This window comes from Misgurnus anguillicaudatus, chromosome 3 (genome assembly GCF_027580225.2).
Source record: "Misgurnus anguillicaudatus chromosome 3, ASM2758022v2, whole genome shotgun sequence".
Classification (NCBI taxonomy): domain Eukaryota; kingdom Metazoa; phylum Chordata; class Actinopteri; order Cypriniformes; family Cobitidae; genus Misgurnus; species Misgurnus anguillicaudatus.
The window spans coordinates 41,550,550-41,694,728 of NC_073339.2; the positions used below are offsets into that span (position 1 = coordinate 41,550,550).

The 144,179-nt window shown below is 36.7% G+C and overlaps 9 protein-coding genes, 1 long non-coding RNA gene and 1 other non-coding gene across 16 annotated transcripts in view; 4 read left to right on the forward strand and 7 right to left on the reverse strand.

Annotated features, from left to right (window-relative positions):
- plk1 (polo-like kinase 1 (Drosophila)) overlaps positions 1-1,092 on the forward strand; it is a 5,873-nt gene extending 4,781 nt beyond the window's left edge. The window contains exon 11 of one of the 2 annotated variants that reach the window (XM_055206032.2): positions 531-1,092. In XM_055206032.2, coding sequence (XP_055062007.1) covers positions 531-743 — 213 coding nt within the window. In that variant the 3' untranslated portion in view covers positions 744-1,092. Of the gene's footprint in view, positions 1-523 lie in introns of both variants that reach the window. The other variant, XM_055206033.2, reaches the window with a different exon arrangement.
- A 2,877-nt stretch (positions 1,093-3,969) lies between these two features.
- On the reverse strand, positions 3,970-25,236 carry ern2 (endoplasmic reticulum to nucleus signaling 2). 2 transcript variants are annotated; one of them, XM_073866218.1, is made up of 22 exons: positions 24,889-25,236; positions 20,830-20,947; positions 20,166-20,199; positions 19,316-19,388; positions 19,160-19,232; positions 17,842-17,964; positions 17,654-17,758; positions 16,987-17,254; positions 15,065-15,143; positions 14,828-14,981; positions 14,365-14,492; positions 13,988-14,116; positions 11,610-11,829; positions 11,407-11,494; positions 10,150-10,339; positions 9,961-10,060; positions 9,615-9,814; positions 9,378-9,525; positions 7,317-7,444; positions 7,118-7,241; positions 6,199-6,266; positions 3,970-5,715 (listed from the first exon to the last, which is right to left on the reverse strand). In XM_073866218.1, exons 1-22 carry the CDS (start codon positions 24,955-24,957, stop codon positions 5,545-5,547), a joined length of 2,790 nt encoding a protein of 929 aa, XP_073722319.1. In that variant the 5' UTR covers positions 24,958-25,236; the 3' UTR covers positions 3,970-5,544. The 2 variants fall into 2 exon arrangements, with proteins under 2 accessions (XP_073722319.1, XP_073722320.1); XM_073866219.1 differs by having other exon boundaries at positions 24,745-25,236.
- A 980-nt stretch (positions 25,237-26,216) lies between these two features.
- Positions 26,217-26,324, reverse strand: LOC129445550 (U6 spliceosomal RNA). Its single transcript, XR_008644818.1, has one exon. It is a non-coding gene; the product is annotated as a U6 spliceosomal RNA (small nuclear RNA).
- Positions 26,325-26,820: 496 nt separating this feature from the next.
- On the forward strand, positions 26,821-44,387 carry chtf18 (CTF18, chromosome transmission fidelity factor 18 homolog (S. cerevisiae)). Its single transcript, XM_055206037.2, has 22 exons — positions 26,821-27,050; positions 27,576-27,755; positions 27,889-28,009; positions 28,134-28,356; positions 28,435-28,527; positions 28,625-28,677; positions 28,780-28,921; positions 29,690-29,902; positions 30,588-30,685; positions 30,793-30,916; positions 31,000-31,139; positions 31,482-31,575; positions 31,651-31,749; positions 33,436-33,566; positions 33,717-33,840; positions 35,484-35,708; positions 38,186-38,335; positions 38,470-38,600; positions 40,924-41,068; positions 41,471-41,587; positions 42,582-42,645; positions 44,054-44,387. Exons 1-22 carry the CDS (start codon positions 26,963-26,965, stop codon positions 44,182-44,184), a joined length of 2,886 nt encoding a protein of 961 aa, XP_055062012.2. The 5' UTR covers positions 26,821-26,962; the 3' UTR covers positions 44,185-44,387.
- A 120-nt stretch (positions 44,388-44,507) lies between these two features.
- On the reverse strand, positions 44,508-45,318 carry gng13a (guanine nucleotide binding protein (G protein), gamma 13a). The gene is made up of 3 exons (XM_055206038.2): positions 45,157-45,318; positions 44,794-44,891; positions 44,508-44,648 (listed from the first exon to the last, which is right to left on the reverse strand). Exons 2-3 carry the CDS (start codon positions 44,889-44,891, stop codon positions 44,543-44,545), a joined length of 204 nt encoding a protein of 67 aa, XP_055062013.2. The 5' UTR covers positions 45,157-45,318; the 3' UTR covers positions 44,508-44,542.
- Positions 45,319-47,295: 1,977 nt separating this feature from the next.
- Positions 47,296-58,772, forward strand: LOC129444989 (uncharacterized). Its single transcript, XM_073866220.1, has 14 exons — positions 47,296-47,669; positions 49,527-49,694; positions 50,862-51,026; positions 51,615-51,791; positions 52,351-52,494; positions 53,040-53,894; positions 54,064-54,164; positions 54,334-54,384; positions 54,466-54,844; positions 54,932-55,108; positions 55,536-55,674; positions 55,778-55,876; positions 55,988-56,121; positions 57,867-58,772. The coding sequence occupies exons 1-12, from the start codon at positions 47,552-47,554 to the stop codon at positions 55,785-55,787; spliced, it is 2,484 nt and encodes an 827-aa protein (XP_073722321.1). The 5' UTR covers positions 47,296-47,551; the 3' UTR covers positions 55,788-55,876; positions 55,988-56,121; positions 57,867-58,772.
- A 2,997-nt stretch (positions 58,773-61,769) lies between these two features.
- Positions 61,770-63,840, reverse strand: LOC129445503 (uncharacterized). Its single transcript, XM_055206700.2, has one exon. The coding sequence runs from the start codon at positions 63,241-63,243 to the stop codon at positions 62,347-62,349; it is 897 nt and encodes a 298-aa protein (XP_055062675.2). The 5' UTR covers positions 63,244-63,840; the 3' UTR covers positions 61,770-62,346.
- A 1,299-nt stretch (positions 63,841-65,139) lies between these two features.
- On the reverse strand, positions 65,140-73,777 carry LOC129444991 (protein disulfide-isomerase). 3 transcript variants are annotated; one of them, XM_055206045.2, is made up of 11 exons: positions 73,541-73,777; positions 72,134-72,340; positions 70,157-70,290; positions 68,842-68,979; positions 68,575-68,682; positions 68,358-68,423; positions 67,899-68,096; positions 67,404-67,524; positions 67,080-67,261; positions 65,355-65,444; positions 65,140-65,268 (listed from the first exon to the last, which is right to left on the reverse strand). In XM_055206045.2, exons 1-11 carry the CDS (start codon positions 73,704-73,706, stop codon positions 65,206-65,208), a joined length of 1,473 nt encoding a protein of 490 aa, XP_055062020.2. In that variant the 5' UTR covers positions 73,707-73,777; the 3' UTR covers positions 65,140-65,205. The 3 variants fall into 3 exon arrangements, with proteins under 3 accessions (XP_055062020.2, XP_055062019.2, XP_055062021.2); XM_055206044.2 differs by having other exon boundaries at positions 68,358-68,483; XM_055206046.2 differs by lacking the exons at positions 65,140-65,268; positions 65,355-65,444 and having other exon boundaries at positions 67,090-67,261; positions 67,400-67,524; positions 68,358-68,483.
- On the reverse strand, positions 73,541-94,536 carry ubn1 (ubinuclein 1). 2 transcript variants are annotated; one of them, XR_008644678.2, is made up of 18 exons: positions 93,744-94,536; positions 93,377-93,475; positions 92,303-92,401; positions 92,055-92,195; positions 90,724-90,818; positions 90,200-90,605; positions 89,443-89,513; positions 89,218-89,347; positions 86,930-87,048; positions 86,357-86,479; positions 86,017-86,160; positions 85,872-85,922; positions 85,520-85,559; positions 83,038-83,496; positions 82,471-82,714; positions 79,657-79,755; positions 76,674-76,811; positions 73,541-73,654 (listed from the first exon to the last, which is right to left on the reverse strand). XR_008644678.2 is itself a non-coding variant. In XM_055206040.2 (17 exons), exons 1-17 carry the CDS (start codon positions 93,978-93,980, stop codon positions 76,759-76,761), a joined length of 2,610 nt encoding a protein of 869 aa, XP_055062015.2. In that variant the 5' UTR covers positions 93,981-94,536; the 3' UTR covers positions 75,983-76,758. The 2 variants fall into 2 exon arrangements, 1 of the variants encoding a protein (XP_055062015.2); XM_055206040.2 differs by lacking the exon at positions 73,541-73,654 and having other exon boundaries at positions 75,983-76,811.
- Positions 94,537-101,874: 7,338 nt separating this feature from the next.
- Positions 101,875-107,093, forward strand: uncx4.1 (Unc4.1 homeobox (C. elegans)). The gene is made up of 3 exons (XM_055206047.2): positions 101,875-103,187; positions 103,932-104,107; positions 105,808-107,093. The coding sequence occupies exons 1-3, from the start codon at positions 102,926-102,928 to the stop codon at positions 106,762-106,764; spliced, it is 1,395 nt and encodes a 464-aa protein (XP_055062022.2). The 5' UTR covers positions 101,875-102,925; the 3' UTR covers positions 106,765-107,093.
- Positions 107,094-110,555: 3,462 nt separating this feature from the next.
- LOC129445006 (uncharacterized) overlaps positions 110,556-144,179 on the reverse strand; it is a 147,173-nt gene continuing 113,549 nt past the window's right edge. The window contains exons 3-4 of the long non-coding RNA XR_008644680.2: positions 141,583-141,692; positions 110,556-111,205 (exon numbers count right to left, since the gene is read on the reverse strand). This is a non-coding gene — a long non-coding RNA (uncharacterized lncRNA). The remainder of the gene's footprint in view (positions 111,206-141,582; positions 141,693-144,179) is intronic.

Here is a 144,179-nt window from a genome sequence, read left to right on the forward strand (position 1 = left end):
CTGCCCGACTCAGTTTTTCAAAGCGTTCAGAAATCGTGAATTCAGACTTTTGCACATTTTTTTTAAATCTTTAATCACTTAAAGGCGCTCTAAGCGAATTGACGCGTTTTAGACCATTAAACTTTTTTTGTTACATACATCAAACATCTCCTCACTATCTGCTTGCTGCCTGTCCGCTGATCAAACTGTAAAAAACGCGATCTCTGTAGACAGCTCAGGCTCGACAAACGGCAATATCAACATAGTGGCCAAACCTAGCACAACAAAACATAACATAACAAAGTGTTCCAGCCAATAAACGACAAGAAGGATTTGGGGGTGGGGGTTGGGCGCGTTCATGAAAGCACGGACAGGAGAGAGAGGGGGAGGCGTTAGCTACGCGCCGTTTGTTTGAAAACAGTTCAAACATCAACACGAAGTGACGTCGCACAATATTCGCTTGGAGAGCCTTTAAGTTTCTCTTTTTTTGACTACTGTCAGAAATCATACTTTTGTTTAGGCTTAACTTTTCTTTACTCTGTACTTTGCAGGACCACACTAAGCTCATTTTGTGTCCTCTGATGGGAGCGGTGACGTACATCAATGAGAAACGAGAGTTCTGCACCTATAAAATGAGCCTGATCGAAGAGTTCGGCTGCTGTAAAGAGCTGGCCAGTCGTATACGTTACGCTCGCAACATGGTGGAAAAGCTCATGGCCTGCAAAAACACGCCTACACCTGTGGCCGCTACCTCAGCTCGCTGACATGACTGATCGCAAAACTGTGTGAGGTCACAATCACCTCCTCGCTTGACTTTGGGGGCTTTTAAATGTTCCAGCGGCAAAACGTGTACAGTTTTGTGGGTTCTACACTATAAATCTTCCTTCGGATCTGTTGTTTACCCCTTTGTGTTTCTGGGTTGGAACGTTTGTGACCTTGCAAGCTGTCTGTATCATGTGAATGCTCTTGTACATGTTTTAATATTTTTAAAACTTGTCTGTTTACCTTTTTTGACTGTTCTTTGTATAAAAACTTTGGAAATTAATCTTTAAGTGTATTGAGTATATTTGAAATGCCTTATTCCAGATTAATAAAGATCTGTTTTTAGAGAAATTGATGTAGATGTACTGTTAATGGTGAATACAAGATAAATTAAATTTTCCATTTGGAAATCCTGCATGTTTTTGCTTTAACAAGCTTATTCTCATTCAACCTAGAATGACATACAAGGGCAGCAGACTACAGGGAGATCTATGAAGAGCTCACATGCAAAAGCCTTTAAATGCCACCTCCATCAAAAATGTGATGATATTGACCTAATGCTGACAGCTGTCAGTTTAATCCTGGCCTTGGGCCATTTAGAAATACCACTTTGTTAGCAAAATCTGCGAAGTCACGTTGAAATGAATGATGATGTGCAAAACAACTGCGTCCCCTGTGAGTTTCATTGGCTTTAAGGTAAAGTTATTGTAACTAAACATGGGTTTGATAAAAAAAATTCAAATTTTCAAGAAAAAAATTTAAGGTGCACTTGCCAGGTCAGGTTTGCACCTAAGCTCTTAAAGGGATAGTTCAGCCAAAAATGGGAATTCTGTCATTTACTCACCCTCTTCTTGTTACAAACCTGTATACATTTCTTTGTTCTCATGAACACAAATGTATTTTGAGGAATGTTTGTAACCAAAGCGTTCGTGGACGCCATTGACTTCTATATAGACCGTTTCAGCAGTAACAACATAAACAAGCGGCTGCACGTAGCTTCCGGTAAACTTCGCTAAGAATAAATAAAGTTCTTTAAATGTAGTTTATTTATATAACAAGCAAAAAAACAACACATAGATTACCTAGGAAACCAAAACATTTGTTATTTTCGACGAGGCATTTGTTCAAGAGATCAGTTTAGCAACTAGGCAGAGCATTAAAAAAACGAAACCGGAAGTAAGGTTCGGATCCAGACGTGTATCGCGTGCTTCCAATGAAACTGTCTATAGGGATGGGGTGATTACTGGTTTTACGATTAACCACGATAGGATGTCCTGACGGTTAATGTTATCGTTTAAAATTGAATTATCATTACAACCGTGTTTGCATACCGTGATTTTGAAAACTCGCGGTAAATCCTGTCCAGTCAGAAGCAGTTTGACGCAGGTGCGCACATGCAACATAGTTTTATGCACAAGAAGGCATTTAAGGGATAATGTATTCATTCACGGTAAACTTATTAGACAGATTTATTTTTTAACCACAGAAATAATTTCAGGGACTTGAAATATTAAATTGTGATTTTCAAAAATAAAACTTGTTAAAATGCTTTCAGTGTGTGTATCAGTTCTTTTTGAACATTTCCATCTCATTTTAACAAAACCATGATAATATTGATAACCGTGATAACTTTGGTCACTTTAATCATGTTATAAAATTTCATACCGTCCCATCCCTACTTCTATAGTAGTAAAAAGAATACTATGGAAGTGAATAAGGTCCACGAATGGTTTTGTTACAAACATTTCTCAAAATATCTTTGTGTTAATCAGAACAACGAAATTTATACAGATTTGTAACAACATGCGAGTGAGTAAATGATGACAGAATTTTAATTTTTGGGTGAACTATTTAATATACAATCACATTTTTTTCTGTCGGAATTTTTCATGGTTGTGCTTGGAAAAATAAGGGTTAGGAATGCTTAAAAGAGTTCTGGAAACGCAAATTGGAAACAAATGATTTGTTGACGAATGTGCAGAAAATGTCTACCATCATGTTAGATCTTACAGATCCAAGATTTACATCAAGTTCTTGCACTAAGGTTTTATTAGATCTCTCTTTGTCAGAACACTGTTGGTTACTTAAAGATGACTAGAAACGTGTCATACCAAGCAAATTTACAGTTTGTCCCATGATGTCCACTGCTTGTGAACACAATACAGACACAAAATTACACAGCTGTAAAAGTGTATAAAGGTTAGTTAAAGGGACATTCCACTTTTTTGAAAATATGCTCATTTTCCAGCTCCCCTAGAGTTAAACATTTGATTCTTAACGTTTTAGAATCCATTCAGCCAATCACTGGGTCTGGTGCTAGCACTTTTAGCAAAGCTTAGCTTAGCTTTTCACCACGCCTGCTGCAGCCATGTTACGGCAGCAAAGTCATTGATTATTACACCAGAATACATATCGGCCTAGAAAATCACAACTTTTAATTTTCCGTCGGTCTTAGTACACAATGTAACTACAGAAGAGTCAAGTTTTAATAGAAAAAATATTGAAACTCTTTTATTGAAATATTGAAATTTTTTAGCGCAATGCTAATGGTCTAATCAGATTCAATGGATTGTGCTAAGCTATGCTACAAGTGGTAGCGCCAGACCCGAAGATCAGCTGAATGGATTCCAAAATGGTAAGAATCAAATGTTTAACTCTAGGGGAGCTGGAAAATGTGCATATTTTCAAAAATAGTGGAACGTCCCTTTAAAGTGAAGTTATTAAAACTCAACACAAGAGCCTGATTAAAATATAATTTTCTATAAAACATGTCAGGTGCAGGTTTTGCATCTAAGTTCTTTTGTATACAAACCCATTTTTCTTCTGTGGGATTGTGCTTGGAAAATTAGGGATTAGGAATGCTTAGATAGTTGTGGAAATGCAAATCGGAGACAAATGTTTTTTTGTAGACCATTGTGCAGAATATTGTCTACCATCATGTTAGATCTTACAGATCCAAGATTTACATCAAGGTTTTATTAGATCTCTCTTTGTCAGAACACTGTTGGTTACTTAAAGATGAAACAGGTGTCATACCAAGCACATTTTGTGTCCACTACTTGTGAACACAATACAGACCACCCAAATTTAAAATAACAGTGATGAAATTAATAAAAATTAGTATTAAAAAATGTATAAAGGTTGGTTAAATACATATAGTGTATGGGTAAGACAATTACAATTGAAATACAATAATTTATTACTTTATTAAAGATATGCACACACAGATTGTTTTTATCTTATTTTTATTTATGTGCTTCATTTAATTCTGCATTTGTTTATGCATTAATGCATATTATAAATCGTTAAATACCAATTGAAATGTTCAAACGGGGAAAAGAATGCAAAATTTTATTCAAATATAATGGATTGTTTGCTTACAATGTATTCAATGACATTTTAAAGCATTGTGTTTTAGTTTACGATACATTAGTGACAAGTATAACCCAGAATATTTTTGGTATTAATGTAATATTTTCTTAAACAATCCCTGTCTTTTCATCAGTGCTAAAACTGGAGGCTAATACACTTCAATCTCACAAGTATGCACTCATACAAGTCTCTGTGATAAAGCTTGCACCAAGAACAAATACTCTGTTACACCAAATGTCATACAAAGGTGTCCTCTTGCGTAGAAGTGCACATGTAACATTACAATGACACAGGGTGAGGAAGCAAATATATCGTAGTCTAAGATTGTCATGTAAATTACCAAGACCAAATGGTATGTACAAATTTTTTAAATAAACCCATCATTATTTAAACAAAAGTAACATTTAACTTTAAAACAATAGAAAAAATTAAGATATTTTCTTGTGCATGTAAATAATGCTTGCCTGCACATTACATAGCACGTGTGTTCAACTTCATGCGGTGCTGCGCAGGCCGATGACAACAAATTACTTTGAAAGTGATTAGAAAGCAATGCATGTATTTTTATTTGGTAGAAAAACAAAGGCACTTCTCTTTCCAATCTTGTTTTTTTCCAACGTCCGCAACATTTAATTTATAAAAAGATAACATTTTTAAAAAAACAGTATAAAATTACTGAGTGATGGTAAAGGCTTATAATGTGCAATACGTGCTTATGTAACAAGCATTTTATTTGTGTACAGCAGGCTTGAAATACTGGGGAAATTAAACTGAATAAGAACGTATAACACCATATCTCTGTTTACAAGCTGTAAAACTCTAGGATGAAGATGAGGGATGTGTGATATCGTGTAGTAATGTAGCATAAACCCACGCTGAGAAAACATGGTGTACAATCCAGAGAATAAAATCTGTGTTTTTAAACTAAAAAATCATTTTAGTAAAGCAAAATATCAATAAATGATACCCTGACTTGACCTTAACTTTTCTTAGATTTTCATCACCTAAATATAAAAATACTTAAATAAAGTACCACCTATTAAAAATACAGGTAGCCTGCAGTCACCATCCTTTGTTTGGTGACCAAAAATGTCCCTTTTGGTGTTCCATACAGGATTGGAACATTTAGGGTTCGGGAAATTTGGGGTAAACTAACACACTCAGTAACCACAAATAATTTTGTTAATATGACCTGCGATTTGCACTTTAGACATTAACTATTCATCATCATCTATTTTTTAAGTCCAGTGGGGTACCTTGTTGAAAAGATTTTTTGACGAAGCAAAAATTGTCAGTAGTGTTCTGCAAACGAAAGCATTCACAGCTCTAAAATCCAGAAATATCGAACAGTGCTTTGCATTTTCCTCAAAGTCCTTATCTCTTCTCTTCGATCCCGTAAAATAACAAACAAGCATCAGTCTGTGGAGATGTTTAGTGGTGGTAGTACGGATGAAAGAGTCTCTCTGGGGCACAGATGCTAAGAGCTGAATGCGTATGAAGCAGTAACCGGGGGAAACGGGATGTAAAATACACCACGAATCCATCGGGGACTTCACCGAGGGCTGTTTGTACCTCAGGTGGCAGTTCGTGATAATGATGTTTCTGTTGGAAAACAAGTAGGAGAACAAAGGTCAGGTGTTTTATGGTCTGTGGATTCTTGCAACCTACACTTTTATCCCATCATTATTTTATAACCTAAAACTAAATGTTTATCTAGTACTGCTTAGAATAGCAACAGCACACCTCTGCTTGGCTAGCAGCGCAAAGGTCATGGGTTCGAATTCTAAGAAAAACTGGTAAAAAATTTTACCTTAAAATCAAGTCATTTTGGATAAAAGCGTCTGCCAAATGCATATGTTATAAAATATGAATATAAAAATAAACATCCTAGACACCAGACGACTCCATGCCAGATCCGCTCCGGAGCTGCCAACTTCGGCGCGGATCCGGCCTGGAGTCGACTGCTGTCTGGGATGTTTGTAGCACAAGCGATTACTTTAATAAAAATAAACAATTTGGGGGGGGGGGGGGGGTTAGTGGTTTAAAAATGACATTAATGGCAATGCTTGAACTTCACATACTTACTTTATTTCTCATTGCTCTAAGTAGATCTCTCACAGAATTCCCTTTATATGTGCGAAATTTTCTAAGATCTATCATAAAGGAAAACAGTCTACATTATATATTCAGGATTAAACATATAAAATCATAATGTTTTATAAACTGTTGTATAAATTGGTATTTTTGAGTAAGGGATAATGTAGAGGCAGCCGGTAGTTATCGGGAAATAAGCCCCGACGGTGTGATCAGGACCCGACGTGAAGCGGAGGGTCTTGTATCACACTGCAGGGGCTTATTTTCCCGATAACTACCGGCTGCCTCTACATTATCCCGCTTATTACACGGCTACTTGTCACATAAGAAAAAAAACGGACATGAATATGAATTTGAAACATTTTATTGGCATATTTGTTTTAAATTAACATTTTTATCGTTCCGTGAAACTTTGCACAGATGCATAAAATGATTGTAATACCTTATTAAGATCCTCTGCTTCATACTTGTCTGTCTCATTTTTTTCTTTTTTAGCCAGTCTTTGAGAAGTTTTAATGCCCATTCTGTATTTTTTGTGTGTTGGCTTCGTAGCTGTCATGCTCTATTTTGTCAAGTTCAGTCTCAGTAAGCTCTCTGTGTCTTGTCGTTGTTCGTTCTTCTATCCACTGTTTAAATGTTTTGTTTTTTCCGTACATGTTAAAATTAATGTCAAAATTTTCCATTCTTAATTATGGTTGTCCAGTGTTTGTCACAAGATGGCGCCAAACAGTAATCTTTATTGGTCTTTATTGGCGCGGAGCGATTTTAATCGTACAAGTAGTACCGGCTATGCATTATTACTTTGGAGCGGTTATTTTTTGAAAAGAACGAACCTGCAAATGTCTCAACTGACCAATCAGAATCAAGCATTCCAGAGAGCCGTGTAATAATGGTAAATAACAGTTCATACCAGCCTGAAGCGGCGCTGATATGTGCATCCTCCAGTTGGTTCTCACTACAGATCTTCCCGAGTTCTCCAGACGGGCCACTATGGGGCTTTCCGACGGCTCTTTCTCTATTCTGTCACTGACATCCTACAGACAAAAAACAGATGTCACGCCACATTCAATTTCAAGCATTGCGGGCTGCGTACGCGCACACAGACACACCTGAAAGAACTGCAGCTGTTTTTCTGGACTCCAGAAGAAGGGATGTTTAAGAACGGATGCTGCAGAGGGACGCGTCTCTGGTTCGGCACTGATCATCCGCTCGATGAGGTCACGGCCGATCACGTCCTCTAAAAACACAAACAGAAATGTTTACAGGTTAATCTAATACTAGTAATTGACCGGTTCAGATTTTTAATTTGTCGATATCTAGAGTGTTACTTTTGTTTCTTTATCTATATTTTGTTTGTTTTAGTCATCCAAACTTTACAATAAGGTTGTATTTGTTAAAATTACTAAATGCATAAGCTAACAGGAACTAACAATGAGCAGTTGTTTTTTGGCATTTATTCATCTTTTTTAATGTTAGTTAATATCAATAGAGTTATGTTAGTTTATTGTGCATTAATATATACAACTATATTAACTATATTGACTATGGAGCGGTTTCCCGGACAGGGATTAGACTAGTCCTTGACTAAAATAAATGTAAAGAGCTGTCCAAACTGAAAACAACTTGCGCTGACATATCTTAAAAATATCAGTGCCCTTTGTTTTGCCTCAAAATGCACGCCAGTACTGTTTTAAGTAAGGCATGTTTGTTAAAACTAGTTATATTTCCTAATTAAACTAAGGCCTAGTCCTGACTTACGCCAATCCATGTATAAATTATTTTATTCTGCTAAGTACAAAGGAAGATATTTTAAAGAGAGTGTTTGTAACAAAGCAGATCTGGGGCACCATTGACTTCCATTGTAAGGTTAAAGGATTAGTCCATTTTCTAAAAAAAAAAAAAAAATGAAGATAATTTACTCACCACCATGACATCCAAAATGTTAATGTCTTTCTTTGTTCAGTCGAGAAGAAATTATGTTTTTTTTTCAGGAAAAATTCCAGGATTTTTCTAATTTTAATGGACCCCAACATTTAACAGTTTTAATGTAGTTTAAAATTGCTGACTCTAAACGATCTCAAACGAGGCATAAGGGTCTTATCTAGTGAAACGATTGTCATTTTGGCAAGAAAAATAAAAAACATGCACTCCAAAACCACAACCTATCCTCTTCCTCCGGTCCTGTGACCTCACGTAATTGCGTAATGACGTCGAAAGGTCACGTGTTACATTATGAAACGCTTTAGTTTAAACAATAAACTGACACAAAAACATTAATTAGTATCATTCAACATACAACAATGTCAAAACGGTCCTCTTTCTCCACACTTGTAAACACTGGGGCGTGGTTTCGCACGTCATCCGTGACCTCTTGACGTGATGACGTATCACGTGAGGTCGCGCTGTCGCGTCACAGGACCGGAGGAAGACGAGAAGTTGTGGTTCAAAAGCGCACATTTTCAACTTTTCTCGCCAAAAATGACAATCGTTTTGCCAGATAAGACTCCCATGCCTCGTTTGAGACCATTTAGAGTCCTTTAAAACTGCAAATTTAAACCGCATTAAAACTGCCAAGTGCTGGGGTCCATCAAAATCAGAAAAATCCTGGAATGTCTTCCTCAAAAAACATAATTTCTTCTCGACCGAACAAAGAAAGACATCAACATTTTAGATGACATGGTGGTGAGTAAATGATCTGAATTTTTTTTTTAAGAAAATGTACCAATCCTTTAACCCTACAATGGAAGTCAATGGTGCCCCTAATCCGCCCTGCTTCAAACAATCCTTAAAATATTTTTCTTTGTATTTAGCTGAATAAAGTAATTTATACAAGGCTAGAACAACTCAAGGGGGAATAAATGATAGCAGAATTTACATTTTTGGGTGAACTGTCCCTTTAAGACAAAAAATTTAATCCAGGTAGATCGGGATTGAAACTTTCCTTAGCTACCTGAATTCACCCTACATAAAATATTGTCATGAATACAGTTTTGTCATAAATACAAAAAATCAGCTAATTGTTTATTTATTTATTTATTTATTTTTAGAAATGTGACAAATAAGCTTTAATAAAGAAACAAACTATTTGCCATTGTGGTCACCTGGCTCGAATTTGTTTAACAAAAGTGGACTCTGAAACAGAAAACACATTCACTCCCACACACAAATACCGTGTATATCCTCCATAAAGTGGTCGAGGTTATACACCCCGGACAGGATATTGGCTTGTCGTCGTAATGTATCACTGAATGGATGCTGTCCTTTGGACGTCACGTAATAAAACACACATCCTGCCGAGAATATATCCACAGCGCTGGTCTACAAAAAAATCAGAATTAAAGTATAAGGTTATAACACAGTTAATAATGTGGTTATATATATGCATCTACGTGTTTTGGCAGTCCTACAGGATTTCCTTTCGGATCATTTGTAAGTAACTCCGGGGCAATCCAGCCTTCAGTTCCTGGTATCCCAGAGCGTAGGCTAAAACTATGGCGACCATCTGGGAGCTTCTTACACAAGCCGAAATCTGAGATCACTGCCCGGACTCGACCCAATACACCAGGGAGAGAGAGCAAAATATTGCGTGGCTTTAAATCTCTGTGAACTGAATGAGAGAGGATCGTGTAATTAGTATTAACAATCCGTCGTCTGCTTGCATGACAAAATGAGGGCAGCATCCAATTACTCAATGGCATGAATGAACATAAATGTAATGCAATATGAGCGACTGTGAGGTGTTTTGGGACTTACCGATGTTGAGGGAGTGAAGGTGATTGAGGCCACACATGGTCTGCTCCAGCAGCGACACCGGGTTTAGGCTTGAGTAAGGGCAGCTTGGGTCCTCAACGTACTGCATGCAAAAAACAATACAACATTTGTGATTATACACTTGCATTTGTTGAAAAGTGTAGCATCACTTAGTAATATTATCACACACACCTGTTGGAGCGTAACGGCACACAGTTCAATGGCGATGTACGTGAACTGTCTGTCCCGTTCTGTGCAGAAGTAACGGATGACATTGGGATGTTCGTCTGATTCCCTGAGCAGCTGAACTTCTCGCTCCGCAAATTCCACGCATTCGGGAAGGATTCGCTTTACTGCCACACGCCTGCCGTCAAAATGTCCCCTGCAAACACGCTATTGTTATTAGTATACAAGTATAATGAACATAACTGCTCCATTACAATCCCTCAGAAATAAATGTCAATTATTTTTAATTTAAAGGTCCAGTGTGTAGACTGTTAGCGGCATCTAGCGGTGAGACTGTGAATTGCAACCAGCGGCTCAGTCCACATCTTACTCGAAACGCATAGTGAAGCAACGGTAGGTGCCATAGGACAAATATAGAGACAGAGCTCGTTTAAATGCTCGTTTTTTGAAGTCGACAGCTTATAAAAACGTATGTTTTTTTTTTGCTTGTTAGATGTACACCTTGTCACACAGCAGCTTTTAGGTATTATTCTGTTTTTAAGTTTAATCTGTAAATAAGTTTTTATAAGCTGTCGACCCCAAAAAACTAGCATTTAAAGACACAAAAATGGATACAGGCAACTTTTCATAGTACTTCTATTAGTAGAACTGCGTCCACTAGGGGGAAACATAGTCGGCGATCCACTTTATTCTCCTTAAAGGCTGGGTTTTACGGCTCGACAGCTTATAAAAACTTATTTCTGGGTTCTTTGGCTTGTTAGCTGTACATATTGTCACACAGCAGCTTTTAGGCATTACTCTGTTTTTGTTATAAGCCAGAAATGACAAGGAGGCGGCTTCTCGCAATACAAAGTCAATGGAGACGGTTGGATTGCGTTCCCCCCCGGTGGGCGTGGTTTTCAAATTTGCATAACTGCGCTCTGTCTCTATGTCATCGTCAAAGACTAAATAGTGACGAAACGCACTTCCATATAAGGGGACACGCGGTGTATGTAGATAAAAACGGCTCATACTAAGGTAATAAAAACAATACAGTCCATTATGTAAGGTCTTTATACACCACTGATAATATAGTTATGTATATTATATTGCATTTTTGGTCAAGAGATCCACCTAAAAGTTACACAATGCACTTTTAGATATAAAGAATAGCAACATAGATGCTTGCATTAGTAAACAGCGCTAAAATATAAACTCTATCCATAACATTAGACAAGGAAATAATTTTTGAGCAAAAGCCATTCTCAGTTTATAAAAACACACCGGAAAACAAATGTTCCCGCCGTTCCATGTCCCAGCACCTCAGCAGGACTGAAGGAGATTTTTCCAACCTCCAAAACTTCAGGCTGTTCATCTGAATGAAACATGCACACAACACCAGTTAAATGAGATAAACAAGAAAACATGTTTAAAACAGGTTTGCAAAATCTAAAATTGTTAAAGGTGTAGATTCAGAATGGTCTACGCATTTTGCGATTGGCTGACTGCTGCTCCTGAGGCGGAGTCTTTGCTTGAGAACGGCCGGGTTTGATTGGATGCAACAGAACTAGTCTTCTCTGAATGGCTGTTATTGCTGTAGGATGATGAGGAGGGTGGAGAGTTGGGTTCTGTTGAAGGATTCTGATTGGTCAGTGTGGTCAGATGGTTGAAGTCCATAGGCTCATCAGATTTCTGGGACTTGACAGGCTGATAAAACAAAATGTATTAGGTCTATGAATGTTATTTCAAAGTATTTTAAACTAATTTATTTCCAAAGAAGGTTTCATGACCGTTTTAAATAAGCACTAATGGCCCGCTCACACCAAGAATGATAACTATAAAGATCAAGTTTAAAATATAAGTGAATAGCAGAGTTCACATGACAATTATAACAATACAGAGGAATGATATTGTTGGGATCACTTTCAGAAATGTTTTCCAGCTGATGAATAATACATTTTTAGGTGTTAAATAATGACGCAAATACCACAAAATCAACAATCTTAAAGGGGACATATAATGAAAATCTGACTTTTCCATGTTTAAGTGTTATAATTGGGTCCCCAGTGCTTCTAGCAACCTAGATAATGTGAAAAAGATCAACCCAGTAACTTAGTTTTGGTAAACCATTCTCCGCAAGCATGTGAAAAAATTGAAATGTGTCTCCCCTTGTGATGTAACAAGGGGATAATAATGCCCCTTAATCTGCACTATCCAACCACAGCACTGCTATTTAGTGCAGAGATCAGCTCATATGCATTTCAACGGGCACACCCAAAACAGCACATTTTTGCTCACACCTACAAAGTTGCAATTTTAGAATGCTATAATAAATTATCTATATGGTATTTTGAGATAAAACTTCACATATGTACTCTGGAGACACCAAAGATGTATTTGACATCTTAAAAAAGTCTTATGAAATGTCCCCTTTAAGCCCGGTCTGTTTTTTTACGTATACATGAACATACCACACAGCCTTGCAAAGCATAGTTTATTTGACTCATACGTGTACGCAGACGTTCGACGTATGCGCATTGCGACATTATGCAACACATCTCCTGTACGTACATATGCAACCTGTGTGTACAATATACGCAGGGTTTCAAAAAGGTCTGATGACGAAAATTGCGCCACATGCACTGTACGCTAGTGATGGGAGAAACTAAGCTTTACGAAGCTTCGAATCAATTGAACCAATTACTTCGGAAATTGATTCAGTTTTTTGAAGCGTTCGAAACACCATACACGCTCGGACACCTGCTGGTCAAAATAGTGTGAAAGCAACAAAATCTGTCCAAACATTTTACACTTTTTAAAAAATAATAGCAATAGTGTTCTTAAAATATGTTTTTAAGAAAAATTAATTATTTAATTTAAATAAAAGTGTATTCTGTGTTTTTAGTTTTATTTATGGCAAACAAATCATTAAAACGAACTCCCTTTTTAATTATGCACATTTTTGTCATTAAATCTGTCTATAAACAAAAAGTAGACAAAATTGTGGTGTTATTAGTCAGAAGGATGAGTGTTTTATAACTTTTACAATAAAACTGACCTGAGTTCACCTTGTAGTCATTTGGGATCAACTCCCCCTAGTGGTGAATCCTCGGATTTTCGAAACATTTCGAAACCGTTATGACGTAATGAAGCCTCGTTTGCTAAAATCACGTGACTTTGGCCAGTTTGAATCAAGCTCCGAACCAATGATTTGAAACAAAAGATTCGTAAATGTTTCGAAGCCTCATGAAGCATGCTTCGAATTCGCCCATCACTACTGTACGCATCACGTACGCATAAAACCTGATCATACTTTAGTAAATCACGTTGCGTGATTAATTAAAAAACTCTCCTCTCATAAATTTTGCATCTAAATGAGAAACTCATACAAATGCATGCAATAAGGTCAATCGCAAAATCCACAGCCTTTTCAACGCACATTTTTCACTGCCAATAGTTTTTTAACGGCAAAAGAGATGTTTGCTCCGGTGAGAACTGTAAATCTGGCCCTTGGTTTGAGCGGGCTTTAAACAAATAGTTCACGCAAATGTAAAAATTTATTTCGAAATTTCCTCACCCCATGACATTACATTAATATGCGACATATCGATCGCTCCATAAGCTCGAAATATGCATCATTTTTTCTCACAAACATATTCTTGCTCTTCAGAAGACATTTAGGGGGGTTTCATACTAGCACTTTTGGTGTGCAACCGGGTTAGATTGCCACCAGAGTTTGGTTCGTGAGAATGACGTGAACATTGTTTTCCGAACTCGTGTGAGTGCCCCTAAAAAGAGTGTTTAGTGTGGACTGCGATATGGTACAGGTGGCACTAACATCAAGTTAACACACAAACTCTCTTACCCTATTGTGTTTTAGCAGAAAAGCAATCCACGCCCCTAAAAGCAGTGTCACTACCAACACAGTCATTGGGTCAGAGGTCAAGGAGTCGGGCAACATGGGTGAAGAGTTGCGCTGTGTTACTGGCGGCAACTACGGAAAAAAACATGACAACAATGTAAACAAGATTGTGATTGTCCCTCCTGTAACTGATTATGCAGATTATGTCAAAACCGAATTGGACTATAAATACAGTATCAATCACTTTTATTTTTATTATGCGAAAAATCTGTGTACCGCAGAAGAACACAAAATTATTATAAATATATTTATATAAAATAAATTATATTTGGGTGTACCGGCCCTTTAAGAGTGTGCACTGAAGTATGCATTGGACTCACTGGGTGAGAGACAGGACGGAAAGAAGAACCAGAACCTTGAGGTGGGATCACATCACCGGAGCGCCGTAGGTTCTCCGGGAAATCTCTTAACATGGTGGTGTGAGCCAAAGGAGGAACCTCATGGTGACCTATACAAATAACACACACAACAAACATAAGATTTGTCAAAACATAATACAGGTCCAAAATTGCATACCTACCTGTTGTGGCCTAATAGTTAGAGAATCCCGAGAGTTGCCGGTTTGAGTCTCACAACACCTTTGTACCTATAAAGTTCATGTTAGTACCTCAAAGGTACATATTGGTACTAAGTGTATACATATCTGTACATAAATGATAAATATTATGACCTTTTAAAAGGTACTGCCCCAGTGACAGCATATTTTGACAATATTTTCTATTTCGGCATGTTTGTTAATACATGAAGGTACAGTAAATTTCAGTGCATGTGAATGGATCGTACCGATCAGCAGCCAGTTATTTTGCAGAGAGCTGGTGCTTCCTGGTGGATACTTCACATCAGTGCTGGGTGTGATCTCGCATTCAGCCCGCCCATTTCCCATTGTGACGCCAGCTGTGATCGGCCCCTCGATTCGTGCAAGAGTAATACCTTGCGGCTGCCAAGGCAACAGGATAAGGTTAATAACAGGGAGGTGGAACTCAATACGGGTGGTTTTAAAAGACGGGCTGGAAAACTTACAACTATTGCCACTCCCTGGTGCACAAGAGAGGAAGAAGCATACAGATGAGAGTCCATCTTGCCAACATAAAGGGTGGGACTATCAAGAGATGCGCACACACAAGTAAATTTAATTACAATATGGTAACAGTTAAGTAATTATTTAGAGTTAATATGTGAAATTAAATATTCAAAGGATTTTTTTGTTGGTTAACTGCAAGGAAACACACATGTATACTGATACAATGTATAGCTCGAAAGGACTGAAGGTTACTTTGTATAAAGTGTCTGAAAAAATTTATATTTTTATTTAGTCATTTTTTCCCTGCATCATATTTCGTTTTTTATTTGTACGATAGGATTTCTATTACTGTTAACTTCTGTGTAAAGTCCGACTAATATATATATATATATATATATATATATATATATATATATATATATATATATATATATATATATATATATATATATATATATATATATATATATATATATATATATATATATATATATATATAGTTTCAGTGACACCACAAAAAATATAAAATATGTAATATTGACCCCAAGGCCAAATTTGAATGATTAAAAAACGGAATAAAATATGTTAATAATAATAATAAATAAATAAACATTTTAATAACTAAAATAAATAAATAAATAAATAAAAATAAGTTATCAAATTTGCTGAAACCACACCCACTTGCGGGAAAGCTGCCGTCTCTCTCAACTCTAAACAAAAATAGGCGTTTCCCAATTTTAGGGCATCTTCAAACTGAAATAGGAGTTAAAAAATAATTATGTATGGCTTTTCAGGGCTTCAATACTTTTTTGATTGGATGGTTTAAAACGCTCAATCCCAGTCTGAAAACACCCCAAAATCAGGAAACACCCATTTTTTGTTCCGCAGAGACCGTTTTGCGCGATGCGTGAAGTCGAACAAGTCTGTTGTGTCCCGCTAACAATCGTTGTGGGCGGAGACAGCAAGTGACGCAACTCCCCCAGCAGGCTAGACCAGTGGTTTTCAAACTGGGGGCCGCGAAATGGTGCCAGGGGGGCCCCAGTTTTATGACATTTTATGAAATACATTAATTTATCATGAATTCTGTGTAATTAAACCTAAAAAAAAATAAGGCTACTAACCAAAATAGCTACTTTTTTGTATAATTGAATGTTTTTTTATTAAAATGTTGGGTTTTAGAAAAAAAAAATTGTCACAAATTTTCTTTGGGGGGCCGCGAAGGAATGCACCGAACACAAGGGGGGCTGCACGCTGAAAAAGTTTGGGAACCACTGGGCTAGACCGTCTCATTTCAGTTTGCTTGGTGGATAAAAAATAACTAAAAATCAAACACATAAAAGACTTCTTTCCAAAACTCTCGTTTTACCTAATCTTGATACATAATGGTAAGCTTATAATAACGTTTTATAATTTGAGGTAATTGTTTTATGTCAATCCGCAAAACCGCTATTATCCACCAGGCGGCGCACTTCCGCAACTTATAAAACCCGGAAATATCGCCCGTGGGCAAACAGCCGTTTTGAGGATCGTCTTGCATTAGATCTCAGCATTTTTGCTCAAAATTTGGTGTTTTTGAAGAAACCTACCTATATTTGATAGGTGATAAAAAGTGAACTGATGAAGATAGGATGAAACAGTGTTTTTGTTTGAAAGCAGAGGGTCTGTTCTTTCCTTTTATATATTGTATGTTTTTTTATTTAAAAAAGAGCATTTTTTTAGGAGGCATTAAACTTTTGTGAAAATCAAGAGAAATGCTTGTGGGGAAAGAGTAGAGTTAAATACATAAAGTAACCTGCAGTTATATGTTTCAAACAGAGATGGCGATAGAGAGGAAAAAGTTATGGAGTGCATTTTTAAAAAAAGAGAATAGGAAAACTTTTATGGGATTAGCAGAGTGTTTCTGTATATATATATATCTTACACTAGCTGAGTCTTGGTGCTATGCTTCTCCTTTGTAAACTGGTAGGTCCACTTCATGGTTTGGGACTGTGTGTTTTCAGCAGTAAAGGTTAAGTAACGGAGCGTCTCTGTGGCGACTGTCAGGTGTGGAGCTCGCCACAGGCTGTCCTGACTCCAGAGGTAAAACCCGGCCACTGGAGAATCAAACTTCTGCATCCACAAAACCTCGCCGGAGTCCCGATCCACTGTGACCACCAGACCGTCTCCACTGGATGCGAAGTGAGACATCTCTGCATGAAACACAAAACATCCTTTTATTGCATTTTTGCACATTTCCATATTTATTTACCTTACGCATTACGCTTTGACCCAAATAGTGCATTTAAGGTACAGTATAGTATACATTTGATCAGTTTGTGGGTTCCCTGCATGGGTATCAAGCCATTTGCACTGCTAATGCTAAACTCTACCCACTGAGCTCCAGGAACACCTAAATTATTAAAATCATTCTACATAACTTAAAGTACATACTGTGGTATAACCTTAAGGTCATGTCGAAGATTGAAATGAATGCTTGAAATCAAACTGTAATGCTCCATAATTACGTAATGAGACTTTAGCTTGGTTTTCGCAGGATCACATACAACAAATTGAATATACATGCTTGTAAAATCTTGTGAATTACTTACTGTATTCATAATTTTTGTCATCATACAGAGGGGCGGAGTAGTCATTGTAGGTAGCATTCCACCGAAGCTCCTGAGACTTTGTATCATACATTGTGATCATATATTCTACACATGAAAACAGAATATGGACAATAAATGATGTGACATATATTGTAATAGGTGTGTGTGTGTGTGTGTGTGTGTTCTACCTGTGCGACCAATGTACAAGAGAGGAGCTGATGGGCATATAGAGTCCGAGGACGAGGTGCTTAAACTCGTCTGCTTTTCACCTGTCTGTGGATCCACCACAAACCAAGTGTCCTGCTTTTTTCCTGAGAATATACACAACATGAAACATAAACATTTATTTATGAACACACTGTCATGTTGTAGAAATTCGTGATCACAGGATAAAAATGATTTCTTGCAATGATTTTACAAGATGTAAGATAAATTTCAGATGTGCCTAGAATGTGAAATTTCAGCTCAAAATACATCACAGATAATTTCTTATAGCGTGTCCAAAATGGCCCTATAAAAACACGTTTTTCATGTGTGTTCCTTTTTAAATGCAAATGAGCTACAGCTCCTCAATCCCTTAACAACAGCTTAGGTTAAAATAGATCTAATTCCTGTGAATTCAGCCTGAGACAAAAGTATATTTAGCCGCATTAGCGCTACAACAAACACATTTAGAAAAGCTTTTGGGTAAAAATAACCAGTCAGTCAGTGGCTGTGGGAGGGGGATAATCAGTGTGACATCACATTAACAAGAGAGTCAAAACAGCATGTCTAATGAGACAGCTTTGGTTTAATGGGAATTAAAAAAGGAAAGAGAGTTTATATTTTTCATTGTAGCCTTGTTGTGTTCACACACAGTCTACACATTCATGTCCAAAAGTGGATTTGCATAATATGTGCCCTTTAAAAGGCAAAAACCTACCTACAAAAACGAGAGGACTTTTTCATAATGAACAAAATATTAAAGGAACATGCCAACACTTTGGGACTTTATCGTATTCACCGTATCCCCCAGAGTCAGACAAATCCATACACACCCTTCTCATCTCCGTGCGCGCTGCAACTCTGTCTGACGCAGCCCCCGCTAGCTTAGCTTAGCACAAAGACTGGAAGTGAATGGCTCCAGCTAGCATACTGCTCCCAATAAGAGACAAAATAACGCAAACATTTTCCTTTTTTATGTTGTGATTTGTATAGTCACACTGTGTACAAATAACAAGGTCATATGAGACACGGCAATCTTTTAACAGTATATACTGGGAACTATAGTATGCTAGCAGTATGCTAGCTGGAGCCATTTACTTCCAGTCTTTGTGCTAAGCTAAGCTAGCGGTGGGTGCGTCAGACAGAGTAACAGGACACACGGAGATGAAAAAGGTATGTATGGACTTATCTAACTCTGTGGGATATGGTGAATAAGCTAAAATCCCAAAATGTCGGCGTGTTCCTTTTAGATCAAAAAGGCTTTCAGTGCATCTTTCATTTTTCAAATATGTTTCATGTTACCCGTGTATAGCACTCCATCTGAACTCCTGCATGGAGATGACTGCACCAATTCTGGAATAGTAAATGGGAGTTTCTGTACAGAAAAGGAGTCACATAAATTACACAAATTCTCACTTGTCCCTGACAAACACATTCAGGCCTTTCCATGACACTCACCATAAGACCCTCTTTGCGTTTGCCGCCTAATACATACAGACTGCCATCATTCGGATCTGGTAAAAAGCCTGGCCTGCAAATGGAAACAGGCAATTTAAAGCATTACTCCACTTTCTTTTGAAAAAAAAAATTACTCACCCCCATGTCATCCAAGATGTTTATTTCTTTCTGTGTTTAATTGAAAAATAATTATGTTTTTTGAGGAAGACATTTCAGGATTTTTCTCCATATAGTGGACTTTAATAGACCTCCAAAGTTTAAATGCAGCTTTAAAGGCCTCTAAACGATCCCAACCGAGGCCTAAGGGTCTTATTTAACTAAACGATTGTCATTTTTGGCAAAAAAATTTAACAATTACTTTCATACCACAACTTCTCGTCTTGCATTAGCCGTGTGACGTGCCAGCGCGGCCGTATTACGTAAAAAATGAATTAGCATCATAGCACATACATAGCACATATGTTTGCATACTTGACCTTTCGACGTGATTACTCAATACATAAGGACACGCTGGCTCATCACAAGGCTAGTCCAAGACGAGAAGTTGTGGTTGAAAAGTTTTTTTTGGGGTGAAAATGACGATCGCTTTGCTTATGCGGTGGGGATCGTTTAGAGCCCTTTGCAGCTGCATTAAAATTGTTAACTGTTGAGGTCCACTAAAGTGCATTATATGGAGAAAAATTCTGGAATGTTTTCTTCTCGACTGAACAAAGAAAAACATAAACATCTTGAATAATGGGGGTGGTTTTAGAAGGTAATTTTTTTATGAAAGTGTAATATTCCAAGTCATACATGGTATCAATGTATATTTGTATCGAGTATATTTATCTACTTTCTTTTAAATACTTACTCTTGGAAATAGACAGGAACCTGTATGATGGGATCTAGAAATAAGATGGAAATATAAAAAATATATTTACACACTTAATTTCATAACAATAACTGGAATGGAATAAGCTGGGTGACATTAATGTTCAATTAATAATTTTTCAGTCATGACCTTACTCAGTCAATATTAAAGTTTAGGGCTGTCAAAAGATTAATCGCAATTAATTGCATACAAAATAAAAGTTTGTTTTTGCATAATATATGTGTGTGCACTGTGTGTAATTATTTTGCATATATAAATACAAACACATGCATGTATGTACTTAAGAAAATTTACATGTATATATATATTATATTATATATATATATATATATATATATATATATATATATATATATATATATATATATATATATATATATATATATATATATATAATATATTATATTATATTATATCTAAATAAAAAAATCTTAAATGTATACATGTATTCCTGTATTTATATATGCATAATAATTAAAATTTTATTTTGTATGCGATTAATCACGATAAATATTTTGACAGCCCTAATATTTTTGCAGAACTTATATATTTTTCTTTACATTATGTATTTGTTTTATAGTAAATCAGAAAAGACTTTAGCTGGGTTTCAGAGACTGGGTGACATATATTTATGCATTTATACCTTCCTTCAGTGTCCATTTGATGTCTCCTGTTTGTTTACTAACAGCGTGTAAACTTCCATCCAGTGTGGAGACAAAGAGAAGAGATTCTGGTAGAGATACTGAACTTCCACCTTCACACTAAGAAATAGGCAGTAAAACATCAAATCAGATGTTTGGTCAAGCACTATGACAAGTTTATTTACGCCAACAAGTATAAAACACACTAACACACATACCACACTGTAGTGATACGACTATTTATAAATAATTGATACTTGATATATAGCCTTAAAAATAAAGAGAGAGAGAGAGCGAGAGCGAGAGCGAGAGAGAGAGAGATATGTATGTGTTCAGTTAACAGAAAATTTCTAATAACCAGGATATCCTGCTTCACAGTCACTAACACCCCACCTATGTTTACCAAAACTGCCTGACATTATGTTGAATGTTGAACAAAAGTTAAGTAAACTATGATTAAGTCAATATCACAAATGTGTACCATGCAACATTTATAAACTTAGTTTCAAATTTCTTTTGGCACAGGCTGTGGGAAACCTTTTCTGATAACTTCCCTGTTTTATCTTTGTCAATTTCTTGGTCAAAATGTGTTTTCTTATTAGTTTATGATTACACCTATTAGTTGCACTTCTAAGTAGAATTATTATATAACAGAATCATATCTATCAATGTCAAGCCTACCATATAATTATTTAGTATTTGTTATTAAAGGGACAGTTCACCCAAAAATTAAAATTTTGTCATAATTTACTTATTCTCATGGTGTATGTGTATGTAAGAATAATATAAACAAAACCACATCTTTTCAAAACATTAGGATGTTTATCTAACAAACCCACTCTGAACAATTGAGAAAGGCATTTTGTTCCACCTAAGGTCAAAGAAACTTGTCCTAATATTTATCCAGTTTCCATTTTTCTTCATAAGCGATTTAAATTTGACAAGGTGGGGTGTGTTTTTATGATGAATCTCTAGAACATTCATTTTTTACATGTTCCATTTCAAACCAGTTTTGGTGTGATGCCAGAAACTGGCTAACCTTAAAGCAACACCAAAGAGTTTTTTTTACCTAAAATAACGTTTCCAAAAAAGTTTCAGTCGTTCATCCACTCGAAACACACTGAAATGCACTTTCACATTCGCTTTGCAGCCCTCTATCGGACAAAACCGCACTAAAGAAGTTTCCAACTGTCGGGTCGCGGTCCTGTAGTTCGAGTGAAAACTACAAAAACTTTCTTTATGGCAGACCTACAATCCAATCAGAGCCAGCTATGCTGCAGTAGGCTAAATTACTTACGACAGTGTTAATGGACAATTCCGCTTCTAACCTGTAGGGGGAGCAAAGCGCAAAAACTCTTTAGTGTTGCTTTAAAGGGGACATGCCACAATACATTTTTTAAGATGTCAAATAAATCTTTGGTGTCCCCAGAGCACATTTATAAAGTTTTAGCTAAAAAAATATATAGATAATTTATTACAGCATGTTAAAATTGCCACTTTGTAAGTGTGAGCAACAATGTGCTGTTTTGGGTGTCTCCTTTAAAATGCAAATGAGCAGATGAAGTGCAAACACTGATCACAATAATGGTGATTGTTGCAATTCAAACTCAATTGTGTTTTAAATTATTATTTTTAATCTTTTTTCTGCAATAAATGGCAGTGCCGTGTGTGCATAGTGCAGTTAAATTGGTGGTATTATTATAATAAGATCCCCTTATGACATCATAAGGAGAGCCAAATTTCAATGACCTAATTTTTCACGTTCTTGCAGAGAATGATTTACCAAAACTAAGTTACTAGGTTGATCTTTTTCACATTTTCTAGGTTGATAGAAGCACTGGCACTTACACATGGAACAAGTCAAATTTTCATGCCATGGCCCCTTTAAAAATGTCAAACATCCCTGTGTTTAGCATGTACCATATTCTGTTTTATGTTGATGGTTGAAATAATCCAACATCAGACATTGTTAATATTGTTTTCCTACCTGCTAAATATCATATTCATTGCTGTAAGTGGAGAAATTATCACCCATGCTTTCAACACTTTAACTGTTCAAACTAACTAAAAATTAAAAAAAGGAACATTGGTTGCCAAAACGGCCAAAAAAATCTAACACACTGAGTGCGTATCTGTTGATAATGTATAACTTGCGAAAACATTGCACAATTTCCTTCTTTCACTGAAATAAAACAGAAAAAAATGTATTACATTTTCTTAGACAAACATGTCATGAAGCTTTTTATGAAGCAGAAAAAACATAAGAACTGTCTCAAAAGTGTTCAATCATACTAGAATATGCAAAAAAATCTATTATGAACGTCCTGGAGAAATTTACATTATTCTTTATCTTTGCATTTTTATTTTAAAGGTCTCTGGGCAAACGGTAATACAGGTTTGCAAACTACAATACTGTGCAAGACTTTTTCTATACATTCAGTTTATTTATTTGGAGTTATAGTATAGCATATTTTCCTATTTTAAATTATGTTAAAGATTTCAGTAACATCTCATTTGAAAAAATGGGTTTTATTCCAGAGAGCACACTGATAAACTGATAAAATGTATAACTTGAATGCACTGTAAGTCACTTTGGATTAACTCATCTGGTAAACGCATTAAATGTAATAAACTCTGAAGGTCCGCCAGGGAAACTATGGGATCCGGGACGCTCCTTTGGCAAACATTCAGATGCACTCTTATTTCGGATTCCTGCTTGCAGGTTCCTATGCTACTCTTGTCCCAAAATATAACTGTCAAAACTTAAGGGTAAGAAAGAAAAATATGGCATAACCCAAAAGAAAGAAAAATCATATCTTTATAAGATCTCAATGAGATTAAATTGAGAACAAGTTTCTTGTGTCACATATATTTCTCCTGGAAAAAGACCAAGAAATCTCACAAATGTCTCCAAAAGTTTCAGAGATCTTAACAATGTCACTCCATTTGCCAAGTCTGTAATCAACAACAACTAACAAACACAACACTGATCATCTCATATGTTCAATGTAGGGATGCATAACGATTAATCGTGATTAATCTGTAGCAGAATAAAAGTTTTTGTTTACATCATATATGTGTGTGAACTGTGTATAATAACTTTGTATAGATAAATGCACACACATGCATGAATATATTTAAGAAATGTTTACATACATTTGTATATTTATGTATAATTTATATAATATATAAATACTTAATATATCAATATATATTTTTCTTAAAATGATACATGCATGTGTGCATATTTATATATACATAATTATTATACACAGTTTACACACATATATGATGTAAACAAAAACCTTTATTCTGCTATAGATTAATCACGATTAATCGTTATGCATCCCTAATAATTTGTTATAACAAACACGTGCATGGTTAAATGTCAGGCATGAAACTGTTATAAGTGCACAAACTAAAGCAATCATCAGCTTCTGCAGAATACAAAAGAAGATATGATGAAGAATGCTGGTAACCAGTTAACTAATTAATTTTGGTACTCATTGACTCTTACGGCATGGACACAAAACCAATACATTTCTCAAAATATCTTTTTTTGTGTGTGTTACAAATAAGAAAGTCATACAGGTTTTGAACAACATGAGGATGAAAAAATTATAACTTATTTTTGGATGAACTAGTGCTACAATATTTAAATTTTTAAAATTATTGTAAATAAAGTATTTTCACGAAACTGATTTTTTATCTAATATGGTTATTTTTTTGGTATTTTGTGTAAGTTAAATAGATGGGGGAAATTGCATATACGTGATTTTGTTTTATTAATTTATTTTTTGTGTTTTTATTTGGCTCGTGGGCTTCTCTGAATCTTTTGTTTTATAATCTGCATCTCTCTCTGTCATATATAAATATATACACAATAAATGTTCGTTTAAAAAACGAAAGAAACTCACTTTCTCTCTCTCCAACACACACACTGTCATTTCGTGCACCCCAGGTCACCCCGCCTCTGGGGAGCCAAAAATAGCCCTGTCTTCATGAATCCCCTATGATGACCAGCAACAAGTAAACACTAAGATCCAGTGCCCCGATTTTACCTTTGCAACGTTCCCAAAGAGGCAAAACAAAGCCAGTAACAGGTGTCTCCAGTCCACGAGGCTCTCCATGATCCTAACAGATCTGTCAGATGTTAAATGTGCGATTTGTTCTTGGTGCCCGTCAGTAAATACAAGCTAAGGTCGAACGGATTGTAAACTCCTTCATGATCACGAACAGTCTGGAAAACTTCACGACGACATGCTCACATGTAAACAGCACTGCTACCGTTCAGTAGATGTGTGGTAAAAGACAAGCAACCAGTCTGAAAATATAATAACAAATATTGGACATTTCCGCGTTGGGACGGAACTGGTGATGTCACACAATCAAAGAGCCTACTGTACAAACCGAGAAGGCTCGGCCATGTCTGTTTGATTGACAGCTCGTCTGACCAATGGCGTCTCGCTGCGTTAGCTACAAGGCGGAGATTTCGAGAAAACTATGTCATTTCAAACACGTGGAGCAATAACAAAGCGACTGACAACTGACATGTTTTTTCGCTTTTTTAACGAAGCCCTTCTAAATTCAACACAGAATGTTCTCTCTGCTTATTAGATGGGAAATACAAGCGACTTATTTGTTCGCACTGTTTTAATAATGACACGAAAGATTAGTAACATTGGTTAATAAATAATAAATTGTCAAACACTGTTTTTGTTCCGTCATTTTCTCAGTATTGTCCTTTCAAAATGTACAGAAACAATGGACATTCATTACATCGAGAAAATGTTCGTCAACAGATATTGTCAACTCATGTGAAAATACAGTTGGCTTTATGCAGATTAAAGCTTTTTTTGGTTTAATAACACAAATAAATGATTTAGTGTTAATTTAATATTTAGTAATTTAGTATTATATAGTGTGTGTAAAAGTGATGCAGATGTATTTGTCTACTAAAATAAAAAATACTGTAGTACACTTTAGTATTTACTATAATTATAGTTAATCATAGTATAATTACTGTAGTGTACTAAAGTACATTAATAAATTGTAGTATAATGTAGTTTACTTTAATATTTACTATTGTAAGGTTCAAAAACACTATAGTATCTTTGTATCTTACTTTCTACAAGATTTTTCTTGTGAGTGCCCATTAGTACAGCATGGGAAAATGGGTTTAATTGTTTTAAACCAACAAGTGTACGACGATCGTGGTGCGTGTACTTATGCCATGCACTTTGCTGCCATCTAGTGGGGACAAGCTATTATAGCAATATTAGAACACACCATTCAAACTTGGGCTGTCTTGAATGTGATTACATTCTTATGATTGTAGAGTAATTTTTGTAACTTCATGTAGTTTTGATTAAAATTTTTGAAAAACGCGAAAATTTGGATCCGCTTCACGATTATGCGTGTCATCCTTGCTACAGGGGCCATGCTAATCTTCTCTGTATCGATCCAATTTTATTATATGTGCTATCTGTGACAGCACGACTGCATAGCCAGATCTACTATATTAAATAGTCCAAGTTCTTCTCTATCACTAACCACGATGGTAATAAACACATTTACAAAAAAATACCCGTATATATAATAATAGTGCTGAATAGATGAAACATTAAGTGCGTTTAAAAAAAAATGTTACGTAAATTTGTTCAGATTTTGGTTGTTTGGGTGCGCTGTGTGTAGATCTGCAGGAATATGCAAAGTACAGCCCCGTAATAAATATTAATATTTCAAAGGTGCAAATATGATTGGTCGCCGTCATTCTGCAAATTCATTAGGTGTGTCCCATACTGGCAAACGTAGTGGTAACGTATTTCTAAACTAAGATAGTATTTTCTTTTTTTAACAACAAAAACAATCGTACAGTTATTATTATACATAAACGTATTAAATTATAACGAAAGTAATAATGTATTAAATTAACGTATTTAATTAAATTATAGTTTTAAAGTCTTCTATCGAGGGACTTTTATCGAGCGGATGAAAGTCTTTAAAGGAACCGGAAGTACACTTGCATACACAAAAAATTTTGCGCGAAACTTTCTGTGCACGTTCCGTCATTTGTTTATTTATATGTCAAAATAACTGCAACTCTTGACAATAAACAGAAAAGTAACCGCAAACATGGACGAATACGACGAAATGTACGGCATTGAAGATGATTTTGAGCAGCAGTTTGCGGACGAATTAGAAGTGATGGCTGAAATGGATCGTAAGTTAAACAGACGTGTTTTAGTACATTCGTTGATAATGTAATGACAGCCCTTTTAATCTAAAAGTGTGTTTATCTAGTTTAAAGTGCTTTTTATTATTGTAAATGCTAGTACCACAGTTTTATTAAAGGGCATTGCAAATATAGTACTTTGGTAATTATTTAGTGACATTACCACCATCAGTTATTATGGTAAAGATACAGTACTGCGAAGAAATAAATAAAGAAATCAAAAATATCTCATGGCTAGGGACAAAATATAATTCATGAAGTTTTTTGTTAGACTAAATAAATGTACAATGTGTATGACAACCAGCAATTTTAAGTCTCATATTTTTTATATTGGATATTGATAGATGTTTGTTTTATTTGCAATTGACAATATTTAAACTTGAAATCAGAACAGTGTATTTGGATTGTGATTAGTTTTTATCCAATTCTCCAAACTATCCATGAAGGAATTAGTTATAGACTGTACATTACAGTAAATTATGATTATTTTGTAATCATTTTGAACTTTTCTAGTCGAGCCTTCATCATTTGGGAAAGTGTCTGAGTTCCGGAATAAGAAGCCGCAGTCACAGACGTTTGAAGAGGCCATTGCATCAGGTGATGTCGTATCAAGTAAAACCATAAATAACAAGCATCCCATAGACGCCACATCAGACACCTCACCCCCAGTATGTGTGGAGGAGGAATCCTTAAGTGAGTCCATTACATTATTTTTTATATTCTGACACAAATAACAGTATGTATTATGCTGCACAGTGGCCTATAATGCTTTTGTGAAGCGTGTGAAAGTGTATTAATATAAGATTGGTTTCGTGTTTCCTAACAGCCCCCAAACCGAAGAAACGAAGACAAGATGTGGCAAAAAAGCTCCAGTTTGGTGTTGAAAATGATGATGACATCACACCTCCCTCCTCGCCAGAGGTTTATGATGGACCAGCGAGAAACGGGTAAAAGTTTATACTCATAACAGAGGATTGATAGTCATTCTTACATCATATTTTATGCCAGTTTTTAGTGTTTTTGACAACCCTAGTAGGCACTGTTACTGTTAATCTTTTATACTTGTTACAGGCCTGAAATTTCATTGTCACTAAGTCCCGACAGACCAGCGGTCACCAAGATTACAACTAATGTGTTGGATATAAGTGGACTGGTTGCATTCCAGGATTCACCAAAGCGACGCTCTGAACGACGCTACGCTCAGAAACGACCTCCAGCCATCGGCGATTACATCACGGTCACAGACTCCTCAGGCAACAGAGTTTACCTCAACAGAAAGGAGGAAGAGAATAAGGTTTCAGGACATTTCTGTATCTTGTAGGATCTCATAGCGTTGTATTTATTTGTTGACGTCTCTGTTCCATCTCCTCAGGCGCCGGACCCCAGAGCATTCCGTAACTCGCAGAACGGACTCGGACTGCTTGCAGTTCCCATTGAAGTCATGAAAGAACAAATTACAGAGAGAGTAAGAATGCATGACCTTACATATACAACCAAACCTGAAAAAAAAACATAATATATAGGAGGGGAATCTGTCTGAATCGTTTGCCTCTTTACCTCAGCGTCATCGACAGGTAGTTGAAGAATCCCAAAGACTGACAGAACTTTTGAACAGGTGCGTGTTTGTTTTGTGCAGTATTGAATTTGAACCAATTTTACTATCGCTTATTTCTGTAAATAAGAAGTGTACCCATGTAAACTTTTAATAACTTTGCAGTGGTATAGATCCAGACCTTCTGGGAGAAGAGCAGACAGACTCTGGTGTGGATGGTGATAGCGGAGAAGATGAAGGCTCATCCTCTCGACTGTGGGTGGATCAGTTCTCACCACGGCACTATACTGAACTTCTGAGCGATGATGTGAGTTGATAACAGGATGTTTGTTCCCGTTACCGTATTGACTCTTCTAAGCCTTCCAGTGTGCTTGATTGTTTGTTAAAGGGACACTCCACTTTTTTTAAAAATTAAATTTAGAAAAAATTACCGTTTTGGAATCCATTCAGCCGATCTTCGGGTTTGGCGTTACCACTTTTAGCATAGTTTAGCATAATCCATTGAATCTACTTAGACCATTAGCATCGCGCTCAAAAATCACCAAAGAGTTTCAATATTTTTCCTATTTAAAACTTGACTTTTCTGTAGTCACATCGTGTACTAAGACTGACGGAAAATTAAAATTTGCAATTTTCTAGGCCGATATGGCTAGGAACTATACTCTCATTTCGGCATAATAATTAAGGACTTTGCTGCCATAACATGGCTGCAGCAGGCACAATGATATTACGCAGTGCCCAAAAATAGACCCCTAATATTGAAAGTTACCAAGGGGACTATTTTCGGGTGCTGCGTGATATCATTGCGCAATTGGGACTGCAAAAATATCAAAACATTTTGGTCATTTTTGAGCGCAATGCTAATGGTCTAATCAGATTTAATGGATTTTGCTAAGCTATGCTAAAAGTGGTACCGCCAGATCTGGAGATCGGCTGAATGGATTGCAAAAAGGTAGGAATCAGTTGTTTAACTTTACGGGAGCTGGAAAATTCGCCTATTTAAAAAAAAAGTGGAGTGTGCCTTTGATGCGCATTTGCTTAGTAATTAATTTACACAGTTTTTTTATCTCCACAGTTCACCAATCGCTGTCTGCTCAAGTGGCTAAAGCTATGGGACACCGTGGTCTTTGGTCGAGAAAGGAAACCCCGTCCGGCCCACCCGGACGTCAGGTCAAATGTTACGAATGGCCAGAATCAAAACCAGTCCCAGCGGTTTAAAACCAAGAGTCAGATCACAGAAGAGATACTGGAGGCTGAACTGGACCAGTATAAAAGACCTAAATTTAAGGTGAGAAACTGTTTTTGTGTAAATTTAACACCAAAATCTATTTCAATTCAGCAAAATATATTAGAAAAAACATTTACATAAAAAACGTATCATATTTTTTTAAATAAAGGTACCCAGGAAAAATATGTTTCTTTTTTACTATAAATATTGCTGTTTTTTACAAATTAATTATGTAACGTTATGCAGATTAAATTCATGGTGGCTTGGATTTTACAATGTGCTTTGTTCATTACACGAAGTTAAAATTGCCACTTTGTAGGTGCGAGCAAAAATGTGCTGTTTATGGGTGTGTCTTTTAAATGCAAATGAGCTGATGAAATGCAAACACTGATCGCCATAATGGTGATTTGTTGAATTTGAAACTCAGTTGTGCTGTCAATTATTATTATTTTTTTCTCTCTGCACTAAATGGCAGTGCCATGGTTGGATAGTGCAGATTAAGGGGCGGTATTATTGTAATAAGACTCACTACCTATGTCACAAAAGTGGCGAAATCAAAATTTTCACATGCTTGCAGAGAATGGTATAGTAAAACTAAGTTACTGGGTTGATCTTTTTCATTTTTTCTAGGTTGATAGAAGCACTGGGGACCCAATTATAGCACTTAAACATGAAAAAAGCCAGATTTTCATGCTATGACCCCTTTAAATGCTTGTTGCTCAACTGTGTGTCTTATATTAAATAGGCAGCACTCTTGTCCGGACCTCCTGGATTAGGAAAAACAACGCTAGCTCACATTATTGCCAAGCACGCTGGATACAACGTGGTAGAAATCAATGCTAGGTAAAGCAATGCAATCTATTAATGACGTACCAACCTTTTTACATCTGTAAATAAAACTATGCACACAAATGCATACATGCAAACTTATAGTGTTTATCTTTTCTCAGCGACGATCGCAGCGCAGAGCTCTTTCAGAAACGAATCGATACCGCGACACAGATGAAGTCAGTCCTGGGAGCCAATGAAAAGCCCAACTGCCTCATTATAGATGAAATTGATGGAGCTCCTGCAGTAAGAGCTAATATCGATCTCTCAATCTTATTGGTTATTAGAATCAAGCAGCCGTCTCTAATTCTGTTTTCTGATTGGATCAGGCTGCCATCAACATCCTGTTGGCCACCCTGAACAGAAAGGACAGCAAAGAAGGGGAGGAGTCGGGTGTTAATGCATTAAAAAAGAAAAAGAAGAAACAGACGGTGCTGCTTCGGCCAATCATTTGCATCTGCAATGACCTGTAAGCCACACCTCTTCCTATTCAATTGTGTGATCAAAGTTCTGGTCTTAAGTTTAAAGGCGGGGTGCATGATTTTTGAAAAACACTTTGGAGATAGGAGTCGGGCCGAGTACCAAAACACACTTGTAGCCTATCAGCAGTAAGGGGCGTGTCTACTTACTGACATCGTTGCCTGGGTTACGTATATGTGGGGCAGGTCTATCAAAAGCAGGTCCAGATTCTATTGGGGTAGGGGCGTGTTTGTTTAGGGGATTTCAGTTTGCAATGATTATATTTTTTAGATCTTACAATATATTAAAAAGTTTTACTCTAAAAATTTGAACCTACTGTCTTTCTTGTCAGTTATGTTCCAGCTTTGAGACCGCTGAGACAGCAAGCATTCCTATTGACCTTTCCACAGACGCTGCCCTCCCGGTTGGCTCAAAGACTAACAGAGGTTAAGCATCTTTATTATATTCATGCAACAAATAAATGTGTTAGGAAAAAGCATTAACATGTATTGTATGTGTAGATCACACGTCGACAGGGTATGAAGGCAGACACGGGCACGCTGATGGCCTTGTGTGAGAAAACAGACAATGATATCCGTGCATGCATCAACACATTACAGGTAAGATAAATTGACGTCACTCATCTAGTGATCGACCGATATATCGGCCGGCCGATACATCGGGCCGATTTTAGCAGGTTTTAGGTGTATCGGCATCGGCCGATTCGCGGCTTGCGTTCGCCGATAGCTTTTCCCCAGCATTAATTACAGACAGGCGCCCACAGGCAGCTATGTGTTCCTGGAGGCTGCCTGCAGCCCGTGCATTGCCCCTCCCCCCACTAGCAGAGCGGAGCGCTCCAAGCCTGCTCTGGTAACTTCAAAGCATCTTTTAACCGTCTGACTGAAATATTGCCATATACTTTGAAAGTGTAAGCACGTTGCTCTATATGTGCGTGCAATCAAAGCTAAGAAAGATTGGTTGTCATAATGGAAAACGTGAATGCCTATAAAACTGCTTGCCATTTTATTTGGGGAGCTTCAAATAGCCTTTAGGCTAACCGTATGCATACGGCAGCTGTTACGTTACAAACACTGGATAGGATTAAATAATGCTGACGTTGTTCCGTGATTTCGTGGTATTTATAGGAGTTTTATTCAGCGACCACCAGTCTGATGTTTGGACGCGACGCGTGATCATAATGCCGCAAGCGAACGCAGGTCATCAGCCGACATGCTGTTTTTTTAATTTTCATCTCCATAAATATATGTAGTAGTAAAAGGCTAAAAATTAATATCCATTGCTGATAGTTTCTCGTCATTGTGGAGAGCGCAGTTCATGGTTGCATACGTTTATGGTTGTTAACACGGAGTTTCGCGGAATTTTCGTCAGCGGAAAAAAATAAGAAATTCGACTCAAAGCCCTTAGTTCCAAACAGTTCCCACATGACTTTTATGTGACCCGAGAAGTGTTATTTTGTAAGTTTTGTCAACATTTCTGTTCACTGGGAGCGCAAAGATACATGAACTCTCTCATCCATGTCTCACTGCACCTCTCCCACGTGCACGCGCTCTACTATCTGACCGAAGTCCGAACACAAATCCTCATGTATTTGTTCAGTTTTATGCGTTTTAAGCGAGCTGAGGCAAACTATCTATCCCTCGCATTTATTATAGGGCAAGAGGGTGTGTGAGGTACAGAAGTGGGGCAATTGGCATGTTAATCAGAATAATCAGAAAAGTTGTTTTTTGATCAGTATTGCTGTTTACATTTTCCTTGTCTTCTTATTAAAGACATTTGCTCTACAAGAGATTAAGTTAAGTGCACTAAAACTTAGACCTAAGCATTAAATAGGTTGTAAATAGTTGGTTACTTTCATGGATAAAGTAAAGTGTTCCCCTTGTTATGCTGCTTGGTTGCTGCTACTGTGTGCAATGGTGTAATTATTATTTTATTTATGTATTTTAAGCAGCACTGAATTTTCTTACTTGTTCTACCTCACCTGTTTTTACTATTTGTTAAATATAGTTCAATAAATGTTCCTTTTTTAAATTAAGAGCTGGAACATTTGGTTTTATCATTGTGTCATTTTTATGATATAAACTGAATGAGAAAAAGCAGTATCGGCTCCAAATATCGGCTAAAGAAAATCGGCAGCCTGTATCGGTCATCGGCTAAAGCTGATGGGAAAAAATCGGTATCGGCATCGGCACAAAAAAATCCATATCGGTCGATCCCTACACTCATCCAGATTAACCTTAATGCTCATCTGTCACTTGTAACAGCCTGCTTTCGCTTTTTGTGTGTAGTTTTTACACAGTCGTGGTCAGAAGCACCTGGATCAGCGCAGCGTTAGTTCCATGTGTGTTGGATTGAAAGACCAAAACAAGGGACTTTTCTCCGTTTGGCAAGAAATCTTCCAGCTTCCCCGACTGAAACGGTACATGAAATCGACAAATACTATTAAAGCAGATATTCACATCATCTAAAATATGCACTGGCCATTTGTCCTTTATGTGAAGTGTTTTATTGTCTACTGCTTTATCAATTGTACAACCTCTGTGATTTGGTTGTTGTTGTTGCGATTTAGGAAGAGGATAGGAGGAGATCCTTTTGGAGGGTTTGATGAGTCGGGGCCTAAAGATGGTGCACAAAGACTTCAAAACATCTTACATCTGGTCTCATCTAATGGAGAGCATGAGAAACTAACTCAGGTACATATTGCTTTGTTTAAAGGGATTATACATTTTTTTATCAGTTTGTTTGTCCCTAAGGTCTTCTTTGAGGTCCATTGTTTCCAAATTTATATATCTTTTTGCTTTTATAACTTTAAAGATTTTTTGTAAATGCGCTCTTCAGATAAGTTTTAGATTTGTTTTATTGCTGGTGCACCCAAAACCTGCTATAACAACCTCTTTGCAAAGTTTCAGTGACAATATGCCTCATTTATAAAACAAGCGTACGACAGAAAACTTTACTTACGGTTGTTTCCACGCCAGACTTGGACGTGAGCCGTGGCTACGTTTAAAATCTTACGTCAGGTAACACCTTGTGTATGCAAGTTTTGGGTTAGTGTTAAGATGTACTGTATGTTTTACCTGTTTGATAGCCTTTCTGAAAAGAAATAATGAGGAAAAAGATGGAAATAGTGTTTTAATTTAGTTTAATAAATGAAAAATGAGAATTTGCTCATTTTTACCCACAGAAAAAACTTTAGTATTTACTACAATAAAACTTAGCAATTATAGTTTGCGCTTTAAAGCTATAATGACTTTAATCATCCGTCCAAGCTCAGAAATATATAAGACTACGCGGGAGAGAGTTTGTTTTACAGTCTTGTCAGAAGATACAGTTAAAGTATTAAATATGATTGGTCAATAATTTACTACTTCTACCTACACTGCTATGTGCAACACCTGCACTGAAATACACATATACAGTATATTTATTTACATTTATTTATATTTTTATGCATCAACACATCATAAATCATCAGAAATGATTAAAAGCTCTAACATATAGCCTGAAAAGTCTAAAAACACTAATATCTAAAAATTTTACTAGAATAAATATATATTTTCTTACATTAATACTTAATGTACATGAAACAAGGTTGACATTTGGGGTAAGATCAATTTCTCTGCATTAATCTGGCTCAAAACTAAATTTTCTCGACTTCTTTTATATTGCTTTTTAAGCTACTTCGTTCAAACTTAAAAGGTCAAAGTTAAAGGAACAGTATGTAAGAAATTTATGTCAATTAATCATAAAATGGCCCTGATATGTCACTAGACATTAAGAAATCATTTTAATTTCAAATACTTATATCACTGACAACAGTGGTATGGTCAGGATATTGTCCTTTAAAAAGTGGAGTTGCAGCCCTCAACTGATGTTTATGTTGTCATTTTGTGTATTGGCCACCAGTTGTGTGATTGCAGTACCAGTTTTAGCCACAAGTTTTGTGATTGCAATACCAGTTTTGGCCACAATCCTACATACTGTTCCTTTAAGTATTCATGGAGACATTCTTCTCCGTGGCCAGGTTATGTTTTTCATGTCGTGAACTCTAGGGCCCAGGCTTGATTTATCAGCATAATATTCAAATAAAGGTTAGTTTAATGAATCACACGTCAGGGTTGTCGTAATCTCATATTTGCTTATGAATCTGCACTTGTTTCGACGTTCGATTGATAAATGAGGCTCGTGTAGCAAAAGTGGCTGAATTGTCCCTTTGGAGGGCAATATAAAGACATTTGTATGTGTAATGCATTTTGCTTTTTTAGAACGAGTGCGTGCAAACCAAAGTTGGTTTGAAGAACAGGCACAATGCTAATTCTCTCTTTCTTTCTTTCAGGGTCTATATGATAATTTTCTCAGCATGAAGCTGAAGGATCCTGGGATGTTGGGTGTGTGCTCGGGGCTGGACTGGTTGTGTTTCTCAGATGTTCTGAATGAGTGTATCTTACACGGACAAAACTATTCACTCATGCGCTACTTACCTTTCCTGCCTGTTGCGTTCCACTATCTGTACGCCGCAAACTCCGTCCCCCGAATCAACTACCCAAACAGTCACTATGAGGTGAGAAATAGGGAGAGAGTACATGCCGTGATCCATAATATCCTTTCTTTTCCTTCAAATCGATAACATCTGATAAAGAGCATGCACACTCACATAGTCACATGCTATATGATACGTTTGAAGCTTTTGGTTTGCCTACTTTACAGATTTTTCTCATATGACTTTTTTGGTTGAGCACCCACTTTAAAGGTCACCTAATATGGAAAATTCACTTGTATGTAGTTTGAACATAATTCTGTGTCCTCTGTGCACAACAACCCTGTAATGATAAAAATCTGCCCACTTCTTTTTTTTAAATACCAGTCTTATGGGACAATCTGTTGGCCTTTTCTGACATCACTTTGCACAAGCCCCGCCCACAACCATCCAAAGACCACAGTTAGGTCATATTTTAAATATAAAATCTTCTTTACATAATTTAGTACTGCACGTTCACTGTGAACAAAGACGTAAGCTGATTGTCTTATTGAAAATGATGTATGTTTTCAGTATAAATAACAGTAAACGGGGAGGGAAGCAGCAGCTCATTTGCATTTAAAGAGACACTCACAAAAACAAAACTTTTTTCTGCACACCCCAAAATTATTGGTGTAATAAATGATCTATAGGGTATTTGGGCCTGAAACTTATTAAGCACATTAAAGGGATAGTTCGGCCAAAAACGATATTAAACACATTATTTACTCACCCCCAAGCTGTCCGAGTTGCATATGTCCATCGTTTTTCAGACAAACACATTTTCGGATATTTGAGAAAATATTTTAGATCTTTCTGTTGATTAAATGTAATGTTACGGGGTCCAGCAATAGTCCACGACCTTCAAGTCCAAAAAAAGTGTGTCCATCCTTCACAAATTAAATCCAAACGGCTCCAGGATGATAAACAAAGGTCTTTTGAGGGTAATCCGTGTGGTGTTGTTGTAAAAATATCCATATTTAAAATGTTATTAACTTTATTAACTACCTTCCGGTAGCGCCGCCATCTTAGAGTCATCCGCATTCAGGATGAGCGCTTACGCAGCATACAGCGGTTTCTCTGTTGCTGCTCTGTCCCCCGCCCTCCGAATTTGTCATACGTCACTAAGAAAAGTGCGTATACTACGCTAATACTCTCTCCTGAGTCTAAGATGGCGGCGCTACCGGAAGGTAGTTAATAACGTTAATAACATTTTAAATATGGATATTTCTACAACAACACCGCACGGATTACCCTCAGAAGACCTTTATTTATCATCCTGGAGCCGTTTGGATTTAATTTGTGAAGGATGGACGCACTTTTTTTGGACTTGAAGGTCGTGGACTATTGCTGGACCCTGTAACATTACATTTAATCAACAGAAAGATCTAAAATATTTTCTAAAATATCCGAAAATGTGTTTGTCTGAAAAACGATGGACATATGCAACTTGGACAGCTTGGGGGTGAGTAAATAATGGGTTTAATATCGTTTTTGGCCGAACTATCCCTTTAATATTACATCCTGAAAAATTGCCATTTTAGGTGACCTTTTAAGGGAAATACTGTCATTGTTTACTCAACCTCAAATTTTTTCAAACCTGTATAAATTTCCTTGTTTTGCTGAATACGAAGGAAGATATTTTGAAAAATGTTAATAACCAAGAAGATCTGGGGCACCATTCACTTCCATAGTATTATTCTTTCCTACTATGCAAGTTAATGGTGCCCCAGATCTGCTTTGTTACAAACATTTTTCTAAATATTTTCATTGTATTCAGGAGAACAAAGAAATTTATACAGGTTTGAATATAGGGATTCATAACGATTAATCTATTGCAGAATAAAAGTTTTTGTTTACGTCATATATGTGTGTAAACTGTGTATAATAACTTTGTATAGATAAATGCAAACACATGCATGTATATATTTACGAAATGTTCACGTGTGTATATACATTTGTATATTTATGTATCATTTATATTTATACTTAATATATAAATATTAATTCTTTCTTAAAATGAAAAATGCATGTTTGCATATTTGAAGAGTTTCGTTGCAAAACGAGATAAATCCATTTTTTAACATTTTTGTGAAAACATGTTTATTATTATGTTATCATGTTATTATTTTGTTTTATGGTGCTATTTAGCTATTTTTAAGTTATGAAGGTTTAAATCAAAACAAAACAACTGCAGTTGAATTGAAATTAATTGGAATGCACCACCAAAAAACGAGATTTCTGAACAATTAAAAAAACGGTGGTTATCTCCTTTTGCAACGAAACTCTTCATTTATATATACATTATTATTATTTACAGTTCACACACATATATGATGTAAACAAAAACTTTTATTCTGCTATAGATTAATCGCGATTAATCGTTATATGCATCCCTAAACAAATTGAGGATGAGAAAATGATGACAGAATTTCATCTGTCGATGTGCTTTCATTCGTTTTGTTTTCTCTTATTTTTGTTGACAACAGTTTTAATCAAATAAGTCTTACATTTGTTTTTAGGCTCTAACCAAAACCCAGCACACAAAGAACGCACTGCTGGCCATGTTGAATGATATTCCTCCCGCAATACAGACCCGCGTTTGCTTAAACAGTCTCTGCTTGGACGTCATCACCCTTCTGCTGGAGCTCATCTCTCCTAAACTGCGGCCAGTAAGTGTTTGTGTGAAAGCATAAAATGTATTCTTTACTGTAAAGCATTGTGCTTGCAAAACACCAAGGTAATGGGTTTGATTCCCATGAAATGCACTTGAGAAATTGAGTTTTGGTGTGTGTGCTTGTGTCAGGTCAACCCGCAGCTTTACAGCACCAGAGAAAAGCAGCAGCTCTGTGATTTGATTGACAACATGATCAACTACAACTTGACCTACAGACAGGACCGTACGCCTGAAGGACAATACGTTTATGTGTTAGAGCCGTGAGTACATATATATCCTAAACAACATGAACCTGCACTATTAGTCTACCACAACTAGGGCTGGGTGATACTATGATTATTGAAGATATAAGAATTAAAAAAAAAAAAAAAAAAATATATATATATATATATATATATATATATATATATATTTATACATTTATATATACATTTATATATTAGGGATGCACCGAATCCAGGATTCGGTTTCGGATTCGGCCGAATACTGGGCTTTTTGGCGGGGTTCGGGTTCGGCCGAATCCTAGATTTTTTTCCACCGAACCGAACCCTAGGCTTGCGCTACGCTGGTCGACGTCACGCAGCCGTTGATTACACACATCGGGTGCTGAAGTGGAGATGAGCTTTTTCTTTCGGTCAGCTGGACACACCAAAACTTTTAAACACCGCTGAAAACGCCTTGAGGACGCCAAATGCCAGCTGTTTTTCAGCCGAGCGCTTGGTAGCTGTGATGCTTCAGCTGTGAGCCGGTTGGTTGCTGTGGTAATGTCCCGCCCCTCCTCCACTGTAATTGGACGGCCGTGTGAAGACTGTGACATTGACGAGCGGAGCTTCTCACTCAAAGTTATATATAGTTTTCAGCGCGGAGCTGCTTGCTTATTGGAAAAACGAGCGTATCGCAACGCATCGCTTTCATTATGCATAGGCTTATGGTAATTGTCAAAATAGTTTTTCCAACTTGTCATCCTGGCATAATGTACAGTTTAAATTAAATAAATTGAAAAATACACTGCTGTGGATGTTTTTTACTTCATTAATGTGTTTTACTGTGTTGGAATAAGGATGCGAGTAGGATTCGGTATTCGGTTTCGGATTCGGCCGAATCTTAAACGGTGGATTCGGGATTCGGCCGAACCTAAAAAATCTGGATTCGGTGCATCCCTATTATATATACATTTAAAAAATTATATATAAATTAAAAAATTCTGAAATTAATATATTTATGTGTGTGTGGTTAAATATACATAATAATTACACACAGCATACACATATATTATGCAAAAAAAAATCACTTTTATTTTGTGTGCGATTAATCTCTGCTCTTGTACTTCCAAGAGTTGCAAGTCATTACATTTTATTACCTGAAAAGTTCCCATCATTTGGGTGATAATCACGAAAACTTGGTTTTAAAAATGTCAAGCATGAAAATGTAAAAATTGCTTAAATTTACTTTTTTTCCCACCAGACATTGAAAAACAAAGTCTGGGGTAAATGGGAACATTAATTTAAAAACTTTTACTTATCATTTAACACTTTTTGTAACATAATTTAAAAAATGAGTCCTAAAAAAATCTCATTACCGCAACAGTCAGAAAACATCAACACTGACATATTTTCAAAATGACATGACAAACCTGAAAGAACATAATTTGGAGATTCTGCACATGCATTTAAAATCAAAGTATTATGCTTCTATTAATTAAATTAACATTTAATAAGCATCTTTTGCGGTAATGATGATCAAAATGTCGTGTAAGCATTCTGACAAAACAATATTTCAAATTAACTGTAAAAAATGATCTTACCTGGTAGCCATCTTGAAGTAACTGATCCATGTACTTGGTCACTCAAAATCAAACTTTATTAAAATTCTGTATGTGTGCTTAAACTGTTCTCAAAAAGTGTTGCGGAGGATGAGAACATCAGGCATGGACACATCATTTTCCTAATTTTTCTTCATTATTATTATTATACATGAATATTCAGTAAATATTTTTTCTGTCATCTAAAGTAGTCTAGCAAAACATCCATTTATTTTTTTTTCTTAATATTTTTGTGATAATTTGATTAAATTACAACATAACGCATGTTCAAACACAGCCGGACACATTGCGGTAATGAGAATTTCAGCAGAAAATGAGATAAAATTTGCAATTATAAATTCTTATGTTAAAATCACACATTGTGCAAGGTAGAACACAGTATTGTGTTAATTCTGATGCTTTTTAATGTAACTATATTACACATTTTAAAGCTAAAATCATTAGTGCCGTGGTGTTTCAATGGTTTCGTGAGAATCACCCATTTAGCAAATTCCTAATAGATGATACAACAAAACAATTGAAAAATATTTTAGATAAGCACTATTTATTTATTTTTTGTGTATTACATATTTTTAATTTTAATTGCCTTTTGAGTAAGATGGATTATTAAGTTTACCTCCCTATAACTCCATCACATCTTTTCATTAGAATCCATTATTTACATTTTCGTTTATTTAAAAAAAAAGTTATAAAAAAGGCTTATGCTGTTATAATATTATCCTTTTTAAAAGTTTTGTGACATTATGTGCTTATTTTCATAGCAACATAGAAGATGCGGTCCGGTTTCCAGGTTTGCCTCCACGTAGACAGTTGACCTATCAGGTGAAGCAGCTGATCGCCAGGGAGACTGAGTTAGAAAAGATGAGAAGGATGGAGAGGGCCCAGCAAAAACGAAACCCACAAAACGTAAGATCCATTTAAACAGACTGTAAATTTATGGACTGATACTGTATAATCAGTGCTCCTTTACCTCAATAGGTAAAGAATCCATAGGGAAGACAGGGCTTTTAGTTGTATTTGTAACTTGGGTATAATGCTATAAATTAAAAAGCAAATACGTTTAAAGTCACAAATAAAGAAAGCGATTATCTTATTTTCCCTGAGATCTTTTCCAGGGCCCTGCCCTCACGTGCATTTTTGATTAAAAATAATGAGGGCACATGAGTTTTTAAAAATTAATTAAGCTCCCAGATAAGTAATTTGTAAACAAAAAAAAAACACAATATTCTAAAACAGTACGCTTTTCATTTCCATTTCATTGTCACTTTAATCTGGATTCATCTTGTAGTCATTTTGTTTTGCCTTCAGACTGAGATAGTGAATAAGGATCAAGAAAAGAAAAAAGTTGAGGTGAAGAAACCGACAAACAGGAATCATCAGCAGAGGCTGGAGACCATTGTGAAACAGACAACGGTGGAAAGCAGGGTAAAACATCTACATCCATAGTCCACCTTAAATCATTTCTCCTATTTGACTTGTCTTAAATAACCTCAGCAGTACCGCAAATCCTATATGTATTGTTAAAAACCCCATTTTACATCTTTCAGGTGTTTCAGAATGAATGCATTGTATCTCTAACATCTAACTGTTAAAACATTTACAACATACCTTTATTTCTATACCCCATGTGTGATTTTAGCCATTTGGTGTACAGTATGCACAAAATTTCGATCAGTAAATGGGTCATTTTGGTCCCAAAACAAATTGAGTCTTATGACTTTTGACACAGAAGTACACACTTTAAAAATAAACCTTTACATTTCTACTTAATCTGTAACCTAATGTGTGACAAGGCATGACACTTCTAGGTATATACTCAGATATAGATACTTCAGAGCTTTAACTTTTATTGTGTAACTTTAAAAAGGATCTCTTGACAGAAATGCAATATAATGTACATAACTGGATTATCAGTGGTGTATAAAGACCTTACATAATGAACTGTATTGTTTTTATTACCTTAGAATGAGCGAGGCATACATACACTACGGGTCCCCTTAAATGGAAGTTGCCATTTTGTGCTGCCATGTTTTTACAGTTGCCCCTAAACTGACAAACGGCTATATAGAGTGTGTTTCGTCACTTCGTTGTCTCAGACGATGACATGTTTGTCCTGTGACAGCTGCCATAGCTTCTCAATGCATTTCGAAAGGGAGGGGTGAGCTGTGAACCGAGTCGTTGGTTGCAATTTGCAGCCTCCCCACTAGATGCCTCTAAAATCTACACACAAACGTTTTATCCATAATAATGCTTTCTTTACATTATTTTTGCAATGATCCTACATCAACATGTTATGACCACCTCCTTTAATGCCACTGTGTTTCTCTCTACATATGGTTAACTTGTACTTTTTCTGTAAAACAGTAATCTAAGATTAGTTGGGGTGAAATGGTTGTTTTTTTCCCTCTCATGTCAACAGCCTGAATTGGATTTCTTTGGACGAGCCATTGTACCTAAAGAGAAGCCTGCTGTCACCACTACAGGTTTGTTTTTTTACCTATAATGTAAAATGCTCCCTCACAGTTGACATTTACGGTACATTTACGCGGGGCAAAAGCGTTAACACTTGAGCAAAGGCTTGTCTGAAGCGTGGCCAACAGCCAATCACAGTGGCCGCAACACATGCCCTCCGGTCTTGCATAAATGTAATTGGCTGGCTCGCACTAGGTTATTTGGATAAGGCGATCTGATTGACTGACACACACATTTGCGATTAAAAGTTAAGAAATTTTCAACTTCTGCCGCGAGCAACGGCAGTGATGCGACGTTGATGGATCCACAATTCAGTTCGGCAACGTATTGCGTCATCCATTAAAAGTAAATGAGAAGCGTTAACACTTTCGCCCGTGTGAATGTACCGTCATTGTCATTTTGTTGCACTGACCCTAATCTGTAAATGGCCACACCTCTGCCATTTTCTCAAATATTAGACAAAACATGGTCTATTATAATTAAGCTTTTTCATTTTAACGAAGGCATCTGCATAGAGACAGAACGCAGAGCGTCATAACCTGAAAACCACGCCCACCGGAAGGGAAAGCAATCCAACCGTCTCCATTGACTTTGTATTGCGAGAGGCCGCCTCCTTGTCATTTCTGGCTTATAACAAAAAACTGAATAATGCCTAAAAGCTGCTGTGTGACAATATGTACAGCTAACAAGCCAAAGAACCCAGAAATAAGTTTTTATAAGCTGTCGAGCTGTAAAACCCAGCCTTTAAGGAGAATAAAGTGGATCGCCGACTACATTTCCCTCTATTGGACGCAGTTTTACTAATAGGAGTACTATGAAAAGTTGCCTGTTTCCATTTCTGTGTCTTGAAACGCTCGTTTTTTGAAGTCGACAGCTTATATTATTTGTTTTTTTTTTTGGCTTGTTAGATGTACACCTTGTCACACATCAGCTTTTAGGTATTATTCTGTTTTTAAGTTTAATCTGTAAATAAGTTTTTATAAGCTGTCGACCCCAAAAAACGAGCATTTAAAGACACAAAAATGGATACAGGCAACTTTTCATAGTACTTCTATTAGTAGAACTGCGTCCACTAGGGGGAAACGTAGTCGGCGATCCACTTTATTCTCCTTAAAGACTGGGTTTTACGGCTCGACAGCTTATAAAAACTTATTTCTGGGTTCTTTGGCTTGTTAGCTGTACATATTGTCACACAGCAGCTTTTAGGCATTATTCAGTTTTTTGTTATAAGCCAGAAATGACAAGGAGGCGGCTTCTCGCAATACAAAGTCAATGGAGACGGTTGGATAGCGTTCCCCCCCCGGTGGGCATGGTTTTCAAATTTGCATAACTGCGCTCTGTCTCTATGCTTGTGCGTTGATAAAAAGCTGGTAAAACACGTCAGTTGATATAACTCTTGACTTCTCTCTCTCTCTACAGGTGAAGATGGCAAAGTGAGTGGAGCCATGCAGATCGGTAAAGCTGTGGGTAACAGTGACGTTTGGTTCCGCTTCAATGAGGGCGTGTCCAACGCGGTGCGCCGAAACGTTCACATTAGAGAGTTGTTGTAAATCGACAATTAAGAGAACGACCCAGATTATTCATTTACGACTACTTTATTGAATGCACAAAAAAATAAAATGTTCTGAATCTAGTTCTGTATAATTACATAAGCTTAAACATTTCTTGTAAAAATTTACAGTTCCTTCACGTGTCTTTTTATTGTATTGTAAAGTTGTTTACACTTTTATAAATACATGTTTTCACTGATTAACGGCAGTTTTTCTGTTTCTTTGCCTGGTTAAAGTAAACAAGCCAGATTAACTAACAACCAATTCATTTGCAACTTTATCCATCCTAGTCAAAGTGCAACCTTAGCAGTGGGTGGAGCCATGCCTGTTGTCATGGCGATGAGTGAAGGTTGTTGCGCTAAAGCACCACGCATTTGCCTGTCTCCACCCATGGGTTCTCCTTCAGTATGTCAGGATTTAGAAATGGATCTTCGGCCATTTTCTCCTCAATCCATGTAGCCAGCCTAAAATAAATAAGAGGATGAGAAAGATGCTGATTTATTTACGATCAGTCCCCCTGTAGTTTTATTTAAGAATCCCAATAATTTAATACAATCAGTGTTTAATGATCTGAATCTAGAAGAAGATGTGGATGTTTTTCAGACTCACTCAGGAATAGAGACGGATGTTTTCTCTCTATTATACCCCAGCTGTTGCTTCAGACTTTCCACATGGGCGTTCAGCTGAGTCTCATCCAGCTCATCCATCTAAAACAGAGGCCAACGTGTTGCTTTCAATCTGGTGCATTTTAAACATTCAACTAATCTGAGATTTTAACGTCATCATCAGCATTGTGGTGCTTATTTTGTGAATATCATAAAGCCTCTTAAGAAACAAGTAACAGTCAGTCATGAAGTTCGAGTTTATGCAAATAATTATTTCTCTTTAATTTAGTAAATTTATCTTTTTTCTATTATACTAACTACTGAAGTCTTTAAATGAAAGGTTTCAATAAAATAAAATTCATCTTACTATGATGGTTTAGCTGAAGCACAATCCCGGTTAAGAATCCTTTGTTTCACGTCCACTTCTGTAGTCAGTTTTGATTTCTTTAGAAATGGAGTGCGCGCAGGTTCATACACGCACCTGGCACTGAGGTTTAGGCGCATTCAAAGTAGTTTCTTACTCAAATTCCCCCTCTGCATCCTGAGTGATGTTGAGCTCATTGGCTTTGGTGAAATCTATGTAAAACACATGCAAAACTGATCACGCCCTCCTTGGCTTTACTCATTGTCAGGGAAAATATATTTTAGAAGCACAATCATTTGAGACCATCTTTAGATATAATTGAATGTTATTAGATGATTGTTTGTAACACTAGACTTTATATGCCATCAATTGCTTAGTGTTTTCTCATTCGTTTAAAAAGCTGTCTGTTAATAGGATCAGGACGTACTATAAGTGTACAATGTTGTTTGTTTGTCTTATCTACACAGCTGAATACATCTGAGAGTCGTGTGCTTTTGGGATGAAGATTCAGAGCTTGCAATGGTATAATGAAACAGATCATTCAAATCTGTTTGTCGTGATAGTTTAAAATGTATAAAATGGACAAAGGACAAAGACTTTTGTTAAGTCAGTATATAAAACTTGTAAGCGTTGACTTGTTAAATTGCTGCCATACTATATTCTGCATAAATAGCGTAAAAGTAGGCCATAAGACGTTCTATGATTTTTAATTACGCCTTTCCTCACTGACCTGACACAAATTGAGAAAAACAACATCTAACCTTTCTAACACTGACCACAAGTGCAGTACAAGAGCAACTTCTTTAATAGTCAAAATATAAATTGTATTATTCATTTTGATCACATATACAGTTTTATTCCCTGTTCATTATTAAATTATAATAAATCATTAGACTAGCTTTTCTAAAATTATTTTATTATTATTTAACACACCTATCAAATTTTTATTTTGCCATGCAGCACCTAAATCTCCACTGCATTGTTTCTTAAATCTTACACCATATGTCATATACTGTAGGTGGTTGTAAATTATATAATATCATAACAAAAATATCATCTATGTGTTTAAAAATACCACAAACAGTGTGTTGTTTGTACAACAGTGAGTGTAGGAGTCATTCAATCTAGACAGTTTTTTTACGGTGTTATGTTTTGCCTGACTATGTACTAACAGAGCTGTATCAAGATACAGCAATTTTTAATCAATTATTATTTCATTTACAGAATATTTTTTTCACACTAGTCTGTCTACTTGGCTGGCCTCAGCCCTGATTTTTGTAAATTAGTAATGTTACATGATTGTGCATATTGACGATTGAAGAATAAATCACATGTAAACAAAAACAATATGCTAAAACGGTTTAATTTGTTAAAATGTGTAATATGTGTTTGACATGACAAATAAAAAAAGTGAATATTATTCAAAGAAATCGGAAGTCATTTCATGTATATTTTACCTTGTTTTACTTGGCATTGTTATGACTATTAGGCAACAAAAAAGTGTCTAGTTTTTGATTGATGGTATATGGTACAGTGTTCTTTAGCTTAAAAGTAAATAAAACAGTGAATGAAGTTAAAGGCACGTGAGCTTTACTGGCAGGACAAAATCCTTAAACTGAACTATATTTAACTCGGCTGATGCTTTAACCAAACTGCTGTAAGAGATTGTCTTCTTTGTAATTGTCTGTTTTCACTGACTGCCATATAAGCAATGAAAAAACTTTATTTTGTATGTATCATGCATTAAAATATATGACCTTTGATGCTTTTTGATGATTTAAATAAATAGTCAACAATCTCAGCATGTCTGTGTTTTACGATCTTACTCTTTTAACATTACCGGTAATTAACATATAGTGCCATCTAGTGGTTGTATATGAACAACACAATAGTTTTAAATATATTATACAAAATACTTTCTGTAAAATACATTTCAAAAAGTAGCAATAAGCATGAAGTAAAACACATTAAAGCATTTTAATATGATATGCATATATATCTGCAATAAAAAGTCCACAAGTTGTAAACAACACAATATAGGGACATGAAAATTGAAAAAAAATCATCACTGTTGAACAGTGAACATAGAACGCGTCGTTATCATGGAACCCATTGTTCTCATAGAACGCTTCGTTGTCATGGAACCATTATGACGTCACAAACAGTGCCTATAAAAAGGGTCAGTCAGAAGCAAACGCTACCATTCTATTGATCTGAACGCTTGGCTTTGGTTGACTCTGAAACCTGTGTACAGATTACTGAGTGATTTTGCTGAATTTAGCAAACAGTTTGCTACTTTAAGCTACTTTGACGCACTGTGTACAGACAGACGGTTTATTCAGACCACAAATCTTTTTAGACCAAGTCTAAACACAGTCTGCAGTCTACTATCAACATCATGTCTCGCCATCTAATGTCATTCATTGACAGGGAAGGAGCAGATGTTGCAAAGATGGATTTTTGCCTACCCAATGCTGTGCTGAACTTTGACACTGAGGCGAAAAGCCCAAAGACAGGTAACGTTAAAGCAAAACATGTTTCTTTATTTCCGATGAGTTTAAATACAGTTATTTGTTGTTAATGCGTGTGTAACTATTTAGACACACGACGATTGTGCTCGTGTACTTGACATTTTACCCGCCGTTTTTCTTCACAGGCAGCATACGCAGCCAAATTTTGACTCCATTAATTTAACCAAAAGCGACCAAAATTAATAAAACATCCGCGCTGTTTAAGATGAAGCCGCACGAGGCCTAGTTTTTAAATATCCCTCACGAAAATTAAAAGTGTAGTAACCACGTTTATTTGTGTATTCAGGGGTGCAAACTTGTCACATTTCGGCGAAACTGGCCTTTTTTAATCTAAAATAGGTCATTCTTGTGATTCGTCTAGATCCGATGAGTGTTCGTTGTACGCATTTCATAGGAATGGGCTGTTTTATTTAATGAGAGGTGAGGCTGTTTTATTTAGTTAGGGGTGAGGGGGGTCTGACAGGGTAATGTAAGCAGTTCGAGAGGTTACGCGCCTACGTCACGTTGCTGCGTGCGTGGTAACCAAAATGTAACATTTGTGCACTTATTTAAGCGCCGCAGTTTTAAATCAAGTGATTATAAAACACAAACAACAAACATTACATGCACGCGCTGTTTCTAAGGGAGCGTACAAGACGCGCGCATCCGCTACTCGAGTGTTATTCCACTGTATTAGCCTTAAATACACACATGCGTCAAAATTCCCTTCTTTGCAAGTATCCTCATGAAAACGACCATTTAGGTCTGAAGAGAAAGTAAACAGCTGAAAGAGAAAACGCATGTGTACGTTATATTAGATCCGGTCCTAAAGGGGAAGTTACCTAATTTTGCTCCTGTCTGTCACTCGTGTTAATCAAACACCATTGAGGAAAAAATCGCTCACAGCTCTTAACTAAATCACTTTTGTACCTTTAATAAGATCTGTACGTCGAATTGTACACAAGTTTGAGTCGAGTTGCTCGTTCAGGGTTCATATTCATACTGTATTAGATCTATGACTGTGAACAGAACAGACCCTGAATTATTTGTTTATGTGCATGCCTACTGATTAATATGAAATACACATTTCTGTAACACAAAACGGTTGTATTTTTTCCACAATAATGCATTGTATATAAGCATTTTATTAATTTTTGTTTATGTCATTACAGTAATTGATGTTAGTTTGTGGTGCATTAACTACTGTTAACTACTCTTCTGATTCGAGTAACCATATATCAGTGTATATTGCCTATTGTGCTTTATTCACATTGAAGCTTTCTTGCTTTGAAAGACTTATCACAACTAAAACAGGAGTTTTAATTGCATGGAGCATGGTCAAATAAGTCCATTGCTGCCAAAAGTATATATTATTAAACAATTATACATGCTAGCACAAAGTATCATATAATTCGCAAATGTGTTAAACTTCAAAGGTCAACCTCTAAATATTAATTAATATTGAAAACATTTTGCCCAATTTATTATTTATTTATTCAAACATATTAGTGGGGTGTGAGTGCTTTTACCCCTGATGAGTTTGCACCCCATAACTATTAGCAAAATCATGGTTATTTTGTGGTAACAATGGTTTTACTACTGTAAACTTGTCTTTTTGGATGTAACTGTAGTAAAACCATGTTTAATTTTTTTAAGGGATGTATAACATAAAAATATGCAATATTATATTATAAATATTATGCAATACTATGACTGTTGTTATCCAGACTATCAGCATACTTGCAAATGTGATGTTTACTTAATACAATTTAGTAAACAATTTCAGTTTATATTAAGTTACATGTTTCATACAAAAATATAATTTCAAATGAAGGCATTAATTTATTGAAAATGTATTTGCAGTGTTTAAAGCAGAGATGGATGCTTTTCTATCGAATGCTTTTCTGACATTTGACAACATCTTAAACACTGAATCATTGTCAGAAGTCATGCACGCTGCTGGTAGTGCGAATCTGTGTGGAGGAGTTGAGGAGGATTCTCCTGCAAATGCTGGGGCGAAAAGCCCAACAGGTAAGATGCCAGAGAAAGCAAAATGTGCTTTAATGCTGATAAATTTATATACAGTTATTGTGCTGTTAATGCACATATAAACATACCTGGTGGTGCTCATGCAACTTACTTGACATTTTACCCGCCGTTTTTCTTGACCTGCAGAACAGGCAAAATTAATAAATTGATAAAACAAATTAACCAAAAGTACCAAAGCGAATAAAAAAACTGTTAGATAAGAGCTAGGTCGTATGAGGCCTTGTTTTTTTAATATCACTCACGAAAATTGACCTTTTGTGGTAAAAGTGCAGTAACCATGTTTCTTGGTGTATTGATTACTATAAGTAAGGGATAATGTAGAGGCAGCCGGTAGTTATTGGGAAATAAGCCCCGACAGTGTGATCAGGACCCGCCGCTTATTACACGGCTACTTGCCACATAAGAAAAAAAACTGGACATGAATATGAATTTGAAACATTTTATTGGCATATTTGTTTTAAATTAACATTTTTGTCCTTCCGCGAAACTTTGCACAGATGCATAAAATGATCGTAATACCTTATTAAGATCCTCTGCTTCATACTTGTCTGTCTCCATTTTTTCTCTTTTAGCCAGTCTTTGAGAAGTTTTAATGCCCATTCTGTATTTTTTTGCGTGTTGGCTTCGTAGCTGTCATGCTCTATTTTGTCAAGTTCAATCTCAGTAAGCTGTCTGTGTCTTGTCGTGGTTGTCCAGTGTTTGTCACAAGATGGCGCCAAACAGACAGTAATCTTTATTGATCTTTATTGGCGCGGAGCGATTTTACTCGTGCAAGTAGTCCGGCTATGCGTTATTATTTTGGAGCGGTTATTATTTGAAAAGAACGAACCTGCAAATGTCTCAACTGACCAATCAGAATCAAGCATTCCAGAGAGCCGTGTAATAACCGTGGTTAACTGGTTTAACTACAGTAACCATGTTTTGTTGGATGTAACTGTAATAAAACCATGTTTGATTTTCATAAGGGATGTTAAAAAATATAGTTATGGAATACTGCATATAACTGTTGTTATCCAGACTTCAGCATAACCTCAAATGTGATGTTTGTCTAATACAATATAGTAAACAGTCAGTCTAAATTAAGTTACATGTTTTATACAAAAATATAATTTCAAGTTAAGGCATTCATTTATTGAATTGTAATTGCAGTGTTTAAGCAAGATATGGATTTATTCCTATCGGATGCTTTTCGGAGCTTTGACACTGTCCTTAACACTGGACCGTTGTCAGAATTCGGGAAAGCTGCCGGTAGTGTGAATCCGTGTGGATTTGAGGAGGATTCTCCTGCAAATGCTGGGGCGAAAAGCCCAACAGGTAAGATGCCAGTTAAAGCAAAATGTGACTTTAATGGTGATACGTTTATATACAGTAATTGTGTTGTTAATTCACGTGTACATATAGACACACAAGGTGGTGCTCGTGTACTTGACATTTTACCCACCGTTTTTCTTGACCAGCAGAACATGCAAAATGAATAAATTGATAAAACAGATTAACCAAAATTAATAAAACATCCCCACAATTTAAGATAAAAGCTAGGTCGTATGAGGCCTTGTTTTTTAATATCCCTCACGAAAATGTACCTTTTGTGGTAAAAGTGCAGTAACCATGTTTCTTGATGTATTGATTACTATAACCGTGGTTAACTGGTTTAACTACAGTAGCCATGTTTTGTTGGATGTAACTGTAATAAAACCATGTTTGATTTTCATAAGGGATATTAAAAAATATAGTTATGGAATACTGCATATAACTGTTGTTATCCAGACTTTTAGCATAACTGCAAATGTGATGTTTATTTAATACAATATAGTAAACAGTTTCAGTTTAAATTAAGTTACATGTTTTATACAAAAATATAATTTCAAGTTAAGGCATTAATTTATTAAATTGTAATTGCAGTGTTTAAAGCAGAGATGGATTTATTCCTATCGGATGCTTTTCGGAGCTTTGACACTGTCCTTAACACTGGACTGTTGTCAGAATTCGGGAAAGCTGCCGGTAGTGTGAATCCGTGTGAAGGAGTTGAGGAGAAGGAGAAAGTTTCTCCTGCACATGCTGAGGCGAAAAGCCCAACAAGTAAGATTCAAGTTAAAGCAAAATGTGACTTTAATACTGATAAGTTTACATACAGTTATTGTGTTGTTAATGCATAAAGACACACAAGGTGGTGCTCGTGTACTTGACATTTAACATGCCGTTTTTCTTGACACGCAGAATACGCAGCCAAATTTTGACTCCATTAATTTAAGAAAGCTATCAAAATTAATAAAACATCCCTGCAATTTAAGATAAGAGCTAGGTCGTATGAGGCCTTGTGTTTTAATATCCCTCACAAAAATTTACCTTTTTGTGGTAAAAGTGTAATAACCATGTTTATTGGTGTATTGATTACTATTAGCAAAACCATGGTTATTAATGGTTTCACTACAGTAACCATGTTTTTTGGATGTAACTATAGTAAAACCATCTTTAATTTTCATAAGGGATGTATAACATAATAAATAGGCAATACTGCATTCAGCGGTTGTTATCCAGACTATCAGCATGGTTGCAAATGTGATGTTTATTTAATACAATTTAGACAAAAATATATAATTTCAAATTAAGGCATTACTTTATTTAATTGTAATTGCAGTGTTTGGAGCAGAGCTGGATTTTTTCCTATCGAAGGCTGTGCTGACATTTAACAATGTCCCAAACTTCGGACCATTGTCAGAAGTCGGGTGCACTGCCGATAGTGTAAATCAGCTTGAAGGAGCAAGGGAGAAAATCCCAACAGGTGAGATGAAAATTAAAGCTAAATGTGGCTTTAATGCTGATAAGTTTACATACAGTATTGTTAATTTAGGTGTACAGGTACCCGCTTGTGCTCGAGTACTTTTGACCTCATTTTACTTTTTCCTTTGACATCACTTCTCACTGAAACATTTGCCAATACAGAAAGACACATTTTGACAATAGCCACAATATACAAACAAATTCAATCTTTATCTTAGGTTTAGTATGCTAAAACAGGGTTGTTATGTTATTGTCTCATCCGATTTACAATAACACAAATACACATAGTAATGTCATTGTTTGCATCCCTGTATGTTACTGTCTGTTGTTTATCATTTCTATTGTAAAACAATCTGATTTTCTGTATTTTGAAAATGCAAATGTAATTAACTAAAAATATACATATTTTAAATACACAAATCTAAAATTAGTATATAAATTAAAATAAAGTATTATCACTGGCCATGATTCTTTGTCATTCACTTTCAACTACTCTCATAATTAATTTTCTAATAGTTTATAATTTGTTTCGTTTTTTTGGTGTAGACAGTAACATCAGTCAGGACCAAGGAAAGACGTACTTTGACCGGGCCTGGAGGGGCAAAGTGGAGCCAGTGCCGGCTCCACAGCTTGAAGCCGATCCAGCTATCCCTGATGTTAGGAAAGTGGTTGATCTGGCATTCTGGTCAAAGACTAAGATTGGTCCGAAGAAACAGAAACAAAAGGCTTCGAAGAGCCGTTTATATGACCTCCAGGAAGAAAAGACTGTTGTTCAAGCGCAACATGTCGAGGCAGATTCAGCTATTCCTGTTGGTATGGATGGTGCTGATTTTGCATGCCCCGAATCGAATATTATTATTCGTACGGAAAAACGAAAGACTTTGAAGAGTCGCTTATTTGGCTGTTTCCGGAGGGGCGATTTGGAGTCGATGCCGACTCCACAGCTTGATGCCGATCTTGCTCATCCTGTTGGAATGGATGGTGCTGATCTGGCCTGCCATGAGGCAAAAACTAAGATTCGTCCGGAAAAACGAAAGTCAACGAAGTGTTGCTTCCTTGACTGCTTCCGGAGGAGCGATGTGGAGTCAGTGCCGACTCCACAGCTCGATGCCGATCTTGCAAATCCTGTTGGAATGGATGGTGCTGATCTGGGCAGTCTACAAAAGTTAGGTGCCTTTACACTCAATGTCGGGTTGAAAGGTGGTGGAAATCCAGACCCAAAAATACCTGAAAATCCCAGAACAAAAGCAATTGGAAATCCCCGAAATCCTGTCCCGACAGATGCTGGAAATCCTGTCCCGAAAGATGTAAAAGTTGTTAGGCCAAAAACTTTTAATCTTTTTAAAAAGCAAAGCAACAAGCAACCAGCCGATCCCAAGCCAGGTCCATCAGTGACTACAGGTGAGTGTAATGCCTTTATTACTCCTAGACTGGATTGCACCAATTTGTGAAATGGTTTCATTATCATATTTTGTTGTACCTTGAAATGTATGCTGTACTTTACTTCTGATCCCTGTATTAAGGTGTACTGTAACCTCATCAATTTTCATGTTTTCTGTGTGTTGTTCAGGGACTTTTGAGTCTAAATATCAACTCTTAGAGACGGATGTGCTTGGGAAAGGTAGCTTCGGCAGAGTGTTCAAAGGGATCCGTCAAACGGATGGGAAACTGGTAATGCACTCATATTTATATCGAACACAATGTTTGCAGAAATGTGTACGTCCACTTGATCTAAACGATGTTTAAGTAGATTGTCAAACCTTAAAGTTACGTGTGCAGGTTAGCTGCTTTAGTCAGCTCAGGAGAAATTAATAACTCAGTGTTTTTTTCCTCTTTACAGGTTGCCATCAAGCAAATTATGAAACACAAAAGGGACAGATATATTCAGATTGTAAGTTGTAAAGTGAACTAGACAGAAAATACACAAAATCATAGTTTTATCTAATTGTAATTTGTTCATTTTTTTCTCCAGCCTGGATATCCCCAACCGCTGCTAACAGAAATAGCATTAATGCTTAAGTTAAGAGAGGGTTACCGTTGCCCGTATATCATAGAGTTATATGACTGGTATGAGACTAGGGAAATGTTCACACTTGTGATGGAGTATCCTCAGGAGAGCCAATCCTTGAAGAGTTTTGTTTCTGAAAACAAACTGAGTGAAAATGCAGCACGACATCTGATGTATCAGGCAGTACGAGCAGTTCAACACTGCCTGCGTAATGGTGTCGTCCATACCGACATACATCCGGGGAACTTCTTGGTGCAGAAGAAAACTATGAAGTTAAAGTTAATTGACTTTGGGCTTGGACATCTGTCAAATGTTGATGGCCATGATTCAAAGGACTTTAGAGGTGAGCTGATTTTTTTAATGTAGCAGAGTATGGAAACCTGCTGGGTCATCTTTTACGAAATGACTAAACACAATGTCTTGTGTACAGGAGCTAAAAAATGCACACCGCCTGAGGTTAAAACAAATCAGAAATTCTTTGCCGTGCCAGCAAACACCTGGGCCTTAGGTAGTTTGCTATATTTCATGATGCATGGATCTTACCCCGACCCTATAACCGACTTGTATATGGGTAAATCGATAAGATATGATGAAGGTTTATCAAAGGGTGAGTGAATGATCGATCAACTTATGCACACACAAAGCCTCTTATCAAACACACAATAAATATTATCAGAGGATATGGTCTGTCTGGCAAGATGTTAGATTTTATTGTGTTTAGTTTAACAGTCATTTAGTGGCTCCCCAATGTTTTATTACATCACTGTGCCATCATCTTAATCTGAGGTAATAAATGAGGAATGCCATTGCTTCCAATGGAAAACCAAACCACATGGGTGTCATTTTGAGCAGAAAAAAATATTTTAAGTGGAAGATATAAACGCCCACCGGTTGAGAATCACTGCTTTAGATGATAGACAGACAGACTTCTTACAGTATTATTAAATGACAACAAAAGTGTCTCTTTATGGCATGATAATTATTGCCATTTGTGTATCATGATGACTAACCAGCTCTCTCCTAAAATTGTACAGAAATCCGTGAACTGATAGACTGGTGCCATTATGTGAGCCCAGCTAGACGTCCATTGCTCCACCAGATCTTAGGTCACAAGTGGTTCAGAACTGACTGGATGATGGATGAACCGGAATTCGTACCCAGAAAGCTAACATAGTAGGAAACTACATTTTGCAGATGACATCCTTTGTCTTTGTGTAGATAGTTGTATAGTGTGTGCAATAGTAAGATTGTTTAAATGTACATTTTTCCCCTACAGTTCAAAATAACATATAACAAAGGCCTAACTTAATGATGGGAGATGCTGTTTTCATCATCCAGAGACGTATGGAGTTTGCTAATCATGTTTCCGGATAAGGTAATGAATGAATGGATTTCAACTGTTTGATCACAATATTTAATGCCATCATAATGAATTAGCTGCAGGTCTAACCACCACTTCTGCATTTGTCCTCTCGTGTCTCCCTAGTTTCTACAACCGAAAACCAAGAATAGCATGGAGATTAAGTCACTAACGGGGTGACAATTACAAGGGAGACAAGAGACGAGCCATTATTTAGAACAGGAATTTCCCTGGATTTACAAATCCATGGGAACTTAACAGTACACAACCACATTTAATATGTTGCACTGTGCAAGTTTTATATATATATATATGTATGTGCAGGGAGTGCAGAATTATTAGGCAAATGAGTATTTTGACCACATCATCCTCTTTATGCATGTTGTCTTACTCCAAGCTGTATAGGCTGGAAAGCCTACTACCAATTAAGCGTATTAGGTGATGTGCATCTGTGTAATGAGAAGTGGTGTGGTCTAATGACATCAACACCCTATATCAGGTGTGCATAATTATTAGGCAACTTCCTTTCCTTTGCAAAATGGGTCAAAAGAAGGACTTGACAGGCTCAGAAAAGTCAAAAATAGTGAGATATCTTGCAAAGGGATGCAGCAGTCTTAAAATTGCAAAGCTTCTGAAGCGTGATCATCGAACAATCAAGCGTTTCATTCAAAATAGTCAACAGGGTCGCAAGAAGCGCGTGGAAAAACCAAGGCGCAAAATAACTGCCCGTGAACTGAGAAAAGTCAAGCGTGCAGCTGCCAAGATGCCACTTGCCACCAGTTTGGCCATATTTCAGAGCTGCAACGTCACTGGAGTGCCCAAAAGCACAAGGTGTGCAATACTCAGAGACATGGCCAAGGTAAGAAAGGCAGAAAGTCGACCACCACTGAACAAGACACACAAGCTGAAACGTCAAGACTGGGCCAAGAAATATCTCAAGACTGATTTTTCTAAGGTTTTATGGACTGATGAAATGAGAGTGGGCCAGATGGATGGGCCCGTGGCTGGATTGGTAACGGGCAGAGAGCTCCAGTCCGACTCAGACGCCAGCAAGGTGGAGGTGGAGTACTGGTTTGGGCTGGTATCATCAAAGATGAGCTTGTGGGGCCTTTTCGGGTTGAGGATGGAGTCAAGCTCAACTCCCAGTCCTACTGCCAGTTTCTGGAAGACACCTTCTTCAAGCAGTGGTACAGGAAGAAGTCTGCATCCTTCAAGAAAAACATGATTTTCATGCAGGACAATGCTCCATCACACGCGTCCAAGTACTCCACAGCGTGGCTGACAAGAAAGGGTATAAAAGAAGAAAATCTAATGATATGGCGTCCTTGTTCACCTGATCTGAACCCCATTGAGAACCTGTGGTCCATCATCAAATGTGAGATTTACAAGGAGGGAAAGCAGTACACCTCTCTGAACAGTGTCTGGGAGGCTGTGGTTGCTGCTGCACGCAATGTTGATGGTGAACAGATCAAAACACTGACAGAATCCATGGATGGCAGGCTTTTGAGTGTCCTTGCAAAGAAAGGTGGCTATATTGGTCACTGATTTGTTTTTGTTTGGTTTTTGAATGTCAGAAATGTATATTTGTGAATGTTGAGATGTTATATTGGTTTCACTGCTAAAAATAAATAATTGAAATGGGTATATATTTGTTTTTTGTTAAGTTGCCTAATAATTACGCACAGTAATAGTCACCTGCACACACAGATATCCCCCTAAAATAGCTAAAACTAAAAACTACTTCCAAAAATATTCAGCTTTGATATTAATGAGTTTTTTGGGTTCATTGAGAACATGGTTGTTGTTCAATAATAAAATTAATCCTCAAAAATACAACTTGCCTAATAATTCTGCACTCCCTGTATATATATATAAAACTTGCACAGTGTATATATATATTATTACAGAAGAAATCATACATATTGTGGCTTTAAGGTTCTAGATATACTACACATATGATGACTAAAAACTAAATGTTGACATCTCTTCGCTTTCTCATCTTCAGGTTGCATCCCATGGACACAAATCGTTGGCTGAACGTCTCATAATATATATATTCCCCAAGGGTTTTTTCCCTCCTAGGACTTTTTTCCTCCTGGCTAAACATGTGGGAGGTTTTTCTCCTAGGGGGTTTTTTCAACCCCGGGGACTCAGCTGACATTGGCTTAATTTAGCAATGTCAAACACAATTCGTTGGCTGAACGTCTCATAAAGATCCTGTCTCATCCTTGAACACAATTTGTTTACGTTTTAATAGTATATTATCTTAATATATAGTATATCCTCTATAGGATCCGTTTACAAATATATGTTTTATATATATATATATATATATATATATTCCCCAAGGGTTTTTTCCCTCCTAGGACTTTTTTCCTCCTGGCTAATCATGTGGGAGGTTTTTCTCCTAGGGGGTTTTTTCAACCCCGGGGACTCAGCTGACATTGGCTTAACTTAGCAATGTCAAACACAATTCGTTGGCTGAACGTCTCATAAAGATCCTGTCTCATCCTTGAACACAATTTGTTTACGTTTTAATAGTATATTATCTTAATATATAGTATATCCTCTGTAGGATTCGTTTACATATATATGTTTTATATATATATATCCCCCAAGGGTTTTTTCCCTCCAAGGACTTTTTTCCTCCTGGCTAAAAATGCGGGAGGTTTTTCTCCTAGGGTTTTTTTCAACCCCGGGGACTGAGCCGACATTGGCTTAACTTGGCACCTTCTTCTATACGTTACATCATTAACACGCTCGCTTGTAAAGTTTATTCATAGCTGCTGTATTTCGCTACTTATGTTGTCTGTCGATTTTTTCTGACTTTTCCCCTGCTTAAAGCTGGGGGAATTAAAGCTGCTTTGAAAAAGCACTATATAAATAAAATTGAATTTAAAAGAATCAGCTATTTCTGTCTCTTTCTCAAGTTTTTTCCCCTCTGAGTTTAGGGAGTAAGCTGACATTGGCTTAACTTAGATCTCTCTTCTATACGTTGCATTTATTACAACGCTCAATATTTCAGTTTAATCGTAGCCGCTGTACCTTGCAACTTTTCTTGTCCACCCATTTTTCAATGTTTTCTCCGGCTTTTATTAATGTAAAGCTGCTTTGAATTAATTTAACAATTGTGAAAAGTGCTACAGTGTATATATATATATAAAATTGAATTGAATATGGAAGACTTTTATGGAATATGAGCTTTTTTATTTGATCAAACTGTTATTGGAACTGATTAACTTGTGTCACTTATGTAAATGTTTTTCATATGCAATATCAAAGGTACACTTAACCTAAACCTGTAAATCTACCCTTCATAAATCTGTAATAGTTTAATGCACAATTCGCATGATTTCTCTCATTTCACAATACATTTTGATTAACTTATTTTAGCTTATTTAAATCTGTGGAATTGAATATTTCACCCATCATGCATACATTTTACTACCACACAGAAATCTCACACAGTCCATCATCCTTCTGGAGAACTTGAGTCCTCTCTGACATCAGGGCTTGACAACAACTGGTCTCCTTGAATAAATGAATTGAAGTTTGCAATGATCATGCTAGGATATGGAATTTGAATGGCAAGAAAAATTAACAGAGCAATTTATTTGATAGTCAAAATATAGATTTCATAATTTTTTTGCGGTTTTATTCCCTGTTCATTATTAAGTGATCATAAATCATTAAAGATACTTTTCTAAAATTAGTCAATTATTATTTAACACAACCATCAAGTTTTTATTTTGCCATGCAGCACTTGAAAGTCTCCACTGCAATGTTTCTTATATACACCATATAATATCATAACAAAAATAATAAAATATCATCTAATGTGTTTAAAAACACCACAAACATTATGTTGTTTGTATAACAGCAAGTGTAGGAGTCATTCAGTCCTTAAAATGTATGTATTTATTTATTTATTTTTGACTGGCATTCAGTTTTGACTGCTTATAACGCTGTATCAAGATACTGCAAATTTTCACGCTACTCTGTTTATTTGTCTGATTTTCGTAAATTAGTCATGTAAAATGATGCACATTGACAATTCAGCTGTAAACAAAAAGAATATGCCAACAATCGTTTATGTAACTTTCAACCATTTCAATCAAATTATAGTTTTTATATTTTTGTAAAGATTTACTCACATTTACTCAATATAGAGTGCCGAAGACGTCACTTTGTAGGCCAAGGAAGTAAACCATTGCCTACAATCTGTGTGTTTGTTGTAGTCCAAGAAGAGAGATTATGTCGGAGACGATAACTTGCGTCATCATTTACTTTGGGGTTTATAACTTTTGCATATCGTTAACATGTACTACACACCTACACACAAAAGGAAGTGTAAAATCGTGAATCTGATAATAATTAGTGTCTGTTAATTTTTTCCATAGTTAAAGGAACAGTGTGTAAGAAATGTATATCAATTAATCAGAAAATGGCCCTGATATGTCACTAGACATTAAGAAATCATTTTAATTTCAAATACTTATATCACTGACAACAGTGGTCTGGCCAGGATATTGTCATTTAAAAAAAAGTTGCAGCCCTCAACTGATGTTTATGTTGTCATTTTGTGCATTGGCCACATTGGTGTTATTGCAGTACCAGTTTTAGCCACTATTTTTGTGATTGCAATACCAGTTTTGGCCACAATCCTACATACTGTTCCTTTAAGTAATAAGTAAATTTCAAAATTGTCCCATCCATAAAGTTGTTTCTACCTCATGAATGTGCATACAAAAATTAAAAATAAAATAAATATGACATGTTCTTTGAAGAGCCATTCTTTCTTTATTTGATGGGTATTATTGATTCTAGTTTTGCCTTTAAATTCACAGAATTATGTTGTATGTTGTCTCTCAAAAACCTGTCCTTTTTTGTCACATCCATAACGCATGCATGTTTTTCTAAATCTTAAACTACTCATAAATAGACCGATATTATTCTGATGTCTGAACTCTAGCATCAGAATTTTAGGAAGTAACAGATGGTTCGATTTATTGGTAATACATGAAATATAAATTTACAGAGCATGCGAGTTTTGACTGCAAATGTCACATCCATAATGCTGAAATTTTGGGGTATATATTGATATAAATTTTTGTGCACTACAAAAAAGGTTTTTATTCATCTGATCTTTTTTTTACCTAGAGCCAATGAAAAATTAAAGGAATAGTCTACTCATTTTCAATATCACAATATGTTATTACCCTAATCAAGAACCGTTGACACATCCCTCCACCATCCGTGCGCGTACACGCAAGCGCCGGAGCGCGCCGCGACACCTCGACAGCATCCAGCCCAGCCCCATTCATTCAATGGTACCATCCAGAGACAAAGTCAGAAGCGACCAAACACATCAACGTTTTTCCCACTCAAGGCGAGCAGTTACACGAGGAAGTTTGGTGTTACAAAACAAAACGTAGCACTTTTCTAAGCAGATTCAAAAGAGGAACCACACTTCACGGCGCAACAGCACCCTTGGGAGTACCTCGACTCGGCGCAGTAACACCCTCCCTCTCCCATCATGAGAGTGAGAAGGGGAGCGGACTTTTCAGGCGAGTCGAAGTACTCCCAAAAGTGCTATTATGCCATAAAATATAGTTCCTCTTTTAAATCCGCTTAGAAAAGCGCTACATTTTATTTTGTACCACCAAACTTGCTCGAACAACCACTCGTCCCAAATAGGAAAAACGTTGATGTGCCTGGCCACCTCCAACCCCACCTCCAAATGGCACCATTGAACGAATGAGGCTAAGCTAAATGCTATCGAAGCGTCGCAGCGCGCCCCAGCGCCCACGTGCACGCACACAGATGACAGAGGGATGCATCAACAACTCCCAGTTAAGGCAATAACATATTTCAATATTGAAAATGAGTAGACCATTCCCTCAACTTGCGCTAAACAATATGAAAATGAAAACCACCTATGAAAACCAGGAACAAAGTATATTTTTCTTGTTGAATAAAGTCAATTCATTTAAATTCTGTTTTTGATCTAAACTAAAATATATTGATTTAATCAAAACAAAAATTCTCATTTAAGAAATAATATCTATTAGAAATGATTTGCTTTGTCACACAGATCACACTAAACACAACAGTCATGGGTTCATGATCATTAACGTACCATCCCCAACAAATAGGATAAAAATGGGTTTAGTCAGCAATAAACCTTTCTCATTGAATCTACTAAAATGCCACTGGAATAATGATAAACCAATCTTCCAGGCCAACACGTTAGATAATATTTGATATCCACATAAGCATAAACATGGTGCCCACTACTTGGCTGATTAGAGTGAATTATAATTGCTGTAAATCCGGTTCAAAACCTACTAGCAGCCTTGTCAATGCATTTATCATTTTCAATCATATTGCTTACAACAGTACTAATCAATCATGGTATTGACATCAGTTATTGAATAAACCCATCTAAGTTAACAACTAAACAAGATATCAGAATATGAGGCTTTTCATCTGTAACAGTAGATAGTCGTCTGGTTCATTTTGTCCTCTCTACCCAATTCTGAAACTCCTCCTGCGTTCTCCACCCCCTCCAGCCATTCAGAACATTTCAGCAGTACGCTCTGGTCCACACCTGGTTCCTCTTCTTCTTCATATTCCACATCATCATATCGGTGACGGTCGTTCAGAAGAGAGATCTTCACCTGAGGGATGTTGGATTGAGAACCTGACTTGGCGGAGGGGTCTTTCCTGTGATGTGCCGTAACCTTTCCAGTGCCACCGCCGATGGTACGGAGCTGCTTCCCGTGGCTCCGCTTCTGCAGGAGTAAGGTGGCCTCAGGAGTCAGATTGATTGACAGGTTCACAGCTTCTCCATCCTTTTTTCCACGGCCTGATCCTGAGCATCTTGAGAAGGACTGTAATCTACAGTTGTCTGTGGTGATGGAGCTGTTTGGTACCAACACATTGGCAGGAAACTGTTGTTTTCTGGTGGATTTTGTTGCATCTTTAGAACTACATTTAGGGGATGAAGCAACCGAGGTGCATGAAAGATCAGCAAGTCTTGGAGATGTAATCCAGGCGCTCTTACCTCCCCACCAGTCGAGCCGCCGCTGGGTTAAGATCGGAAGTTTGCTTTTGTGTGGAGTGGCTTTCTTGCTCAACTTCTTTAGCCGGTCCTTCACATAACTCTTCTCCTCCACTGTGTTGACCGATGAGGGACCCGATAGTTTCTCTTTCCCAGAGCTGGGAAGGCCCTGTCGTCGGGTCACAGGTGGAAAAGGCATCTTCACCAGGTAAAGCAGCACATAGGTCAGGAAGTCCGTCTTTGAGCTGTATTGTGAGAGAAAAGGGATGCGATTCGACTGGGTTTTCGCATGATTTGTTGCTTCCTGAGGTTCAAACATCCACTTGTTACTTTGCAGACAGACACCGTGGACAACACCACACAAGAATAGTTTAGCTATTTATGTTTGGGGGTTGGTCAAAGTGTGATGTGGGAATCCTCTGAAGTGGGTAAGGCTAACATGTGCAGCTTAGAGAGCTTTGGTTACATAACACGTTTGTGTTGTGATGGTTTTACTCTCACTGAAGAGAAAGTGTGTACATAAGGGTAACTGATGTACACACTCTGGGTTACTAGAGGTACACATTGGGGTTAAGGTTACTAATACTGAGTCGTGAGTCATTTCTGGGTACTGTAGTTTTAAATGTATGTTTGCTAGAAAGTTATGCATCTACATGATGCTTTTTAAGATCAATACTATACTGGCTTAAAGGAGAAAGTTTTGCAACCAGTTTTTCTGGTATGAACTCATCAGGTGTTGCACGTGTGTACGTTTTAGTCATTAGAGGATAGCAGAGTTAATCTCCTTAAGAGGTCACCTGACCCTTCCTTCACACACTGTCCACTACAATGTACTGTAAAATGTGAAAATTATTTTAGGCATTTAGCATATGCTGATTTCCCATATTTCCTAGGTAGTACTAATAAAATTAAAATTATTATTTCGATACAAATTGAGTCTTGTTGAAACATTTTAATGAAGCCCTTGTTTTAGTCATAGTGAAATTATTGTAAACATAATGAGGTTAGTAGATTCAGATCTTAAAAATCTTCTAGGACATTAAAAGTTTGGTATACACTTTTAACTTTCCATTATTATACTGTGTATTTTAATGTTATATTACCTAACTATGCTTGCCTTTAAACGGGGCTGAGCAGACCTATCGACTCATGACATCAAAGTAACTTACCGCGAGAAGGATTCAAGAGCGACCTACTTTGTATATTTTTTTATCGCTCTCGCGGTATTTCAACGCCATACGAAAACGTAATTATCGTACCGTATGTTACAGCGTGTAAAAGCGTTTACAGTTTGTGGACTTTAGTGGTGCACCACGAGACGGCAGCAATCTAATTTGGAAGCATGATAGCGGGCGGCAGTTGGTTCTGGCTAGAAGGGATACAGCTACTGCCAAATCTCACGAGATGTTGACTTTAGGGTTTGGATGTAATTATTGTACCGTATGTTACAGCGTGTAAAAGCGTTTACAGCTTGTGGACTTTAGTGTTGCACCACGAGACTGCAGCTATCTCGTTTGGAAGCATGGTAGCGGCAGTTGGTTCTGTCTAGAGGGATACAGCTACGGTCAAACCTCGTGAGCTGTTGGCTTCAGGATTTGAATGAAAACAGCGGTTCTGGCTAGATGGGATACAACTACAGCCTAAATCTCGTGAAATGTTTGGTTTAGGGTTAGATTTGTTTGGGGGTAGGATTAGGATGAAAACAGTACTCATCCACCGGCGGGATTTTGGCCGTAGCTGTGTCCCTTCTAGCCACAACCGCGGCAGCTTTCCTGTGATTGGGCGTGGTTTCAGCTCTGACAGCGGACACGCCTCCATCGTGTGAGAGTAGAGAATCCTGCTTATTTTTCACAGATTTTGATAACTTATTTTATTTATTTGGCGAACTTTTATCATTCAAATTTGGCTGGGTGGTTAATATATTTTTTATGTGGCGTGACAAACTCAAAACACATTTAATATAACTTTACACGGACTTCAAAATGTGCGCATGCGCAGTAATAGAATAATCTGATAAAGATGCATTTTAGCGGAATTTAAACTAAAACACAATTTATGGTTGATGTCAGCGGTTTTAGAGAAATTCTCCTAACATGGATGAATACCATGGTACATGTGCAGAAACCATGGTAATACCATGTTACATCTTTCAGCATTTAAACAATTTGGGTTTTTTAAATAATATCAGTTAAATGTACAGAGCACATTAACCAACTTTATATCAAGTTTCAAGTTTTATTTCAAACATTAACAAATTATTGGAAAAAAAATCGTGGATGATTTAGAGTTCATCTTTCTCTGCAGCATTCTGATGATTCAGATGTTGCTTTCTCCATTCCTCCTCCTGTGGAAAATATACAAACATAAAATACACTGTAAAATATTAATGTGTGCATAAGAATGCAATGATGTGAGAGAGGGTGACATTACCTTAACTCTGTCCTTTTTGGCCTTTTTAATTTCCTTTTCCATAAATTTAACTATAGCCTTCAACTTCCATTTGCCAGAATAAGACACCACCTTGCAAATATTTATAATACAATTATTATGAAACATGAATGCAGAAATAGTGCACTTAAAAGCACAGTATTTCTCACAAAAACACTAAAAACAAATTAAAAGCATCATTGAAATTATAATGGATTTAATAGTTAAGATGTTAATTGTATTGATTTTAATGGAAACGTCCTTTATAATATAAAGGAACTATCCCAGGTGAAAAACTGCATTAAAACACCATTTAAGTACACTAAGTAAATGTACCGTTTTCACAAATGTTGTACTTATTAATCAACAAATGACTTTTTAGTAAAAAATATTTAGTAAGATAAACTTAAAGGTGACATAGAATGATTGAACGGGGTATTTATCCTTGTTCTGTGATGTGACATGTAGACAAATTTTGTTTTTGTTTGGGTCTATAATGCCTTAGAAGCTTCCTAAAAACCTCTCTCAGGTAGCTCTATTAGTGGGGGATTTTAAACAAGTGGTTTTGCACCTATTTGGCTCCCCCTACTGGCTAAACTTGCAATCTCATTACTGACTGGCTGACTTTACTGCCACTCAAAAAATGTAGCCAATTATTTTAAAGTGGAGGGGCAGTTAGATGCCTGTGATGTCATAAGCATCAATTTTTCAGATTGGGACGTTTTCTGGCTGACATTTCTAAAAGAGGAATTTCTATAAGACTGAGATGTTTACATGTCTAGCACTTTTTGTATATTCGTGAATGCGGGTAGACTACCATTATTCAACACAGACAAGGTAAAAATGTTTTTTCATTCTCTGTCCCCTTTAAAAACATCCAAGTGTAACTCAACCGTGCAATTTTGAGACACAATTTATTTTAATACACTAAAATCCGTATTAATGGTATTTGGTATACTTTTCAAGTGCACTAAGGTACTACTGAAGTAGAACTACACTTTAAATTTGTATACGTGTAGTGTATAACTTAACACACAGTAAACTTATTTAGCACAAAAATAATAATGTGTTAAAAATGTACTTGCTTGTATTTAAGTATATTTTTAGTACATTCAAGTATACCTTATTTTTACCTTGCACACAGCATTCGAATTATGTCAAAGATTTGGGGGTCTCTTAGCTAAGCCCCCTCCTCCCCAAGCCAAGCCCTTGAGAGTTTACATTTATTTCATTGCAGAAATCTTTTGGATTAGTATATTTCTAAATTGGGACAAATAAGGGACATTATCACTTTGTGGCAGCACAGCACGAGAATTTTAAATTTATGTAGTTTTTTAATTTTAATAAAAACTAGGGGACCCCCCTAATTTAAATTTTTGTGCTTTATAGGGGGTCCCCTGGTTTTTATTAAAATTAAAAAACTACATGAATTTAAAATTCTCGTGCTGCGCTGCCACAAAGTGATAATGTCCCTTATTTGTCCCAATTTCGAAATATACTATATATACCTCAATGCTTATTCTGTAGGAGGTCCAGGACCACCCCAGCCCCCCTCAGTTCGAGCAACTGTAATAGTTTTAATGGTAAATAGCTAATGGTTCATAATGATATTTATAATGGAAACCATTAGAATTCGTATAAATTTATTATGACAATAGAAAATATAACACGTAACATTACATAAAGCTATGTAAACACTTCAGTTGAGATATGATATCAGTTTCTTACCCTCTCTGAATAAACTGCAGGAAAAAAATGTATCAATGGATATTTTTCTCTTAGATGAATGTTTACATCATTGGCAGTGATGTCAATCTTAGCGACAACAATATCTTCGTCGTCACTGAAGTGTTTTGCAAGCTCCTCCCACAATGGAAACGCAGCACGACTCTCTGGATCCCAGGGTGCATCTGTCAAACATTTATATTGCTTTTAATAAAAGTGTGCATATTGTATTATGCTAATATAGTAAGCAAAAATGCAGACATATTATGATTTAGACTGAGTGGAGATATGTGATATACTTAAAAACGATTCTTTTGAAGTACCTACAGAACAAAATAATGACACTTTTGTCATGGTTGAAGGCCACTTTTTCAAAGTTCATCCCAACCAGTTCTTTCACTGGCTGTTTGTCCCAGTTTTCAGGAATTGGTTCACTTTGCAGCTTTGGCTACACATGCAGATAATATATACACAAAATAATTACAATTAGCAGAATTATTAAACCTAAGACTTAAAGACATATAGGTCTATGTGACCCAGTCTGTGATTTCAGGCTAAAGTCTCATAAAAGACATCAACGTTTGATTTCAGTCATTGATTTCAATAATTGACATGACCTTACTCAGTCAATATTAAAGATATTACTCTTATATTTTACAGAATGTTCTTTACATTATGTAGGGTGATTTTAAATTGTAAATGAATAACTTAAGACTGGGTCACATATGTTATAATATAATTATTTGTATTCATATATTACTATAAATCATATTGTGCTCTGTTAGAAGTAAAGCAACACACAAATAGACTATGTAGACTAACCTTAGCTTTTCCCTCCAGGTAACTCAGACAGAACTTTGTAAGATTAGGTTCATCAAACTGATCAGAGGGCAGGTGATATTGAACGTTGTCTGATAAATTAACCATACGGACCAGAGGCGCCTCTTCCACCTTCACGCGAAAATACTCCATTATGCGCCCATTTCGTGTCTCGTTTACATCGACCATCACAAACAGAACCTAATAACAAAGTTCTTTTAAAGTGTGTATAAACAATGTTGTGCAAAAGTCTTAGGCCACCACCAGTTTTGTTGTTGTTATAATGCATACAAATTTCCATTTATTTTCTGGTTGTATTTTAATAAAAAGAAAGAGAAATAATCATATATGATCTTTGTACGATTTCAAAAATAACAAATCTGATGGTGGCATGTTGGCCTTAGACTTTTGCACATTACTGTATAATTTAATTCTTCCAATCCTTACATATTTGTCACTAACCTTTCCTTTGAATTTTTCTGCCGTGTTCTCAAACGCACGATATATCTCCCCAAACCCTTCCTCGACCTTATTAATGAATAAAAGCAAGTGATTCAGCACCACAGAGTTCAGGATCTTAGATGCTGTCTGGAGAGAAACAGAAGGAAGTTTGTGTATGATGTCATTTGTGTGTATAATTGTACCGGTATATAAAAAAAGTGCATATATGTACACTTACCATTCCATTGTACTCGGTCACAAGTTCCATCTCATGGTGTCTGATAAACTCAACAACAACTTCCTTCGTTGTGCCGTTTTCCATCTTAAGCTGTTTGTCAGGTTTATTCTAAAGAGAAATCGATTTATTTACATAAATGAAATATTCAGTAGCAGTATATCCAGTATGCACTTTTGACACTTTATGTCTTGTTAAGATTCCTGGGAAAGGACAGGTAATGGAGAGAAAGGCAACCTCTCAGTTTTCCACATGTCGACAGTTTCTCACCTTCCTGATGAGGAGAACGGTGTCCGTGCTAATGTCAAACTTGCTGGAGATCTCATGATTTCCTGTTACTCCGAACGGCAGGTCAGCAATGTGAAGCGCTACTTCATAAAACACTTTCACAACATCACCTTTAAGATCCTGTAATGCACATCAATTCTTTTAAACACCTGATTCACAAACCGGTACTTTTTGAACTGGTTCTTAAAGTGCCAAAAATTGTGTTGAACCAATTCACAAAGCATTCTTAAATTACTCAACTATGAAAGAGATTTTGTAAAACAATGATGTGTGTGAGATTGTCAATTGTATATCACATATTATTACACGGCTCAATGGAATGCTTGATTCTGATTGGCCAGTCGTGACATTTGCAGGTTTGTTATATCCAGATAACAACCACTCAAAACTAATAACACACGGTAACCCGGATGCTGCAAATCATTTTGATAAGTACAGTTTAAAATAAAATATAAACACTAAAAAAATTCCGTAGAAATTTCTATGTAATTGCAGCTGGGTTGCCGGTAACTTACTGTAGATTTAAATTTATGTTAGTTACTGGCAAGAGTCTGTTCAAAGCCAAATAAATCCTAAACATCAACAAGTCCCCATCTTTACAGAATAAAACTATACAATAACAGCCTCATGCAAAGCATTCTGGGAACCAGAAATCATCATCAACCTTTTTATGTTTTTTGCTTCAGATTTTGTTTCCCATAATGTTTTGCTGTTTTTTTGTTTTACTTTGTAAAGACAAAGACTTGTAAATGTTTAATGTTCATTTAACTTTGAACAAAATGTTGCCAATAAAAAACATAAATTTAAATCTACAGTAAGTTACCGGCAACCCAGCTGCAATTTCTACAGAATTTTTTTTACAGTGAATATGTATTTTAATAACATATGACATTACATTTACAAATGATTCAACTAAATAGTGTGTTTGTGACATTTGAACGTCTTCTCTTATCTTTAAACCGAAACATTCGTTAAAAATAGTTCAAATTAATATTTAATGTTCTTTACCTTACTTATGAGGTAAATGGCCATGTAATAAGCAGGATAATGTACAGGCAGCCGGTTGTTATCGCGAAATAAGCCCCTTTATTGTGATACAAGATCCTGGTCCTGATCACACTGTCGGGGTGCTTATTTCTACGATAACAACCAGCTGCCTATACATTATCCCTTACATAAAATGTAATAAAGAATATTAGGGCTAGTATTCAGGACTAGACATGGAAATACAAATAAACATACAAATTTGGCATACAAATAAGCTGATTTCCAAAAAAAAAAACCAAATACATGTCACCTTGAATAATCCCAGAACCACAAGTTCATCTTCACCCATAAACTTTTCCAGATGGGTGAGATCACTTATGATGTCAGCACTCGGCCCATCTCTTCTTTTAAGCCATGTCAGGATGGAGGAGGAGCTCTTTAGATCTGAGGGCGGAGCCACACAACAAACATTATGACATCTTATAACCATAATAACTTGTATTGTTATTTACTGTTTTCTACATAAAATCATCCTATATAAATGTAAAGAACACGTATAAATATAACCTTGATGTCTCTTAATATTGACTGAGGTAAGGTCATTTCAAAGATTGAAATTAAAGTGAAATCAAATCAACTTTGATGGTAAATGGACTGCATTTATATAGCGCTTTCATAGACCAATGGCCATCCAAAGCGCTTTACATACACATTCATACACCAACGGTGTTGTCAGCCATGCAAGGCGCCATCCAGCTCATTGGGAGCAGCTGGGGTTAGGTGTCTTGCTCAAGAACACCTCGATACTTGGTCAGGTGGAGCTGGGGATTGAACAACCAACCTTCCGATTTGTAGACAACCTACATGAACCACTCAACCACTGCCGCCCCAGATGCTCCTAATCTCATAATTTAATTAGTTTAAAGGGGCTATGGCATGAATATCTGACTTTTTCCATGTTTAAGTGCTATGATTGGGTTCCCAGTGCTTCTATCAACCTAGAAAATGTGAAAAAGAACAACCCAGTAACTTAGTTTTGGTAAACCATTCTCTGCAAGCACATGAAAAAAATAGGTAGTTTAAATTTGGCTCTCCTTATGATGTCATAAGGAGCTCTTATTATAATAATACCACCCCTTGATCTGCACTATCCAACCACAGCACTGCCATTTAGTGCAGAGAAAAAAGTGTTTGCACTTCATCTGCTCATTTGCATGTTAAAGGACACACCCCACAATGGCACATTTTTGCACACACCTACTAAGGGGCTGTTTACACTTGTATTAAGATCTGTTTTCATCGATCGGATCACAAGTGGACGAGAGAGACACATTACATTTACAACTGGTATTTAAATCCGTCTCTTTTGTCCACTTTTGACCGCTTCTGTGCTGAATGCTATGAGAGGGTGGTCTGTCAGATGGTGGGCAAGTCTTTTGCTGTCATTCAAACCCGAGCGGGAGTAATTATGAGTTTATATGGACGCAAACTAATATTATGTCGGAGTCCACTGCTTGTTTAGCAAGTAAACATGCTGCACAGTGTTTTGTACGTGTCTATGTAAGAGCTTTCTTTGAAATTTCAGCGCAGTTGATGAAATAGGATCGCGCAACTTTCACACGCTTTCAAAACGAAACTACGTAGATCAGCCGCTTAGTTTTATCAATAAAAGGCTAAAAATAGCGCTGTTCACCGTATGTTCACGCCTGAAGTCAAAAAAAGACGTAAAACTTGTGTTTAATACCTCAGATTAGATAAATGGGCGGAGAGAAGGCGGTCGCGTGTGGCTGTTCGAACACATTCAACCACATGTGCGTTCCGCAACTCCAAAGCGATCTGATCGATAGTGGTTTCGACCACCTCTGGATGTGGTTGAAAGTGGTCGAAAGTGGACGAGCTCAAAACGTTTTGAACACCGTTTACACCTGGCATTAACGTCGTCCAGTTGTGATCCGATCGACGAAAACACATGTTAATACCAAGTGTAAACAGCCTCAAAGTGTCAATTTTAACATGTTATAATAAATTATATATATGGTATTTTGACCTAAAACTTCATATATGTGCTCTGGGGACACCATATATTTATTTGACTTTATCTTAAAAAAGTCTTGTGCCATGGCCCCTTTAAGTGAATCTTATTATTTTCGTTTAAAATTTTTATCACAGTGCATTCATGCTTTTCCAATGCATGCATTCTTGGAAATCGAACTCGAGACCTTTTGCAGAAACTATTTGAAATACTAGGAAGCCTATAAGCAACATGAGTGAAATGCTTGGACATTACCAGGACAGTACACCGGGTTGTTCTTATCTCCAGACAGGTACAGTCGCAGCGATGGCACTGATGTGATATTAAACAATGCAGCGAGCTGTTTTTCCTTATTGACATCTATTCCTCCCAGCCTCACAGCAGATTGCGTGTCCTTCAGCACACCGGCTGCCTTTCTGAACTCCAGAATCGAGCCAAGAGACTCACGAGAGACAGGAGCATCTACAACAGGTACAAGAAAGAGTAGTTTTGTCTACACTGACTTTAACATACCACATGCTTTACTTTTTCAATGCTTGATTCTTAGAGAAACATCATGCTGTGTGTTTATGTGTCTTCATTAGTAAATAGTCATTTAGCCGACACTTTTATCGAAAGCAACTAATTATGGAGAGCAACCTGATGTTGGGTGCCTTAAAGGGCGCAATTGTGACAGCACATGGATCATTTAAATTAAGGGGATCAAACCAGGAACTTTACAATTACCTTGCTCGTCCCACCTTAAAGGAACAGTATGTAAGAAATTTATATCAATTAATCATAAAATGGCCCTAAACATTAAGAAATCATGTTCATTTCAAATACTTATATCACTGACCACAGTGGTCTGGCCAGGATATTGTCATTTAAAAAGTGAAGTTGCAGCCCTCAACTGATGTTTATGTTGTCATTTTGTGTATTGGCCACCAGTTGTGTGATTGCAGTACCAGTTTTAGCCACAAGTTTTGTGATTGCAATACCAGTTTTGACCACAATCCTACATACTGTTCCTTTAACTGTTGCAATTATTTGTGGTGGGCTAATTTAAAGGGGCCATAGCATATAAATCTGACTTTTTTCATGTTTAAGTGCTATAATTGGGTCCCCAGTGCTTCTATCCATTCTCTGCAAGCATGTGAAAATTAGGTCATTCAGATGTTTTTTTTTTTTTTGACGTAGGTAGCGTGTCTAATTACAATAATACCACCCCTTAATCTGCACTATCCAACCACGGCAAAGAGAAAAAAAATCAAATTGAAAGTTTCAATTTCCATCAGTGTTTGCATTTCATCAGCTCATTTGCATTTTAAAGGACACACCCAAAAATTACACATTTTTGCTCGCACCTACAAAATGGCATATAATAAATTATTTGTGAGGTATTTTGAGCTAAAACTTCACATACGCACTCTGGGGACACCAGAGACTTATTTTACATCTTTAAAAAAATCTCATATGATGACCCCTTTAAATCTACCACCAGGCTCTCAAATTCATTGCAGAATAAAACCAGCGTTAAATTATAGTCTCAATCTAATAAAGAGATTTGTAGCATCACACATCAGTTCGGCATTACAATGACTTCTTTCAAGTCTCTTGCGTTTACATTTGCTGCATTTATGACAGGAACTTCATAAAAGACACACCCAAGTATATACTCACAAAAGTGCACCAATAGCTGCTCGTGCTGTTTAAGTGCTCGTCTGAAGTTGTTTTTCGTCAGTATCAGAACGTTGTCATCCTCTTGGATTTCTGTTGAATCTCCTTCTTCCAGAGCTCCAATTAAAAACACACACAAGCTTAAACACAGCACACTGTATGCCTTCATGGCGTCTTTACACCCTGAGACACACTAACCTTTGAGTCTGAGAATGTGTGAACGTTAAAAGGTGTGTGTGTGTGTATGCATTAACCTTTGTTGTAGGCGATATCAGTGTGTACTTTGATAACGACAACTTTTGAGCCAATAGCAAGACAGACAGAAATCAAGCACAAGTCTCAGGGTACATGAGAACAATAGACTTACTTTGAGAAATATAGTTATTAGCCTCTGAATAACATACTTCTATTTCTATAACATGTAGTTATTTTTATCGACATGCAGTAATAGTAACATCAGTCCATGGGTTAATGCAACCCTACAATTGTACCGTGGATAAGCTTAACATCACACACACATGTTAAAGTTATGAAAAACATTGTTGGATTAGACTTTTGTACCACCAAAGAAATGATTTAAGCTTAAGTTTTAGATCAAATATAATTATCACTGTATTCACATTTATGCATTTGGCGGATGCTTTTATTCAATGTGACTTATATGCATTGAAGGTATACATTTTTATCAGTGTGTGTTTTCACAAAACCAATCACATTTGTGTTGGTAATGTATTCTCTACCAGATGAGCTATAGGAACAGGTAGGTTAAAGTTAGTGTAAAGTCTGATATTAAATGTGTTCTCAGTTTGTCACACCGCAGACAAATGTGATATTAACCACCCAGACAAATTTAAATGATAAAAACACACCAAGTAAATAAAATAAATGATCAAAATCTTGAAAAAACAGATTCTCTGCTATCAAACGCTGGGGGCGTGTCCACTGTCTGCACTTAAACCACGCCCACTTGCAGGAAATCTGCCATCTCTTTTAACTTTTAAATACCGCCAAAACCTAAATGGATGCTCCTGATGTAAAGATTAGGATTAAAAACAGTGCTCTTCCAGCGAGATTTCTGCCATTGCTGTATCTCTTCTAGCCAGAAGTACTACACCTAGTATTTCTTAAGATAAACTTAAGAACATCTAGCGACTAAATTATTGTTTGAAAATTGTACATTTGTGTGTACTTAAAGTGTATTTTAGTGCATTTTTTCACTTGGGTAATGATCTTATTGGTAAGGTGTGGACCACTCTGTGAACTTTTCAAATTTAAATGATTGATATATGCAATTTTAAAAGGAAAACACCACAGTTTTTCAATATTTCACGACGTTCTTACCTCAACTTAGACAAATTAATACATAACTATCTTTTTTCAATGCATGCACTTAATCTTTGTACATTGCGTCATGAATGTGTTAGCATTTAGCCTAGCCCCATTCATTCCTTAGGATCCAAACAGGGATAAATTTAGACGCCACCAAACACTTTTCCCTATTTAAAGACTGTGCGTTCACACCAGCCGCGTTTGAGGTGTCAAATTCGCGTCTACCGCTTCTAGCGCTTGAACATTTTGAGTTTACTCGCTTCATTCGTGCGTGAAATTCTAGTCATCGAGACATTCAGGCACAAATTCGCATCATGGGAGGGGTTTCTGCGACTCCGCTTGCTTCCTGTAATCACGGCACTACTAGAGCAAGCTCCTGATAGGTTAACGCGGTGGGTTTTTTCGCCAAAGTTCAAATGTTTGAACTCGCGCGTTTCCTGTGGCAATGCTCAATACGGGCTAGACACGCGAATGAGGCTGAATCGCGTCTACCGCACCGCGCTAGACGCCTCATTAGTGCAGCAAGACCTCCAGACGCGCAACAAATGCGTCTTTACATTGACTTAACATCAAAATCACTGAACGCTTGACCACTCTACCACGGCTGGTCTGAACACAGCACTACATGAGTAGTTACACGAGTAAGTTTGGTGGGACAAATCCATTTTTTTTAAGCGGATAAAAAATAAGAACAATTTTTTATGGCAGAAGAGCACTTAGTTTGCAGCACTTCGACCTCTAGCGTAGTAACATCACGTTTAATCGTCACGTTTTATTTTGTGCTACCATACTTACTCGTGTAACTACTCATGTAACAGTCTTTAAATAGGGAAAACATGGAAGTGTTTGGTGGCTTCTAAATTCCTCCATGTTTGGATCCTAAGGAATGAATGGGGCTAGGCTAAATGCTAACACATTCACGATGCGCTGTGCAAAGATGAAGTGCACGCATTGAAAAAAGATAGATATGTGTTAATTCGTCTAAGTTGAGGTAAGAACATAGTAAATTATTGAAAAACTGTGGTGTTTTCCTTTAGCTTTCAAATAAAAATAAACTGAGTACAATGAAAAACTGATTATTTTTAAATATTTGTAATATCAGTAGTTTCACACAAATTTATATTTTAGGAAACTTTATTTTTCCATATATAATTTCAAAGAATTATTTTCAAAAGTCACATTTTAGATTAGAGTACGTCCAAAAACAAAAGCGAGTGCATGTTCTCATACATATTTTGCAGCATTTCTTTATAAGAACCCAGCCATATTACTTAAACAGCCCTGAGATGATCACAGAGGCATTATTACCATCCACAGTCGAGTAAAAATAAACTAAAGCCGTCTCTGCAATTCATTAACACTTATAATGCATTCACAGCTCATTTACATAGTACACGGTGACACAAATACAGGTAGTTAATACTGTAGGGTGATGGCCCACGTCATCTGTAATTACTATTGTTCCAGATTCATTTCATAAATAGGTTAGGATGATGGTTGTTAACTGGTCGAGAGAGAGAAAGTTTGAAAAACATCATAAATAGGAATAGAGAAGATTCAGTCAAGTATCCGCCACAAAAGTTTTTAAGTGAGTGCATTTCAATAAGTGCAAAGGCCTGTACTGAGGCCACATGGCTGACCAATCAAATTATAATTGAACAAAAACACCATTCACAAAATTTGCTTGATAAGTGCATTCTTCTTACTCATTTTTTTTAGGAGTTTTGATTCTTAAAGTGTCCAAACTAAAAGGTATAGATGTAGCCATTATTTGCTCTGTCGATTGTAATGTAAATTTTTGACACACCATTTCAATCATCTGCGCTCCAGCTGTACAAGCTCATGAGTTTAGCTTGAGGTCACTCTTGTCTTCCGTCTCACTGTAATGGCTATTAATGTAGTTTTCGGCGAGCGTTGAGCCCATCTGCGTGGATTTGGCTTCCATCGTGTGTGACAAAACAAATGCTTCAATTTTAGTTTTAGCTCTCAAAATAATCACTGATGTAACAATTCATTAACACATTGTTACGCAACACATTAAAGTCAACACAGAGCACAGCTGACAAATAAAAGTTCAGAAGTGGAGCAAGTTAATACTTTTTGATGAAAAACTTTTTTCTTTGGACAAATGATCTTACTTGAAGTATAAACTCAATTTTATGATTTCATGTTGACTTGACAAACATTACATTAAATGGTTGACAACATATAGTTCATAACTAATTACACAATAATTAAGGAATTCAGATGCAAAACCCTCTAAGTGTGTCTGACATGAGCATTTTTCAGGTTTTTTTCATGTTTAGCTTTATTAATTTCACTTTATTGGCAATGAAAAGGTTATTGGTCAGTAACTGAAATGCTTTATTTATTTTCACAAATGTCACTTGAGTCATTTCAGTGGTATTTAAATATTTCCCCATTATTGACGAGTTAATTCGTCAATTAAGAGAAAACGTTTCCCTGCCAATGAAAGGGCAATCTGTATTTCTGCTATTATCCACCAGGTGGCGCCCTTACCCAACCCCTTAGGGAAAACCGTAAGAACCAAGGTTATTTTCGTAAACGAAAACTGAAACTAAGACTAAAACTATCAGCTAAAAAAACATTTACTTAAAATAAAATAAAATAAAAAATACATAATAAATGAAAAACAAAAACAAAAAAAAACGAGCAACAGTAATTTAAAAACTAACTGAAATAAAAAATAAATTATCAAAAAAAAGTATTCGTTTTCGTAATTACTAAGCTCTCATCCCGTGGCGGAAAATCTGAACAGGCTTTACAATAGACCCCTTAATCGCCGACGTCACTGTGACGTCACCGCTCTAGCTGGAGGCAAAACACTCATAGCAGGCGCACTAAAAGTTTGAGGTTTTGACTTTAAAATGTCATCTTGTGTTTTTGGCTGCCAAAATAGAAGTAACGGCACTTTTCGTTCAAAACTAAAGTTTTACCGGATCCCGGCAGACATTCTTTCACAGAAATAAAGAAGACAATTGTGGTTGAATGGACAATCGCAAATAATGCTCGTGTTTGCAGTGCACACTTCATATCAGGTAAAATAATCTATGCATCTGTACTGGTGTGTTGGTCTTATCTAGTACAAATCAAAAAGTTTTTGTTTTATAGGTGATGATAAGTCAACCGTCAGTGCACTAGCTAGCTTAAATGTTAAACAAACATACAGCGATAGATGTGTGTGCCATCCTTTGAATGATCTCTTAAAATAATCCCCATTGCTAATCATAGTTAGCCCAGCGATAGGTTACATTAGACAATAAGCCTTGACAAAATTCCCCAAACCAGCCGAAAATACTTCATATGTAGGAAATATCCAAAACCTGGTTAAAATGTTTCCAATGAGAACAAAATACAAGAACTGTTACAGAGTTAATTTACAAAAATAGCTGTCACGCAGATTCAGTAACTTTACATATTCAGACAGTTCCGAACCTTCTTCTGCATCTATGTTTAATAAATCCCTCCTAAAACGTCCTAGCTTACGCTTGTCAGCACTGCGTCCACGCCTCTTTTTGCCTCCAACTAATCCCCGCCCACCCGGAGACGTTGCAATGTGCTGTTCTTTCATTTGATATATTGTATGATTATATATCTAAGGAAGACCATTTTCTGCAAGGCATTCAACTTTTGTGAAAATCATAAAAAATGTTGGCACTGGCTGGCAATTTTTTTTAAACGCTGGTGGGGAAAGAGTTAATAAATTTGTCTTTTGCTGCAAAACCCTCCAAGTACTTTTTTGGCAAAAACCTCCACTTCTAAAAAAAATCCACCATAGACCGTAAACAGTTGCAAAGTCACTAAAAATGCATCTAGAAACATTGCGAATGATTGTAAAAATAAAGAAACTGAACCACACATTAGGGGGCGCTGTGATCCACGTGACTGCCACATTTGGGTTGTATTCAGGGCCAAGTACTCACAAGGGACACAAGTTTGAATGTGATCCACGGTCGTTTTGCGCACTTCATTTTCACTTGGAGCACTTCACTGAACAATTGATGTGCGTTTAGCGGATTCTGCCAACAAAGTGATATTTCTGAATGGCCTGAGGTGGGGATTAAACACATTTGAAGCAAAGGTATCTGATGAATGTATAATACGTGTTGACAGCATTCGGTTAAAATCATTATCTCAGTTTTTGACAGGGTTTTTCATCTGAACTCCTCAGTTAGTTATGATAGTGTAATTAGTTGTCTGAAACTAATTATGGCGTCTAAACTTTTTCTGCACTTTGTATTTACTCTGCAATAAATAATATGATTTCCTATAACCATTACTTTAATATTGCGCCTGATTTACGGTACATTTTTAAATGATTTTTAAACTAAAAACAAAAACCTTTCATGCATTTTGGCCGAAAACGCAAGATTTTGAAAATAATACATAGCATGTGCAAATGAGTAAAAATGGTGATGTCATGCACATAGACATTGTGTGACATTATCTACTGGCTTGACATGCATAATATTGTTTTGACGTCGTCACAAAAACATAAATGGTACCCTTAGTTGTTTGACTATTGTTCCTAGTCAAATATTTCCAGACTAGCAATATGTGGCCCTATTGTAAACTAACAGATATTGATTAAGTATAAATAAGTTTGCCCAAGTACAAATAAAGGCTTGACATGCATAACATTGCATTATCAAATTTCTTTAGATTAGTGTTAAACGTTCAACTACAGAAAAGCAGGACAAATGTGAAGCTGTGCACAATGAAAAAGTTTTAAATGTCCCTGTGGGTTTTCCAAAAGTTTGAAAAGTTACCTAAACCAAACAGCCATGGTGTTAAAGAATGAAGAGCAGCAGAAGAGGAAACAGGGACAGACACGAGATGAAGAGTGCTTGAGCACAGCATGGAGTTACCTGAAAGAGGAAAGAAAAGCAGGAAGAAAACACCACCAGAATGACATTGGGTCCCATTCACTGCAAGTGTGAAGTTATCCGTGCGCCTAAACTCTTTGAGTGAATGTTTAAAACAATGACGATAATTATATAATAAACATATGCTTTTTTTATGAGCACATATTAGAAGGCAGAGCAAGAAAGAGTAAAGTTGGACAGAAAGATGTGATATTTACGAAATACAAGCCAGACTCCCAGCAATAGACCAAAGAATAAGATCAAAATGCAAGCTGTGTCCCAATTTAAGGGCTGCGACCTTATAAGCATGGGACCTTAAAGATGAGCACTCAGTCTTTCAAGGTGGCAGCCTCCGAAGTTCACGAAGAGAACTGAAATGAGACGGTCTAACCTTCGGACGACCCATAATTGGCGTCACCTGCTGCACGCGCCTGTCAGCAGGACATAGCGGAAACGTTTCTGACTTATTTAAATAAATATGAAATCAGAAAAATATTAATTTAGTTTAGAAAATATGACACGTTGATGTAGATGAAACTATTCAACAGTATGTTAAATTAATCAACCTTAGAAATATATGCATCATAAAAATAATAATATTAACACAAAACATAACTTATAATACTAAAACAGTGACAAACTTTTTTTTTGATAAATACACACTTTTATTTAATGAAGGTTTTAATTGTTTATTTTAGATTATAAAACGGTTAGTTCCAATCCTTGATTCTGATTGGTCAATAGGTGTGCTTTATTCATGATAAAACACTGCTATGACCGCTTCACCCAACGGTTCTATTTAATATCACTGCGCCCTTAGCAACACCCTTAGCAACACATAAACATATAATGAGACAAAGTCTGAGAACAGTTTGTTGTTTTTATTTGAGCTTTCATGTTGTTGTTCGCAGTCAGGGACTATTTTTTCTAGCGGAAGGAATGCTTTTATTGATTTAACTTCATGAAAGTTGCACTAATATTTTTTTACTTTAATATTGTGTGGTTACCGTTTAATAAAAGCAATAAGGTACTCGAGGCAAGTGCTGTATCGTGAATAAGTAACGGCTGAAGGGGTTGCAGGCACTCCGCTTCGCGTCGTGCCTAACAACGCCCTTCAGCCGTTACTTATTCACGATACAGCACAGCCTCTCGTACCTTATTGCTTACATATCCAGCCGCCGTTGCAGGCGCGCAATGAATCTTGAGATATCCTTGGCTGTTAAGGATCCATTCGTTCTATCCTTAACATCGCGGAGAAATGAGGACGCATTTTGAGGCTTCATTCTAAGCATCCTTTGAATTGGGACGTCCTTACCATAGATATGTATAAAGGCTAGATGTCTTACGGCCGAGTCCCTAACGGCATCACCAGGCGGCCATCTTGCCACAGGGCGCTCGCTCACTCGTAGCATTGAGTTTAATGGTGCAGGTACTTTTAAATTACCATAACTTGCTCAATTTTCTACCGATTTTCAAACGGTTTGGTTTTTTAGACACGTTATTAACGTGGCTATAATTCTGGATGCTTTAACATGTTTCATGAATTTTTTAATTTATTTTTAGTATAGGTATGCAGGTCATAGGTACATCTTTGACGTTTATAACAAACCAAACCGTTTGAAAATCGGTAAAAAATTAAGCAAGTTATGGTCATTTAAAAGTACCTGCATCATTAAAACTCAATGCTACGAGTGAGGGAGCGCCCTGTGGTAAGATGGCTGCCAAAATGCGGACGTTCCACTCAATTGGCCAGCAGCGCGGACGAGACATCTAGCCTGTATACTGTACATATCTATGTGTCCTTACCAGCCTCAAGTCGCGCTGCTGTGACGCAATCGGTCTTAAAATACGTCCTTAGAAGGTCGCAGCCTTTGAATTGGGACACAGCCAAAATGTATAAAATCTGGAAGACATTTTGAACTTGTTCTACACACATAAATACACAACTTTCCAGCAATTATTAGTGAATGTGACCCATTGTTAAAGTACAGAGATGGAGTAAAGTGCTTTAAACATCAAACTAAGGTTAAACTTTCTGAATGATTATGACTTTAGTAAGGCCTGTAAGTAAAAATACCAAATGTGTGTAACTCCTTACCCAGTATTTTCCTATACAGAAAAGAGTCAGTGACTCATAATACCGATAAATTTAACCAATGTGGAATAACGAACATCTAACCGATTGTTAACTCTTTCCACGCCATTGACGAGTTATCGTCAATTAAGAAAAAACATTTGCATACTTTTTTTAGGTTAATCTGCAATACCGTGATTATCCACTAGATGGTGCACTTACCCAATTTATGAAAAAACTGAAGCCAACAGTTCTTACTAATTTTAAACTGCATGTTTTGATAATCATTTTGAATCTGATCTCTAACAAAATTCCTTCACAAAAATGCAATTATTTCAGCTTTTTGCAAAAATTTGTATTTTAAGAGTTTAAGAGTTTATAAGCAAAGGAAAAAATATAGATAGGATGAAAAGTTTTTTCCCCGTTTTTTTTGTTTGTTTATTGTTTGTTTGAAAGCAGAGGTTCTGTTCTTTCATTTGATATATTGTATATGTTTGTATATTTTTAGAAGAAAATTTTCCTGAAAGGCATTTTGTGAAAATCATAAAAAATGCTGGCGGGCAACTGGCGGGGAATGAGTAATCGCAAAATAAACTGTCTGGGTTAATTCTGTGATAACAACTGTCTGTATATTATCTGCTCACCATGTGTGAGACCATGCTGGAAGTTTCCAGGTGCTGGACCGGGTATAACCGCACCTTTGCAACCTTGAGGTTGTCCAGGAAGCTTGGTGCCAGGGCTTAATCCAGGAAACGGGAGAGCATGCAAGGGGGCAAAGCTCGGTAAGATGCCCTGTTGATGCTGTGCTGTGGTGGGGTACGTGGATGGAAGTAGGGACAGTGAAGGCGTGGGAAGAGCTGGATTCCCACGTGAGACCTCACCAGCAGCCTAAAATATAAATTCAAAGGATATATTATAAAATTTTATATGAATTTAAGAGTAAACAACACTTTACCCAATAACAACATTAACATGAAATCATATCAAACATTCATGCGTTTTTTGATTAGGCAATTGTAAACAGCTACCCAAGGGAATAATACGTGACCCTGTCTGTGAAAACACAGCTAGTAATTTTTTTGGGTGATTTACTGTTTTCTATACAAAATTATGAGACTTTAGCATAGAGAGAATCACAAAGAATGATGTCATAACTCATCATAAATCAGTCTAATAAAGAAACAGATATGGGATGGCTCTTTTCTACTCACTGCTGCCATGGATACAGGTGCATCGCCCATTGAGGTGGTGGTGAGAAGTCTGGCAACACCCTGCATCACTGATGGGCAGTGGCCCTGAGCACCATCAGGGGGCGCCACCAATGTCAGCTTCGGGGTCGCCTTCTCTCCAGCCTGGAATCGCTTCGAATCCGATTCCACACCAACCCTGTTCCACATCATCTGAACTGATCCAACTCCGTTATGGTGGTCGTCCAGCTTGGTATTAACAGTAGCAGGGTGATTACCACCTACTGGCCCTTCCCTGTGTGTCTCGTTAGCTGGATGAATGGAGAAGCTGGTTTGTGTGTTTGATGGAGTTTTGGCGGTGGTGCTCAGCGTGGCTGCAACTTCATGCTGGGTGCTCACGGGGACACTCAAACGCTTGCGTTTCAAAGCTGGCGGACACTGAATATCCAGACCGTTTTTATTTTCCTCGGTGACAGCACTGGCCTGTGCAGTTAACATTGTGATAATAGGTAAAAATTCAGAAGCCCAACGCATATTTTTCCTTAATATGCATAGCCCTTTATGCTAACCAGTGTGGGCGGTAATGCATTACAAGTAACGTGCATTACGTTATAATATTACTTTTCTGAAATAACGAGTAAAGTAACGCATTACTTCATAAATGTACACATTAATCTTCGAGTTACTTTTTTAAAAGTTACTTTTCAGTTTAATAAATTCTATTTAAAAAAAATTATGTATTGAATTAAACTCAACGTAGTCACAAAGAATTAAGCGCACTACACTGAAAAAAATGATTCATTGAATCCAATCAATTCCTTCAAGGTAAGTGGCTGCAATCAACCCACCTAAGCTACATTCAAACAAAAAAGATTAGTAACGTAAAATAAAATATAAAACTTTTGTTTAAATGTAGCCTAAACAAACTGATTGCAACCACCCACCTCAAAAAACTGATAAAATTCAATGAATCATTTTTTTCAGTGTATGCATGCGCGCCTGAGCGGGAAAAGTTGGAAATATTCACGCCTGAAAGAAGTCAAGCCTCAGCCATGTTAGAAAAAGTAACGCAAAAGTAACGCAAGTATTACTTTCCATAAAAAGTAATGCAATTAGTTACTTTTTTGGGGAGTAACTTAATATTGTAATGCATTACTTTTAAAAGTAACCTTCCCCAACACTGCTAACAGCCAGTAGCAAAATAGACCTAAAATGCTGGGTTGTTTTAACCCATGATTGGGTAAAATATGAACAAACCCAACTATTGGTTAAAATTAACCTAGGAAATGTCCATATTTGACCCAAACAGAAGTCGATTTATACTTTTACGTAGGATCTATGCCGTAGCCTCAACGTGTCAGTTTAATTTATACTTCTGCATCACGGTTAATGTCAAAGCGCAATTACACATGCAGCTCTCTAGTAGGCAGAGTCGAAGGTAAAAGCCGAAGCAGCAGCAGCTTGTTATGTATATTAGTGATGCGCGGGACGTTTTTTTCCAACCAGCGTGTCCCGCTTTTATGAAATTATTTGGCCTGCCCCAGCCCGCACCACTGTACCTATTACAACCCTGCGCCTATTAAATAGACATACTAGGCATTTGTTATGTAAATGAAAAGAGGTGGGGGCCCGCAGGTTCTGAGACGACCCGCGTATCACTAATGTACGTTGTTAGAGACGCAGCGGCAGTAATTCATGTAAACAAACAGAAACTTTTGTTGGAGCTCGAGTTAAAGCAACACTATGTAGTTTCCATGTAAAAATGACTTACAGCTCCCCCATGTGGTTGAAAAGCGCAACGGTGCCTGGTATCAGACACTCTTCTGCAGGCAGGGGAGGGGCGGGGCTGTGTGCTCTACCCTCCACCGCCACTTTCCGAGTGTGCTTGCAGCAGCTAGGAGGCTGCTCAGGTTGCAGCAACAGTACAATTTGTCCAGTTAAAAGTTGTTCTATCACTGAAATAATTTTAGAGACATTATTTAAAGGTAAAAAAACTACAGAGTGTTGCTTTAAATATTGCTTCTCAACTATGGACCTACTTGACTTTGTTGTTTATCGTCGCAAGCGGAAATGCGTATCAGGAAATGCAACGCGAATTTTGGCCTGAGGGAGGGTTTCTAGCAGATCCACCACAGTAATTGTGGCTTGCGTAAAATCTTTTTTTTTTGAGAGGTGCGCACTAGCCTACAGCATTGCTACGACATAGGTCCAACCCAAAACTATAAGGGGCGGTTCACATTTTGCATCTAAAACCGCGTGGAAAACGCGTCCGTCGGTTGGCTCGTCACATGACCTGCGGTGCACTTGCAGCATTCTGAAAAGTTAAGATGTTTTTAACTCGATGCGGTGCGGACGCACCTGGAAAAATGAGCGTGTTCGCGTCGCTTCAATCATGAGCGCGCATTCCGCGCCCCTACATTTGAAATGACGAACTTGAGCGCGCAAAAGACGCGCTATGTGAATCGCCCCCTAAACAATTTTTATAAAGCTTGTTTGTAAAATGTACCTTTTTAAGTTTCGTTGTGCCAATTGGTTTCTTCCTTGCACTGCCAAATAGACAGAATAGTGATTTTAGTTTTACACTTAAATTAATATTAACCTTAATGGTGCTGTGTGTAGATTTTAGCGACATCTAGGGGTGAAGTTGGGGCTACTGCAGAAACATGGCGGTGCAAGATGGCGACTTGTTCACTGTGTAAGGTCTTTATACACCACTGAAAACATTAGTTATCTATATTATATTGCAAATGATTTTCTACTAAAATTTACACACACTGCACCTTTAAGCAAAACAGTGGACTTTCAGAAATATCTGAATATCTGGAAGATCTAGTGTCAAGATCTAGAATCATACTTACACCACACCAGTAATGTGACCATGTGTTTTTCGGGTTTCTATAAGCAGAATCCTATTTGGAATGTTATTAAATTATTTTAAAGTTTTACATCCAAAACAAAGAGATAATTGTGAAGGATTACGCAATTCGTTTTCTGTTTGTATACCTGGACTGCATCCATCCTCTAGGCCAAAGGGGTTTAACATCCCCCTCCAGGAACGTTTTGAGATACTCTTCCAAACTCGAACATGGTGGTGATTCCAGGTCATACATAATCATCTTCAAAGTAACAATCTCACAGAGTAACTCCCTGAAATTAAAATGACACTAAGATTTGCGGGTACTGACAGATCAAAGCATAGAAGATACATTTAAAATACTTGATAATGATAATCATAATGATGCACTAATAGACTAAAGATGTTCAGCAGATTCTTAATACTGTCCGGTATTAATGTTTAGCAGAAAGTATAGATTAATTAAAGTAGTATATAAGCAAAACCAACCTGATTTCTTCGTTCCACCTAAATCTCTTTCGAGGTCCGAACACCCGTTTTCCACTCCTCTCCTCTTCTTCTTCATCAGAGCCATCGACCGCCCGTTGCTCTCGCTCCTTCTCAGCCTCGAGCCTTAAAACACAACCAAGACCACAAAACCAGTCATTTAAAATCTAGATTTATACATGATCTAAATAAGCTTTCCATTGATGTATGGTTTCTTAGTATAGAACAATATTTGGCAGAGATACAACTATTTGAAAATCTGGAATCTAAGGGTGCAAACATCTAAATATTGAGAAAACCGTCTTTACATTTGTCCAAATAATGTCCTTAGCAATGATAAATACATGTTTTGATACATTTATGTAGGAAATTTACAAAATTTCTTCATTGAATATGATCTTTACTTATTATCCTAATGATTTTTGGCATAAAAACATTAATTTTGACCCATACAATGTATTGTTGGGTATTGCTACAAATATACCAGTGCGATTTATGACTGGTTTTGTGATCCAGGATCACATTTTTTAAAAGGGTATTTTCCAGGCATCCCTCCAATCACTAAATGTGAATTACTTTGCAGCTCTGGCTTCAGAATGAGCTTGGCAGTGGTTCTGGAAACGAGTGATTTGTTCAGGCATCGATCTGGCAACTGCGTTTTCCAGCTTTTGCAGGAGCTCCTTCATCTGTTCATCCTAGCAAGATACACAACAAGCATATTAGGTTTGTACAAAGGTACATTATAGTTTTATTGAAAAGTGAATAAGCTAGGTTATTATTTGAAATAAGAGTCATTGCAGAAGCTGCCACCACAAAGCTAAAGTGTTGTGAGTGGTTGCCAAGCATTTGAACAGGTTTTCTAAAAGTTGGTGGTTGTCAAGTCAACGTGATCCCAAATATTTCAGATCCTCTGGTTACTGGAATTGGCTCAAGTTCCTCCAAAGTATGTATATGAATTTAGTCATAAAACTATTGAACAAGTCATATTGGGTGAAGACAAAGACTTAGGGGCGCTTTCCTGGACAGGAATTAGACTAGTCCTAGACTAAAATAAATGTAAAAGCTGTCCGAACTGAAAACAACTTGCACTGACATATCTTAAAAACATCAGTGCCCTTTGTTTTGCTTCAAAATGCACTTAAGTAATGTTTTTAGGAAGGTGTATTTGTTAAAACTAGTTATATTTCCTAATTAAACTAAGGCCCAGTCCTGATTTAAGCTAATCCCTGTCCAGGAAACCACCCCTTAAAGGTTTACTCCATTTTCTTAAAATAAAAATTCCTGATTATTTCCTCACCCCCATGTCATCCAAAATGTTTATGTTTTTTGTTCAGTCGAAAAGAAATTACGTTTTTTTTTTAAGGAAAACATTCCAAGATTTTTCTCATTGTAATAGGCTTTATTGGACCCTAACAGTTTCAATGCCGTTTAAAACTGCAGTTTCAGCGCAGCGTCAAAGGCCTGTAAACAATCCCATCCGAGGCATAGGGGGCTTATCTAGTAAAACGATTGTCATTTTTACCAAGAAAAATTAAAAATATACACTTTTAAACCACAACTTCAGCATCAGCGCGACCTCACGTAATGCATAATGATGTCGAAAGGTCACACATCTGAAACACACATTTGCGATCCATTTTAAACAATAAACTGACACAAAGACATTAATTAGTATCATTCCACATACAACAACATGCGTGACCTTTTGATGTGATGGTGCATTACGTGAGGTCGCGCTGGCGGTTCATGCGGCTAGCGCAAGTCGAGAGGTTGTGGTTTTAAATAAAAGTATTTTTTTATTTTTCTTGCCGAAAATGACAGATAGATTGATAGATAAGACCCTTATGCCTCGTTTGGGATCGTTTAGAGCCCTTTGAAACTGCATTGAAACTGTAAACTGTTGAGGTCTAATAAAGTCTATTAAAATGAGAAAATAATGGAATGCTTTTCTTAAAAAAGTAATTTCTTCTTGACTGAACAAAGTAAGACATAAAAAATCCTGATAATTTACTCACCCCCATGTCATCCAAAATGTTTAAGAAAGTGGAGTAATCCTTTAAGTAGGGTCACATAATAAAAGGTACCGCTCTTCCTGATCCCATTTTTCAAACTCTAGTTAGTGTGTAATATTGCTATAATGGCCAAATTCAATTCAATTTTATTTATATAGCGCTTTCACAATTTGGTAATTGTATCAAAGCACCTTTACATAATAGATGCAGTGAAAAGCACAGAAAATCGACAGATAGCACAACATAATACACGATAGCACAAGCAGCTAAATTTGCTGCGGCTATAAATCAACATTATAAGCGAACGTATTACTAATGTAACGTATAGAAGTAAAGCCCAAGAAGGCTGCCTCCCCAGGTTGAAAAACCCCCTAGGAGAAAAAAACCCAGATTTTTAGCCGGGGAAGTAAAAAAAAAGTCCTAGGAGGGAAAAACCCTTGGGAGATTTATATATATATATATATATATATACATACATTGAAACGGATAAGGAGATTAAGCGGATATTACCTGGAAAATGATAAAGCTCAAAGTTCACTGCCAGGCGAATATATATTTTCTTTAACAGAATTCCCCTTTTAAAGCCTACAGCGAATGGCCGGTTTGAACTACAGCCCTCTACTTCCCAGATGAATGACGTCAATATAAGTGTGTTTGACTAAACTCCGCCCACAGGAATACGTCAGTCGCCAGCTCAAACGGCTCTGCTAAGCTAAGCTGTTGTCGAATCACAATACACTAAACAAACTACACAATCAGAACTTGTTACGTATTTCTGAAGGAGGGACTTTATAGTACAAGGAGGACATCAGCTCGTTTTTAGACCTTTTAGACGAGCTTTGAGTCACAAACCTGTTGTAGATTGTGGAGCTTTTTCGCTCTTTTAACCAGCGTTCCTTTGCTGCAAGACAGCTGCGATGCCAAGTAGGAGAAAATCCTGGAGCGTACTTTGCCGGTAAGCTGTTTAGCGCTCACTTCCACGCTGATCATAAAAGGAAAGATGGAGAACTCAGTGCAAAAAAAACATCTGTATCTAAAAAAAGCTCAGAGTAGGATATAAAAAAAAAAAAAACTTACTCTAGTAAAACACTGTTGAGCTCAGAAGACAAGATCTCCATCTTATTTTGCCCTTCAACATTCACGATAGCCTAAATAACAAAATTAAGAACAGTAAATCGTGTACAATCATGAATACAATTCATTTCTAATCCTCTGATCCCAAAAATTGCAATTACAAAGCTTACAGTGTATTTAGTAAAGACATTTTATCATCACAAGGGTTTGAACCCACAAAACCTTAAAGGGCACCCATTACGCAAAATCCACTTTTACAAGGTGTTTGGACATAAATGTGCGTTGTCAGTGTGTGAACATAACCACCCTACAATGAAAAAAATCCACCCACTCCTTTATTAATCCCGCATTAAACCAAAGCAGCCTCATTAGACATGCTATTTTGATTATCTTGTTAATGTGACATCACAATGATAAAGCCCCACCCACGGCCACTGACTGACAGTCCTACATTACCATAGTTTTCGCCCTCAGCGAGTTGTGCGCTGTCTGCCGTATCTCAATAGGGAGATACATACTATTGTCTCAGACACTGTTCACAGGAATCAGATCTATTTGAACTGAAAGGGCTCACTGTCTCTTTTGGCAAGGGAGTGAGGAGCTCATTTGCATTTAAAGGTACAGACACAAAAACAGTACATTTTTGCTCCCACCTAAATAATAAATTATCTGTGGGGTATTTTGAACTGAAACATCACAGGCACACTACATCTTGTAAAAATAGGCATATAGGTGCCCTTTAAGCTATCAAGAACATTACCCGAATGAGTTCCTGAATGTGTTGCTCCAGCGTCGCAGGTAAACCTTCTGGAAGCGAAGCGGGAGGCTTCGTGATGACCGGCAGAACCTCTTCCTTTTCCTCCTGGTTTGGAGAGCAGATGTTCTGCGGTTCCTCAAGGAGCCCGTCTAAGTCAAAGTCCTGCTCAGCTGCCTTCACCGCTTGTAGGAGTTCATCCGCACTGGCAGAACCAATGAGTGTGAGAAGAGGATCAGCTAATATAGGCGTTTCTTGAACCTCGGTTTGCATGATGGACTCTCTCTCTCTAGTATCAAGCATCTGGAGTTGCTGGAGCTTTTCCTTATGGAACTTCTTCAGCATCTTATCGATACTCAGAGGCTTCTTGCTTTTCTTCTTGATCTTCTCTGGTGGCTCGTCTCGCTGGGCGCTGAAAAAGCATCAGGATAAATGCAAAGGGGAGAACGCAATGAAACATCCAAATCTGTACATTTGTAAATGAAGCATACTGTTAGAAAAAATGACAGACAGAGATAAAGATAGATGACCTCTTCCTAACATCCTCTTCTTCGTTCACTTCCAGCATGTCATCTCTCTTTTTCTTACCAATCTTCTTGTCTTTTCCATGCTTAAACTTCCGTTTCTGTGGGAAGATTTGGAATGAGACAATACGCACGTCTATCACAAATGAACAGTTCTGGACATACCCATGAATACAGTGTTTCAATTTCGCACAAACCTGAGTCATGCAAATTGCACATTATGAGCCAGTTCATGGATATAGCAGCCCACGTGAATTAGTTTGTTGCTAATGTCCGATAAATGTGGATGCACATAAAATATTAACAGATAGTTGACACCAATTTAAATAAACGTTTCCCAAGTTAAAGCCACAATATGTAAGATTTTTCTATTATAATATTCAAAAACCACCACAGTGATATATTTAATGCAGTTGTGTACTTACATTATCTTAAAAGTTCTTAAAGATTTGTAAATCGATTTTAAATAATGGCTCGTCCCTTGCAATTGTCGCCCTTATAGACGGTTTCAACAGTAACAACATAAACAAGCGGCTTTCGTGGTCATCACGTAACTTCCGGTAAACTCCGCTAAGAATAAATAACAACAAAGTTCTTTAAACGTAGTTTATTTATATAACAAGCAAAAAAACAACACATAGATTACATAGGAAACCAAAACATTTGTTGTTTTCAACGAGTCATTTGTTCAATTTAGCAACTAGTCAGATCATTATAAAAAAACTAAACCGGAAGTAAAGTTCGGATCCAGATGTGTTTCACGTCAGCGCACGTGCGTCCGATGAAACCGTCTATATAACAAGCAAAATAAAACGTAGATTACCTAGGAAACAAAAACATTTGTTATTTCCGTTGAGGTATTTGTTCAAGAGTTTAGTTTAGCAACTTGTCAGACCATTAAACAAACGGAAACCGGAAGTTCCGACCAGACGCGTAATCAAGTCACCGCACGTGCGTCCGATGAAAACGTCTATATTGGACTTAATATCCGCACTATTCTCAGTTTCTGGTTGTAGAAACTATGGCAATACAAGTGGACAATTGAGAAAGTGGTGGTTATACAGCATCTATCATACAGCTGTTGTGCCTTGCAGCTTATTCATTACAATGGCATAAAACAATGTGATGTACAGGTAATTCATTACCTCATTTATGAACACGATTAGCGAATTCTATACATCTCTGGAGGGTGAAAGCAACATCTCCCATCGTTCCACTCTCCTTCATAACGCTTTGCCTCAGTTATAGTTTTATTGCGTAATAGCGACCTCTAGTGGTGAAAACCTACATTTTGTGGCTTTAAGATCTGACTGCCCTCAAATGTGATTACTACGCACCTTGGGCTTGATATTGTCCTCAAAATGACTTGTCTCAATCTCCTCGCCCTCATCGGAGGCTGGGCGGAACTGCAGAGTTCCAGAGTTGATGTAGAAACCGCCATATTTAGTGGTGAGAGAAGCTGGAACCAGCTCATCGTACTTTGGCGTGTCAGTAAAAAAACAAGATGGGTTAAACTTGGATCTATAATGAAAAAATAATCTAACACAGCTCTTTTCTGTGACAGAAGAATTTGACTGGAACTCACAGCCTCTGAGTTATCAATGAAAGAATCATTTTCGTCGTAACCAAAACCTATGTCCACCAGGTCCTGGAATCTGTCTTTTTTCTTTTTGCAAGCTTCACCCTAAAAAAATAAATAAATGTGAATATGCACCTAGGGGATTCAATTGAAATATCAATAGACACCAGGAACTATACCAACAAATTTTTCATAATGTATCCAAGACAAAACTATCCAAGACTAAAAAGGCTTTTTATTCACCCTTGTTACAGTTATTTATTTTTTATGACCCTGGAACACAAAATTAGTCTTAAGCCATAAGTCGCATGGGTATATTTGTAGCAATAGCCAACAATAAATGATCGATTTTCCAAAATTCATTAGGATATTAAGTAAAGATCATGTTCCATAAACATATTTTGTAAATGTCCTACTGTAAATATATAAAAATGTATTTAGTAACGTGTGTTGCTAAGAACTTAATGTGGACAAATTTAAAGGCGATTTTCTCAATATTTTGATTTTTTTGCACCCTCAGCTTTCCAAATGTATCTCGGTCAAGTATTGTCCTATCATAACAAACCATACATCAATGGAAAGCTTATTTATACACACGTCAAGGAGAATGCAAATGGACATAATCAATTTACCAAACCTGCATGTCTCTGAACTGTGGGAGGAAACCGGAGTAAACCCAAACTGACACAGAAAAAACATGCAAACTCCATAAAGAAACGCCCTTTTATAGTTGAAAGTACAGTGTATAGCGTACATAAAGACATCTGCATTCTTCTGACTGTTCCAGTTTACTGTATTTGTCAGCACAATACTTTATACTAACAAATAAAACCTTACAGTATAAGTGAAACAAAGTGAACAGGGCTCACGAACGGTTTGGTTACAAACCTTCCTCAAAATATCTTCCTTTGTGTTCATCAGAACAAAGAAATGTATACAGGTTTGTAACAATACGAGAGTGAGAAAATGATGACAGATTTTTCATTTTTGGGTGAAGTGTCCCTTTAACGCAGTACCCCATATTGCCCTAAAACATCCAAGCTTTTGGCACACAGATAGGAAGGTCAAGGTTATACTTACATATTTCTCTTCAAACTTTCTTGCAAGTGCCTCCAGTTCATCTCTCTCTCTGTCTTCCACCACCTCATCTAACGTCTGTGATTTATTCTCGGTCGTTTCCTTAAACATGAAAACAAGACAGTAACAAGTGTACTCCTCAAAAGGTTCCTAAAGTCCTATATTTGTATAGTTTCTTTGTAGTGGAAAGAGGTTTTACAGATTATCAAAAGGGAAGGTCCAGTTGGGTAACCAAAAACGGTTCTTTTATAGCATCACAAGAACACTTCCAGCACCTATATTTTGAATAGTGTACAGTCAAAGGTCACGGGTACATAAATTCAGCAGGTCATGAGTTTTTTTAGTTAAAAGCGTCTGCATAAATGTATACCTTGGAGCTAATCAGATCCGGGTAGATGAACTCCGGGCAGCGTTGCTCGTCCGGCTCGAACAGTTTTAACTCCAGTCTCGTGGCAGCTGGTGGACACGGTGTCGGTCCAGACGCTGGCGTGGGAACCGGTAAACCCAGTTTGTCATGCTGCTCATCAGAAACAGGAGGAATGGAGGGAAGAGGGAAGTGTGCGTTGCTGGAAAGTGCGGTCAGTTGAATTCGCCTCGGCGCGGCCATTGCGCAGGACGCGTGCAACGCCAGCGGTATTCCACAAACAGGTGCGATTAATTACGAGCCTCCAATTAAAATCAGTGCCATTTTCTTAGCTTATAAAGGAAGCATGCAAGATGCATTTGTGCGTTCCAACACGGTAGAAATACAGCGTTCAGCCGACTTCTATTTATCCATGTCATGTAATGCTGAATGAGTGGTGTGCTGTCTTGTATTGCATATTCAGATTAAGTCTCCATCAACAATTTCATCGCCTTTCTGAGCCATTTTAGTGAGTATCTGCGGGCCTGTGTATCGTGAAGCCATGAAGAGCAATGCAATATTATTGTTTTCAAATCCAGAGCAAAAATAGGATGCAGTCAGTCTCCATGCAGGACGGATTGGTCGGTGGTTCGCGTTATCGATCGATGTCGATCTAATCTTGACTGTCAGCTGTATCTATATCGATACATTGTAACCTGAGATTCAGATTTTATCACTGAAATGGACACCCACAACTATTTCCAAAATCGCAGTTCGGCGCGCTCATTGGATAGATCGCTGTCTAGTCAGATGGGTCGTCATCATTCTGCGCCTGACTTACTTTAGTGATGCAGTGCAAATAATGTTTATCTAGATTCACGTCGTTTTTGTGGGTTTGCTGAGGTATAGTAACAGGTAGGATTAAATATAAAGTTGTATGCATATTTTACATCGCATCCATTTTCATATCGCCATATCTTCAATGGAGCGTTAAAAGTACAAATTTAAAGACATGCATGGTTGATAACGTTGTATGAATCATTTTATATTGTACTTTTACTAAACGTGTATTGACTAAACAGTTTTTTAACCAAACTTTTAATACGTTCGATAACAAAAATACAAAATGATGCTATGGTGCTGTCCTTGGTCCTGGATTGCTTTAGCCCAGCGGTCACCTTTAATTTCTTTCTTACCTTATCATAGTCTGTAATATTTTTTTTCAAAACAAAGACCGTTTTCTGAAACACAAAGTTTCTGTGGATGACAAAGGTTTTTAGAAAAAAAACTTTTAGAAACCTTAATTTTTAAGCGCGTAATTGGTTCAAGTGGTTGCATGGTGTGCGTAAGCACCTTGAACGCACATTTTCTACCAAAATAGTAAAAGCCATTAATAGTTTTATCTCTGTTCTGATCATATAATATTATTCTTATGAATATTTAAAACGCAACAATTAATAAACCAAGATAAAGAATATATAACAAAATGTCCAAATTGTGGCAACTATGACAGGGCGCAATAATTCATTGTAGTATTATTGTGAATTTGTGGTCCAGTCAGTCTCAAATGGCACCTATATGGAAACCCCTAAAATGAGCTGTAGTTTCTACTGTGTGTGTGTGTGTGTGTGTGTGTGTTTCTATGGGTGACCAATAGATGGCAGCAGAATACTTAAAAGTGAAGGAATGGATATTAATCAAACTACTAATGTGTTGTGGATGTCAGACCAACATTTAAGGCTCTTATTCATAAAAAAGTTACTCATTGCATAAAAATATTTACATTTTATCCAAACATTTATATAATATAATGAATGACAAAATTAAAAAACAATGCAGAATGACTACTAAATTTGATACACCATTTCTTTACAACATAAATAATAATATATAACATGTATAATAAAAGCGAGCAAGCACTTATTTATGCAAATAGAGTATTCAAATACTTCATGGATGTGCTGCAATATAAATTGAGCCATACTTCAGTTTCCATTACACTTGACCATTGTTATGATATTATTAATTGTACAAGCACAACACAAACACAGCATGCTCATTGTGCATATGTGATAGGTCCAGCTGAAGTATATGTTAATTGTAGCTAATTTGCATGATTTGTAATACAACATATGCATATGGCATTTAGTTTGAAAGCGAGCATAATGTTTAAATAAATATATGTTGTTGGGTTGATAGATTTAGTAAATCCGTTTTTGGCTTTTAGAGACCTTATTGAGAGAGAGAGACTATTTGCCAGATGGCTGCACACCTGGTACATCATCACCAGTGTCTGCCTCTCTAATAGGCCAATCTGATATGAATGACAGAAAAGATCGCTTAAAAATTATCTTGGATCCCAATACTTCTCAGTTTGTCCACGTTTCTGTGTTTTAGTGAGTCAGCTTTTTGCCACACATCATACACTACAAAAATTGCTTGTTTGTTTTAGTATAGTAGGGTAAAATATGTACAAGTCCAAAGGATGGGTTAAACTAACCTAGAACCTGTCTATTTGACCCATGTCATAGTTTGAAACAACCCAGCATATTTTTTTAGTGTGATATTGGCCAAGTCACGTGCGTCCGGAAAACTCCTGGAGATCCTGTTTGGCAATTTAAGTGCTTTATACTTGTAGTTAGTCTGCATTTTGATTTCTTCTATAGTGAAAATATTAAAGTAATTTTCTTTAGCTACATTAAGATGCACCTCACTTTCTACTCTCGCGGAGGCACAAGCCTCTTATGAATTGAATTTGACAGTCACAAAGGCGTCATAATTGCTGTCTGTCGCATTCCATTCCATGTTAACATATCACAAACTCATTCAAATGTAATTCGGGACGCATATGTTTTCGCTATCTCTCTTTCTTTTTCTCTCTAGCAATTATAAATGAATTTCACGGTGTAGGCTTTTAATGCTAATAAGATCCCCCTCCCCGCTGCCTGGCGAACGAACAGGCCAGTCTTTTACTGACAGACCCGTGGTGGGCGAGAGACGTGCGTGGCTTTTTACTTTCTCCGAGAGAGAGAGAGAGAGAGAGAGAGAGAGAGAGAGAGAGAGAGAGAGAGAGAGAGAGAGAGAGAGAGAGAGAGAGAGAGAGAGATAGATAGAGGGTACGGATCAGATTGCACCCTTTTTGTTTAACCAGACTCCTGTTTCAATGAGCTAATGGAGCGGAAGAGATTGGCGCCCCGCGGTTACAGGAGGCCGACAGAAGCGCCGAATTAAAAAAGGTGTCAATAAATGTGCGAAAGACAATGAGCTAAAATACACAAGCTTTATAAGCAGGACAAAGAGGGACAGATGGAGGGTGGAGAGGGGGGTCCGACCAGTGACAGGACCCCTCAGAGAGTTTCATCAGAACGGAGAGGGAGTTACAATATTGTCCCGGGATGATTTAAAGCGCTCTGGGACACGCGGTCCCCAAAGTGAATAATTTAGTCCTTTATTAACTCGAGCAAACATGAGCTGTTTTTAATTAACCAGTCAGATCAGAGTAAGACGAGCGCGCTTTATTCATCAGTGGGTAGTTAAAAAATAACTGCTTTTAAAAGTTAAACACAAGTTTAGATAAGAGTTTGGCGATAATACTTCAACAAGAAGTTCATAACAAAAATTAAACACTTTTATATTTAAAGTGACTTACAACATATAGTGAAAACGATAAAGTGCGTTTTATTATTGAGAAGGCAATAAAAAGGCCAAAACAAATTTACAGTTTCAACAAAAAATATTTTCTTTCTTCGGTTTTCGTGGATCAATGGGTAGAGCTATACATTAGCAACGCAAAGGTCATGGGTTCACACATCCTAGGATTTTTTATCAGTATTGAATGCAGTGTAAGTCGCTTTAGATAAAAACCTTTGCCAAAACGCATGTAAAATTTAAAACGTAAATGACACACGCAGACATAGTTTTGTTCACGTAGCCGTATGTCTCAGTTGGATATTAATATTTTCATTTTGAACCATGTAAAATCTAAATTTGTATATGCCAAGCTTCATCATTTATAGTGGGATGACGATATGCAATACAATTTTTATTTTATTGATACAACACATTTTTTTTAAGGGATCGTTCACCCAAAAATGAAAATTCTGTCATTATTTTCTCATCCTCATGTTGTTCTAAACCTGTATGAATTAATTTTTTTGACAAATTATGGTAAGCACACATCTGATTGTATTGTGATAAATGATGATGAAGATATTTTGCACAGAATTGAGAGTTCCCTTTAAATTTTATAAGATTTGTTTTTCCTACTATGGAAGTCAATGGTTTCCACCAGCTGTGTGCTTCTCATCATTTATCAAAAATCTTATTATTTCATCAGAAAAAAAAAGAAATTCATACAGGTCTAAAACAATATGAAGACAGCATTTTTATTTTTGGGTGAATTTTCCCTTTAAGCAGCATTATCCACGAGGCATTTACTCGGTTTCCCACCGGGGGGAGCTGTAACATTTACAATTATATTCATAGCCTAATAAGGCAAAAATTATGAACACTTAATTAAACACTTAAACAGACTTGGGATCCATAAACACAATTATGCATTTAGTTAGCCTAATTATTTAATTACACGATTTCGACCTTGTATTTAAACTTACACCTTTTGGTACGAAGTAAATATTGCAGAACAGATGACAATATTTATTGAAAAGCTTCTGAAGCATTGTAGAATATACATACCTTTTATTTTACTAGTAAATTATTATTAAAAATAAGTAAATATAAGTCTGAGATAGTAAAGTTTAAATGAAAGACTGAACTGTTGGGATACTTAAATATGAAATAGATAGTTTGTTTAAGTGTTTGTTGAAGGTTTTGTTTTGGACAACAATGGGGAGGGCAATGAAGGCAATTCATTAAGAAGCTGAGTTAACCTGCCTCGTCTTAATTAAAACATCTTCGCTAGTTTACAGTGTAGATGCTGGGACGTCTCTGGGGTTTTGGGTTTCATGCGCGCGGCAGATGGTCGCACAAGCCCAAAATAATAGTTGACGCTGCCCCTCCCTTGCTTCATTGTACCAGACCCGAACAACGTGAGCCTGCGAGCCACCGGGGGATTACAACAGCGTGGGTAACAAAGAGATATTAACTATCCAAGGCCCTCACAAACCACCGCGGTCAATGCACACCGAGAAACTGATTGATATCCAGGAGGATGACACGAGTCATGTGATGTGTATGGGATTTATCTGTTGAGACTGAGAGAGATAAATGATTCAAGTTTTTGTAAGATCAAGCCAAATCTTCCCTGCGTCACCACAAATAATCATTTACTGACAGCAATTTTTACAATTTTATAGGAAAAGAGATTATAAAGAGACCAAAACCATATGTTTACTCTGCTTAATGAATAGTGACAAAATGTATCTTGAATGCACTGAGTCGCTTTGGATAAAAGTGAAGCAAAATACATAAATGTAGCCTAATTTAATTTAGGCTAATGGACGAATAGCCTCGAGGCAGCAAAAAATGTGACGTTCACGTATTAAAAGCCTTGTTTTCACACGTTTTACTCCAGTGGATGTTTAACTGGTTATAGGTTAATAAGTTAATGTTGTTGACCCTCACCTGAATATGTGCCAGTATTTTTATTGCGTCCACTTGCTTAGAAACCTTTAAACATATTGTGGGTCATAAAACGGAAATAATAAAAAATATATAGGCCTACCTGTGACAAGGTCTGACGACATACTGTACAGGCTATATGGACAACACTTACAAAATCGCACGTGCAAGACCGCATCACTGGGTGGCGATAAAGCAATGGTTTCTTTTTCACATGCTGGTTTGTTTGAAGTTCAAGTTTATTATTGTGTCATCTTGATCGTCACTGAAGTTTGTATTAGCCTACTTCGCTCATTCTCACGACGTTTCTTAAAGAATGACAGAATTGATGCGCAGTGAGCGCAAAAAGCGTTACGCACTCACCCCAAGACACAAGCACTTGCATATACTTCTATGTTAATGTGCCCTTCACTTTCTATATGATTAACTGATTAAAATTGTGGCCTGTTAATATATGCAAATGATTAGGCTCGGCAATAAAACCTGGCGTCACCATTTCTCAAATTATATCATTACTATATTTTGAAAATGTTAATCTGTTCAATGGATTTCCCGCGGGAGGCGAGTAAATTAGGTCTATTTCCGTGCGTGCCAGCGCGAGGCAAAGGGACGCGACAAGCACATTCGATTATTACAATTAAACAATCCCTGCTCAGGGTCCGTCACGCATTGGTTATTTTTGGCATATTAAGCACGTTTTAGCAAAAGGTGATAAGTCAGTTTTAATTGAAATACATTGTTAAATTTTTAAAAGATTATTATTATTATTGTTATTATTATTATACTTTATAATAAAGACTTTTTGCCCAAATGCATACTGCATGAATGCAGACCAGGGCATTGTTGGTTGTCAAGGCTGAATAAGGTAATTTAAAGGTGAATTATCAGAAATTAAGTGAATTAAAAACTCTGAATTTTCTGCAGCCGGCCCAACAATTGCAGATAATTATTGCAAGGGAAAGTTTTAATTGCGTGATTAGCTGAGCGGGATTAGAGGGAAATTTGCCTGGTGGGATAGCCTAGTTTCCAACTAAAACAGCAAACTCTGTTCGAGTGAAACACAAACACAGATGGGAAAATCATTTTGCACTTTAATTGGTTCCGTTTGTGGATCAAATGACTTTCAACAATTAATTTACATTTCACACTTTAATTATCTGTGAATCGAATAATATGCAGCTCAGTTTTGATAGCTAAAATTAACTCGCGTAAAGTTAATTTAGCAATTAAGATATTTAAAAAAAGTAAATTGATTTTTTTTAATTAAACGTTAATTATAGACTATGATTTTTTTTTAAATATATATTTTTACGTTCAGTGCATTTTTAACCTCTGCAAAATTACAAGTGTTAAAGTCTTGCTGTTCTTTATATATATATTCTGTAATAGCTTTGTTTGCAAATGAACATGAATTTATATGGACCTAGCAAAAAACTATTTAATTTTGACACATGTCATTTTTTATGGCGCATTCTGTTACGGATTTAAAGTAGTAAAAGTGCGATACGAGTGGGCAAAAACTCACTGAACCCGTACACGAGGCTTGCATGCGTCCTGTTATCAAGTTAATTAAAGATTGCGCTTCATACTCTGTCACACGGCCGGATTAAAAACAAGTGGCGCCTTGCAACGCTTCGCAGGGGCCTCGTGTCAAGGGCTGTCTGGGCATGAGCAGCGTGCGTCTAGCGGCAGGATGCTCAGAAGTGGAGGGGTGCCCTTTCAGAGACCAGCTTACAAAAAGCAAACGACAAGTAGCCAATTATGGGACTTAAATGTGCGGGGAGGGGGCAGAATGTAACGATTTCCATAATTCCTGTATGCGGCTTGATGAAATGTTTAGGAATAGAAAGTGGAGGAGAGAGATGCAAAGCAAGCATCAAACAATCACTCACGCGCTTTGAAAGCGACCAGAGAGGCCTGTGCTGATTTGAAATGAACACATTGAAATGCAGAGAGGCGGCCAGCCAACAGACTTCAGGGTCAAGTGACGAACGGATTATATGCTTCTTCTTAATAATATTAATTAAACAATTTGCATGCTAATAAGGTAACAATTATCGTGCCTCTCTGTTGAAAGATTTAGGTTATTACTACATGCCGCGCGGGTGCCACCGAGGGTCAGCGCGAGCGAGCGAGCAGTGAGAAATTTCAGCTCAAATTAACATTCTGGCAGCTGGAGAAATTGGATAAATAAAGTGGAATTAATTCCCGGTAATGGAGGAAGAGAGCAGGGAGAAGGAAAGGCCCGTGTACTTACTTTACACACGGACAGGACTGATTACCATCCTTTATTCACAACCATGCCTCCCTCACACATGTAGACACGTGCTCACACACACATTTTCCAAATGCAAAACAATCGAGACAAGTAAACTCCAAAAATAGACATACTAAGGAGAATTTACCTTTAGCATTTATAAGGGCAGAACATTTAGTAATAAATTAAACTGTATATTCAGTCACAACACTTTGAGATAAAGTAAATATTTAATAATATAGTTAATTTTTCTTTACACTCTCTTTAAAAAGCTAGCCTACTGACCTACTGTATCTGCAAAAGCGTATGTTTATATGAATATAAACCCGTAATAACAAGCTTAACTGAATCTATAAAACATTTTATCCCTAGGTTGATATGGCTATTTATTTGATGCCTCATTTTCTTTGCAGAATCGATTAATAAAACCTCCCACATCCAACTCCCATTTGTGAATAGATGATCAGTGGAATACAAGCATAATTGATTATACACACCAAATGGCTTAAACATGACAGTGATCTATAGGAAAGGTGAACAATGTTAATACAGTCTTTTGAACTCTGTACGCCAATAATCAAACAACTGAAAACAATGTTAAAGCATTTTCTGATCTTCCTTTTTCACTGTCAGGCTCGATTGTCTTTCCATCTTCATGTTTTTAACACCTGCTTATATCACAACCACTCAAACGTTAAAATGCACTGGCCTCTACATATGAGAAAGTCAGAGCTTGTGTTTTTAAATTCATCTTGACAGCTTGCAACAGGGTGATGCTTCGTTTGTTATGAGATATAGCTCTATTCGGGCACAATGCCTCCTGCGTAATAGGATAACATCATTTTACGCATTCAATTCATTGAAAAATAAGTGACGTTTTCTGTTCTAGGATGCGTTGTTTTGAAAGTGCAAATGTGACCAGTGCTCCCAAATTAGCTATTTGGACAGAAGCACTGTATGTTTATGCAGAATTTGGTCAGGAATCAATCAATCCGCCGGTTTCGCCTCCTCCCTCTCGCCTAGTTGTGATGTCTCATGTTGTGTTGTGACAGCGCTGGTATTGTTTATTGAGGTGGATGTCAGGTATAATTAGCAATCGATATGGAAAACGTTTTGTGTCGTGAGTCTGACGTCACCGGCGCCTGACGTTCCCCATTGGTCGCGAATTCCCTAGCGCGAGACCTAGTTATTTGGACAAGAGGAGAGTTGATGTTGACAAAGTAGGAAAGAGCAAAAACCTCGACGCCTCCCTCGGTCTCTTTACTTCTCGTAGGGAGCGCAAAGCATGTCCACGTTTACCGCTCCACGGCTGCTGCGTGCGCTCTGAGAGGGAGCCTGTTTGCTACACGCGCTTCCTTGATCCGGAGATGCAATGATGGACAGCCGGATCCTCGAGCATCCTCATGCCCAGTTTGGAGGCTCTTTGGGAGGCATGGTTGGAATGGGTTTCCCCTACCACCTCGGCCACCATCATGTTTACGATCTCTCCGGACACCAGCTACAGTCGGCAGCCGCTGTGCCGTTTTCCATAGACGGATTACTTAACGGATCGTGCTCGGCGTCTGTTGCAAACTCCAACCCGTTGCTCGGATCTGGATGTCGCGTTAACGGGGATAGTCAGTATAAACTCAGTGGTAAGACAACGAATATATGCTTGCTCTTTTCTATAGAGCTTATATAGTAGGCTTTGCATAGTTAAAAGTAGCCTTTTGTATTGTAGGCCTATTGTAAACAGTATGGGAGTAAATATTATTTTTTACTAAACAAGTTACGCGAGGCCTTTCTAGAAATAAATACGAAAGTCACGTTTTTGTAATAACACACTTAAAATTCAAATTGCTTTGCTGAATTTATAATATGTTGGTAAACTCAGTATTTAAAGCAGTCGATAGCATTAATATTGATCAAATTTAATTATTTGATAACCGCAGACTATTTTACGTGCGTTTTAAGCCTTTTAAATGTTTTGTTTTTGTGGTAAAATCGTTTGGGAACCTAGACTTGAAATTTCATGAGCAAGAAAAAAGAAACAAGCGTAAAATTGTTATGGTATTAAACGTGTTAACAATTAATGTTAAATAATAATAATAATCGTAACGACATTGTTTCAGGTTTTATTTTACTAAGCTATTATTTAATAATCGATTTATTAGCATCACAAGGTTTATTAAACCTACATTTATTGTTGGCCAGTTGCAAATAACTCAAACAGCATTCATGTGAAACACCTACTGCCATCATTTTATTTTACAACAATTAAGATCTTAAAAAATTGCAATGTTTGTGAGTTGTTTAAACATTTGATGTTGTCATTTCAAACTGCATTTGTGCATGTTGATGTTTGCCCGCACATGTCCTCACAGCCTCTGTGATCTTAGATGCCGGAGACGCCGACAAGGAAAGCCCTGGTTGTAAAAGAAGGCGAACACGTACAAATTTTACAGGCTGGCAGCTGGAGGAACTGGAGAAAGCGTTCAACGAAAGCCATTATCCGGACGTGTTCATGCGCGAGGCTCTCGCGCTACGTCTAGACCTTGTTGAGTCACGTGTTCAGGTAAACGATGGTGCTTTTATGTCGTAACAAAATCTAGCGTTTATCTTTATTATGATGGCTATTAATCAGAGATGTTATAAGTGTTACAGCTACTAGAAGTTTAATGTATTTGTTTTAATGCTGATCTAATGTTATAAAATAGGCTGAAGATTTTAAATGCAACTTTGGGGTTGTCATTTTACCTTATAACAGCAGGATAAACAGCTGTTGTTGTTGTTTTAATAATGGTAATGGTTTATAAAATTAATCGAGAAAATTAAATAACCACAATTAGCTATAAAAAAGACACAAATTTATTGATATTCAAATGCATGCAATTCTAATGCAGTTTATTGTTAACAGTTTTATCATATTTAGACAGATAAAACATTTAGATTATATATATAAAACATCATTTATAAATAAATATAGGTCAGTGGGTTGATAACTGATTTGTGTTGCAGCCTAACATTTTCCTTTTTGTAAAAACTCGACAGTGGATGTCAAACATTCTTCTTTGGGGAGCAAAAGCTGAGCTTTGTATTATTCGCATTTCTTAAGAAAGATTAGTGCGCCCTTTATCGTTTGGTTTGTGTGCTCACAGATTTGAACGACATTAACATATCATGTGCGTTGCATATACACGGCTGTCATCATATAGCCTCGATGTCTGTATGTTAGTGTGCTGCTTAGCCTGCTGGTGGATGTTAACTGTTGTGTTATCAGCGCTGAACAGACGGCGGTCGCCATGTGAGGGGCCTGGGTGCGAGGTGCGAGCCTGCTGCTCTCTTCCTCGTTTGGGCCAAGTCTGTCCTTATACGCGCCTAAATGAACTTCAGGGGAACAGGCCCAAATTAGACACGCAAGAAGCAGGCTAAATTGAGAGCGTGAGCCATTACACTGAATCAATTGACAATTACAGGGCAAGCGCGCATCTGTTTAAGTTTTAGTTTGTAGGACCACGTTCTGGTAACGTAGGTCAAATGAAAAAAACTTAACATGTTTTTCGTTACAGAAACGAATAATATCAATCGAATAATATCAAAGAAAAAATAATTGCCACTTAAACCATTTTATTGGATATATCTGTCAGCTTATGCATGTTTATATTGATCACTCAAAGTAGCGAAGTGTAAAAACTAAATTAAGTCGAATTAATATAAATATATGTATAATTGATAAGCTATCCCACACGAGAAAATACTGTAGTATATTATACCATTTACTACTGTGCTGTATTGTATACTGTGGTATATTATAGGTATACTATAGTATTATGTAGTATTAACTAACTTGATAGAGCTATTAAAAACTGTAGTGTACTAAGAATTTTACTTACTACTACAGTATTTTTTCATGTGGGAAGCTTTTATGATATTAATCTATTACTGGACAAAAACAAAACAGTATTGTGATAAAATTACACTATTGTGTGGTTTCATCTGTAGATTTCAGATGCTTGTCAGATTTATTCAAATTTTTTATGTACCATTGGATTTTGATAGATTTTTTAGGCCTACATTTTTCTGTTTTTGCAGACGCTTTTATCCAAAACGACATTGGATGCATTACAAGCTATACATTTTATCAGTATACCCTGGGACTGAACCCACAACCTTTTAAACTGCTAATGCAGCTGAGCTACAAGAACACTAATGGATTTTGCACTATGCCCATCTTATGAATCAGGCAATTAAAAATGTTCAATCTTTTCTGTCCAGGTGTGGTTCCAAAATCGGCGCGCAAAATGGCGCAAAAAAGAGAACACGAAAAAAGGGCCTGGTCGACCGGCCCACAACTCTCACCCCACTACGTGCAGCGGCGAACCAATGGACCCGGAGGAAATCGCACGACGAGAGTTGGAGCGCATGGAAAAGAAGAAGCGCAAACAGGAACGCAAATTGCTCAAGTCCCAGAACAAGTTTTTAGCGGGTGAGCTCTTCCATACACCCGGATCTGACAGCGATAGCGGAGTATCACAGAGCACAGATAGCGAGTCCACTCCCCAGTCTAACGCCCACCGACAGCAACCAGATATATGTGACCAACATCTACGGCACCAAAGATCCTCCGGGTCCATCCTCGAGTCAGCTGAGCCCACGGACCCCACACGGAACTCTGGCATGTGTCCTGCGAGTGGCATCACGCGAGCCTCCGCGCTCCAGAAACTCAGTCCATTTAGTGTAGAGAGTTTACTGGCCGACTCGAGTCCCCGAAGGAAAACTATTGTGGATTTTTCCCAGTTACCACCGCAGCGACCGCTGGTTGGTAAAGGCCATTTTCTTCTGTATCCCATTACTCAACCCCTGGGTTTCATAGTACCACAGACAGCGACCAAAACAAATCAGGATTCAGTAAACAAGGGTGCCACCACAGACACCTCAAACTCGAACCTGCACGGGTCTGTACACGTTACAAAGACTAACAATCAGCTGCGTAAAGACGCAAGTGCGGATGCGGTCGTAAACGGTGAGCTGCAAAGAGAAAGTCAGAACTCTCCAACGCAAGCGGAGAAATCAGTGGAAAGTTTTGCTGAATCAAATTCACCACCAAACGAATCCGAATCCACTGTCACAAACTCTACCCAGAAAGAAAGCATCTCGTCCGAAAGTTCGGACACGAAAACGTGCAGTTCTGGTGACGCAAATACGGATGGAGAGGACGTTGACATGGATTGACATTTAAGTTGACCAGGAGCCGAGCTGACCTGTCACAAACCCAAAGCTGATCATGACACGTTTTTGTATACAAGACTTTGAATTAGTTTTTATACTTTTCAAAAATGGATATACTTTATTCAGGTGGACGATCGTTTTTCTATTATTTTGGCTTTAATGTCTGTTGTTATTTCAGCAACACAGCTAACTTGAAGGAACAAGTTGGCTCACGAGCAGGATACAAAAACAACACGAATCCTCAAAACGCTGTATAAATGATAAAGTATCGAAGATATTTATATATGTAACATTTTGATAAGTAATAATAATAAAAATATTGTGAAAGAAAAGACCTTTTATTGCCAGCTACTATTCACTACCCCCTTGCTTGCCTGTCTGTTTTGTTTATCGCTTTGAGAGGTTGCTGTACTGCAGGCTCGTGTTTATTGCTTTAACAAATTCATTCATTCAAAACCCCCGGTTGAAATGAGGTCTCGCGCCGCGGGCGGTAGGACCCGGTCAGCTCCTGTGGAGTTTTGATATGAAAGTAATTATTTTCCCGGTGGCGGCTGGGAGGATACGGTCTTTTTTCTGTTAGCCTGAAGGGTTATTATACATTACCGATTCTAGCGATATGAAATCACATAAACTTCCAACAATAATAGAATTAGCATGAAAGGCTGGCGAGTCGGATTGAAATGGGGAAATAATAGCCCAGGCAGCTGCGAGCGTACGCGCGAGGTTGCGCGTGTGCGCGCGCGCATTGTGTGGCGAGCCCGGGTGATTCGTGGGGCGGAATTTTCATGAGGCGGGCCTGTCAGGGCACGCGTGGGTGCAATATTAAGATAGATGGACGATGATCTCCCTCATTGTTCTGTCGCGTACACTGATGTTCGTGCCTTATCGGCCTATTGATCATGTGTCGCTCTGTAATAGAAGAGTTCCTTCTCTCTCTCTCTCTCTCTTTCTCTCTCTCTCTCTCTCTCTCACACACACACACCCACGCACGCACCATTTGACTTTAATAGCGTTATAGGGTCAAAAAATCACACCATCTGCACTGGAAAATATTATAGGTGTCTAATTCATGAAATCATTGAAAAGGAGCAAGGAGTCAAGTAGTTAGCATGTGTCTATGGCAGATTTTGGGCTTAAATGCTTCCCTCATTTTGCTCAACACACAAGAGTCTGTCCAAATGGACGGTATTTTATGTAGCACCACAGCCCTGCGGTCATCGTCACCGAGCTCTTATATTTGCAGATAAATTAAAAGTAAACGGAGGGGCTCGAGAGTTACCCTTTGAATGACATCTACCAGCCTTAATAACATTTACATAATTTCTTATTTCGGTGACTGCTGTTTGCACTGCACGAGCTCAAGCTTATAGGAAAAATAATGAGACTGGGACTCGTCTCCAGGGGGAGTGCAGACTACTTCAGCTAGGAGAGACATAAATGTTTTAGTGTAGTTATGAGTGTAAGGAAAATATAGGCTATATTTTACAGTGGCACATTTTAGTAGTAGGCCTGAATGTGCACAGCCATTATCTAATGCGCATGCTCACCGGGGATCCCGCAGGCACGAGTGGGCATAATTTACTAAGACAAACAATGAATTGATTCATGCTAAATGAATTGATGATACTACAGGCTCAAGTCTGGTCAGTCCTCTAGTTTTTGCAGGCATTACGACTCGGTTTATAGATTTAGGGAGTAGAAAGTTTTCATTTTGAGCCTCGAGACTCATTATAAGGGAGGATGGGAGGAGTGTAAATTGTTTTTACGCTATTATCTGCCCGTACGACGCAATTTCTCTTGCTAATTACGAAGGTGTTGCTTCTCATTGACAGCCGGCTGCTGATTTTCAATTTAACTGATCATCATACATTCATTTCTCCGCATGAGAAATCCACAAGACCGCCATGCCCCGGGTTTAGAGTGGAGAAGATGCGGAGAGAGGGGGTGGAGGAGAGTGCGGGGCTGTCAGGACGAGTTAATGGGGGAAGTGTATGCGCCAATGAGTGCGGATCAGGCAGCTAATTTACCACCTCCCGTAGCCTCCTATCTCCGTATCTCATTTCCTCTTTTCTCCCGGGAGAGATTGCCATCCTCGGGCCGCGTGATGTGCAGACAACGGGTTTGTCTTATAACTTACCCGCCCAGCATTTAATGTGGATAAAGAGCAAAACACTTAAAAATATATAGGCTATATTTAGGTTTGATATCATCAGATTTTATTGGAGACTAGGTCCAAAGCAATGTTTAAAATAAAGACATGCTTTAAGCATTTATACTCATTAAAGTCAGCTTTGCTTTTGCATTTTTATTTAATAAAAACAAATTTGTACAATTAATTATCAACATCGACCAGAACGCCTTTAGTTTCAAGTTTAACTTCAGCGTTGTTTCTTTGTCGGACTTTATGGTTTGCTAAGAGAACCTTAACATCTGTTCTGGTTCTACAAACTAAGGACACCCCCCAAATAATAAAGGTTAATAAATGGATATAACAAGGGATATATTTCTCATTTAAAGTGAATGAAATCAAATGTTCCTAAAATAAATATTTATTGTGTGTAGAACCTTTTGTGTTTTTAAAAGTTTTTGTAGTTGTTTAAGGTTCTTTATGGGAACCAACAAACACAATTTTTGTAAGCTTTATTTTCAATAGTGTACAGAAAAAAATCTTTAAGAACATCTGACTAAAAGAACCAAAATGGTACAGTATGGCATTGCTGCATGCAATGCGCCTTTATTTTTAAGAGTGTAAATCACTGTAAATTTGCGCCAACATTCTTTCTTCGTTTTTGTGACTTCTTTATGCGTTTGAGCATCACTTTTTATCGCCCAATAATGCGCTTCTGTTGAACATAAGTCTGGATGGTGTGGTCATAGGGATGCTTTTTATGAGGTACGCCGCTCGAGGGGTTAGCGCAATTTCCTCGGTCGTGTCTTTAGGCCTAGGTAATTTGATAGATAAATCAAGTGCGTTTTGGGCTCAGGTTTAACCGTTCAGGCTCGGTGATTGATTCGGGACCCGCGGTACTACAGGGTCACTGACAGTCTGGATAAATTAGACCGGTTCTAATGAGACCAGATTATTTCAACAGCCTGCAAGTGGCGTGAAAACTAAGATCTATACCTCATCCTGAGGTGTCAAATCGATTCAAGATCACCGCGCAAACACACATTGGGTATGCACATACGTTTGCTCACATATGGGTTTATTGTTTAACTGGACTAGGATAGCCTTTATCATATTAAATTGTCACAATTCATATAGTAGTCAATGTAAATGGTAAGTGAAGAATGTTTCAATTTATTTTTTAAAAAAGCGGCCTTGTATGAATGTATAAATTAGCCTAATATTGTGAGCACTGTCAAATTTGTCTCTTACGAGATGAGGTGGTTTTAAAATTATTCTGCTGAAGTGCTTAAAAAAACTTTGTTCTGGTTAACAAATGCACAATGTATGTGATGCGTTTCAAAACAAGATGATAAAACTTTCAAACTAGTATTTGAGGATGGCTAAAACAAAACTCACTCAACAACCCAGAAATAGAAAATAACAACAAACATGCGCCAAAATATTAATATTATGGGCGTGCGCTATCGCCTATGTTTTACGCATCAGTCTTGCGTGAGTTTTAATACTTTTGTACCGTGTTCGTGTATTTATTATTCAATAAACGACAAGGAAGAAATAATTTACTTTGTGTGTCGAACATAAATGGAAAACGCATAACTGTTAAATTAAGGCACCCGACAGGATGCATAGCAAACATTAAATAAAACAAATTGAAATGTTCAGCCTTTGTGGTAAATTTATTCCATGGGATTCTCGTTCTAATAAAAGATCATCCAAATAATTTTTCGCACCTCCAAAAACCCCTGCTATGAATTTAATCCTATTTAATATCAACTATCAAATCAGTTTTATAAAAGTAAGAGTTTAAAAACGAAAATCGTTTTTATTTACTGTAAAGAGAAAAGCTTTTAATGAAAACCTGCCTTTATGTTGGACATGTTGGCGACGACCTCACACCAGCCACTCAGATTCTCCAATCTTATTCTGTTATTATCACCTGACCAAATGTGTTTCATTATAAGCCTCTCCAATTTAAAGAATCACTGTCAGAAAGATGATCACACACGCGCACACAGGGTTAACCCTCTATGTACCACTTTGACTTGAATGAATTCAAATGCTATATGAACTGACCATAGGAATCCAAACATGGATTTAAAAACCTCATGGAAGGTGTTGAAGCAGTCAACTGTAAACTTGTTGAGGTGTTGGCACATAAGGCACATGGAGAGGTAGCAGTTTGGCACACTCTGAGTCCGGGCTATATCTTCATTTTGTGCCAGGGCAGGGTATAAAGCGAAGCAGCTGGGCCAGATCTTGCACACACGTGCCCACAAATACCCCTGGCCTGGCATCTATCACCAGGAGATCGGGCTGGTAATGAAGTGGGGGAATCAATAGAAGGAAATGGTAGAGAGAGAGAAAACATTGTGAGTACAAAAGAGTACAAAAGGAGTAATGATGAAATTATGAAATATAAAAAAAATAAAAGTGCTTAAAACGTTCTTCAAAGTGATAGAAGAATCATTTTTGGTTCTTAAAGAACCATTCAGTCAAAGGTTCTTTGTAGAACCATTTCTTTCTTACCTTTTTATAAACTGAAAAACCTTTTTTCACTACAAAAGATATTTTAAATGTTTCTTTATCAAAGAATAATTTTTTCCTATATGGCATCATGAAGCACCTTTATTTTTAAGAGTGTACATAAAACAGAGAAATCATCCATATTTTCTCTCACATGCACATTTAACCCTGTCTTCACTTGTTAATAATAAGAATGCAATACTGTCCAAATAACATCCAGGTCTTTTCATTCATAACTAACAAAACCTCAGAGAAACTAAGGAGTCTCATAAAAAGTTATGAGAAACCAATAAAATTCGCAGCAACCTAGTAGTTGAGTTCTAACTTTCTTTCCATTTAGCTTTTTCATATTTTCACAAGAAAAGGATGAACAGTGAACAAGATTTTTAACAATTCAATTCATAACCTGATCAAATTAAATATATTCCTCCCGTCTGTCCTGTCAAGTCTATTTGTCTACCTGTTTTATTTAAATCATATTATACCACATAATTAGGGCTTTGTGTTTACAGTATGGCAAAGTTAAAAAGCAGTAAAACAGGGTATTTTATGATATAACAGAGTATACAATATGCAAGTTGTTGTCAATTTGATTACAGATTTTTTTAATTAGCACTGGCAGGTCTGCTTGTTAAATGGGCATTCCCAATACAGAAAAAACAACAACGATAAAAAAAGAAAACCACATTAAACCCAATTAATTAGTTTTAATTTCATTCTAAATGCACTGAAGCGCTTGTTAAATGGAGGATGAGGCGTATTAAAAACGCCAACCTCCGCGCACACACTCGCATACACGCACTCACAAGCAATTGTAAATAAACAGCTTAAGCTTGCTTTCCGGTGGAATGGGCAACAGACTCCCTTGGTGGCACCCGGCAACCATAATCTGGCGTAAATAATGACATCTCTCTTCACGGCCGCGAGCTTTAGCCAAATTAAAACACGCGCACACACACGTACGTACACACATGACCACAGACAAAGAGCTCCAGCCAGTATCTCTAATTATTTACTTTGGGTTGGACTACGCTGACCCCCTGGCCACACCGAGGCCTGCCAGCACCAGCAGGGAGAGATGAGTCAAGCATCTGCTCAGAGAGAGAGAGAGAGAGAGAGAGAGAGAGAGAGAGAGAGAGAGAGAGAGAGAGAGAGAGAGACCAACAGGACCTACAGGTGCGTGTGTGAATGATGGAGGGCAAGGAAAGTGTAAAGAGCATTTAAAGCTGTAGACGAAAACTAAATCATTCAAATATTTATTTTCACCCGGAACCTACACTACATAAATTTTGAGATATGCAAAATGGTTGTAACATCACTTTTTTTAATGAGAGCAACACAAACAAAGCTACAAGGGGGAGATATGTTTACCTGACAGATTTAAAGGAATAGTCTACCATTTTGCCACATTAAACTATGTTATTACACCAACCTAGACGAATTAATACATACCTATCTTTTTTCAATGCGTGCAATGTACAGTGCATTGTGAATGTGTTAGCATTTAGCCTAGCCCCATTCATTCCTATGGTACCAAAAAAAGTTTTATTTTGTGGCACCATACTCACTGGTAACTCCTCATGTAACAATCTTTAAATAGGGAAAACACGGAAGTGTTTGGTGGCTTTCCTGTTTGGTACCATAGGAATGAATGGGTCTAGGCTAAATGCTAACACATTCACGACACGCTGTACAGTGCACGCATTGAAAAAAGATAGATATGTATTAATTCGTCTAAGTTGAGGTAATAACATAGTTTAATATGGCAAAAGGGTAGACTATTCCTTTAAATAGTTTCTCTCCTATTTAATTTTTATGTCTGTTACTGTATGTACTATAGGTACAAAAGCTGTCACTGGGGTGGAACCCTTTCAAAAAGCACATCTTTTTACCTAAGGGGTGCATATTAGTACCACAAGGGTATGTATTGGGACCTCAAAGGTACATATCTGTACCTAGAGTATATGGTACATATTAGGACATTTTTAAGGGTACCGTCCCAGTGACATATTTTGTACCTTATTTCTGACAGTGTAGAGATGCAGGTGAGTGAGGTGTGATGGTCATAATCTTCTTTTGAAGGTAAACATCACTGATATAGCATCTGTAAACTATTATATTCACTTTTGAAAAAGAGTGCACACACACATGCATGCACACTTTGGCACAAGTCCACAAGATATAATGGGTTTTAGGCCAGTGTAGCTCATATGCTGCTAAATAAAATTAAGTCTATTGTTTTCACTGTTTCATTTGAAAAATCTTATTTCAGATTTCATTTGCTTTGGTGCGGCCCAGTAGGCAGAGTCTTTTGCAATTAAACAGGGTTTGATGTGAGTCCCTTCCTAAACCACCTTATCCTTATTCACTTTATTTCTTAACCTCTAACTGCTAGACTAATAAAAGAAATTTAAATATTACTGTTTTCTAAATATTCAATATCACTTTGTTATAATATTGAATATTTACTGATATTGGTATTGATAAACTTAGAGTTAATATGCATTAATGTACTATAGTTACAATCATTCTTCAACAACATGAGATATATCAATGCTATCTCATAGCATTTCGTACATATTTTACAAGGTGGCTAATTCATATTAATTTGTACAGTTTTGTACGATTTGCCTTTGCTTCTGAGACGTGGTGGTTAGTGGTGTGGTTTTATATTTTTATGATAATCGTATGAATTCATACGATTTAGTTAACTTCAAATTCAAGGACCTTTCAAGGACTTTCCAGGTCCAATACCCTCAAATTCAAGGACTAAATGTGGGGACACAAGAGCAAGGTTACATCGGGTTAACTTTTAAGATACATTGTTACAGTTCCCTTTCGAGGGAACTTGCGCTGCGTCACTGTGGTGACACTTTGGGTACGCCTCCAAGGGTAAGTGCGTCTGAATGTGTATATCAAATTCAACCAATGGTGAGGCTTAACGACAAAGACAGGGTGACACGGGAGACAGGAAGTATATCACTATCTGAAATATTGCCAAAGATGGCGTTACAGGGACGCAGGAAGTATGGCAAGAGAGACGCAGCGTCTCGTTCCCTTCTTGCATGTGTCACAACTATGCAAAAAAGCATTTTGGTATGAATTAAGATTCACATACAGAAGATATAAGCATTTAAAGCGAACAGTTTAGCACGTGTGCTTAAAAAATCTAGACTTTTTGTGATATTATCCTACACTACACAGGGAATAATATGGATTTTTTTCCAGAAAACTTCTTGCATAAAATAGATTCAAGCACTTTCAATGACCTGTATCTATGTATATTTTAAAAAACTTCCCAGGGCCTTGATTTTTCCCCACAGATTCACAAACTTTCAAGGATTTCAAGGACCCGTGGGAGCCGTGAAATATGTATGAATACTCATTAAACCAGGCTGTATATACAGAATACAATGACTTAACCCCTTAGCATTCCTGAAAGGAGACTAATTGTACCTGTTGTGTTGATTGTATTTTAAAAGGGTTTACATTATTCATAATCACAAGAATCTCAGATTTCCAAAGATATGTGACATGTTTAGCTTTTTGTTTTTGAGTTGTTGTATGTCAAATTATGCAGTGTTCCTCCCACTGGAACTTTAGACAGAAGATAATAAAAATAGTAATGAATTTATCCATAACCATTTAAGGCTGTTGAAAGAAGGCAATATCATGAAGTCATTACTGATGACTTGTTTGCTTGTCGTTAAAACAAATAAATTTTTGTATAATATCCTTGTGTCAAAAGGAGTATTAAGAAGTGGCACAAGGCAAGATAGTTATATTCAACCTACATAATAATCATGTATTAAAATTAAAAACTGGTCACTGCATTATAGGGCAAAGCTGGTGTGTTGTAGCAAGTGCCAAACCACCATTGCTATGCAAGTACTATTACTTAAGATTTTTAATATATCATGCTATATGTGACCAGGCTGTGAGAAACCATCTGAAGCAATTTTTTGTGACTTCTGCATAAAATCATCTTACATAATGTAAAGAACATTGTGTGAAAATATAACCTTGATATATTTAATATTTACTGAGGAAAGTCTTTGAAATCGATGTGAAATCAAACTTTGATGCTCCTAATCCTAATCTTTAAAGCTCTTAATCTAATGGTTTCACAGACAGGATCACATATCAAATATATAACTTATCTTACAATATATAAAATTAAATTAAGGTAAAAGAACCTTATATTAAGTTAAAGATAAGTGACATGAAAAAATTCAGCACTGGCAATTATACACAACTGCTAAAAATTGCATCTCTATACCAATAACCATCATGACAATGTTAAATGTATAGGTCATGAAAATCTGCCTCTGCTTTCTGTCTTCCGAGAAATTTTGCTGTCTACCTATAAAGCTCTCCTGCTGCTGTTCAAATGATTAAGTAACTACATTAAATAATTAATTACTGCTGCATGAATTAATGACTCCTATTCTAATTAGGTCATTAGTATTAATTACCTGAGTAAAACACAAATTAATTAACCTGCAGTCATAAATAAACATCTTATGATACATGCAAAATATGATTTCATACACGCACACGCACATTGCAGTAATAAATGCTCTGTTCATATAGTTTTATTACTGATTATAGCATATATTTAATTAATAATACACAGAGCGACACACATCTGATCAAAAAACAAGAGTTAAATATCTAAGGAACACTTATTGATATCTTACATTTTTGTAAATGTCTGCTAAAATTTATATATGTATAATAATCATGATACAAAAAAAAAGATTTGGGAACAGTACAGTACCACCTGGAAAAAGTGTCCACATTTTTAAGACAAAATTTTAGAATAACGGTCACCCAAAGCAATCTCATGGCAATTCGTACACTGAAAAAAATGATTCATTCAATTTACTTAATTTTTTAAGGTAAGTGGTCGCAATTAATTTATTTAAGTTACATTTAAACAAAAAATTTGAAAAACAAAACACTTTTGTTTAAATGTAGCTTAAAGGTGCAGTGTGTAAATTTTAGCGGCATCTAGTGGTGAGGTTGCGAATTGCAACCAAAGGCTCAGTCCACTGCCCAACCCTCGCTTTTAAAATGCATAAAGAAGCTACGATAGCAACCACCAGACAAACATTTCATTGTCGGAGACAACTTAGTAAAAAGGTTTGTCCGTTAAGGGCTTCTGTATAAACATGACAGCACAAAATGGCGACTTCCATGTAAGGGGACCCTCAGTGTATGTAGATAAAAACGTCTCATTCTAAGGTTATAAAAACATAACGGTTCATTCTAAAAGGTCTTTATACACCAATGATAATATAGTTTTGTATATTATTTTGCATTTCTTTCAAGAGATCCTTCTAAATATTACACACTGCACCTTTAAATAAATTGATTGCACTTACCTAAAAAAAATTAATTAAAAAAATGAATCTTTTATTTCAGTGTATTTTATTTCAAGACGTACTGTATTTTACAATTCGTTTAGTCATTCATTTATTTTTTTTTTACAATTTGCTGTCGCCTGTAAACATGCAGCATTTATGTCAAATCAACATATATATTTTTATGCTATACTTTAACTTAAAAAATTAAGTTAAACAATCTCAATTTGTTTTTATAAGTTATGTCAACTATTCAAAGTTCAAAACTTAAAATAGTAGGTTGAAATGACTTGCAAAACCAAGTTGTTTTAACTTCATGCTGCTTTTTTACAGTGATGACGTTGAAATGGGGTTTCATCATTGTGCTTTTATAAAAATTAGGGCTGTCAAAAGATTAATCGCAATTAATCGAATACAAAATAAAAGTTCGTTTACGCTTAATATATTTGTGTGTGTATTCTGTGTAATTATCATCTATATATAAATACACACATACATGTATACATTTAAGAAAAATGTTGTTTATGTATTTATTTATTTATTTATATAGACCGTTTCAGCAGTAACAACATAAACAAATGGCTGTCGCGGTCCGCACGTAACTTCCGGTAAACTCCGCTAAGAATAAATAACAACAAAGTTCTTTAAACGTAGTTTATTTATTTAACAAGCAAAAAAAAACACATAGATTACCTAGGAAACCAAAACATTTGTTATTTTCGACGGGGCATTTGTTCAAGAGATCAGTTTAGCAAATAGTCAGACCATTAAAAAAACCAAACCGGAAGTAAGGTTTGTATCCAGACGTGTATCACGTGCGTCCGATGAAACAGTCTATATAATATAAAATATATTAAAATCAAAATAAATATTTATATACATGTAAATGCTTCTTTAATACATATACGCATATGTGTGTATTTATATATACAAAATAATTACACACATTATGCAAAAACTAACTTTTATTTTGTATGCGAATTAATCGTGATTAATCTTTTAACAGCCCTAATAAAAATCATACATTTTTATATGATTCCCCTTATACGAATTAGCCAACTCGTAAAATTTGTATACATTTTAGTCAGACCTTTTGTAGTAAGAACACGATTTACATTTGAAAAGAAAAAATAGTGCCTCTTAGGCAGTATCCTACATTTAAGTAATAATTATCATAAAGGCTAATCATTGACTTGAATGTGTTGTGTAGAGACAGCAATTGATCACCATTTGTAACTGACACATAGTAAAAGTGTGTCTTCAAATTGATATTTTGAGAAAGTTCATGTATAGCTCAGTGGTAGAGCATTGTATTAGCAGCGCAAAAGGTCATGGGTTCGAAACCCGAGAACACAAATACTGATAAAAATGTATAGCTTGTAATGCACTGTAAGTTGCTTTGGATAAAAAAAATGCATAAATATATATTTCAAAAAATTCACCTAACGTAAAATCACTGTTTGTCAGCTCATATATTTGTTTACTAAATATTGTTCACATGGTCATTGTCTTAGAATATTTCATTTATGACCTTTAATTATCACCAAGACCAATATAAAACCAGCAGTGTTATCCAGGCAAAGCACTCCAGTGGTTCCCAGTATTAGGCGTGACTAATGTTAGGTTGAACTCTGCCCAGGTAGCTAGGTTGAGCAGACACAGTAATAACAGCCATAGCTCATTTAGTGTGCAACCTAGCATAGACATCACACGGCTTCACTTCTACACATACACCATGCATGTCTTCACACATTTTATATGCGTTATCTTTGTGACTTGTGTTTGGTCCCTAAAGGGTTCCAGGTTCTGGATGGTATTTCCCTAAACTCTCATGTGCTAAATGGGAGATGAAGCATCTTCCACAGACTGTGAACGAGCTACGTGAATATTTAACACTAAACAACAAAGCGTGCGAGAGAAGGACAGACATAGATTGAGATAAACAGCTGGAGAGAGAGAGAGAGAGAGAGAGAGAGAGAGAGAGAGAGAGAGAGTTCACTCTCTTTATAATCACCTGGAAACCTTTCAATGTTTTGCTCACAGATTTTGTCAAAAACACCAAGAAGCAAATGTCACCAATCCGACACATACACGCTCAAACACACACAGATATTGAAGGTAAAAAGCCACCGCTTCCATTTCCTTTTACCACACTATTTCTCCAACCTGTTAAATCAAAATGATCCCAAGTTAGGTCACACACGCAACCGCACACACACTCTAAACCAACACAATAATTGAAATATTTTCAACCTGATTAAACCTAACGCCCCAGGCTGTGCCGGTTGCTATGGCTCTGCGCCTCGGTTGCTAGGGGGAGTAAATCATGGTGCATTATTTGATTTTTGTAATAGATATGAAAGCTCGATCCGGCCGATTAAATGTCTTTCCGTCTAGCACCTACGAGACCCGAGGCGAGCGAGAGAGTGAAGAAATGAAAAAGAAATGGAGATTTGATATGGCTTCAAAATTGCAATAAAATGTTAATGGTAAATGAGAGGAAATGTATAAAGTATGTTTAGGAAAATATCTCAATGTCTTTTAATACCATACACACTGATGAGAATTACATAATACATTTATTACCTTTATACTGTTTTATGTCAGATATTTGATCAACTGTGTGATGAAAATCCCAGACAACATTCATTTACTTATTGATTTCATAAATGCATCTTATTCAAGAATTGAAGAATTGTTAGGAGGTTGTAGTGTCCATTTATAAACTCTTAAAAATAATAAAACCTAAAATTAATTTTCATGCGATTCGATCGTCAGACTTTTGAATTACAGTGTTGATTTCTATTTAACCCTCCCGAGCTGCTTTTACATAACCTGTACTGTATTGTACACAACATATAGTACATCTGTAAAGGAACACACCGATTTTTTGGGACTTTAGCTTATTCACCGTATCCACTAGAGTTAGAAAAGTCCATACATAGCCTTTTCATCTTCGTGCGTCCTGTAACTCTGTCTGACGCACCAACCGCTAGCCTAGCTTAGCACAAAGACTGGAAGTAAATGGCTCCAGCTAGCATACTGCTCTCAATACGTGACAAAATAACATTTTCCTTTTATATGTTGTGATTTGTATAGTCACAGTGTGTAGACATAACAAGGTCATATGATACACAGCCATCTTTAAACCGTATACAGACTGGGAACTATATTCTCAGAAGGTGAAGCACTGCTACTTGGGCGGAGTGATTTGCTCGCAGCACCTGAGAAGCTCAGTGGTGAGGAGCAACGAGTTCGCGCAAGTGTTGCGCTAGTCACTCCGCCCAAGTAGCAGTGCTACGCCTTCTGAGAATATAATTATCAGTATGTATACGGTATTTATACAAAGTACATGCGGTTACAAAAATCCAGCGGTACGTGGACACTCGCATATGCGTTTAAACGGGTGTTGCCTTAAGCTCAAGTATAGTTATTTTTTAAAGTGTACGCAAACGTACGCGCACAGTCCAATGCACAGCCTTGCAAAGTATAGTTTATTTGAATTGTACATGTACACCAACATTTGACGCATGTGCATTGCGACAAAATGCAATGCATCTCCTGGGCTACATACTACATTCTCCTGTACGTGCATGCGCAACCTACGCGTACAAAGTACATGCGGTTACAGAAATCCAGCGGTACACGGACCCTCGCATATGCATTTAAACGGGTCTATACCTGTAGCCTTTAGCCCAAGTATAGTCCGTTTTTTTAAGTGTACGCAAACGTACGCCCACTTTCGAATGCACAGCCTCGCAAAGTATTGTTTATTTCAATTGTACATGCACACCAACATTCAACGCATGCGCATTGCAACACAATGCAACGCATCTCCTTGGCAATATACTCATTCTCCTGTATGTGCATGCCCAACCTACACGTACAAAGTAACCTATGCGGTTACAAAAATCCAGCGGTACGCGTACAGTTCTGATGACAACATTTGCGTCACGTGCACTACGCAGACAACTGCATATGGGTAAAAACGGTTCTATACTTCTAGCTTTAAGCCCGGAGTATAGTCCAGTCCCTCCAGAAAAACGCGATTGTGCGATTGCACGATTTATTGCATAATCAGCCAAAGTCCGCATATTTACGCGGGGCTGCATTTTTTCCAAATACGACGCACTTTCGGCGCATTAATTACAGATTTCCGCGCACAAAATATGCGGGGCTTGCATGATTTCATAATCCCCGCATTTTTCGTAGCAAAAAGTCACATATATATTAGCAGAAAGTTGAAAAATGTTGCATTTACTTCACACAAGTGCAGCCGTGTCCTCTGTTGCCATGGGAACGTTATGAAGTGACGTGAACATCATTGCAGCTTTTGCAAATTTTCCGCAGTTTTTGCAAGTTCCGCAATTTTCGCAAATTCCCACAATTCCATTGCATAAATTACATAAATATCCCGCATATTCCATCGCATTTTTAAAGAAAACGTGCCGCAAAATCTAGGATTTTTGCCCGCAATAATCACAAAAAAACTCCGCGTTTTTCTGGAAGGACTGATAGTCTGTTTTTTTACGTCTACGTAAACGCACAGTTGAACACACAGCGTATGTGTACAAAACGCAAAGGCATCTCCTGGACTACATACTACATTCTCCTGTTTGCGCATGCGCGACCTACGCAAACAAACTATGCGTGGTTACAAAGTTTGACGGAACGCATACAGTGCGCATACTATTCTGATGACGAAATTTGCACGTGGTACACGGATTCTCGCTTACGCGTAAAGGTGGACAATACTTCGGCCTTTACACTAAATTCAAAGTATACTTTTTCAGTGTATGTTTTCTCAAATCGAACCCATGATATTTGCGGTGCTAATGCAATGCTTTACCAATAGAGCTACAGGAAACTCCAAAATTCGATTCCTAAAACCCAGTTAAACCTTCATCACTGCATGGAAACCAACAGGTTGTGGTATTTTCTGGAACACATTTGGAACACTTTAACCTTATTTAGCCTCATTTCACAATGTGTGCTTGTTTTGACTAATTTTTCTTTTCTTGGTTCTAGTTCACCTGTGTGAATACTGCTGCGCACGTGTAAAAATTCTAGCTTCATGGACATTGAGGTCCAGTAGGACATTAGTAGAGGATATGGCAGTAAGTAACATGTAGAAACTATAGATGATGCTAACAAAATATGATTGGCAGCACTATAATTGCATTTTATATGTTGATGTGGATAAATGTGTATTTATGAATACCTGCCTTGAGTGTGTGTGTGTTCAAATCTATGTTTGTGCGTACAGTAATTAAAGTCTGACATCTAGCTTTGTTCATCCACTAAGATTGTAATTAGCAATGAGCTATGCTCTCAAAAGACAGTTCTAAAATACACTACACAAATCACTATAATACTGCTGTTGACATGAGAGACAGAGAACAGGAGAGAGAGAGGGAACAGTGTGGGAGAGAGAGAAAGAGAGAGAAAATGGATGGTGTGAAAGCAGGCTTTGAGAGATTAGAAATTTACATATCTTAATAGACAACCACATACTCACATTCTTTCGTCGGAAAAGTCCCTGTGCAGCACTGGAATTGTGGGTAGTGGACTGGCAAGGCGTTAAAACTGATTGTCTAATAAGACACACAGACCCACACACACACGTTGTAACATACAAGAATAGACCGACTCCGGCCTGATGGAACAATTAGCATTTTTGGAGCTAAGCAGCGTATGCGTTATCCGTAAAATGGAAAGACTTTTTCATATTTACTTGTAGTTGAACTACTAAGTCCTAATAAGTTTGTAGGAGCAGAATACAAAGATATAAACCTAGATGATAAACCAAATTTTCATACAAGCACAAATATGCAATGTTTAAGGAATTTATAACTTTCTGGAATACATAATTCAGATTTATTAATCGTGACATTCTTTGTATTATTGCTTAATACTAACCCGTATAATTAAGTGTTGTCCCACACAACCGATTTCCTATATGTGTTAATTTCATGGCTCTTGTAATGTTTTGCAGCACATAATAAAATAACTGAAACTCAAGTCAATATTATGTCTTTTATTTAATTGCAGCCATTTAATGACCATAAAATCATTACAGTCATTTAGTCGAATTGTAAAAGTGAATAAAAGTACGTATACAATCAAGGTTGGTTTTTAAAAGAATTTGTTCTCATCCTTTACCCACCCTCAGAATTTTTTCTTTACCACAAACAAATCATTTTATATTAAAATGTCATCATGTTATCATCTTACATGTGGGTCAACATAGCACAGTTCCATAAAGCACATACATTCATCTTTAAAGTAATCCAAACGACTCCTGTAGGTTGATATATGTCTTCTGAAGTGAAACGATATGTTTGTGATAGAAACTTATTCATATCTTAAAGGAAAACACCACCGTTTTTCAATGTTTTACTATGTTCTTACCTCAACATAGACGAATGAATACATACCTATCTTTTTTCAGTGTGTACACTTAATCTTTGTACAATGTGTCGTGAATGTGTTAGCATTTAGCCTTGCCCTATTAATTCCTTAGGATCCAAATGGTGGCACAAAATAAAAAGTGGTGATCTTTTAAGCGGATAAAAATGGGAACTATATTTTATGGCGGAAGAGCACTTAGTTTGCAGCACTTTGACCTTGGCGCGCAGTAACATCATCACTCCTGTTATAAGCTATTCATCCTCAAAATGTCTACTGGCATAATTTCTTGCGCACATGATTTCAAATGACATCATACAAACCAATTTTTTCACACTTAACTCTTTCGCTGCCATTGACGAGATATCTCGTCAATTAAGAGAAAACGCTTCCCCACCAATGACGAGATTTTCCGTCTTTCCGCAATACTGCTATTATCCACCAGGTGGATACTTCCGCAACTTATACAACCCGGAAGTAGCACCTCGCGTGAAAGAGAAAGAACTTTTAAGGGCGGTTTCCCAGACCAGGATTAGCTTAATCCAGGACTAAGTCTTAGTTTAATTAGGAAATATAACTAGTTTTAACAAACATGCCTTACTAAAAACATTACCTGTGTGCATTTTGAGGTAAAACAAAGGGTACTTATGTATTTTAAGATATGTCAGTGCAAGTTGTTTTCAGTTTGGAGAGCTCTTAAAAGTGTTTAAGTCTAGGACTAGTATAATCCCTGTCCGGGAAACCACCCCTTAAAGATCGCTTTGCATCTGATCTCTATTAAAAGTTCTTCGCAAAAATGGAATTATCTCAGCTTTTTGCTCAAAATTGGGTGTTTTTGAAGAAACCTACCCATGTTTGAGAGGTGATTACAAGAGAACTAATGAAGGTAGGATGAAACGGTTTTTTTTTGTTTGAAAGCAGAGGGTCTGTTGTTTCATCTGATATATTGTTTGTTTATATATTTAAAGAAGAACATTTTCTGGAAGGCATTAAACTTTTGTGAAAATCATGAAAAATGCTGGTGCTGGCTGGCAACTTTTTTTAAAAAGGCTGGCGGGGAAAGAGTTAAAAGGAACATTTTCATTACCGCAATGTGTCCATGACTGGATTTTGGTTCTTTGACATTTTTTTGAATTAAAAAATCTAAGAAAATTGTAAAAATAAAAAGCTTCAGTGCATGTTATCCTATTAACATTTACAGTAAAGAAACATGTGGTATTTGGTGATCATTGGTAAATGTAGAGACAATAATAAGGAATATAAATGTGTCCAAGGAAAATGTTCTCATGCTCCGCAACAATTTTCAATCATTGTTAAAGCCCTCAATGAACTAACATTTTAAAAAAAAATTGTTGGAAGGGACATAATTGACTGTGACACTCAAGATGGCTACCAGGTAAGCAGTTCTTATTTTTTCTCTCCAGATAAAAGTTGAAATTTTGTTTGTCATAGTACCTAGACAACTTTTTAGTTCTCTATGAGTTTGTAAATGCATATATTTAATGTAATATCGTGTTGCGGTAATGATAATTTTTTATAATGATAATCTAAAAATTTTTAAATAATTATATAGGAAATATTTTTTAAATCCTCTAAAAATAATGGTTATAGTAAGTTCAGACCTTAATCTTATATGTGCAAAAAATCTGGCTTTAATGGCTTTTTAAAAAAATCTGATGCTGGACACATTTTAAGTGTGGATTTCATGAGAATCACCCACACGTCATTACACGTGTAGTAACAAAACGCCCTCTATAGAACAGTTTGTCCATTTAGGGCGACTGTATAAACATGGTGGCGACTTCCATATAAAGGGACCCGCGGTGTATGTAAATAAAAACAGCTCATTCTAAGCTAATAAAACAATAGTGTTAATTATGTTAGGTATATTATATAGTTATGTATATTATATTGCTTTCTGTCACGATCCATCTAAAAGTCCCACATTGCACCTATAATGTATACATAGGCACATATGATCTATTAGGAATGATTAGTTGTTTTAGTATTTTAGTATGTGTGTGCGCGTGTGTTTTTAAGTCTAGCAGTGTCTGACACTTCCATCTCCCCTTGAGAATATGACCTCTCCCCCAGTCTCACTTAGTAATTGGCTAACTAATGTGCAAAGAGGGAGGGATGGTTGAGTACGAGATGAACACAACACAGATAGCATTTGAGCAAGTGCTAAGGCCATATTCAATTTCAGTAACTTGGGCTTAATTTTCCAATGTACATTTTCCCTTAATAACCCTGCTTAGCTTATTGACAGGTTGTCGATACTAACAGAAACAAATTGCAACGTTTACGTTCGCACATGTCCTCGCTTGTCTCACGGGCGGAGCGCGTGAATGCTCTCAGTGTGGACGCTCTAAACTGTCTTGGCAGGTGTTGATTGGAGGTCATTGGTTTTGGTGTAGTCTAGATGCTCAGATCAATAAAACACTCCAATCTCTTTATCTAGCACCTAACAGCTATTAGGATGTGAAGAAAGAGAGTGAGACAGACACCTGGGGGCGAGTAGAGGATTGTCTGTTTTGTTCTTGCAGTTGGACTCTTGTAGTTGAAATTGATGTAAAGTAGCACAGTAGAGTGGAAACCAGCTTACCGTAAACTTAAATGTAGAAATGTGTGTGTGTATGCGTTTCGACGAGCGAATGAGATGATGCGGATGGTTGCACATGCACATTTCCTCCGTTAAGCGCTGGTCCCACGAGTAGATCAGGTAAAATCCAATCAACAGTAAATGATTGAGATATTACAGCTGCTGTTCTTTTGCTCGCACTTGTTAGTAGCCATTAAACTAGACTGGCAGCTTAGATTACACTAAACCTGCTCTTAATTCGATGCGAGTGTTAGCAAGGAACAGAGAAACTGAAGTGGAGGAAGAATCAAATTAGGAGGTGAGAGAGAAACGGATTAGACGAATTAGAGCTCAAGTAAGTGCTGGACATCATGTTTCCTTTTAAGTTAACTTGCGTCCGGTGTTCAGCAGTGTTCATGTATAAATCAACTAGGTAAGCAAACAATGATTGCTATAAATGACTCTATTACTCAGCCATGTAAAGAGGTAACAGAGTGGAAAACTAATTCTGAGATTGGAACGAGACAAACTGCCTCACAGGCGCGCACACACACACACAAACACACACACACACACACACACACACACACACACACATCTCATAGACTCAACTGTTTTTATACAAGACTAAGGAAATTTTCTATTCCCTACCTAAACTTGGTCAATTTGGCCGATTTATGACCTTTTTACTACTGAGGAACAGCCATGTCCTCATGAGATGATTTTTGACATGCTTTACTACAATATATCTGTAAAAACGATAAAGTATAGCTGAACCTGTAACCTACAAACACGATATATAGGCCATACAAATAAATTCATAGATAAGGCTGCTCTAAATTTCTTGATGGAACAGTTCACCCCCAAAATGACGATGATCAGAATGTAACGCAATCTCACCCTCGTGTGATTAAAAAAATTCAGATTTTCTTTCGTAACAAATTTGCATAATCGCCAACCTGTTTTCTTCCGAAAAATACTGTACCGAAAATACTCAGGGTGTCTAAAGTCAATTTTTTACGTGTATGTGAACATACGCGCATGATCGAACGCACAGCCTTGCAATGCATAGTTCGACTTGTATGTGTACGCAGATATTTGACGCATGCGCATTGTGACAAAATGCAATGCATCTCCTGGGCCACGTACCTGCATGCACGACATAAGAGTACAATGTACGCAGGGTTTGCGTATTGGCGGTGCGCATTACGCTTGCACTCTTCTGATGATGAAAATTGCGTAAAGCGCACTGTATGCGGACTTTTGCGTAAAAACGGGACCATACTTTGGTCTTTAAAGAGCACCTATTTTCCGATTCACGATTTTACATTTCCTTTGTTGGGTAAGTGTGTATTAGTACATGTTAACGATATGCAAAAGGGACAAACCCCAAAATAAACGATGACGCGAGTTATCGTCTCCAAGGTAAAAAAATTTCTTGGACTACAACAAACACACGGATTGTAGGCAACAGTTTACTTCCTGGGATTGGTGATGTAGACAAGACCGACAATATCACAATTCCTACCGCTTCGGACTCACAGACTGTAAGTTAACTCCTGTTAGCATTGCATTGTGAGCGAATCTTTCAAACATGGTACCTCACATTTTTGGCTGATGTCAGAGGTATTCAGGCCAATCACAATGTACAGATTAGCTGGCCAATCAGGGACACAGCACTCTTCAAAATCAACAATTTTTGTACAAAATCAGTGCGTTTCAGGAAGAGAATGAAATCTGGAGCTACAAAAATGTACGGTATGTGGAAAATAATGTTTTTTGAACCATAAACCACGCAAACACATTGTATTATACCAAATACACAAAATAACGTTGTTTTTTAGCAATGAAATAGGTGCCATTTAAGCTATAAAGACAGGCAACACAATCTCATAGCAATTCGTAGTTATTTTACGAAGTAGTTAATTTTAGGAATTCATACTATTTCATTGATATATTTATGTACGATCTGCTTACCCGCAGTGATGTTAGGTTTAGGGGTGTGGCTTTATTTTGCTTGTAAAAATAATCTTACGCTTCTTTACTATTCACATTGTACGAATTCATACGAATTATTTAATTATCACTTGATAATTAAATGTGAGATAAAGCTGAAACAGCCATAAAAACCAGTGGGTAAAACTCATGTACTACTTTTACAATTGTACAATTTCTCAACGCAACGATAAATATGCACTCTAAAAATAGCTGGGTTATTTTTAACCTATAATGCGTTAATATTGGACAAAACACATGCTGGGTTAAAAATTAGTCCATGTTGGGTTAAAAATGACCCAATGTTGGGTTGTTGTTATGCAACCATGGGTTAAAATAACCCAGCCATTTTTAGAGTGTGATGGTGACCGTAATGGCTTAATTTTTGGCCAATCACAAACAGCCTATAGCTTCAGAAGCCTGGTCAATTTAAGGGCGTAATCCAAGGACTATTTCATCAAATCATATAAGGACTCTCAACAGAACAACTGGAGCCCCTGCGACTCAAGCCAATCTTAGCTTCATTCTTCTTATTAAAAATAATAATGAAGTAAAACATCACTGAAACCTCTGAGCTGATGAAAACATTGGGTTTAGTAATTTCTGTTTTAATTGCTTAGTGTTAGCTATGAATAATAATAAAAATCAGGATTTAATACATACGATAATATCAACGCAATCTCGTGGCAATTCGTATATATTTTACAAGGTGGGTAATTCATATTAATTTGTACCACATTGGTGCGTTTTTGTACAATTTACTTTCGCCCCTGTGATGTTGGGGTTAAGGGCGGGGTTATGTTTTTTTAATCATACAGTACACTTTTATACAATTCACTTTATCCAACTCATAAAATACTTACGAATTCAAGTGGGATCAGGTTGGATAATGTTTTGGCTAAACAAATGCTTTTAGAAATTCCACGTTCATGATTTGACACTTTTTTGATTGATTTTTGGTATATGAAAGTGATAGTCACGAGAAAGAGACACAGTGAAGCACATGCACTTAAGTTGTCTGAAGCAGTGTAAGTGAAGCATTGAGGGCTAAAGCTGCTTTTTGATGTGTATAAATTGCACCTCTTTGATGTGACTGCTGCTTTTCGAATCCCGTTTGATAAGCTTGTCAGTCTCCTCATCTACAGTAATTACCGTCGCTTCTCGTATCCCTGTAGATGAATAGACGATGCAGGCTCTGCCACACTGATGTCACTTGTGTAAAGAACGTCATTACATTTATCAATGAATCAATTAATCCCTCATTTAATTTATGAAACACATTTTCTAATGTTATTTCCCTTTAGAATCAAAGTAGGTACTTGCTTTCCACAAGTTTTAATTTGACTGCCATGCGTCTGGATCACAAAAGCAAACCTTGCACCCTAAACTAGCAAAATTGGTTCAGATTGTGCCCAAACATTGAGAATGTAAATGTTGTATTTCACTAATGCAAGTTCAATCTTGTACTCATTTTTTTCTTTTGTGGAAGAGTTTTTATATTAAATATTCACATAACATTTTTGCAGTAATTCTTAGTAAGTACAGCTGGCCATGCTCCAAAAGCATCATTAAAATATCATACAAGTAATTCATATGTCAGTGTTGTATTTATTAATTCTGGTATTTATTAATTCTGGTAATTTGGTGCAAGTTGGAGATCAGAACATCAAATGTCATTGGTTCTTGTGTATCTTGTGACCAAACATAATGACGTCCAACCTGCCTTGAAAACATGAAAAAATTGTAAAAAAAACCTCCCTATCCGTCACTGGGACAGTGCCCTTTAAAAAGGTCCCAAAATGTACCATTAGACATACATTTGGTAATAATATGCACTCTTTGGTACCAATATGAACTCTTTTGGCCCTATTTTAACGATCTAAGCGCATGGTCTAAAGTGCACGACGCACAGTCTAAAATAGTGTGTATAATTGGCCACCCAATTCGTGTCATTCGCATGGCCCCACGCAAGTTCATGTTTATTTGCGTCTTGGCAACCTGATCATAAATGCAGATCTATAATCAAAAGTCTGGATGAAATTGTTGCAGCATTGTAAGGCAGGCCTTGTTTTCTGAATTCAGATTCCATTGTTTCCATTTCCTGTATATTGGGATGTATTATGTTGCCAAAACCATAATCTAAACACAGTATCTAAGCGCATTCAGCTGTTATTGATGGGTTAGATCAAAAGCACTCATGTTTGCCTCATACTGATAAATGAAACGTTTTCCTAAAACAAATATTAGGTCAATTATATACGGTTGTACTTGTGCTAAATGTTTCAGCCATTAGCATAAAAGACCTCGCATCTCTTTAATGCACAAATTAAGCACGCTAATGGTGTTTAAAATGTAAATGTTTTATATTCACCATGGATACAGCTATTATCACTGAACATCTTGATGCATAAAGCTTCAGTATATCAGAGATGTCTGTTATGATTTAATGACATTTAAATATCCGCCTCTTTTATTCATTACTTTACACATTGATAACAATAAAGTCACCTGAACCAATTCAACAATGGAACTTTATATTGTATTATACTACAGTGTATTGTATTACACTGCACTATACTATACTATATTCACTTGAGGACAAAAATGATAAAATAATGAATAGGAAACAATAAATGGAAACGTCTTTGTGGCTTACACTTCTCTTGGCACACAGTGGCAGCTACTGATTTTAGGATTTCAACAAAACTCCTTTAGAGCTCAATGATACAACACATCCCAAAGTTAAAGTCTTACATCATGCAACGACATACATACAAACACATTAAATTAATGTACTCAAGTACTTAGTAGTCCAAGTATGCAATTTGCTGCACATGAAAGAGTACATACTTTTAAGTCAATATTTCTGTATTGGGCCTTTTATACACATTTTCTGAAGAACTATAACACCTTCTCTTATATTATCAGTCCCTCCAGAAAAACGAGATTATGCGATCGCATGATTCAATGCGAAATCAGCCAAAGTCCGCATATTTATGTGGGGGCCGCATTTTTTCAAATACGCCACACTTTTGGGGCATAAATTGCAGATTTCCTCACACAAGTCCCCGCAGTTTTTGCAAGTTCCTGCAATTTTTGTAAGTTCCTGCAATTTCATCGCATAAAATTGCATAAATATACCGCATATTCCATCGCAAATATTTAAGAAAACGTGCCGCAAGATCAAGGATTTTTGCCCGCAACAATTACAAAAAAACTCACGTGAACATCATTAAAAAGCTGCAAACCCCAACCGCAGTTTTTGCAAGTTTCCGCAGTTTTTGCAAGTTCCCACAATTTTTGCAAGTTCCCGCAATTTCATAGCATAAAATTGTTTAAATATCCCGCATATTCCATCACACTTTTTAAGAAAACATGCTGCAAGATCAAGATCACAAAAAAAACTCGTGTGAAGATCATTGAAAAGCTGCAAACCCCAACCGCAGTTTTTGCCAGTTCCCGCAACTTTTGCAAGTTCCCGCAATTTCATAGCATACAATTTTATAAATATTCTGCATATTTCATCGCATTTATAAGAAAACGTACCACAAGATCAAGGATTTTTGCCCGCAACAATCACAAAAAAACTCACGTGAACATCATTAAAAAGCTGCAAACCCCAACCGCAGTTTTTGCAAGTCCCCGCAGTTTTTGCAAGTCCCCGCAGTTTTTGCAAGTTCCCGCCATTTTTGCAAGTTCCCGCAATTTCATTGCATAAAATTGTTTAAATATCTTGCAGATTCCATCACATTTTTAAAGAAAACGTACCGCAAGATTGATAATTGAAAAGCTGCAAACCCCAACCACAGTTTTTGCAAGTCCCAGCAGTTTTGCAAGTTCCCCCAATTTCATTGCATAAAATTCCATAAATATCCCGCAATTTTATTGCATAAAATTGCATAAATATCCTGCATATTTCATTGCATTTTTAAAGAAAACGTGCTGCAAGATCAAGATCACAAAAAAACTCGCGTGAAGATCATTGAAAAGCTGCAAACCCCAACCGCAGTTTTTGCAAGTAACCGCAGTTTTTGCAAGTTCCCGCAATTTTTGCAAGTTCCCGCAATTTCATTGCATAAAATTGTTTAAATATCCCGCATATTCCATCACACTTTTTAAGAAAACATGCTGCAAGATCAAGATCACAAAAAAAAACTCGCGTGAAGATCATTGAAAAGCTGCAAACCCCAACCGCAGTTTTTGCCAGTTCCCGCAACTTTTGCAAGTTCCCGCAATTTCATAGCATACAATTTTATAAATATTCTGCATATTTCATCGCATTTATAAGAAAACGTACCACAAGATCAAGGATTTTTGCCCGCAACAATCACAAAAAAACTCACGTGAACATCATTAAAAAGCTGCAAACCCCAACCGCAGTTTTTGCAAGTCCCCGCAGTTTTTGCAAGTTCCCGCAATTTTTGCAAGTTCCCGCAATTTCATTGCATAAAATTGTTTAAATATCCCGCATATTCCATCGCATTTTCTAAGAAAATATACCGCAAGATTTATCATTGAAAAGCTGCAAACCCCAACCACAGTTTTTGCAAGTCCCCGCAGTTTTTGCAAGTTCCCCCAATTTCATTGCATAAAATTGCATAAATATCCCGCAATTTTATTGCATAAAATTGCATAAATATCCTGCATATTTCATTGCATTTTTTAAGAAAACGTGCTGCAAGATCAAGATCACAAAAAAACTTGCGTGAAGATCATTGAAAAGCTGCAAACCCCAACCGCAGTTTTTGCCAGTTCCCGCAACTTTTGCAAGTTCCCGCAATTTCATTGCATACAATTTTATAAATATTCTGCATATTTCATCGCATTTATAAGAAAACGTACCACAAGATCAATGATTTTTGCCCGCAACAATCACAAAAATTTTTTTTTTTTTTTGGAAGGACTGTATTATGCGTGTATTGTGGCCAACATATCATACAGAAATTAAAATAAATTAATATAAAAAGCATCCAGGAATATATAAAATACACATACACATACAGAAAAAGATATTATCTGGGTATATAAAACAAATAGTGTGCAAAATGCATGCAACAACATTGTATCATTATAAGAAATCATTATATCATTGTGTAATATATTGTAGCCAATTACATACAATTATAAATCTCAGCTCACTGCTTACTTGGTATTCGTTTATGAACCGTATAAACACTGAGGATCAATTGAGTTTTAGTGACCCATTATAATCATCGTAAGGCCCTGTCAATCAATCATCATGAGTGACAGCTGTCTGCTCTTTTTTCCTGCACCCATATCATCTGAAGTCTAGTGTCTGAGTCAATATGAGTCAATGAGAAAAATAGTAAATCTAACAGCACCATCTCCTCTAATCTCTGTTTTAATATAACTTTCGTTCAGCTGACCTTGACATCATTCTCTTTACCCCTGTCTCTCTCTCTCTCTCTTTCTCTTTAAAGTGGAAAGAGATTGCTTTGGCTCCTGTATCCAGGTCAATCAGCAGGGGGCTAAACACCACCGTGCCCTCGGAAAAATTTCCGATTACAGCGATTCTTGCGTTCTTTCCTAAAGACTCTGTACCCTGGCAAGCCAAAACGACTGCCTGGATAACTACCCATTATCCTGCAGTCCCGCTCCAGTACCTCAGCCAATAAAACCCCAATCTTTCTCTAAACAGTGGATATGTTAGTGTGTGCATGTGTGGGTCCTGCTATAGGCTTTGCATTAAAATTCTCAGTTTGTCTTTGGGTATACTAATATAATTGATGTGGGAGAATTGTGTGTGTGTGTAAGCTAAACGATAAAGGATGGGTGATATAAAAGCAAGATGATCTCTGCCTTTCCCTTGACTACATAATACAAGCCACATAATACTGTCATCGTGTCGTGTTAGCTCGGTGTAAAATGGATGTCATAAGAGATGGTAATTTTCTTGGCACTGACCCCCGTTGTTGCTATAAAATTAATTAACTATCGCAATTGAACTTTATTGTGCCATGAGTACGTCTGATGATTTAAGAGCATACATTTACATTTATGCATTTGGCAGACGCTTTTATCCAAAGTGACTTTCGGGGCATCCGAGATTTATATTGTTTTGGTACTGTATGTGTTCCCCTTGACTGAACCCATGACCTTCGCGCTACAAACACATATAAAAGCTTACATTTATTAAAGTAATAAGCACATACTTACACACACTCACAAGAATCCCATCAGGATATACACGAATACAGTGTAGCTAAATGACTTTGCAATGTGTTTTCTATGTCACACATAATCATTGAGGACAACGCAATAGAAACTAATGCGGTCTAATTATTACCTCCCATCTGTCGCATCACAGTATGTTCAGAGCGGGTGCAAGATGAGAGCATGCTGGGATTCCATTGCCAACCTAATCATGTGTTTATTTTATAATGCTTATGTAATTCGGTATCCTCTATAATACTGTCTGACTTCCCAATTTATCATTTGCCACACATATAACTCCTGCACAAAAACATCTCAGACAAAAAGGTACAAAAGCTGTCACTGGGATGTTACCCTTTAAAAAGAGCATACTATGTATTTATTAGATATAGATATGTACCTAATGTGGTCAAAACGAGACCAAAACATTTCACATCCCATTTACACCTGTATTTAGCAGGGGTGTCCCCGACTTAGGATTTACATATTAGAATCAGAATTGTCGAATCTCGCCTGTTGTCGACTGATAGTCGAATCATCTATGTGTGTGTGCATGGGTTGGGAGGGGGACCAGACCAGATAGTCAACAAATGGGTAACTTTAATTTTCTTTCAAAAGCAGCACACAGAAACAACTTTCTGATATTGTGACCAATAGTGTTGGGGGTAACGCATTACAAGTAATGTGTATTACGTAATAATAGTACTTTTCTGAAGTAACGAGTCAAGTAATGCATTACTTTTTAAATGTACACATTAATATTTGAGTTACTTTTTTAGTTTAATTTATTTGATAAAAAAACATACTGAATTTAACTACATGTAGTCAAAACTAGTAACTTAAAGTAACGTAAGCATTACTTTCCGTGAAAAGTAACTAAGTAACGCCATTAGTTACTTTTTTGGGGAGTACCTTAATATTGTAATGCATTAAAAGTATCTTTCCCCAACAGTGGTGACCAAAACGACAAAAAAAGAAAACTACAAATGACATAATTTGTGATTGTTACTGTAAATGATAAAAACTAAGCTTTATATACAATTCCTTAAACGTTAATTTATAACAAGAAAAACACTGAAATTAATGATTTTATAGACACTATGCTTTAATATTTTGCACAGAAATATTTGCTGGCTTACTTTGATTTTGATCATCTCTGTATTCACTTTAGGTACAGAAATACCTGATGATTCTCTATCATTTGTTTCAGGAATCTCATTTGAAAGTAAACACTGACCATAATATTAAATCACAAAAGAGACAATGGTGTCAGGCAAATATAGGTTCTTAATTCGATATTTTTTGTGTCATCACTAAAATTTCAGCAAGCTTACCTGTTTGACAAGATAACCACCCTGTTTTAAATACATTTTAAATACTTGTCGGAAAAAATAGTTTTTGGTGTTTAGTTTGATGAACTCCTACACTGAAAAAAAATGATTAATTGAATTTAATAAAATTTTTTAAGGTAAGTGGTTGCAATCAATTTATTTAAACAAAAGTTTTATATTTTATTTTACTTTACTAATCTTTTTTGTTTAAATGTAGCTTAAATAAATTGATTGCAACCACTTACCTTAAAAAATTGATTAAATTCAATGAATCATTTTTTTCAGTGTAAATATGATCTTAAATATGACATGCTGAGCAGCATGTTTGGCTAACTGCATGTGTCAGCACGCAACAGCGCAACATCGATTCAAGGAAAAGCAATCAAAAATTTACAGACTTAAATTAGATCAGAATTTACCTTTTTAAAAAATAAATACAAATCAATTAAGGATATGTGCACAAAATGCCTAAATGCGCAAAAAGTAATCTATAAATCAAATAAAAACAAAGAAATGATTAAAATAATGAAAAAATTGGCAAATTTGTCTTTTAAACTGCAGAAACAAACAGACAATTCACAATGGTTTATTAACCTAGAAACATCTCGTATGGACGTGTAGCCCTGTCAAGGGGGTTGTTGAATTTATTCACGCATGTTAAAATTATTTATATAAAAGCTACTTTTTCACATATTAATTGCAGAGCATTATCATAATAATAGGCTGTATATTGGGAGAAAGCTGTAATATGTGAAAACAAATAATGTGCACCCTTATATAGCCAAAATTGAATCATCCTCATGTCATAAAACATCTGCGACTATTCGACTGTGAGATTGGTAATCGAATCAGACTTCTACTATCGAAGCATCGAATCTTCGATTATTCGGGTCACCCCTAGTATTAGCGTTGTCCACTTATGATCCGATCGACCAAAACACATCTTAATACCAGGTGTAATCAGCCTCTTTTATTCTAAAGGTGTCCTTTCTGTGATGTACGCATAAGATTTTGGTCGTTTTTGGAGGCACTTTTATCCAAAGCGACATATACAGCGCATAAAAGCCATACCTTTGATCATTATGTGTTCTCTGGGATTCAAGCCCAAGACGAATCTGAGCTAGAGAAACATTACACATTTCTATTAACTCTAATGCTGCATACACACCAAATGCGAAGCATCGATTACTATAGATTATTTATGGGATTTACCTTTGTATCATGCAAATTTTCCAAATGAGATAAATATTTTCAATTTGCACCAAAGGCGCATTTATAATTAGTTGCACGTGTTCGGGGCAATCGCCGCACCCATTTCGTGTCATTCGCATGGCCCCACGTAAGTTCACGTTTATTTGCGTCTTTGCATTGACTCTACTCATGCAAATAGTTATATTCGATTCTGGTGTGTATGTCCCATTAAACCCGAACATTTTCGAAATTTGTTGCAGTTTGACAGGATGATGTAACATTAGTTCGGTGGATTCACAGAGTCTTGACCATTAAATCATTTTGACACCAGTTTTGAACAAACCATCTGAAACACACATGTTCATTTATGCAGAGCAGTTTCACATGTTGGTCAGAGGACACAGAAATTTGCATGGTCTGCAAAGATAAAGGTGAGAGCCTCTCAAAGTGATAATTCCCATGTACTTTCTCGACCTGGGAAGAAATTATCACCCAGCTGGAGTATAAGGAAAAAATCTATTACACAAACCCTTTCAACATTATTTAGGCCACTGAATAGTTGTGGATCAAGCCAAAATGAAAAATATGAACCATTTCTCTTTAAAGCAATTTATAAATGTAATAATATCCGCTTTATAATGCATTCTTAATGTTTAAAAGCAGAACGTTGTTTTTGATACTGTTGTACTACCACCTTGGAGTGCCACAAATGTATGCGAAAGCAGTAAAAAAAAAAAGGCAATTAATCAGTGTAGAATATATATTACATAGAAGAACTACACTGTAAAAATGTCTGTAGAAATTACAGTATTACCGGGTATTACTGGCCACTATCTGCCAGTAACTTACTGTAGACTTTACATTTATGTTATTTACTGGCAACAGTTTGTTCAAAATTAAATGAACATGAAACATTTTTTGTCTTTATCTTCTACAGTAAGTTACTGGCAACCAGCTGCATAATTACAGCAATTTTTACAGTGTATAGCCTGCAATTACGGTAAATAACCATAATATTACCTAAGTGACTTCACTGGTAAATACATGAATGTGCTGTTCACACATGCAATGACAGTCCATCTTTTTAACATATCATTCACACATAAAAATACCACAAAAATCAAGTTTTCTCTAAAACGCAGTAAGGCAAGGCCAATATTGTGTTTGTCAACAAAGGCGGGTTATGACTTTATATCTAAATATTTTCGGTCTGTATTTTATTTTCATAAATAATTTGGTAAATAGATGGTAACCTTTTTCAACCACTTTAATTGAAAGATGTTTTAGGTGTGTTCGAGTTGAGACAGCATGTGGAGAGAAACTTATGTAAACAGTGCGCCGGTAAACGTGTCATCTGCGTCAGAAGCTGTTAGCACGCTAATCCTATTCTCGGTTCACGCATAGCATCGTACCAGTAAAATCTTGGTAAACGTACAACTTCTTTTACTGGTAAAATGCCAGAACTGATTTACCAGTATTTTCCAAAAGGTCTCTTTATCACAGTAATTTACCAGTAAAGACTTTATGTGTTAAATCAGCCTCTAATGCTGTACGAAAGTACTGAAAGACATGTGTTAATTTTTTACACATTGTGTGTGTCATGCCATTTAAGGCGTTATTTCATGTTAAAATAAATGAAAGGGACACAAGTTGTGTTAAAAACAGTGATGGGAGTAACGCGTTACAATTAATTCTGTTCCTGTAATTCCATTACTTTTAGCGGTAATAAACATGTAACGAAGTATTTCTTTTTAAATCAAATAACGCAGTAACAATTAGTGAAATTTAAATGAGTTGGTTACTCACGTTACTCTATTTTGTAACATTAAATGTGTTGTCCCTGAACTAACATACCTTTTGTGTTATTATTCATTGTGCAGCCCTCATGGTCCTACGACATTAGATCAGAAATGTCTTGTCTGCAAGTGTTCATTTATCACAAAATAGAGTAACGCGAGTAACCAACTCATTTAAATTTCACTAATTGTAACTGCGTTACTTGATTTAAAAAAAAATTAACGCTAAAAGTAGTGGAATTACAGGAACAGAATTAATTGTAAGTGTAATGCGTTACTCCCATCACTGTTTTTAACACAAATTGTGTTGTCCCTTTCATTTTTTTTAACATGAAATAACGCCTTAAATGGCATGACACACACAATGTGTAAAAAATTAACACATAATTTTTTGCAGTGTGGTTTATACATCTCTATATAAACTTTTTAAACATACAGAAATGCACTTAATCTTTCAAGTATTGTATTTTTCCAAAGACATTTTGCTCCAGTGGATGAAGTATTCTGCTTCACATTTAATTGAACGAAAGATAATTATGGGAGAATAAAAGCGAGAAATGAACAAGTCTGTGCAAGTTGTACTGTTGAACTGCATGACATCATACTTCCATTAACATCTTCATATTGGTAAAACATCTTTAAATGAGGAGCACACAACTTCTAGTTAACAACATTACTTTCCCATTTATAAAGGTAATAAGGAAATAAATGAAATGGTCTTTTTATCAGACAAATGTCATTTTTACGAACAGTTCTATTAACAGAGAACATTAGGAGTGAGATTAAACATGTGGAGGATAATACAAAGGAGCTTTGGACCTGACAACACTGTTAGAAACTAGATTTTTCATTTTAGGAAAAATGTAAGTGTTGCTTGCCTGTGAGAAGCTCCATCGTAATGATAATTTGGTTGCCAGGGCATAGCTATGCACTTTTAAATATTACAGAATGTCTATTATCCCTGCTCCATAAGATTTGATTTGAGTCTCTCTTATGTCTATATTAAGTTACGTGCAATAGTTCAAAATTTCAAACAGACCCTTAACCCTAACATCAGGCAATAGTAATAGTTATGCTAATCTTACACGGCTCAAAGAAATGCTTGATTCTAATTGGCTAGTCACAACATTTGCAGGTTTATTTTTTATATAACAACCATTCAAAACTAATAACACATGGTAACACGGATGTTGCAAATCATTTTTTTTAAAGTATTATTTAATAATACAAACATTTTTGATATAAATGTGTCTTTTAATGACATATATCATATTAACATATGATTCAACAACATAGTGTGTTCATGACATTTGAATGTCTTTTCTTATCTTAAAAAATAAACTGTTTTTCCTCGCAGAAGGTCTGCATTCGTTAAAAATGAGCTAATAAAATATTTTAAATCAATATTTAATGTTCCTTACCTTACTTATGAGGTAAATAGCCGTGTAATAAGCAGGATAATGTACATGCAGCAGGTTGTTATCATGAAATAACCCTCTTCAGTGTGAGACAAGACCCTCAGCTTTGCACAATGTCGGGTCTTATTTCTGCGGTAACAACCGACTGCTTATACATTATTATTTATTTAGCAAGCAACACTACACACATTTATCTGGCATTCATGTAGCTCAGCAAAACATGGTGCTAGCAACACTAGGGTCCTAGGTTTAAATCCCACTAAATGGATGAACTGTAATAATGTAAACCCAAAGTGAAATTAAAGTCGCTTTGGATTTAAGTTCATACCACACAACTACCCAATAATTATATTAGTGCCAATAAAAACTTAAAAAAGGTTAATTATATAACCAACAAGTTTTCTGTATACTACAAGAACAAAAGAAAAGTCCAAAAGAAAAAATTGCCAATTGCTTTTATGTGCTGTAAGACAGATCCCCATTAATGTAAGTGACAGGAACAATTTAAATAAAACATTAAAATCATTAACTCGATTAACCATCTGCCTCAACCTGTGAATCATCTGCCTGTTATAGAAATTAATTTACTCTACCATCAGAATTTTCTCTACAGTGAAATAGTAAAACAGAAAGTTTTCTCAGTGTGAACATTAACAAAAAATATGAAAAACAGAATTGTGATGTCCCTTCACATTTTACTGAGATGATAACTGTATCATAAATTATTTTTATAAATATGTGACCCTGTCTGCACTGAAATTTTTTTTTATTCAATTTACTCAATTTGATACTTTTTAAGGTAAGGCTTTGCAATCAATTTATTTAAGCTACATTTAAACAAAAGTTTTTTGTTTTGTTTTGCTAATTTTTTTTGTTTAAATGTACCTTAAATAAATTGATTGCGACCACTTACCTTAAAAAATTGAATAAATTGAATGAATAATTTTTTTCAGTTTGTGAAATCTATCATAATCTAATAATGAGATTTGGAGTTCGATTTCAATCTTTGACATGACTTAATACACTGTAAAAATGCTTTTTTTGGATTTGTAAATAAAGTAAGCATAATCTAAGTACGTTTTACAAACAAATGCTATTTTGTCTTTTTACTGTCACGTTTATTTCAATGGCCTAATTTCAGTTTCTTTTTATTATTTGTGCTCAAATACAGTCATTAATTTAAATGGAATTGCTCAAGTAATATTAACTTTGTGTTTTGTCATTGAAAATAACAAACGCAAGTCAAATATATAATAGATGTGCACGCCCAGCTAACAGAGAAAAGTTTTAAGAATGTTCCTTGAAAGTTCCTAATGTTTCCAAAATCTTTCTTTCAACATAATTGTTTTTTTAACGTTTTAAAAAACGTTTCTGGATTGTTTGAACATTAAAGGAATGTTACATTCTATTATTTTTAAATGTTATGACAATGTCATGTTTTAATGTTTACACAATATTTAAAACAACTGTTTTTTATATTGACTTGTTTGCTTGTCATGTAGATGATAAAGAAACATTGCATTTATATTTTAAAATTCTTATAAAACATTATTTCTGTTCAGTAAAAATATTGCTGTAGAAAACACATTTCACTTATTAATGATGTTTTGTTTAATTTAAAGACACCATTATGGTAATCAGTGTTTGTTTGGACTCTTGACCCTTGAGATTTTGTTTGCTAGTTTTTCCCTGGTTGCATTAACTTTGTGTATATAAAGCGCATTTGTTGTGTTAATGTAAAGTTAATAGTGCAATTCTGTGGTGGTTGGTACATAATAAAGATCATCATCTAATTAAACTAGTTTTTTTGACCTAACAGCCTGCATATTTTAACACAAATAATTCAAAATGCAATTTTCTATTTATCACTTTGCATATACCATCTTCTCTTATTTAATTGTACTCACCTACAGCTAGACATTTTTGCTCACTTTCCCACGCCTCTACAGCGGGGGATGATGGTGTATCTGTGACCAATTGATCTTTGGCCCTGTCCGCCGATTTCAGCACTGATCACCTGAAAACAGGAAACAGGTGGCATCAAGGGTTATGTCTCTGCTCCTGTTCACACCCTCCTGGTGAGGATTACTTTAACACACACACACACACACACACACAAACACATACTCTGCCAGGCTTCATGCAGACTTTTACGAGAGACCCTGGAGTTCGAGGTAAACACATGGTGACGAAAGCAAACACATGCTCTCCCAATCAGTCACATGGAAGACAGAAAAACAGCAAACAAGTCAGGGTGGAATTCGGTGCTATAACGGGACCATTTCATTTATGGCCAATACACAAGCTAGTTTATGAAGCATGGGTACCCTGTATAACCAAAAACAAGAGTTATATTATGGATTTATTATGGACCATATCTCAGTGGTAGAGAATTGCATTAGCAGCAGGTCATGGGTTCAAACCCAGGGAACACATATACTGATAAATAAAGAATACCTTGTAATACAAAGTCGCTTTGAATAAAAGTCAATGTCTGCAAAAATGTTATGCCCTTATTGATTACTATTGGCAAAACCATGACTTTCCACATAAACCATGATTTTCTGGCTTAACTGTAGTAAAACCATGGTAAATTTTTGTAATGGCAGTGTAATTATACATTTAAGTATTAGGTGCTATTAATGAATAACATAGGATAATGATTTGGTTTAGGGTTAGTGCTTGTAACTATGCAATTCAGAATAAATATAGTATCACTTACTATATTATTACTGTCATTACTATTGTAACTTTTACCAGTCTTTTCTGGTAAGGGAAAACATCTCTGAATTATAAATAATATTTTCAAAATCTGCATGTAAAGTGGCTTCAACTTGTGTTGTGGGTTTGAATGCAGCCCACATTTTCCGATCCCAATTCATCTTTTTTGTTTTAAAAGCAGCAAACTCATAAATAAATAAATAAATAAAATAATAAAAGGAGGCATATTGGTAACACTTCTCCACACCCACATTGCATTTCATTTATGCATTTAGCAGACACTTTATCTAAAGTGACTTAAAGGACACATAAGCAATGCTGACATCGCAGGCACGCGCGTCGAACTTCTGGGTTTCAACCGATGTGTTACTTTAAAATGCGTGTCATGCAATATCAACTTCTCACCGCATGGTTGTAGTATTTTTTTTACTATAAATACGTGAAGAAGAACCACCGGAAGCGTTTGATATTTTGAGCTTTCAGTCCTGAGGTGTTTATTTTACAGCAACTGTTTGAAAATTTGTGTCACTTTCAACCGGTCGGTGTGCTCCCGCTAGACCTTGGGCAAAATGAAAGGTAGGGGTCACAAAATATATATCTTTTATCTTTGTCTTGACGGAATTTCATCAAAACCTATGGAGGAGAGGTATTTAAATAAATCACGAAAATTTGGTAGTCACGTTTGTGGTGATTAGCGAACGTCCTGTTAGATCATCAGAACTGCAGGCATCATTCTAAAAACCATGGGTCTGAGTCTGAATATGACAAACTAATTGCAACTAAATCGCCCATTTCAACTAAAACAGTAAATGTTCATGATTTCATTTGAAAGAACTAACAAAATTCTACCATCTGTTAAAATTTCATGCAAATATCTCATGAAATGAGAAAGTTGCAAGCAAAAACATGTGAATAAGCAGCATTTTTGGTCACACACCTTATTGACATCCATATATAACTTTTCCTTTGATTTCTAATATTAAAAATATCATGGGCTCTATCTTACACCCGGCGCAATGCAGCGCAATGCGCGACGCAAGTGTCTTTTGCTAGTTTCCACCCTGCGCAATTATAATTTTCATGTTTAGCGCCGCGTTGTTCAAATAGCAAATGCATGCCCATGGGCGTTCTGGTCTGAAAACAAGGTGTGTTCAGGCGCATTGTTGATGTGTTGCTATTTTGAGGCAACTAAAATAGACTACGCCATTGACCAACAAAAACCTGGTTTAAAGTCTAAAGTCAATGGCGCAATATGTTTTTTTGTTATTTAAAGAGCGCATTAGTAAAATGCGCCTAAACAGGACGACAACGCGGGTTTGCTTAACACATACATGAATGCGCAGCAGCACAAAAACGCTTTTAAATATGAAAGATTAAAGGATTGAATGTAAAAGATTATTATTGAGTCTCTTGGACATAAATGATGACTAATTATGAGACGTTAGAAGACAAAAAGAGCTGCTTCACCTGCAGCCTGGTAAGTAAATAAATGCTTTGCTTTAAACAAATGCATCTGTTTTAAATGTTTTTAAATGCTACCTCACGGATTTATTGTATATGATGACTCTGTACCTGTGGATATGGTGAGATGAGAAACAACTGACGCTGTCCAAGTGCTGAACCTTGCGGAGAGGCGTTTGTAAGTTCTTTATCTCCTGTTTGTTACAAATAAAGTATTTTTAGAGTACAAACCTTTTCTTACATACTTGTAAATTATTTTTTGATGATATTGGATAGCCATACATACAGCAATTAAAAAACGGGTTTTAAAGGTTTGAATGAA

Bases quoted from the DNA above. Each gene is read 5' to 3' on its own strand.
- ern2 (XM_073866218.1), bottom strand. From the start codon at position 24,957: ATGGAGAGCCTCGTGGACTGGAGACACCTGTTACTGGCTTTGTTTTGC. The intron at 17,759-17,841 runs GTAGAACACACA...TTTCATGTGTAG, and splicing joins CTTGTACATTGGTCGCACAG to AATATATGATCACAATGTAT. The intron at 11,495-11,609 runs CGTAGACCATTC...TTCATTCAGATG, and splicing joins AGTCAGCCAATCGCAAAATG to AACAGCCTGAAGTTTTGGAG.
- chtf18 (XM_055206037.2), top strand. From the start codon at position 26,963: ATGGACGAATACGACGAAATGTACGGCATTGAAGATGATTTTGAGCAG. The intron at 30,917-30,999 runs GTAAGAGCTAAT...TGATTGGATCAG, and splicing joins AAATTGATGGAGCTCCTGCA to GCTGCCATCAACATCCTGTT. The intron at 35,709-38,185 runs GTGAGAAATAGG...ATTTGTTTTTAG, and splicing joins ACCCAAACAGTCACTATGAG to GCTCTAACCAAAACCCAGCA.
- gng13a (XM_055206038.2), bottom strand. From the start codon at position 44,891: ATGGATGAGCTGGATGAGACTCAGCTGAACGCCCATGTGGAAAGTCTG. The intron at 44,649-44,793 runs GTGAGTCTGAAA...TATTTATTTTAG, and splicing joins ACATCCGTCTCTATTCCTGA to GCTGGCTACATGGATTGAGG.
- LOC129444989 (XM_073866220.1), top strand. From the start codon at position 47,552: ATGTCTCGCCATCTAATGTCATTCATTGACAGGGAAGGAGCAGATGTT. The intron at 52,495-53,039 runs GTGAGATGAAAA...TTTTTGGTGTAG, and splicing joins AAGGGAGAAAATCCCAACAG to ACAGTAACATCAGTCAGGAC. The intron at 55,109-55,535 runs GTGAGTGAATGA...AAAATTGTACAG, and splicing joins TGATGAAGGTTTATCAAAGG to AAATCCGTGAACTGATAGAC.
- LOC129445503 (XM_055206700.2), bottom strand. From the start codon at position 63,243: ATGTTTGAACCTCAGGAAGCAACAAATCATGCGAAAACCCAGTCGAAT.
- LOC129444991 (XM_055206044.2), bottom strand. From the start codon at position 73,706: ATGAAGGCATACAGTGTGCTGTGTTTAAGCTTGTGTGTGTTTTTAATT. The intron at 68,484-68,574 runs GTAAGTGTACAT...GTTTCTCTCCAG, and splicing joins TGACCGAGTACAATGGAATG to ACAGCATCTAAGATCCTGAA. The intron at 67,525-67,898 runs GTTAGTCTACAT...CTGCATGTGTAG, and splicing joins ACCTGGAGGGAAAAGCTAAG to CCAAAGCTGCAAAGTGAACC.
- ubn1 (XM_055206040.2), bottom strand. From the start codon at position 93,980: ATGGCCGCGCCGAGGCGAATTCAACTGACCGCACTTTCCAGCAACGCA. The intron at 85,923-86,016 runs GTATACAAACAG...CATTCCAAATAG, and splicing joins AGAGGATGGATGCAGTCCAG to GATTCTGCTTATAGAAACCC. The intron at 83,497-85,519 runs GTACATTTTACA...TTAACTGCACAG, and splicing joins GCACAACGAAACTTAAAAAG to GCCAGTGCTGTCACCGAGGA.
- uncx4.1 (XM_055206047.2), top strand. From the start codon at position 102,926: ATGATGGACAGCCGGATCCTCGAGCATCCTCATGCCCAGTTTGGAGGC. The intron at 103,188-103,931 runs GTAAGACAACGA...CTGTGATCTTAG, and splicing joins TAGTCAGTATAAACTCAGTG to ATGCCGGAGACGCCGACAAG. The intron at 104,108-105,807 runs GTAAACGATGGT...TTTTCTGTCCAG, and splicing joins TTGTTGAGTCACGTGTTCAG to GTGTGGTTCCAAAATCGGCG.